General features: G+C 39.5%; 17 protein-coding genes, 1 long non-coding RNA gene and 2 other non-coding genes across 24 annotated transcripts; 13 read left to right on the top strand and 7 right to left on the bottom strand.

Annotated features, from left to right (window-relative positions):
• Positions 1-2,399: 2,399 nt before the first annotated feature.
• On the top strand, positions 2,400-5,299 carry LOC133743928 (putative RING-H2 finger protein ATL21A). Its single transcript, XM_062172003.1, has 2 exons — positions 2,400-3,318; positions 4,645-5,299. The coding sequence occupies exons 1-2, from the start codon at positions 2,493-2,495 to the stop codon at positions 5,133-5,135; spliced, it is 1,317 nt and encodes a 438-aa protein (XP_062027987.1). The 5' UTR covers positions 2,400-2,492; the 3' UTR covers positions 5,136-5,299.
• Positions 5,300-8,855: 3,556 nt separating this feature from the next.
• LOC133742497 (putative RING-H2 finger protein ATL69) lies at positions 8,856-10,318 on the top strand. The gene is made up of 2 exons (XM_062170175.1): positions 8,856-9,555; positions 9,814-10,318. The coding sequence occupies exons 1-2, from the start codon at positions 9,366-9,368 to the stop codon at positions 10,227-10,229; spliced, it is 606 nt and encodes a 201-aa protein (XP_062026159.1). The 5' UTR covers positions 8,856-9,365; the 3' UTR covers positions 10,230-10,318.
• A 7,325-nt stretch (positions 10,319-17,643) lies between these two features.
• On the top strand, positions 17,644-19,153 carry LOC133744921 (putative RING-H2 finger protein ATL21A). The gene is made up of 2 exons (XM_062172947.1): positions 17,644-18,385; positions 18,586-19,153. The coding sequence occupies exons 1-2, from the start codon at positions 17,644-17,646 to the stop codon at positions 19,008-19,010; spliced, it is 1,167 nt and encodes a 388-aa protein (XP_062028931.1). The 3' UTR covers positions 19,011-19,153.
• A 5,426-nt stretch (positions 19,154-24,579) lies between these two features.
• On the top strand, positions 24,580-25,629 carry LOC133744920 (putative RING-H2 finger protein ATL69). The gene is made up of 2 exons (XM_062172946.1): positions 24,580-24,735; positions 25,429-25,629. Exons 1-2 carry the CDS (start codon positions 24,580-24,582, stop codon positions 25,627-25,629), a joined length of 357 nt encoding a protein of 118 aa, XP_062028930.1.
• Positions 25,630-31,789: 6,160 nt separating this feature from the next.
• LOC133707389 (RING-H2 finger protein ATL20-like) lies at positions 31,790-33,404 on the top strand. 2 transcript variants are annotated; one of them, XM_062132957.1, is made up of 2 exons: positions 31,790-32,601; positions 32,755-33,404. In XM_062132957.1, exons 1-2 carry the CDS (start codon positions 31,935-31,937, stop codon positions 33,222-33,224), a joined length of 1,137 nt encoding a protein of 378 aa, XP_061988941.1. In that variant the 5' UTR covers positions 31,790-31,934; the 3' UTR covers positions 33,225-33,404. The 2 variants fall into 2 exon arrangements, with proteins under 2 accessions (XP_061988941.1, XP_061988940.1); XM_062132956.1 differs by having other exon boundaries at positions 31,794-32,601; positions 32,746-33,404.
• A 386-nt stretch (positions 33,405-33,790) lies between these two features.
• LOC133707175 (putative RING-H2 finger protein ATL21A) lies at positions 33,791-35,710 on the top strand. Its single transcript, XM_062132738.1, has 2 exons — positions 33,791-34,551; positions 35,110-35,710. The coding sequence occupies exons 1-2, from the start codon at positions 33,810-33,812 to the stop codon at positions 35,580-35,582; spliced, it is 1,215 nt and encodes a 404-aa protein (XP_061988722.1). The 5' UTR covers positions 33,791-33,809; the 3' UTR covers positions 35,583-35,710.
• Positions 35,711-55,447: 19,737 nt separating this feature from the next.
• On the top strand, positions 55,448-56,866 carry LOC133741868 (putative RING-H2 finger protein ATL69). Of its 2 annotated transcripts, none has more exons than XM_062169582.1 (2): positions 55,448-56,166; positions 56,323-56,866. In XM_062169582.1, the coding sequence occupies exons 1-2, from the start codon at positions 56,010-56,012 to the stop codon at positions 56,760-56,762; spliced, it is 597 nt and encodes a 198-aa protein (XP_062025566.1). In that variant the 5' UTR covers positions 55,448-56,009; the 3' UTR covers positions 56,763-56,866. The 2 variants fall into 2 exon arrangements, with proteins under 2 accessions (XP_062025566.1, XP_062025565.1); XM_062169581.1 differs by having other exon boundaries at positions 56,314-56,866.
• Positions 56,867-57,840: 974 nt separating this feature from the next.
• LOC133744919 (RING-H2 finger protein ATL22-like) lies at positions 57,841-61,336 on the top strand. Its single transcript, XM_062172945.1, has 4 exons — positions 57,841-57,916; positions 58,464-59,022; positions 59,380-59,642; positions 61,206-61,336. The coding sequence occupies exons 1-4, from the start codon at positions 57,841-57,843 to the stop codon at positions 61,334-61,336; spliced, it is 1,029 nt and encodes a 342-aa protein (XP_062028929.1).
• On the bottom strand, positions 61,042-61,103 carry LOC133707577 (small nucleolar RNA snoR101). The gene has a single exon (XR_009845192.1). It is a non-coding gene; the product is annotated as a small nucleolar RNA snoR101 (small nucleolar RNA).
• LOC133744918 (uncharacterized) lies at positions 61,134-63,504 on the bottom strand. The gene is made up of 4 exons (XM_062172944.1): positions 63,356-63,504; positions 62,883-63,171; positions 61,747-61,866; positions 61,134-61,580 (listed from the first exon to the last, which is right to left on the bottom strand). The coding sequence occupies exons 1-4, from the start codon at positions 63,502-63,504 to the stop codon at positions 61,506-61,508; spliced, it is 633 nt and encodes a 210-aa protein (XP_062028928.1). The 3' UTR covers positions 61,134-61,505.
• On the bottom strand, positions 61,261-61,322 carry LOC133707576 (small nucleolar RNA snoR101). Its single transcript, XR_009845191.1, has one exon. It is a non-coding gene; the product is annotated as a small nucleolar RNA snoR101 (small nucleolar RNA).
• A 135-nt stretch (positions 63,505-63,639) lies between the features above and the next one.
• On the top strand, positions 63,640-64,296 carry LOC133742743 (non-specific lipid-transfer protein 3-like). Its single transcript, XM_062170419.1, has 2 exons — positions 63,640-64,053; positions 64,153-64,296. The coding sequence occupies exons 1-2, from the start codon at positions 63,719-63,721 to the stop codon at positions 64,163-64,165; spliced, it is 348 nt and encodes a 115-aa protein (XP_062026403.1). The 5' UTR covers positions 63,640-63,718; the 3' UTR covers positions 64,166-64,296.
• A 1,115-nt stretch (positions 64,297-65,411) lies between these two features.
• Positions 65,412-66,833, bottom strand: LOC133744917 (probable phospholipid-transporting ATPase 4). Its single transcript, XM_062172943.1, has 3 exons — positions 66,560-66,833; positions 65,814-65,912; positions 65,412-65,633 (listed from the first exon to the last, which is right to left on the bottom strand). Exons 1-3 carry the CDS (start codon positions 66,641-66,643, stop codon positions 65,412-65,414), a joined length of 405 nt encoding a protein of 134 aa, XP_062028927.1. The 5' UTR covers positions 66,644-66,833.
• An 864-nt stretch (positions 66,834-67,697) lies between these two features.
• On the top strand, positions 67,698-70,273 carry LOC133741931 (uncharacterized). The gene is made up of 3 exons (XR_009862248.1): positions 67,698-68,022; positions 68,699-68,774; positions 70,027-70,273. It is a non-coding gene; the product is annotated as an uncharacterized LOC133741931 (long non-coding RNA).
• Positions 70,274-74,688: 4,415 nt separating this feature from the next.
• LOC133746526 (mitochondrial inner membrane protein OXA1-like) lies at positions 74,689-79,143 on the top strand. Its single transcript, XM_062174696.1, has 9 exons — positions 74,689-75,437; positions 75,672-75,762; positions 75,886-75,933; positions 76,289-76,347; positions 76,888-76,963; positions 77,051-77,182; positions 77,627-77,734; positions 78,419-78,473; positions 78,694-79,143. The coding sequence occupies exons 1-9, from the start codon at positions 74,980-74,982 to the stop codon at positions 78,954-78,956; spliced, it is 1,290 nt and encodes a 429-aa protein (XP_062030680.1). The 5' UTR covers positions 74,689-74,979; the 3' UTR covers positions 78,957-79,143.
• Positions 79,144-83,487: 4,344 nt separating this feature from the next.
• LOC133742874 (long chain acyl-CoA synthetase 4-like) lies at positions 83,488-89,934 on the top strand. 2 transcript variants are annotated; one of them, XM_062170558.1, is made up of 19 exons: positions 83,488-83,743; positions 84,435-84,498; positions 84,603-84,692; positions 84,796-84,852; positions 85,073-85,121; positions 85,262-85,338; positions 85,563-85,602; positions 85,700-85,794; positions 86,197-86,361; positions 86,485-86,595; positions 86,677-86,764; positions 87,054-87,120; positions 87,374-87,449; positions 87,572-87,689; positions 87,851-88,096; positions 88,188-88,327; positions 88,670-88,852; positions 88,951-89,070; positions 89,669-89,934. In XM_062170558.1, exons 1-19 carry the CDS (start codon positions 83,586-83,588, stop codon positions 89,714-89,716), a joined length of 1,992 nt encoding a protein of 663 aa, XP_062026542.1. In that variant the 5' UTR covers positions 83,488-83,585; the 3' UTR covers positions 89,717-89,934. The 2 variants fall into 2 exon arrangements, with proteins under 2 accessions (XP_062026542.1, XP_062026544.1); XM_062170560.1 differs by lacking the exons at positions 83,488-83,743; positions 84,435-84,498; positions 84,603-84,692; positions 84,796-84,852 and adding an exon at positions 84,885-84,956.
• A 5,354-nt stretch (positions 89,935-95,288) lies between these two features.
• Positions 95,289-98,436, bottom strand: LOC133743381 (receptor-like protein 53). The gene is made up of 6 exons (XM_062171301.1): positions 98,150-98,436; positions 97,910-98,064; positions 97,472-97,689; positions 96,540-97,146; positions 95,754-96,290; positions 95,289-95,672 (listed from the first exon to the last, which is right to left on the bottom strand). The coding sequence occupies exons 1-6, from the start codon at positions 98,317-98,319 to the stop codon at positions 95,560-95,562; spliced, it is 1,800 nt and encodes a 599-aa protein (XP_062027285.1). The 5' UTR covers positions 98,320-98,436; the 3' UTR covers positions 95,289-95,559.
• Positions 98,437-99,449: 1,013 nt separating this feature from the next.
• LOC133746407 (uncharacterized) lies at positions 99,450-104,021 on the bottom strand. Of its 2 annotated transcripts, none has more exons than XM_062174596.1 (5): positions 102,124-104,021; positions 101,323-102,030; positions 100,442-101,235; positions 100,285-100,365; positions 99,450-100,192 (listed from the first exon to the last, which is right to left on the bottom strand). In XM_062174596.1, the coding sequence occupies exons 1-5, from the start codon at positions 103,334-103,336 to the stop codon at positions 99,950-99,952; spliced, it is 3,039 nt and encodes a 1,012-aa protein (XP_062030580.1). In that variant the 5' UTR covers positions 103,337-104,021; the 3' UTR covers positions 99,450-99,949. The 2 variants fall into 2 exon arrangements, with proteins under 2 accessions (XP_062030580.1, XP_062030581.1); XM_062174597.1 differs by having other exon boundaries at positions 100,285-100,362.
• A 6,565-nt stretch (positions 104,022-110,586) lies between these two features.
• On the top strand, positions 110,587-111,988 carry LOC133746033 (probable protein phosphatase 2C 8). Its single transcript, XM_062174192.1, has one exon. The coding sequence runs from the start codon at positions 110,768-110,770 to the stop codon at positions 111,818-111,820; it is 1,053 nt and encodes a 350-aa protein (XP_062030176.1). The 5' UTR covers positions 110,587-110,767; the 3' UTR covers positions 111,821-111,988.
• Positions 111,989-113,512: 1,524 nt separating this feature from the next.
• On the bottom strand, positions 113,513-117,664 carry LOC133743753 (endoglucanase 6). Its single transcript, XM_062171783.1, has 8 exons — positions 117,306-117,664; positions 116,970-117,182; positions 116,527-116,727; positions 115,693-115,782; positions 115,397-115,561; positions 114,877-115,161; positions 114,436-114,784; positions 113,513-114,347 (listed from the first exon to the last, which is right to left on the bottom strand). Exons 1-8 carry the CDS (start codon positions 117,507-117,509, stop codon positions 113,992-113,994), a joined length of 1,863 nt encoding a protein of 620 aa, XP_062027767.1. The 5' UTR covers positions 117,510-117,664; the 3' UTR covers positions 113,513-113,991.
• Between the last annotated feature and the right edge of the window lie 858 nt (positions 117,665-118,522).

Here is a 118,522-nt window from a genome sequence, read left to right as displayed (position 1 = left end):
TGTTATCTATTATTGTAAGATGAAATCGCCTAATTTTTCAATTACTTCTTAAAAAAAAAAATTGTTATGTGAACGTTGATGCAGAACTGAAATTTATCATTAACTGTTGTAGAACTGAAACCCAAAAAGTCATGCATAATAGCCTCGACACCCAATTAATGATATGAGTGGACTCATTGTTATCAGAGGAAATCAGCTGTCTCTAAATTCTCTATCCCAATTCTATCACTTCTCTAGTTTACTGCCACTTGTCCTTGCCACAAACTGAACTTAAACACCGTTAAATCTAGACTAAAAAGACTAGCAATAATAATTTTTTTTTTTTTGAATAATAATCTTTGTTATTTAGAATTTTATTTTCAGCCTTTGCCTCTGTAATCGAGAGGACCCATTGCCGGATCGTAAAACCCACCTCGCACCGGCGTTCCTATTCGTCAACCAAATCCAGTATGAGAGCGTGCCTCTTTATCTATAAAGAAGCTAAACGTTACTCCCGTCGCTGACTCAGTAGCAACCTCTTAAGGTTTGGGCTGAGGCCATGGTAGAGAGAGAGAGGCGGGTGAGGGAGGCTAGGAATAGATAGGTCGGCGGCAAAGAAAGCTAGGAAGTTGAGAAGCCATGGAGAAAGAAAGGGCGAGAGTGGGCGAGGGGTTTAAGAGAGGGTTTGCGAGGGGTTTAAGAGAGGGTTTGCTTCTTTGTTAGAAAAGAAATCATCGCAGGTTATCTCAATTTCTCCAACTTCATCAACTCATCTGCTGCCTATTCCATATCTTTTGCAAACTCTGTGCAGAAATTACAAGAATTGGTCTTTTCAATATTCGTTTTCTATAAGGACGACCCATCCTCAATTTCTTTCTGTCTAATTATTGCCAACACAGAACCAATCCTGCAGATCTGGTTATACTCCTCAAATGTCGACACCAATCAATACGAAAGGAGAGTAAATTAAAATCCAATAATCCATTACTTGGAATCTCGGATACACAAAATTAAAAGAATACCCCTTCCTCAGCTATAACCCATCTCTAACTTAATCCAACCCAAATCTGGTTTCCTGTCCCTCCATAGCCATGCTTGGTTGCATCCAAAAGCCACTCTCTTAAACATCTCTTGTTTATAGCAGCGAGTCGGCGTCTCCATTGTAAGGAACATCGTTGACATGTGTGGATCTAAAATGCGGGTCTGTAGAGAATTAGGAAAGGGAAGAATATAGAAGAAAGAGCTGGGTGATTTGTTTCTTTTGTTTCTTTGATCTTGATCTGGGAAAGTAGACACGAAGATGTATTGATATGCAGAAAGACTCTAGATAGAATATTTGTAGATTCTTTTTTTATCAGTTAATTGTCATTTTAAAATTTTAATACAAAATAATAGAAAATAAGGGATTTCACAGAGTTAGTCTTCTGTTAAGTGTGAGGACAGGTGTCAAAGAATGGAGTATGTGACAGAATTGGGATAGAGAATTTAGGGACAGCTGATTTCCTCCCCATTGTTATCACGTTCAAATCGAACCGTGTTGACTATTGAATCAATCCCAGACACAGGATTTTGCTCATTAAATTTCTGATGTAACATCTTTCAATTCACGCAATGAATGTTAATATTCAATTCACACAATAAATTTCAGATTAATATTGGTCCCAGTGAACATGTCAAAGCCATCAAAACTAAACCATCCCAGATATATACCAACTATATCGGATTTGATCTTGTCAAATGGTTCGTTCTTGTTTTTATTAACTTAGTTAAATTTGGAACATTCTTCACGGTTGTAGTTTCGATGAAATGGAGGAGGAATATTGAAAAGATTGGGATTGGTAAACTGTGAAGTGTGAACCGAACACAAAGTAAACGAAGAGAATCCATCACACTCCATGTCCATTCGAAACAAATTCAATGCCTTCACATTTTGATGATGCATGCAAACGTTTTTGCTTATCTGAAATTTGACTTCTTCAATGCCACCCCAATAAATTAAACTAGTATATATGAAGCCGATGACATTCGCCAAGATTCCACCGTCCCATGCCATTCGTGAGGTCCACCATTCGATCAAAGAAATCTTTAGGCATGTGTAGCGTACAATAACTCGACAATTATGAATCACTTAAGCTAACTATATAATCGGGGCTACCGCATGTATACAAAATGTTATTACGTTATGCAGATTGAGAATTTAGAGTTAGTATACTATTTGAATTAACGGAATAACATTATATAGCGCGAGCAGTTTAAAATAATATCATTAGTTCATTACTATTTCAAAAATCATTTAACTATTATACTATTTCCGATCATTAAATTACATTTCATTACAGTGCAACAGAGAAATTAGGGTGCGGGAAGATTATCTAATGAAGACATGTTGTGATCGAGCCTAGCTAATGGATCACATGGTCAACACTTGTCACCATAGGTGACTCCTGTATGCAAGAATATTTACTCCATCCCACAATAAAATAGCCTGATGATAAGGCCAATTATAAACCTCCATGCCTCTCTCACTAGCTAGACAGTCTTCACAGACAGGTAGCTTAGCTCTTCAACTCCACCGTACCCTCTCCTTATTCCATATGCCTCCATTACACATCTTCTTCTCCTTCTCACTCTTCTTCCTCTTTCCTCAAATAGCGAGGGCAGCTTCGGCCGACTGCTCCATATCAAGCTGCCCTAACGGCCCACCGGTCCGATTCCCTTTCCGGCTCAGACGCATCCAGCCCCCTCTTTGTGGCTATCCAGGGTTCGACCTCTCATGCAACAACCAGACCCTACTCACCACGCTCACCCTCCCCGGCTCCGGAGCCTTCCTCGTCCAGCGCATCGATTACAAGTCTCAAAAACTGTGGATCGACGACCCCAACGCCTGCCTCCCCAAAAGGCTCCTATCCCACCCCTTCAGCCACCACGACACTCCGTTCAGTGTCGTTGGCGGTTCCAAGAACTACACCTTCCTCAACTGCTCGTCGTCTCAGACGACGTCAACATTACTGGCCACCGCCACGAGTATTTCTTGCCTCAGCGGTGGGGAGTACACGGTCTATGCTGTTCCCTCGAGTGCATACTATGCTTCTGCACCGGCAGCGGCACCGTCATCTTCGGCGTCACCGGAATTATGTTCGGTGATTTCGACTGCTTTGGTTCCGAGAGAAGTGATGTATGAGTGGGAAGTAAATATGGCTGGGGAGGTTACCCGCGGTGTTGCCGTGACGTGGTCGCAACCGGATTGTAGTGATTGTGAAGCCAGGGGTAAAAATTGTGGGTTCGACACAGATACAGGTCAGAATAAGATCATGTGCTATGACCGCAAGAAAAGCCATGGTAGGTTATTTTCTAACTCTGATTTTACGATGTTGGCTACTTTCAATAACCTAAACTTCAATCTATTGCCTAGGATTCATATATTACTTTTGTCAAAAATTAGCCAAACCAAACATTTCACATAGCTTATGACTGTGATTTTGCATGCTATTTTTCATAATCAAATAAAAAATCAGACAATATTAGTTTAATCAGGTAGCGCATGTTTTAGCTAGGAAAACGCTTTTGCTTCCTGCATTTCAGGCTTGGGTAGAGGATGGACCTCCTTGGCTATCCGAAGTACTTATATCCGATGTCAATATCTCAATTGCTTAGTAAATGCTTCTCATTTCTCAAAAAAAAAAAAAAAAATTCGAGGTAGATGTTCGGGCCGTCTCCCTGGTGTACATACTATTTTACGTATTATTTTCTTAAAAGCTAAACTTTTTGAGTATTTATTTGATCTTAGTTATATTAATAGTTATGTAACTGTTTTCTTTTTATGTCCTTTTAAGTGAAAATTATTCTATGCATCAACCGTGCTAATGCTAGAAGGAAACTTTTCTTTTTTGAGAATATGCTAGAAGGAAACTTAATTGATGCAACGTTGACACCGTTTTCGATCAGCACAGTGTTTCACAGTTTTACACACTGGTCTAGAAGTCCAAATTCCACCCAAGTTGAACGACCCCCGAGAGAAAGATCAACCATTGATCGTTGATTTAAGTACCTCATTAGACAAATTATTATTGTTCAATACATTAATTGTTAAGTCAATAATGCTCGCCAGAGGATTCATGTTGCATGTCTGTCCCTCCTTCATACCAAGAGTTCAATTAGGTGAGATCTCTTTCCTCGATCCCTCGTCACCAAGGCTACTGTGTGGCACTGAAATCAAGCTAATGGACACGGCATGGCGATTTCAATTGCTCTGGTCCATGTCCTCACCTTCATAGTCAACCCAGAAAATGAGGGGTAGTTGCTCAAACGCGGAGCTTTGACTGAAAGTTCCATGCTTACCAATATAGTAATTAAATCAAGAAAGTCCCCCTAAACATGTTTAGTTACTTGACGTTGACATCACTTTTTCGATTCAATATCCTAGCTAGCATCATGTAATTAGATACCATATTTACGGATCACATTCTCTACTAACTTACTGGTATAAAGAATACGATTGATATTCATGCTTTCGGAAAGTTATTTTACCTTGAATTCTAATATTTCCTTAAGCTTTTATACGTATAAAGGGTATAAAATAACCCTTTACTTTAAAATTAATGGAAGTTTTTATTCGATTTTGATGTCAATTACATTTTGACATTTTCAATATTCTTCAACTCTCAGTTCTCCCAAGAGGTGCAAAATACGGCATAATCATAGGTGTGGGAATACCAGGGCTCTTATTCATCCTTGCTATCGCAAATTACATCTACAGCAGGTTTTTTGGTCGCCGCCACCAGCCAAGCACAGACGACCTCTCCACCTCCACTGCTCTGCAATCCACCAACATCGTGGTGGGCCTTGACGCCCCAACCATTGAGTCATACCCCAAGACTTTGCTGGGGGAGAGTCGGAGATTGCCCAGGGCCAACGACAACACGTGCTCAATTTGTTTGGGCGAGTACCAACCCAAAGAAGCACTGAGGACCATACCGGAATGCAACCACTACTTCCATGCTAATTGCATAGACGAATGGCTCAAACTGAATGCCACGTGCCCAGTATGCCGGAAGTCACCGGAGGGGTCATCTTCAGTCACCCCTTCTTCTTCAGTCACCCCTTCTTCTTCAGTGTCCTCATCAACATCGTCTTCTTTAGCATCAGTAGTACAATAGACTTTCTATGTCTTTTGGTTTCTTAGTTGTTTGTATGCCTTATTTTTTGGCCATTGTTTATAATCAAGGTATGCTTGTTTTTTTTTTTTTTTTCTTTGAACAAGAAGGTATGCGTGTTATTAGATTGGTGCATGTATATAATACATATATATGGGATTGACGGATATAGATTGATTTACCTATATATCTGGTATATGGTGCACGTATAATCAAGCTCTGATTTTTACCTAAAAATTAATTTACGCATCACACCAACAATTTAAAGTTTTCTAGCAGTAATTAATTATATATTGAAGCCTTGAAGGGTTTGCACCTTGGCCTGAGCCTAAGCCCTCGAATATTGAAGGTCTTGCACACTGGCCTTCTGATATTAAAGGTTGGCACTGTAGGACAATTGACATTGAATATCGGCACACTGGACAGAAGTGACTCGGCTCCAGCCAACTGACAAAGCAATCTCCATGATAAATGTGTGAGCAAGGAAATCGAGTAATCATCTGTTGCCCGTTGGTGATCAAGGCCCTTCAAGCAATTGACACATGAAGGCGTCCGTTTAATAGTAGCTTCATCCAAACTATCAAGTCTCACTTTCTCCAAATCCCGAACAGTTGGTTTAGTTGCAGGAAAAAGTCCACCGTTGTCCACAAAGGTCGCATCCCCAAAAGCAACCACAATAGGCATCTTAGGGACGCGGCCATGTGCCCAATTAAAAACTTCTTCATCCAGCAAACCATGTAAGGTTAATGCTTTGTCTTGCTACATATTATAACTGGAATCTACATCAAATGGATGTTAATAATGCTTTCTTACATGGTTTGTTGAATGAAAAAGTTCATATGACTCAGCCTGACTCTCATACCATGAAAGCTTGAAGAAGAAGAAATAGAAACAGAAAAAGTAGAGAGAAAATGAAACAAAGTGCTAGCTGAATATATATTTCAGATAATGATCAAAGTGTGTGGGTAGAGAGTTTATATAGTAGCTGACAGGGGCGGAACCAGGATTTTAAGGTTGGGGGGGGTCCAAATTAAAAGATTTTGTTCAACAACAAATAATTTTTTTTCCTTAAAAGAAATAAACTAATAATTGTACCATTTATGCTATTGATATTTGTCTAATGCAATTAGTTTATTTGGTTAAAAAAAAATTATTGCATATGAAATTGACCACCATAAAAGAGAAGATAAATGCTATGAACCTTATTAGAGAATACTAACGGAAAAAAAAGGAAACAATTTTGATATTATGATCAGATTACACAAAAGGAGAGAATTAAAGATCAAAATGTATTAAGGGGAAATTACTGGTCACTCCCTCAACTTTTGGGGCGTCGACAGTTCAGTCCCTCGTATCATAATTTTAACAAGTAGCTCCTCAGACATTCAAATCTTGCACAATGTGGTCCAAAATGACTATTTTACCCCTCACTTCCTTTTTTTTTATTTTTTTTTGTCTCTCTCTCTCTCCCCCCCCCCCCCTTCTCTCCTCGATCTGTTCTTCATCTTAACCATTTTACCCAGAAAATATATCCATACCAATATCATACCCAGAAAGCTTATTTCTTCCTCGTATCTATTCTCAGACAAAATCAATTGATCTTGATTCTTTTCTGAATAAACCCAGATCATACCCACAACTTATAACCAAGTTTTTTGCTCAAGATCAAGCACAAACTCATACCCAGAAAACCAAGAACAATTTCTATTCTTCAATACACCCAGTACCCATACTATACAATCAATTATAGTAATTGAATCTTATGTTAACTCAATTATATAAACCTCAATTATATCATGTTGACTACAATTATATGGTTTATGCCATCCAGAAGACAAGAATTCAAGATCAAGTGGAAAATGGAAATAGCTGAAATTTGAAAACTTGAAATCAACCCATTTCAACAATTCAAGGCTACGGTCTAATGGGTCAATACCATTCTAAGAAGTAAGAACCAACAGTCCAACAACTCAACTAGTTACAAGTCATAAGATCAAATCGACGGGGGAGAAAAACTAGCCCAGAAAAAAACTCGACGGCACCAATGCAAAGCCCTAAATCCAGAGGTTTTTGCAGCAATTAGTGAAGAACATCATGCACCTCAAAATGAATCCTGCCAATTAATCCTCTTAGATTGACAAAATCAGGCACACCCATCAATCAATGCAATTTGGTCTTAATTCAATATTTGAATATCGCCGCTGGGGAAAACAAGAACATACCAACCTGATTGGTCATGTTGGGCAATCAACCCACTGCCACAACTTAAGAGAGAGAGAGAGATTTCATCTGCAGCACATCATCTGCAGCACCAGCCCTTCCGACGACCAAGACCAGTGACTCCGAGATCTTGAGAAGCTGGTATCATCGACACCGACGAGCCAGACGCCGGCGACCAAGAAGGCCAGATCGTCCGCTCTTGTTTCGACGACCCGGGGTGCACACGATCTTCGTCTTCGACTTCTGATCCATCGATCACCTCTCTCTCACGATTTTTTTATGTCTGGGTAAATGGTTAAGATGAAGAACAGATCGAGGAGAGAAGGGGGGGGGAGAGAGAGATAGACAAAAAAAAAAGGAAGTGAGGGGTAAAATAGTCATTTTGGACCACATTGTGCAAGATTTGAATGTCTGAGGAGCTACTTGTTAAAATTATGATACGAGGGACTGAACTGTCGACGCCCCAAAAGTTGAGGGAGTGACCAGTAATTTCCCCATGTATTAATTATGCATGAAATCGTTTGTACAAATGGGGAGGGGGGTCCATAAATACATTTGACTGTGATTAAGGAAAATTATTAAAGTTAATTAATTTTTTTAGGAAACTGGGGGGGGGGGGGGGGTCCGGACCCTCCCGGGCCTTTATGTAATTCCGCCCCTGGTAGCTGAAGGACACACAAACGAGTGACAGGTGTCACACATCCACAGCTCAAGGCTAACAAATCAAGCAACAGAAATCGTAATTAGTTACACTAATTAACTAGTAATTAACAGACTAATTACTAATTAACTCCATAAGCTTAACACAGTCAAACTTCTTACTAACATAACAGGCATTAATCTCTTAGCAACATACTGTTTTTAACAAAAAAGAAGCTAGAATTTGGACTAACTTTTATGTGATTGAAATGCATTTTACCCACAATCGAAAGTGAAATCAAATATTCTTAGGGTTAGTATGTATTAGTAAAGATTGTGAATTCAAAAACGCAACTGACAAAAGTATATAGTACGTAGTACCTAGCTCATACATTTGCCCTTGTACATGGAAAGTAACATTGATCAGCTTCCATTTGCCGAAACATGTATTTTAGAATCAGTTCATTGCCTCCTACGAGTCTAATTGACTATGTCAATGCATTTTAGCACCAATGGAAAATCCTTATTGTTATAAGGGTCGGCTAATATTCGATCTGCGAAAGAAGTCTTATCAACAAATTTGGCGTTCAACTATGGAATGTAGTACGCAGGCCAGATTCCGAACTACATGTCATCCAAAATGGTTCTCTAACGTATGTAGGCCGGTACATTACAATAATCTCAAAACATATTCCACCCGAGACAGTTACAAACTTACAATGTTACATAGGTATTATTATGATTAATTAATGGAGAGAAACAAAGATGTTGTGTCATATGTGAACGCCTATTGTCATAATAAGGCAGCGACCGTTACACAGAGATATTCCCGTACTATACATTCTAATGGCTATCTTGGAACTCTTTAGCTTCTTCTTATTCATCTTTTTCCTTCCTCACCTAGCATCCGCCTCATGCAGTGCAGCAAAATGCACCCACAGAGGGCCCCGGGTTCGATTCCCATTCTGGCTAACAAACCGCCAAGACTCGCGCTGTGGGTATCCAAAGTTTGGTCTCATATGCGATAGTGAAAGGAAGCAAACCGTTGTCACTCTCCCGTCTACGTCGGGAGACTTCTTCGTCGACAGCATCAACTACAGGGACCAAATGGTATCGATCATCGATGCCACCGGGAACGGCTGCCTCATCAAGCGGTTCCTGGACCAGGAAATCAGCCTCGTAGATTCAGCCTTCTTATTTGCGAATGGTAATCAGTACAAGTTCTTCAATTGCTCGCCTAAAGCAGAGGAAGTACTAGCTTATTATCCAACCATCTCTTGCCTCATCAGTGACGACAGCAAGGTCATTGCTGTGCCATGACTGCCATCAATATCGTCTGGGCCACCAATAGTACCGTCTGATCTTTGCTCTGTGATGTCGGAAGCTTTCGTTCCGGTGGACTCCACTCCATTTCTTCCACCATATGTATCTCAGTGGGAAAATATTAACTTTGGTTTTCGGTTGGCGTGGGCTGAGCCTGATTGTGGTTACTGTGAACTAACTCATAGAGCTTGTCGGTTTGAGAATGCTACAAGTTGGCAGATTGGTTGCTCTGGTCGAAGAGGTTTGATGAATTTCCTAATCTTAATCTTAATATTTTTTTAATTATTTTTTTTATCCTAGAACAAGAATTTCTAAAACAAATACTACTTGTTATAGAATGATGCTGACTACATATATCATTTACAATTTGCGTACGGGAATGTTATAGCCTTTGCCATTTTCTGTGTGTTAATATTGTGGTTAATTTATTAGTACTTAATTAAGTTCTTGACCATGAATTAATGGAAGGCAATTCTAAGTTGCCATTAATTAATTTCAGGTCTCTCAAATGCTGCAAGAACTGGCTTAATTATAGGCCTGGGAATCCCGGGGCTTGTGGGCATTTCTGGGCTTGCAATGCTTATAACGGACAGGATGAGGACCCGTCGTCAGGGCAACCACACAACCATGGAACTATCCACGGTAACTAATGAACAATCTCCAGTAGTCACAGCAGTGGCCGGCCTTGATGCTGCGACCATCGAATCGTATCCTAAGACTCAACTTGGTGAGAGCGTGGATTTACCTAGCCCAAATGATAAAACTTGCTCTATATGTTTGGCCGAGTACCAGCCCAAGGAATCTCTCAGGGGTATACCTGTATGCAACCATTATTTTCATGCTATATGTATAGATGAATGGCTAAGAAATAATTCGACTTGTCCGCTTTGTCGGAATCCACCTGATCGACAGTAATGAAATATGCAACATAATCATTTTGTACGTCTTGATTATATAAGTTCCTGGTTCTAAATACAGTACATAATACAAGCAATTTTAGTATATTTCAACGAGTTTTAATTTTGATATTTTTTTTTTGTTTTACTTTGGATATTGACTAAAAATGTACTTGGTTCTATAAGTTCAAGGTTCTACACAAATTAAATACATCACAGAGAGAAAGAAATGGTGATGCCAATTTTGAATTAATCAGAATATTTATAATAATTCTTCCTATATCTAGGGTGAGATAGATCTGATGTAAACCTAGTTTAATATAAACTGAAAGGCTAGCTAGCTAATTTTGATAATCAGATGCTGAAAAGGAATCCAATTTGATTCATGGTCCCATCTATTTGACTTGGTTCATATACTCGCAAGCATAAGAATTGTGTCAAGTAAGGGAAGTATTTAGACCTCAATTATTGTACCTCAAGAGTGTTGGACCTAAACAAGGTAATTGGCTCTAGGATAACTCGAAAACATACAATGAAAAAATAAAATAAAATATTTACACAAAGCACCAAGCCTCGGCAATGCTTGGCTTAGCTCACATCAAGCCTATTGAAAGTCACCAACTTGTAGCCTAAAGGGTTATATGCACAACCAAGCATTGCCGAGGCTACAATTAAAAGTCACCAACTTGTAGCCTAAAAGTTTATATGCACGTTTGCCTCATCAAGCGGTTCATTGACAATCAAATAGGTTTTCGATTTCCTACTTGAATGACTTTGGACTGTACTCATTCCTTAATTGCTCGCCCAAAGCAGAACAAATAACTTCGCATCCAAGTATGTTTATTCTGTGTTGATTTGATCCAAGTATTGTTTGATGAAGATTCTTTGATATGAAAGATTGCTACTTGTTCATAGTTGATTGACAAGGATTTCAAGGATATATTTGAAGTAGATTTGTCTGAGAATTGTAAGCAGGGGATCTGCAGGCTTTAGAGATTATGTGTTGTCTGGGTGTTATTTCAAGAAAGGATTAATTTACTGCTGTTTTGTATTTCTACATTCAAGAAAGTATCTTTTTGCTTCAGTGCTGCCCTGAATCATGAAGAATGCTGAGCTATAGAATTATCTACTCTCTAACTTAGATGACTCTAACTACGTATCTTGGAGATTAATTTATGTTAGAATCAATGTTGGTGGAGTGTGATCTCTAATGGGATATATTGATGGATCTGTCCCTTATCCTTTTCAATACGAGGTTGCACAAGAGGTTGGAATTACTCCTCAGCTTACAGAAGAGTATAAGGAGTACTGGAGGAAGCATGACTCTGCTATAATGGCTCTACTAGCTGGTACTTCGTCGTCTGATGCTCTTTCATTCATCATAGGGAGTAAAACCTTGAAAGAAGTCCGGTTTTCGCTTGATGAGAGATCTGCTAAACTTTCAAAGTTCAAAGCTTTTGAGCTCAAGTCATCCATGCATAATATCCAGAAAGGTAATGATAGCATTGACAAGTATCTGCAACACATTAAAGCTGTAAGGAATCAACTTTTTGTAGCTGAAGTTTTTATTCCTGATGAAGATATAGTGACTTTGATTTTGAATGGATTGCCTTCTGAATTTGCAACCATAAGGATTGTCATCAACGCTCAACAGTCACTGATCTCTTTTAGTCTTTGAACAATGCTACTGGATTTTGAATCTGATATCTCTCAAGAATCAAGATCACTTGCCCTTGAACATGTGACATCACTTGGCAAGTGAACCATACAAGAATGGAGGATGACAACTTTCAAGGAGATTCTTTTGGTACAAATACTGTTGACTCATCCAACTGATCAGTGTTTCAAGAACAGTTCTAATAATTACAACAACTTCAATCAAAGAAGAAGAGGCCCTCATGCTAATTTTGGAGGTTATGCTTCCAATGTTAGGATTGATATGTTATTTATATTATGACAGATGTCATATAACTAGTATATGAACCACAATATTAGTTAGGTTGTAGGTGTTGGTATAAAAAGCCCACTCTCTCTTCCTGTATTCAGTTTTGTCATTGTACAATTATCAGAATACAACAAAAGTCTTCTTCTCTCTATATCGTTCTTTTCATTTTCCTCTGAGAATTAACAAAACTTTCAAGCTTTGTCGGAATCCACAGGATCCAGAGTAATGAAATATGCAGCATGATTATTCTGTACATCTTGATTATGTAAGTTCGACCATTGAATGTCTCCATCTCACCCTAGAAATATGCAACATGATTATTCTGTACATCTTGATTATGAAGTTCGACCATTGATTATGTACATAGAGCATCTTTAGCAAACTCTCTATTTTGGCTTCTTAGCTATTTTGGAGAGCATGTTTAACTTTTTTTTATATATTTTAGTACCTGCACTAGACTCCTAAGTGGCTCTCTATTATAACTTTTAGCTATCTCGCTCCTAAATATAGAGAGCGAGATGAGACTCTCTATAATTTAAAACATTCATTTTGAGTTATTTTATGTAATTTATAAATATATTTAAACCATTTAATATTCATTTAAAAAATAATATAAATTCAAAACTAGCCAAAATAGAGAGCACTGATGCAGACGTATTTCTAAAGTGGCTAGCCAAAATGACTTTTTAACTATTTTAGCTAAAATTTGACTAAAAAAAGGCTAGCATTGCTAAATATGTGGTTTACTTGTTTTTATTAGGTTTTACTTTGTGTCCGTCCTAATTGGTACAAAAAACGGGGTGTAAAGTTTGGTTTCCATCCCACAGAGCCCATTATGGCTTCCTTGGTAATCTTCACCTTTTATTCTTCTCCTCCTTCCTCCTTCCCATAGCATCCACCTCCTGCAGCGGTAAATGCAGTTCCCACGGCCCAACAGTTAGATTCCCGTACTGGATAGGAAACTGCGTCCCCGTCCTATACCGTTGTGGAACATCAAGGTTTGATGTCTCATGCAATTACGATCAAAGGCAAACCGTTATTTATCATCCATATTCAGGAAACGATCGACTTCATCGTACAAGAGATAAACTATTTGGACCAAATTGTATCGATCAGCAGGGAAACTATTACATGGTCCCGGACCATAGTACACGTGGTGGTCCAGGTTGATATTATTGGTACATGTGACCCTTAATGATTTATGATTGGTCTCTTAATTTTTTTTTTCTTTTTTCACCTCCTTGCATGGTCCCCACCACATTCGAGTGATATTATTGGTGTGGTAGTCCCAATGACAGTGCTACGTGATACTCCGAGACCACATAATAATTCCTCAGATAAGCGACACCAGCAACTGCCTCATCAAGCGGTTCGTTGACAATGAAAATGGGTCTTCTATTTTCACCCTTTTCGTACTTGAATGACTTTGGAGTTTGGACTGTACACATTCCTTAATTGCTCGCCCAAAGCAGAACAAGTAACTTCGCATCCAACCCTCTCTTGCCTTAGTAGTTAGTAATGACAATACTACAAGGTCATTGCTGTGCCATCATCGTGGTCGCAGCAAGCTGAGAGGCCTGCACCATCGTTTTCTGATGATATTTGTTATGAGATTGCGGAAGCGATGATTAATGATTCCAATCGAACCAAGAAACCATAAAGACCCACCAAATCCATCTGATTGGGAGAACCTTTTTTTTTGGTCAATGATTGGGAGAACCTTAACTTCGGTGTTCAGTTGACATGGGACGACATTGAGTGTCAGAATTGTGAAGCATCTGGTAAAATTTGCCAACTTGATCGGTCTGGGAAAGTCGAGTGTGGTTCAACTAATGGTACGTTGATCACCCTCTTGCTGCTGCTTATGGCTTAATTATGTGTAAATTACACAATAATTAGCTCCATAATTAGATTTAGAGTTTAGCGTTTTATGGATAAGGTTTGTAATATCTGTCGGAAATATGTATAAGGTTTGCATATTTCTCTGAAGGAAATAATCGAAATATAATCAATTCTTTTTGTTTTGATCAATGAAATATAATCAATTCAAATACCTTTTATCACATAGTGTTGGATATAGGCAAAACATAATCAGAAGAAAAATAGATGAGCCCTGCTACCTTATAATGAGACCGTCTATCAATTTTTTGGTGCTGATATTGGTTATGTTAAAAAAATAACATCTTTTGTAGGCTTGAATTTAATTATCTTATCAATATAAACTCTAAACTTTTACATGATAAGTTATAAATTGGTCTCACTTCCATTAGTTCCATACAATTGTAGATCCGACCTAGCTATCCCCAAGGTGGATCATTTTTCTTACTGATCTTATATATGTGTGTAGATATAGATCTCTATTCGTCATAGAGGTCTAATGTGATGATATGAAATTTTTCAGCAATATTATCAAGGCTTCCAAGAGCTGCAAGGATTACCTGTATGATATTGATTATAAGCCCTCTAGTTTCAGTGCTACGTACTGTGCGTGCTTACGGTTACGCTCAGACTGACGAGGATTCAAAATCAACAACTCATCACAGAATTATCCACAGTATTCGTTAATCGATCGACAATCTCCTTTGTCCATAAAGGGTGGTCTTGATGGAGCGATCATTGAATCATATCCAAATTAAGACTCAGCTTGGTGAGAGTCAAGAATTGCCCAACTCCAGTTACAACACTTGCCCAATATGCTTAGGCGAGTGTCAGCCAAAGGAAACACTACAGACTATGCCGCAGTGCAACCATTATTTCCATGCTAGTTGTATTGACGAGTGGCTTGGAAAGAACCGAACGTGCCCAATTTGTCGAAATCCACCGGAAGGAGAGAAAAATAAGTCAATAACTGAATGAAAACATAGTCGTCCTCCATACATTCACTCATTTAGGGAAAGACAAATGCTTTTTGATTATTAGGAATAAAGAAATTGGGAGATGTCAACAAAGTAAGGTTGTATATAAGCATACTTACCTCTATTATAATATATATATATATATATATATATATATATATATATATATATATTGGTTAAAAACATGAGCTGGGAAGAGCAGAGTGCTCTCCCACCCTAAATTTATTGTAATATATAAAGACAATGTACAATATGCTAATAGGGTGACAATAGCCAAACCCCTGAAGAATAAAACGAACGATCACAAAGAGAAATAACAAATCAATGAAAATGAAAATTAGGGAGACCAAGCTTATCTTGCCGACATTGGTCAAGAATGAAGAGAGGAGGCTCATCCCACCACGTCAATGCAGACAACAACTAACCGATATTAGCAAAAGCATTTGCCACTTGATTACCTTCCCTGAAAATATGAGAAGATTGAAAATTCATTTGAGATATGCGATTCAAACACTTACCCCATGTCACTTGTAAACGCCATGGAACAAGATGAGGATCACAGAGAAAATTAAGCACAAGTGCCAAATCCACCTCAAGTCAAATATGCTTCAATTCCTTATTAGATTGCTGAATTTCAATTATATATGATTGAAACTTTGAAAGTAATTAAATTGGATGGATGCCAAATGTGGCTTTTTATTTTTTATTTTTTTTTATGAACCTTCGTAGAGGAAATTTATGGGTGGTTCTAGTTGGACCTCCCATACTTAGTACACCTCTAATTTACTTTTTGGGTTATTATCACAAATGATACCTGAACTATACCTCAATCCTATCGATGGTACCTGAACTTCAATTTTGATCACAACCAGTACCCGAAGTTTTCGATTTCATTTTAAATGGTACCTAGAGCCACCTCCGGTCACTATTCCGACTAAAAACGGCATGGGAGGCAATCATAGTGATGATTTTTGATGATTTCAAGGGTTGCAATCATATATAGTGATGATTTTTTGGTAATAGACTTGCCTTGAACTTGTTTTTTTTTTTTTTTTTTTAGATTTGGCTTTTTTGGCCGGAATAGTGACCGAATGTGGCCTTAGGTACCATTTAAAATGAAATCGAAAAGTTCGGGTACTGGTTGTGATCAAAATTGAAGTTCAGGTACTATCGATAAAATAGAAGATAAGTTCAGGTACCATTTGTACTTTTTAGAATACTTAAAAGGCTAAGTAGACCTCCTTATTTTTACCAAAACACCCTTGAACATAAGATACAACAATATGTTACTCTACTTTTTATCTCTATCTTCAACATGAGAAGAAGAATGAATCAAAATTGCTCTCTTAGATCTCCTCCACCAAAATTAATCAGAGGTTCTCGATCTTGATATGTTGCTGGAATCCTTTTGAATTTGCTAAAAGAATGAATTTCAAGGGTTTTGGTTGGAAGATCGAGTAATAACTATATCATAATACTCAATGAATTTAGTTTAATTAAGGAAATTCCAAATCAGATTGTTTTAAATTTATTTTTGTATTAAATGATGGGCTATGTATAGAAATTATTGTTTTTACTTAATTATTTTAGGTAAATTTTAAAACTATATGTCAATATATATAAGGAAATTAAGGAAAAATAAAAAATAAAAAATCAATTTAATTGAATGTTATATTTAGGGAGGTAATTTAAGAAGAGTATTTTTTTTTAATAAAAAAAATAAGAGTTTTTTTTTTTTTTTCAGTTTTCTCTCTTTGTCCTTATTTGTCTTTTCATATGACTTGACAAAGTATATTAATAATTGAAAAAAGTTGGAGGTCTAAATATTAAATTTGGAGGTCCAACTAGAATCACTCATTTATTTAAGAGTAAAAGAAGAGATACAAAGAGGGGGGCCAAACCAAACCTCTTAAAAAAAAATAACATTTACCGAAAGCAAAAATTAGGAAGACCAAAAAAGTCTCTATTACAAAACTCATGAATAAAGAGTGGTGCCAAATCCCACCAAACTAGACCATTTGACAAACAACCAAAATGAGCAAGAGCATCTGCAACTTGATCCAAGTTAGTGGATGCCAAATGTGTTTATGCTAGCAAGTATTCCAATTTTTAAAACAGGATCCAAGTTAATTTCTTTCAAACACAACTTCCACAAAGGATGAGTTCTAAAAGGGATCCACTATATCATGATGATTTGCTTAGAATGAGCCATACATATGTATACGCAGTGCAGGATTCAATATAAGTTCTCCCTGGGAGTTGGACTAAAATTAAGAGACGGCGCATTAGTTCTTGCTCAATCGCATTGCCTTATTCTTAATTTCTTATATAGCTCTCCGATAAATTCAATATATAAGGTTATGCCCGTTACTTGGTTCCAAAAATTCGGAGAAAGTGATGGCGATTACTTGTTGTTTGATCAGCTCTAGCGTTTATGCCTTTTAATTAATTAAACCGGTGAAGCACCACCGGTTGCAGTAAATCAACCTCAACCCTAATCCGGATCCCACCAGCATCGAATTCAGCGGAGAAAGTGATGGCGTTTAATTTCTTGTTTTATTGGCTTGGTCTTAGTAGGCTGTCATTAGTACGTTGGCCGAGTAATTTATTTTCCATCCCCCCAATAGCGCCTTATGGCTTGCTTGGAAATCTTCACCTTCTTATTCTTCTTCTCCTTCCTTCCTCATCTAGCATCCACCACCTGCCGCGGTAAATGCAGTTCCGACGGCCCAACTGTTCGATTCCCATTCTGGCTAAGAGATCACCACTCCTCGCATTGCGGGTGGTTAGGGTTTAATCTCTCATGCAACAACCAAAAGCAAACCATTCTTACTTTCCCATCTTCCGGGGATTTCATCGTCGACAACATTAATTACTTGGACCAAATCCTAACGATCAAAGACCCCAATAACTGCCTCATCAAGCGGTTCATTGACGATGAAATGGATCTCTTGCCTTTACCTTTCTCCTACCTTCATGACTTTGCAAACTTCACATTCTTCAATTGCTCGCCCAAATCAAAACAACTAGATTGGTATCCAACCCTCTCTTGCCTCAGCAGTGACAACTACAAGGTCACTGCTGTGCCAACGACTCATTTACTTCATGCTGTCCCTGTTACTACTCCCCCATCGACGTCATCGCCGCAGGCTCCATCACCGTCTGATCCTTGCTCTGTGATTTCAACAGATATGATTCCAATAGAACAGAAGAATTATCATCCAGAACTATCAAATCCATCTGAGTGGGAGGACATTAACTTTGGTGTTCAGCTGCGGTGGGACGAGCCTGATTGTCGTTATTGTGAGTCAGTTAATAAAGCTTGTGGGATTGTTCAGACGGGTATACAGGGCCCGGAAGTCGGGTGCCAAAATGGTATGTCAACTCCATAATGGCATTAATGAGTTATATACTTATATATATAGCTAGCGTCTTGTTCTTTACAAGATCATGAGACAATCCTTTCAAGTATCCCACCGTATTCCTTTATTGATATGAAAATAATGTTTGTAATATATAGATTTCAATGTTTTTATGCAAAGCCATGATCTAGGAAATTAATGTTGCAATTTCAGGCTCTTCAAGAGTTGCAAAGATTGCCACAGTGATAGGGGTGGTAATGTCAGGGATATTGTGGTTGGTTGGGCTTGCATTGAGACTGACAAGGAATGATAGTCGTGAACAATCTACCGCAGAGTTGTCGATTTTACCCATTGGTGAACAACTTCCGGTGGGCGTAATGGGGGGCCTTGATCATGCAACGATCGATTCATATCCAAAGACTCAACTCGGTGAGAGTCGGGAATTGCCCTACTCCGGTGACAACACCTGCCCAATATGTTTAGGAGAGTATCAGGCCAAGGAAACAATAAGGACTATACCCGAATGCAACCATTATTTCCATGCTAATTGTGTAGACAAGTGGCTTAGAAGGAACCCAACGTGCCCACTTTGTCGAAATCCACCGGAGGGAGGACGAGATAAGCCATTGATTAATTGAGAACATCATTTTTCTGCATCCTTCAATAATGTACTTCAACATTCAACAGTGTTTTGTCTTAAACTTTGAAGGTATAGACTGTATCGTAGATAAGTATAGTCCTTGTACAAAATGGAAAATAATTAAAACATTTTTATCGCAGTACTAGTAGTGGAAAATCCATTAACTTTTCTCAAATAATATTTCTAAACTATTTAAGACTAGCTAGAGGTGGGTTCTTCGTTCTTACACCACCATATATATATATATATATATATATATATATATATATATATAGCCTCTAATTCTAGCTTGTAACTTGTATATATAGTCTGGATGAGGCATTTTTCCGAGCAGTTTAAGGCCTTGTATAACAAGACTTAATATATAGCCTAGAGTCACCCCTGGTTCTGCAACATCATCTGTGAATATATACACGAATAATCCCACAAATAAGTTGGAAATTATAGAGTTGTTTTCTAAAGTACATTATCCGATCAAAATTTGCAAACGTGTTTGTTTGTTTTTGTTTTTTGTTCTTGTTTTGCTTCATTTAAATTCACTTATTTTTATGAGCTTAGGAGCATTGAGAAAATAGTGTGAATGGACACCGACCACACCATGTGCTCCATGAATCCAATATAATTTGTCCATATGTTTGGCTTAAAGTTTCATCAAACATTATCTTGCAAAAAGAAAACATTAAACATGTATGAATCTCTCAACCAATTTCTTATGAATTTTGAGTTGAAAGTTTTAGGGGCCGTGACCACTTACCCAATTTTAGACTAAAAATTGCCCACTTACTCCAGCAAGAGATTTTTAACCCCATTTATCCAATCTAAATATGAATGACAATGTTACCCTCATTTGAATTAACAAACCCTCAGACTCTCTCTCTGTCTCGTCTCCTCTTAGAGACTCTCTCTCTCCCTCTTCATTCCTCGACCGAGTCGATTCAGCGAGCCTCAACCTCTCGCTCTCTCCCTCTCTCTCTTCCTTCCTCGACCGAGTCGATTCCGCGAGTCGCAACCAGTGGACAACAACAACCATCACTGCCGGACAAGGAATTGACGGTGATTGCCGAGGCAGTTGGAGATGAAGATCTCGGCGTCCCTCCACCATCTCTGCCGAGCGAGGAATGGACGGTGATTGGAGATCTGGGTTGGGGATGATGATCGATCAAGAAGCAGGTTTCGGTCTAGTCTACCGGCGCAGGGAACGCAGATCGCAAAACGGTGGTCGTCGGCGCTAAGTCGCCGGGGAAGAGAGATGACAATCACTCGCGGGGATCATTTACCGATCCTACTCCGATCCAAGGCCCACTGCCACAACTCAGCCCCAAAGCCGATCTAACTTAGCCCCTTACACAACCACGCCCAGACGCCGGTCTCACACTCTGGTGGGTGCCCAGAGCAATTTCTGGGTGCCTAGAGAAATATATATATATTTTTTTTTTTTGGTATACTTTGAGCTCCGATGGGGAAGGAAAAAACAGAAGAAAAAAAAGAACGTGTACAATTGAACATATAAATTGATCAATTGTGTATGTAGTGTATTCATTTTGGTTTTGGGAGTTTATGCAATTCACTTGAGGGCAATAATATGATTATTGGGAGGTAGTAATATGATTATTGGAGGGTAATAATATGATTATTGGGGCAATAATATGATTATTAGGAGGCTATAATATGATTATTGAGAGGCAATGATATGATTATTAGGAGGCAATAAAAAGAGTATTGGGAGGCAATAATATGTGTATTGGGAGACAATAATATGATTATTGGGGGGGGGGCAATAATATGATTACTGGGTATTATTGGGGGGCAATAAATTCAGCCGCCGGAATCCGGTCACTAGTCCGGTAGCCGGATTCCGGATTTCGGTCACCGTTCGCCGGATTCAGGTCATGGATCGCCGGAGTCCATCACCGGAGTCCCCGGCCGGCCACTGATCACCGGAGTCCGGCAAAGTCTTCAATGACTTCTCTCACTAAGTGACAAAGAAGGAGAGGGCAAAATTGTCCCAAAAAAAATAAAAAAGAATTAATTGGGTAATAGGGAAATAATCTCTTAGAGTGTTTTGGGTAAATAGGGTTAAAAAAACTCTTAGTGAAGCAAGTGGGCAATTTTTAAGCTGAAATTGGGTAAATGATCATTTCCCCAAAGTTTTATATTAGATTATCATGTCTGAATAAGCCCATACACCAACAATTTCCCGACTTATGTGTGTACAAATAATCCTATATACTGATATACATAGGGTCAGTTGTATGGCTGTGCTTATAAGATAAATGGACTTATGCTATAAGGGAAGTTCTATTCATACCTCTAAAATTGGTATTTGGACCTCCCTACTTAATAGACCTCCAACTTACTTTTACAAATAACCAATTTGGTATCTATACCTCCCTAATTTTCCCATAATGCCCATCGTCCAATAAAATTAATGAAAACTTTTTTTTTTTTAAGGTTTTATTCATACCTCTAAATTAAAATCGGTAGTTTGACATTTTTCAATTTTTGAAGATTTCACAATCTGCAGCTCGTACTCTCTCTCTCTCTCTCTCTCTCGATAGAGCTCTGTTATGATTAATTACAGTGGAAGCCATCATTAATCAGATTTACTCGTTTTCTTGTTCTTATGATATATGATCACCATAAATCTGGAATTTGTAAAGAGACCAACAGAAAACTAAATGAAACAGGGTTCAAGGGGCCTAATTCTAATAGTCAAATCGGTTTGATAGGAATTTGAGTATCGATATTTGCTTCTGAAATGTCATCACTAATATAAGTTTATAAATCACAAGACTTGATGCATTCTAATTGCAATTATGGATGGATTTTATAAAGCAAATTAGTAAAAAGTAAAGTAAAACACAAAGTTTTGGTGCCTTTTTGTTTGGTAAGATATTTGGAAAATCAGTCAACCCAAAGAGGAAATCCAAGGCTAGAAATGCAGAACTGCACCATTAGTCCTCGTGTCCCAATTCGAAAATTGGTCCATAGTCTTTAAACAAATTAAAGAGATTGAATCTGAATATTGTACTCACTTTGTTTTTCTACTAGATTGTAAAAAAGGATTCGGAGGATTGGAATCATCACTTTCTTTCATCGAGTTTGATCTATATTTTAGGGTTTATGTTGGAGGAAAAAGTTTTCTCCAAGTTGAAAACTACATACTATTCGTGGAGGTAAGAAGATGCATTATTTTTTTTCTCTCTCTTTTTTATGTTCTTATTGATAATTTGACATGAGTTGACAAAGTCAACTATAGCTTGGAAAAAGAAATAGGTCCAAATAACAGTTTTGGAGGTATGAATAGAACCTCCCATGCTATAATATGAGAATAATTGGCTTTTAAATAAAGAAGCTGAGTGTTTGGTAAATTACATTTTTAGAAATACTTATAGTATTAAAAATAGTGGCAAAATGTTTTACCTGAAACTAAAAGTGCTAGAGTAAAAAATAAGTTGTTTTTATAAGTTAGGTTAAGACTGCATACTGCTTTGCCTATAGTCACTTTATATTGTCTCCTGGTGTTTGGAATGCAAATGAGGTACGTAATAATTTTATTCATGGAGGCCGAGGCAATTTTGGCCATACCTTTAAGTGTGCGTGCCTTAGCTGATAGATTGGCATGGAGGCTAGAAGGGAATGGTAAATTTTCAGTAAAGACTGCATACCGCTTTGCCTATAGTCACTCTCTCTCAAGGATTCCTATTCTTCTCCCTATTGTTTCGAACTTTTGGAAGAAGCTTTGGAAAACACTAGTTCCAAATTCTACTAAAGTACACATTTGGAAAATTTGTCACAACATATTACCATCATTGGACCGTATAGCTTCTAAAAGAGTTGAACTGGAGTCTATGGTGTGTGTCCTCTGTGATAATGAGATGGAGACTACGGTGCACCTGTGCAGAGACTGCTTCTTCACTAAGCAAGTGTTGCAGCCTCATGCATCTTTTACCCAGGTATGATACTCAGATGCAGCTTTATCCCTTGATGTGGTTAATTGGTTGGATTACTGTATGAAGAACTTGTCTTCTCAAAGTTTTGGAGAACTGCTCTACTTGCTTTGGGGTGTGTGGAAAGAGAGAAACAACTGAGTTTGGGATAATAAGAGGGGTCTGGCCAGTGACGTGATTATCAGGTCTATGTCAGGACTGGCTGATTTCAGGTTTCACAATACCAAGACTGACTGTGATCGAAATGCAAGAGTTCAGAAGTGGAACTGTCCTCCTATTGGTTGTATTAAGATCAACTTTGATGGCTCTTTCAATCCAAGTTCTAGGAAAGGTGGAATTGGATTTGTGGTTCGTGATTTTGAAGGCAAGATGTTGGCAGGAGGTGGAAGACCTGTTGCTAATTTGCTTTCACCTGAGCATGCTGAAGTACGTACTAGCATGTAAGATGGTCTTGGACTATATTGAAGAGAGTTCTTGCTACCATGTGATCGTGGAAACGGATGCTTTGGTGTTACAACGCCAATTAACTGCTACTACTGAACCCAATTGTTCTATTTTGGGTAGAATTATGACGACTTGGTGGAGTTTTTATCTACAAGTGGGACTGTGAAGATTGCTCATGTTAAACGCAACGCTAACAATGCTGCACATTTAATGGCAGCCTATGCCTCAAGTGCTAGTCAGGAAGTTAGGTTTTTTTCTACTCCATCCTTCTTATCCGCTGCAATTGCAGCTGAATTAAGTATCATGTAATTCCCTTATTTCAATAAAGAGTGACCTCCTTCTTATCAAAAAAAAAGTTAGGTTAAGAGAGCTTCTGTTGTTGGCTCTAAAAGAGCCATGACTTTAAAATTTTTTTTTTTTAAAAAAACAGTTGTTTTTTTTGTTTTACTAAACACGTAACTGTCTATTACTTTTAATTTAAGTTGCTTATAAATTTTTTCAAATTCAGCTATATACAACTTGATCCATACAACAAACAAGCAACCGACTTCAAAGTTGCACAACTTTAGTACTCATCTAACCAATTAAGATCATTGCCAATTTGCCATTGTGACGATCTTAAATACTGGTTAATACGATTAGCTAGGCTAGGCATTACTTGCTGTCATAATTTTAACTCATCTTAAATACATGATTAACTAGAACAATTGAACAAATTACAGATATCCACAAACTAGTGAAACTACTCATTCTTATTTCGTTTCCGTAAAACACAAACACATCACAAGAAGTTCTGATTGTTTTGTCGTGCTCTAATTACTATGTGGCACGTTTTATATATATCATAGGCATAGAAAAAGATGTGCTCTATTTATTTGGTTCTATTAAGTTTTGTTTATTGTCAAATTCACACTTGGCCGGTCATATTCCCCAAATACATTCATGACTACTGCCTATATATTCCTCATATGGCCGGCGAAGGCTACTTTAGAAATCTTCACCACCTTCCTCTTCTTCTTCTTTTTCCTTCCTCACATCGCAGCTAATACGACCTGTAATATTGGTCCAGCGCAGACATGTACGTGCAGACCATCTTTATGTTTGTTTCCCGTTCAAGATAATTACAGACAACCCAGACTGACATTATTGTGGGCATCGAGGATTTGATCTCCAATGCAACGTCAACCCGCTGAAAACCATTCTCAATTTCTCACTCTCCCGTCCTCCGGGGACTTCATTGTTCAAGACATAAACTACACGGACCAAACCATACAAATAATCGACCCCGAAAACTGCCTCCCGAAACGGTTCCTTGACCAAGACATGAGTGTTAGAGACTCAACCCTTTTCCTACGTGCATGGCCTTGAAAACTACACATTCTTCAACTGCTCGTACCGTGAACATGTATGGTTCCCAACCATTTCTTGCCTTAGCAGTGACCACTACAATGTGGTCGTTCAGCCGTCGAGTTGGTCTATCGATCCTCCTCCTAGTACATCATTGCCAACATCTCACTGTTCCGTGATTACAACTGCTCTGGTTCCATCCCTACTTCCTTAGGCTCCTTAAAATGGCAGAATCTAATTTATAACGACTATGGTGTTCAGTTGACGTGGGATGTACCTGATTGTCGTTCTTGTGAATCAGTGGGACAAGTTTGTACGTTGGAGAGGACTACAAGTTTGCAAACTCGGTGCCGTAATTACAAAAGTAAGTACCGGTATATTTTACTATTTATATCACGACACCAAATTTATTTACCAAATCTTGTACAAGTACTATTTCGTTTATTTTTATGGAGTTGAAATACCGATACGTTCAGGTGCTTTTTTTTTTTTTTTTTTACCCTGACATATTATGTGTCTAAATACTGTTTCACTTGACTATATATATGAACTAATAGAATGCAGTTCGATGGATCAATTTCAGCTTTTCCAAGTTTGAAAATATCTGTGAAAATTGGTGTACTGATGAGCGGGGGAATAATTTTTGTGCTGTGGTGCATGATTTGGGTTTGGCAGAGGGTTCGTGTTACTCAACGTGAACAGTCCTTCACGGAAATGTCCAATTTAGCCATTGATCATTCGTCTCCACAATTTATGATGGGTCTTGATGCAGCGACCATCGAATCGTATCCGAAGACTGAACTTGGTGGGAGTGGGGAATTGCCGGAGCCAAATGACAATACTTGCTCGATATGTTTGGGTGACTACCAGCCATAGGAACATTGATGACTATACCATAATGTAACTGTTGAAAATTCTGATCATGGTGAAAATTAAGCCCTAAGCTAAAGAACAGGGGAAGAAGAAGAACAGGGGAAGAAGACGATGTACTTTTCTGATTTTTCTCTAGGTAGCCTTTTTTTTACAATTGGTAAAACAACTCACAGTACTAAAGGATAAATCTCCCTATTTATACTGACTTGATTACCATCACTTTGATCTTTGACCAACTATATTGACTTTACCTATACTCTTAACATCCCCCCTCAAACTAGTACTTGGGGACCAAGGACTAGGTTGCAGCAAAGATATAAAATGGGCAGTGTGAAATCCTTCGGCAAAAATGCAGCAAATTGATCAAGCACTTGTCTCAACCAGGAGGAATGAGTGGAAGTGATCGCCATAAATTCGTAGACTCATAATCTTGCCTACAATTCATCATATTTTTGTCCGGAGTGGAAGGAACTAGCCAAGTTTCTGGAAGCAAAACTTCAATTTTCTTGAGGAGAGCTTGCTGCAAATGAGGGTGAGTAGTAACTGATAAAGGATATGCAGGTGTAATTGGCAGAGGCTTGACAACTTCACATTGAGAGCCATTATCACTTTGCAAGGCAAGACGAATACTTGGTTGAGCAGTATTGGAGAATGGCATTGGTTGAGTGGAGATGGAAGCAGATAAGGCTTTAGGGGCTGCAAAAGTTTGTTGTTGAATACCATAGTGGTGCCTGCGCAAACATTCTGCTGCACTATGACCTATTTTAAAGCAAATTTGACAATGCATAGACGATCCAGAAGCAACAACTATTCTAGGAGAAGATCTCTGAGAACAAATCTGAGCAGTGTGACCAAAGTTGCAGCATATTTGACAAGCTTCAGGGTAACTATTGAATTGATTTGAAAGTCCAAAAGCATTATGACCTCCAAATTTAGCATGATTATAGGCAGCGAAATTACCAAAATTATTTGAAGTGCCAACATTATTACCTACCTCAGTTCTCATATGGCAACCAGTAAACAAGGTAGTGTCTCCATTCTCTTGAGAGTTAACTTGTGGTTGTCTACAGTAGCATCTTTTAGCAGAATGTCCAGGCCTCTTGCAAATTTGGCACTCAACAATAGAGGTGGAAGCCTCAATACGATTCCTGTAATAGCATTTGGAAGCACAGTGCCCTGGTTTTTCACAAATTTGGCAGATGATAGGACCCTGATTTGTATTGGTAAATCTTGGACTGGTATTGTTGTTCCTGTAAGTGCTGTTTGAGTTTTTGTCGTTGCAAAACTGAGGATAGCCTTGGCTGTAATTCTCTGAGTAACTCCCATAGTTGCCTTCATTTGGACTGCAAAGTCTAGTCCAGCCTCCAGAATGTTGGGTCTGCATATTGTTGTTTTGAGAAAAACTTCCAAATTGCTGTGCTGAGTAACCATCATAGTAATTCTGAGAGTTGTTCTGCAGTTGCTGTGAACCACTATATATTTGCTGCATTCCATTTGTATTGCCACCATTTTGTGCAACAAAACTAGACGGTGTTTGAATACACCCAACATATGGAGATGAAATATAGCCAGTAGATGATGTCATGTTAGGTACTGAGTTGACATTTCCCATCATGAAGATTGGTTGTGAACCATTAGACATCATAAGTCCTGAAGTAAATGTAGGCATAGAAACATTATATGGAACTGGAAGACCAACAGAACCATTCCATTGCATTCCTTGTGATGCACCATTAAAAGATGAATTTCCATTGTGTAATATACCGCTGTGTGCAAGCAAAGCAGTAAGTGACAACAATGGTGATGAATTATGTTCAAGCTCAATTTCAACTTCTGCAGATAACAACAAGGACCTAACTTCTTCCATATCAATATTAGGTTTTCCCCTCATTATTTGTCTAGTATGTCCATACTCACTAGGGAGACCATCAAGAATAAGAACTTTTACATCTTGATCTGACATATGAACCCCAACAACAGCCAATTTATCTCTTACACTCTTAAATCTCAACAAGTATTTTTCAATGGAATCAGGTCCCTTTCGGATGTTATGTAAAGAAGACTTCAATTGCATTATATGTGACTCAGAAGTACTAGCATAACGCTTCTTAAGAGTAAGCCATACATCCATTGAAGATTGACAGCCAACAATAAGAGTGAGTGCTTCTGGGGATAGTGTGTTGGTAATAATAGATATGATGAAACTATCCTGCTCTAACCATTTTTCATGTGCACCAGAAAGATCATGAGTAAGAGAGCCATTAGTACCAGTGGGAAATTGAGGCGGGCAAGGATAGGATCCATCAACGAACTTCAAGAGACCATGGCCGCGCAGGTGATGTTGCATTAGATATAACCAAGTTGGGTAATTGGTTTCATCGAGACGAACAGGAACTGAGTTGCAAACTTGAGTCAGAGAACCCATTGAAATCTTCAGAATTGAAACTTCGATCTTGAATTTGATAGAGAAAGCTTCGATTGCTTGATAACTTTGAAGAAGAAAGCTTCGATTGCACAGCTTCGTGTGCCAACAAGTTTGAATCTTGAAGGAAAATTGTTTCGAACAAATTATAAATCTGGAGGATGAACAACCACATAAACGAACTTGACTTCTGGTAACTGTACAACAATGATGAAGACACTAAAGTAATCCTTGGTATTTGACGAGTAATTGTACAGAAACGATTGCAACGCGAAACACAATCTTGATTCTCTTGTAGTTTCTAGGGTTTTTAATATGAAGAGCAAGAAGAAATTGACGAATCGAAACGGAGAGCAGCGGAAAACAATGGCGATAAGCAATGGTCAGGCCTCCATGGGCTCTGATACCATGTTGAAAATTCTGATCATGGTGAAAATTAAGCCCTAAGCTAAAGAACAGGGGAAGAAGAAGAACAGAGGAAGAAGACGATGTACTTTTCTGATTTTTCTCTAGGTAGCCTTTTTTTTACAATTGGTAAAACAACTCACAGTACTAAAGGATAAATCTCCCTATTTATACTGACTTGATTACCATCACTTTGATCTTTGACCAACTATATTGACTTTACCTATACTCTTAACAGTAACCATTATTTTCATCCTATTCGTATAAGCGTATGGCTTAGAAAGAATGCGACATGGAGGGCCGGTCCTAAGTTTTTCAAGGTTCTGGACAAAAAATAATAAAATAACATAACTTGTATATTCTTTAATAAAATGAAATGAAAAAAAAAAAAAAAAGTCTTCAATAAGTGAGATATCTAAAGAAAAGCCAAACATAAGTCCACTAAACTTTACATGTAAATACTTGAGCATAGAAGAATAAGACGTGGAATCAACTTTGTTCCTTCTTGTTTTTCCTTTTCTGATCGAGATCGACTTGCAACTCTAACTTCCAATTACACCTAATATTGAAAATTTAAAACGAATTAGCAGGTTGTTGGAAATCAACGGAACCCAAAAATCAAGTAACCCAATATCAAAATTGAAAAACACCCAATATATACCTACTTTGATTTGTACTTCAGCTTACATCAATGGAAAGCCGAAGAATTCATATGAACACTGTAGAAGAACATAAGCATAGAGAGGAGAAAGAGTGGGTGATGATAAATGATGAGAAGAAATTGAAACCAATTTAAAGAGAATTTGCTTGATTTTAAGGTTTGGGAGAGAGTAAGAGAAGCTGGAATAACTGCGTTTAGATATCTGAAATTTTTTTTTTTAACGTTCTTTGCTTATTTTTATATAGAATTATATATATATATATGTTAAATTTTATTTAAAAAATATGGTGCCCCACTTTTTGTTGTGCCCTGTGCGGTCACCAACGCCACCCAGCAGCAAGGCCGGCTCTGGCGACATGCCCACTTTGTCGAAATTTACTTGAGGGGTCATTAGTGAGACGATATGATAGTTATTCTATATATCTTTAATGGATGAAACATATTTGTGTCTTGCGCGCCTCAACTGAAATTCTAATTTCCGGCTGACTTTACTTCGCTAACCTCGCTCTAAATTGAAATTAACCTGTTCTCACTTCTCATAATTAGTGCTTAAGCTTTACATGCATCTTCTGCCGTCCCCAATGGCGTATTCAAGAAACAAACAGCTGCCTTAAATATGTAACTGCTAACAACTGGAATTCTTTAGTTCATAATAGACTAGACTAAGTAAATTTGAAGACAATATGATATGTTATCGCCTATTTATTTTTAGAAACGAATATTGGGATTCAAAATGAACTAAAATTTGAAGAAATGAAATAATATCAAATTATTTAACGAGTTTAGTACATAGAGGTACCTCGCTGTGAGAAGCCGCAATACTCTCCTAGGGTTAGGGTTTGCGTCTGTGAGGAAAAAATTTCAACAAAGGATGGCCTCTGTTGATGCAATGGCAGCAAGACTTGCCTCCTCCCTCGCTATTGCAGATGGGAAGCGGCCTGTTGATCTGCGTCCGTCCAAGGGACTGCGACAACCAGAGGTTTTTATGCTTGGAAAGTTATTGACTGCAAGGGACTATGCACGCCGGTCTTTCATGGGGATCTTCAGATCTGCGTGGAGGACTAATGGTACTCTTCGTATCGATGAGGCGGGTGAAGATGATCATGTGTTGATTTCCTTCTCGGATCCGATCGACAGGGCTAGGGTTTGGAAGGGCGGTCCGTGGGGTTTCAATCGAGCCCCAATAGCGCTGGCAGAGTATGATGGGGTGAGCCCCGTGATGTCAGTGCCGCTGGAGAAGTCATCGTACTGGATGACGTTACTGGGTGTTCCTCCGACGTTTAGGTCGGAAAGAATCATGCGTCTTATAGGCAGCACCATCGGGGAGTTTATGGAATTTGACCGGACAGCTTTCTGGACGAGAGTGCTACGAATCCGGGTGGAAATTGCATATGCGACGCCATTGCTGCTCCGACGTCGTTTCTGGGTTGAGGATGAGGTCCAGTTTGTTGTACAATTCAAATACGACAAGCTGTTTGGCCGGTGTCACCGCTGTGGGCTCGTTACCCATGTGGGCTTGCCATGCTCCGGGCCGGAGTTGCTGGAGGATGATCAGGGGACAATAGGGAGGGTGGCGCCGCCATCAGCCTTGGCGGTACTGCGTGGTAGACCGGAAACAAGTGCGACTGCAACTAGGGGTTTGGCAAATGGCCAAACCCTAGTTTTCCAAGCACAGGTTCCTCGAGTTATTCCAGATGTCATCCTGCAGCAGAAAGCTGGGAACATGCACCGAACTACACGACATGTGCATATTCGAGAACTTGAGGAGCCCCGACAGGAGGTCCCAGCCATTACAGGGGTGCGTCGTCACCGAGAAGGAGAGGAGGTACTCATCTCTCCTAAAAAGCTTCGTCTCAGCTTGGCTATAGGTAAACACAACCTAGATGCAGTGACTATGGGTCTTGTTGAAGCACATACTGGTGCTATGGAGAAACCAAAGAGAAAGCGTGGACGTCCTGTCGGAAGTCTCAACAAAATGCCCTATGGTACTGCAGGCAAAAGCAAAGTGGTCAAGAAGGATGAAGACCAAGGTAAGCAGAACAAGAGGAACAGCACGAAGACCAACCTGTTGTCGAGGTTGTTGGATGCTGAAGATGGAGCTAATTCCAACCCTAAGGGGAAGGAGTTGGCTCTTATCTAGTTCTCGTATCATTTAGACATTCTGAATGCAAGTCTTGTTTAAAGGAGGGTTCAATCTCTATAGGCTTTTCTAAGATGTTTCTAGTTTGCTTTTGTACCACAATTGCGTGTTGGCAAAATAGGCTAGATGATTGATTTTGCCTTAGGAAGCGAGGTTTGTCTTGCTTAGTTAGGCTTGTGTTCAGCGAGCGTCCCTTAGTTCTTAATGAGTTTTGTTAGGCTTAGATAGGTTCTCTTGGTCATCGACTAGTTACTTGTGTAAGCTTTGTAAGCTCTGGCCTGTTTTCATGGTTTGATTATTAATGCAATCAATTCCTATTAAAAAAAAAAAGGTACCACGCTCAATTAAGTATGAATCTATGAATGCTCCGTCGTACTAACATCATTTACATTAATATGTCCAAATGTCATCTTCATCTTCATCTTCATCTTCATCTTCATCATCATCATCTTTCTTTCTTACTATCATTATATTAATTCTACTTTTGATTTATTTCTTTGTCATCTTTTGCCATTACTTATAATCAAGGTATGATTTTCCATAACTGATAGATAGAGACCTGATTGTTATGTGGTACTAAATTTTCATTGTGATATATTTTGTATATTGAACCAGTCATAGTTATAGGCCGGTCGTTACCAGTTTTATTGGTTTAGTTTTCATTGCCTACTATTGCTCATATGGCAACCATAATCACATTACTGCTATTGTTCTTCTTCCTTCCTCACATAGCAGCTACAACCTGCGGCGCATCAGCATGCTCTGCCAGCGGCCCGTCAGTTCGATTCCCATTCCGGCTAACTGATCGCCAGCAAACGGGTTGTGGGTATTCCGGTAAGTTTGGTGTATCGTGCAACGGACACAAACAAACCATTCTTAACCTCCCATCTTCCGGAAACTTCACGGTTGAGAGCATCAGTTACAAGGACCAACTCGTGTGGATCAACGACCTCGACAACTGCATCTTCAAGCGGTTTCTTGACAAGGACTTCAGTCTCATAGGTTCACCCTTCCGGTACGCCCTTGACCTTCAAGAGTACACCTTCTACAAATGTTCGCCCCAACTTGTGCCACTGTGGTCTCCCATCTCCTGTCTCAGCAGTGACAACTATGAGGTCATTGGCGTCGCGAGCTGGTCAACGTTATCGAGATCACCTTCTCCCTATTGTGATGTGATTACCAGAGCTTTGGTTCCAGCAGAAAGTTACGAGTTAGGGAATTCTGACTTTGGTGTGGGGCTGACTTGGAAGGAGCCTGATTGTCGTTCTTGTGAAGCGAGTGGTAAGGTTTGTGGGTTTCAGAATGGTTCACAGTCGAAAATTCACTGCTCTAGTACTCTATCTTATGGTATGACTTGTTCTCAGCTTATATAATCTGATATGTTATGTTGACAAATTAGGAATTAATTAGGATTACAGGTTCATTTGAATAAAAAATGATTAAAGCTATGTATGGAAACTATGAATGTTCCAATTTGAATATTAATTGCAGCCTCTTCAGGTCTCTCAAAAGCTACGAAGTATGGCATAGCGATTGGCGTATTAATTCCAGGGCTATTATCCATTACCTGTTGTGCACTTTATGTCTCAGCCCCGAGAAGGGATCATGGTCGAATCCAAGAATCTACCACCGAATTATCCGGTACTGTAACTAATTATCGTCAACCTCAAGTATTCATAGCAGGTCTTGATGGTCAGACAATTGAGTCATATCCCAAGACTCAACTCGGCGAGAGTTTGGAATTGCCTGACCCTAATGACAAAACTTGTCCAATATGTCTGGGTGAGTACCAACCGAAGGAAACTCTGAGGACTATACCAGAATGTAACCATTATTTCCATGCTAATTGCATTGACGAATGGCTTAGAAAAAATCCGACATGCCCGCTTTGTCGCAATCTACCCGGTCTTTGTCGAAATCCACTGGAGGTGTCATCAGTGAGACCACGTGATGATTATGCTATATATTAATGAACAGATTAAATATAGTTTTGTATTTTGACAGGAATAGCAAATTAATTGGGTAGATATATAAACTAAAATCAATTCTTTGAATAGATGTACTTCCTAGTATATTAATTGCTGTATGTTTAAAACATTGAAGCCATGCCATGGTAAAGCTTAATGATCTTTTTGTTATGTAACATGTACACAAACACAGAGCCTATTTGAGGCCTTTTATCAAATAATGGTAGAACTGGTAGCAAGCTATTTAGATAGTATGAGTTCTTCTACTCCCGTTATCCATGCGTGCTAGTATTATTTGTTTTATCCACTTTTTACTTCAACTTTTATATATTCTTACTCTTACTCTCGCGAATCCATTGACACCTAGAAGATAGAGATGATTCCTCATCAATCTTCTCATGCTTGGCATATACAAACAAGGATGTCTTTTTTCGGCAACAACCGGTGCTTAAGGTGCATGAGACCTGCATAATTAATAATAATCTTAATGTATTATTATGGTTACTAGGTCTATGTTATTTTGGTTTTATTTGGTGTATGGCCATAAATAGCCAAATGGTGGTCTAACTTTCACCACCTACAGCTCTCATGACTACCTTGGAAATCATCATCACCTTCTCCATCTTGTTTTTCCTTTTTCCGAATCAAACATCAGCAACCTGTCATGAAACAAGATGCAAGGCCAAGGAACCATGGGTACGATTCCCTTTTCAACTACTAAGAGAAGGCCAAGACTTGGATTGTGGCTATGATCGAGGATTTGATCTCTCCTGCAGCAACCACCATAAGCGAACTATCCTCACTCTCCCATCTTCGAGAGACTTCATCGTGAAGGACATCAACTACATCGACCATATCATATGGATCGACGATCCCGGAAGCTGCTTGCCTAAGAGGCTCATGGACCATGACTTCAGTCTTGTGGACTCACCCTTCTCATACTTTTACGGCCTCGAAAGCTACGTGTTCCTCAACTGTTCGTCGACGTCCCGAGAAGAGATACTAGCACCGTCTTCACCAATTGATTGCCTCAGTAGTGAGGACTACAAGGTCATAGCTGTGCAGTCTACTTGGTTCTTTGCTGATCTTAATACATCAAGCACTTCATCGAGGCCACTGGCTCAGACATCGTTATCCCGTCTTTGTTCCGTGATCTCCACAGCTATGATTCCACTGTCAGGTTCATTTGACGGGTGGGATCTTAACTTTGGTGTTCGGTTGGCATGGGACATGCCCGATTGTCGTCTATGCGAAGCAAGCGGGAGATTATGTGGGTTTGATATTGCTACAACTTCGCAAGTTGTTGTGTGCTCTGGACTTTCAAATTCAGGTAATGTTTCAAGAGTAATACATACTACTGCGAGACAATACTATTTAATTTGTCACGTTTATACCGAGTTTAAATCGGAGATGAATATGATTTTTCTCAACTAACGGTTTAGATTCATGGCATGTCAATTTTGTGGCGGATTTCCTAGAGCTGGAATATGATATGTACAGAGTTTTTGTTGTATAATTATATTTTGCACATGCATAGGTTCAGATGGACATTGTGTGATTATGGTAATATATACTTGAATAATCACTAGCTACGTTCTTATATACGTTGATAAATGACATATGATTGAAATTATAATTGTTCAGATAACATAATTAAAAACACAAAATCAACACCAAAAAAAAAAGATTTAATGGACAATTTCTCTTGCTGCATATATATAACACACAGATATACACACACAGAGTATCTTAGATATTATCTTGCATTTCTTGCTAGTCCCCTTGCTTACTATAGCTATTTGTTTGTTAAATAAAATTCCTTTAATTGCACCCTAGCTATAAATTACAATGAAACTTAACGGAATGAAACTGAATATTGTCGTTTCAGTACACCAGAGCAAATCAGGCGTCTCTTTCCGTCTCTCAACTGCAACATACATAGGCGGGGGAATGCTTGTGCTATTGTTCATCTGCGTGTTTGCAATATGTTGTTTTGCTAAACCACCTAGTGATGTACCCACCACAGAATGGTTGGCAGTAACAAATCATCAACGAACTCCTTCGGCATTGGCGCTCAATAGTGTGACTACCGAAGCATATCCCAAGACTCAACTTGGTGATGAGAGTTTGGAACTGCCTAACCCCAATGAAAAAACTTGTGCAATATGTTTGTGCGAGTACCAGCGAAAGGAAACAATAAAGACTATACCACGATGCAACCATTACTTTCATGTTACTTGCATAGATGAGTGGTTTAAAACGAATGTGACGTGCCCACTTTGCCGAAACCCATCGAACAATGAGGGGCTTGGTTTCCCTGGACAACCTTTGCAAGATATGAGTGTTGGTTTCTCTCTGTAGTTGTACTAGTTCCTAGCATGAATAGATTGACACTAAATTTAAAGCTATAAATCTCTATTAATGCTAAACTCGTTTTATTTTTAAAATGATAGATGATTAGATGATATTCACGTTCAGGGCCGGCCCAAATCAAGCAAGGCAGCCATCTTAATAAGGCCTCACAGTGAAAAGAGTCCATGTTAGCTTACTCCATAAAAGTCCAAAATGAATTAAACTAAAACATGAGCCTCGCGAATTGGGGTGATTTTGCCACTATTTATGGACAACGTGTGGGTTTTTTTTTTTTTTTTTTTTTTTCTGTAGACTGTGATTTTCAATACTTCATTAGTTGATTGAGTGAGATAGAGACCTAACAACAGTATATACTAAAATTTATAGTTGACATATACAGGTTTAGTTATTCATCGCCCACCTAGCTATAGCTAGTCATATGGCAACCTCAATATTATGTTCTCATCCTTCTTCTACTTCTCCTTCTTACTTCCTCAAATAGTAGCTACCACATGTGGCATGGTTCCAAATGCTCTTCCGACGGACCATCAATACGATTAGCATTTCGGCTAACTCACCAACCACCAGGTTGTGGATATTCCATTAATTATGCAACAGACAAAAACAAACCATTCTCACTCTTAAGGGCGGAGCCAGAAATTTTTTTCAGGTAAGGCAAGACAATGGCAGGAGGGGAAGAGAGGAAAATTACAGGGAAGCTATAGATTCTGGAGGCAATTATGAAGATTTTGCCCTGGTTTTTGCCCAATTTCTGCCATTTTCACATACTTTGCCTGCACCAAATCAGTGTAAACTCAAAAACCCAGTCTAGGCAAGTGCCTAATCTGGACTCTATGTGAATCCACCCCTGCTCACTCTCCCATTTTCCAGGGACTTCACCGTCAAAAGCATCAGTTACAACGGCCAATTCGTGTGGATCAATGACCACGACAACTGTATCCCCAAGTGGTTCCTCCATTGCTCTGGTTCTTCATCTTATGGTATGTAATGTTGTTCAATTCTTCGTTATACATTGAGAATAGGAATTACAGTGTTCACTTGGTGACCTAGTGAATATCATCATATGTTGGATTTAATATCAAGAGTTAAAACTGTTGTCTCTGAAAATCACCTCGACCAAGATAGCCGAGAGATCAAGGAACAAACGTCCTTCTCGATGAATATATTGTGGGGCGTGCCATCACACGGCCAAGAGGCCAAGTGATATTGTGGGGTGACATCTTTTGGCACGCCCAATGGGACTCTAAATATTTTTAGGCGTTGTTCTAAGGATGCAATTTAATCAAGCACAAAATGATTTATGTGAACCAAATTCGGCCGACTCAAGTGTCAGCCAACATGGCTATAATTATCAAAATTATGGATCGGAGCAACTTAATATCGGCCGAGGTTACTACCAAACCTTCATCCAAAATATGAATGGCCAATTGAGCCATGGTAATTGGCAAGGTTATAATTCTAATATAGAAATGTATGAGCCAACTAACAATTCTATCGGCCAAAATTGTTACTCTCAATTGGCCGATAAAAATTATCATGAGCCGAGGTGTTTCTGTGGTAGAAACGGGGTTGTCGTGAGAGCTTCCACCTCCGATATCCGTACCTGCCAACCATGAACAGAGGTCAGAGGGAAGACCGGGCTAGCCGGCCTTCGACCATCCGATGCCTAAGTCAGATACATGTAAGAATGTAGACTAGGTAGGAGTAAATGGAGAGTGGTGGCTTACCTTGAATGAGTAGAGAGACATGTATTTATAGTGTGAGGATGGGCTTGTCACCCCTTTATTTCCAATGTGGGACTGGCTGTGGTCCGCCCGATACCACAAGTGTATGGTATCGGTATCGGCATCGTGTCTGGGCGTTATCGGCATCATTTTAAGTAGTTGGTGAGTCTTGTGCTTCCAATACTTGTGCCTGAGAGGTATCTATACCAACAAGTCCCCCAAGTCCCTGGTCAAGAGTTCTCTTGGGTGGGGAGTTTGTCCATGGTAAAAGTATTGGAAGTGCAAGGCGAGTATCCTTGCCACGTGGCTTCCGTACAACCATTACCCCCAGTAACCCAAGTCCCCAGCTAAGAGGAGTCTTGATTGGGGTGGTGATTTCATTTTCCAAGTAGGAATGGCGCAAGCATTCATTGGACATTTGGCGAGAGTTTCTTTCTTAGGGTGACTAGTCCCCCAGTCCCTCGAGACCGAGGTAAGAGGGTTTAGACCAGGGTCTGCTAGCATATGGCATCAGGTATGCTCGATATAAGGTGTACTCGATACACTTGGCGTCTGCAAGGGTAGCTTTGGCTATATCAGCCCATTTTTGCATATGATGATAGTAATAAGTTGGCATGAAGCCTATAATGACGGTAATGAATGTAGCCGATAGTGGCTGTAATGATGTAGCCGATAGTGGTTGTAATGATGTAGCCGATAGTGACTGGAATGTTCTTGGCGATATCGCTATTACTAAGCTTGGCACAACCTTTTGTTTTGCATATAGTGCCATGCAATCATATAATGGATAAAAATGAGATATGGCGATATGGTTTGATAGAGAGAAGACATGGCGATATCCCATCGTATAATGGACAAATAAAATATGGCGATATCATGTAATAGAGATAAATCATGGCAATGTCGTATAATAGAGAGGAAACATGGCGATACCGCGTGTTGGAGAAAGATAACGCATGCCAATATCATATAATGGAGAGATAACATATGGCGATATCGCGTGTTGGAGAAAGATAACTCGTGCCGATATCATATAATAGAGAGATGACATATGGCGATATCGAGTGTTGGAGAGACAGCTCATGGCCATATCGTGTAATAGAGAGGTAAAACATGTCGATACTGTATAGTAGAGATAAAGCATGGTAATACCACGTATAATAGAGATGACGCATGCCGATATTGTATAATGGAGAGAACACGTGGCGATATCAAATAAAGGAGAGCATGTCGTAATCATGCTTGTGGCGATTTCATCTTGATCATGTGTTTAACCATTTCAGCTTGATCGCATTTAGCCCTTTTGGCTTGATCGTATTTAGGCATTTCGCCTCAATCACATTTCCTTTAGGCATTTCGCCTTGCTCGCATTTCATTAAGGCATTTCGCCTTGCTCGCATTAGAGCATTTTGCATTGGAGCATTTCGCATTGATCGCATTGGAGCATTCCGCATTCATTCGTTGGTGTATCGTGTAACATTCATTCATTCATTGGCGTATCGCGTAACATTCATTCTTTCTTTCGTTGGCGGATCGCATAACATTCATTCATTCTTTCGTTGGCGGATCGCGTAACATTCATTCATTTATCGGCGTATAGCGCAACATTTATTCATTCATTCATTGGATCGCAACTGGCAGCGCAAGGGTTCGCGAGGGACAGCATTGTACTGTATCAGCGGAACCGGCCGTGAGCAATATCACATTAACATTCGTTCATTCATTCATCGGCGTATCGCACAACATTCATTCATTCATTCGTTGGCGTATCGCGTAACATTCATTCATTCGTTCGTTGGCGTATCGTGTAACATTCATTCATTCTTTCGTTGGCGTATCGCGTAACATTCATTCATTCATTGGCGGAGTGTCGCGTTTAAGCAGTTCGCATTGATCGCGTTGGCAATGCAAGGGTTTGCGAGTGATAGCACGTATAGTGCTATATCAGCACAACCATGCCTTTAGCGATATTGAATTATATAGCCATTTCAGCTTGTTCGCATTAGGCAGTTGTTTGGGATTGCTATACATCTTGCCCATGCCTTTAGCGATATTTTGGTGGAGAGAGATAAGAAATGGCGATATCAAGCCAATTTCATTGAAAACTACCAAAGGCAGTGACAAAATACACCGCGATCGTGGATGAATACATGGCGATCATGAGAGAAGACGTGGCGGTCATCCGAGAGTATTTGGCGAGCATTGGAGAATATCATTAGAGAATACATGGCGATCATTGGAGGATTCATTAGAGAATAGTCAGAATACATGGCGATCATTGGAGAATAGGTAGAGTCCCGGAGGGGTTATATAGTAAGGCTTTAGATAAGCCAAGATAATACTGCCATGGGCAAGTTTCAAAGGGTATAGTCCCGAGTGTCGCTAGGGCACAAGTGGGGAAGCGTGAAGCTAAAGTATAGGCAAGTATATGGCGCTAAAGCATGGCGAGTACGTTGAATATGTCATTGAGGAATGGCGAGTGTGCCGCTGAGGCATGGCGAGTGTGTCCGTCGAAACATGGTAAGAACGCCGCGTTGAGATATAACGAATGTAGGTCGTCTAAGACATGGGTGAGATGCCGCGGAAGCATGAATAGCATATCACGGAGCTTGTATATGACATCGCTGAAGTATGGAGAGTGTATCGCTGAGGCATAGGTGAGATACTGCTGAAACATAGATAAGATATTGTTGAAGCATAGAGAAGATATCACTGAGGCATAGGTGAGATACTGCTGAAACATAGATAAGATACAGCTGAAGCATAGATAAGATATCGCTGAGGCCTGGATAATATACGGTTGAGGTATAGATAAGATATCGCTGAGGCCTGGATAATGTACTGTTGAGGCATAGATAAGATATCGTTGAGGCCTGGATAATACATTGTTGAGGCATAGATAAGATATCGCAGAAACATAGATGGTAGACCACTGAGGCATAGATAAGATGTTGTTGAAGCATAAATAAGATACCATTAAGGCGTAGATGAGATACTGTTGAAGCAGAAGTGAGATATCCCTGAAACATGGCGATATGTCGCTGAAGCATGGAGGGGATGTGTCATCCACGCATGGCAGGTAGGGTCTGCAAGTCCCCTGGTATCGGGAACATTTACCATGGAGAGTATAACACAGGCATGGCGAGTATGGTGTACAAGTCCCCCCAGTAGCGAGGACATTTATCATGGCGAGTATATGTCATTCATGCATGGCGAGTTTATGCCATTCATGCATGGCGAGTTTATGTCATTCATGCATGGCGAGTTTATGTCATTCATGCATGGCGAGTTTATGTCATTCATGCATAACGAGTACGATGTACAAGTCCCCCCAGTATCAGGAACATTTGTCATGACAGGAGCAAGGACTGATCTCGCTAGTGAAATTTCATGTGTATATAAGCAACAGAGGTGCTAAACATGTAGCCGTGTGTGGAGCAAGTATCACATGTATGTATGTAAATGTAATCAAGAAAAAAGCATGGCATGTGTTTAGCATGTATTCACAGTGGAGATACTAATAACATTGTGCATTTTAGTCATGCTTGATAATCATAGAGACATTTAAACATTGCATCAACATTTAAGGCATAGTAAATATGCTATTAAAATTATCGCATTTTGTAGGCATGCTTAGATTGTAGTAATCAATAAAGCATGTGAAATATAGCATTAACTCAAATTAAAAGAGTATAGATAAGAACTTATCTGGAGTCATTCGCAAGTGGTGAAGATATTATAAAAAGATTGGAGTTGTCGATATATAACTCCATATCGCCTAGCGAGTACTGATAATGCACTTACTTTTATTCATATAAGGTGCTCGATTGTGTGACTTTGCTTCTGGTAGTATATAGGACTGTGGCCTGGTTAGTCATAGAGTAGGCCATAGTGACCAGGCAGCCATGTATGTAGAACCCGATGACAATGCGTCATGTGAGAATAGAAGGAGTGCTTGAATAATGCATGTGCATGCATAGTGCTCCACGTAATAATCATAGGTTGTGGCCATTGACCACTAGTGCTTGAATAAGTTAATGGTGTGGCTTTAGTGCACACATAATTATAGTGCTTTGGTGTAGCCGAACTTTGCATGTGGTTACTCATGCCTTGAACAAGAGCTCGAAATCTGCATATTCTCCTTGAACCCGGATTGAAGCATATAATCTTGGTGTATGTGCAGTAATCGCACAAGATATGGAGAATCGCAGACATGCAAATTACATGTAAGCAGCAAACATATGTGTAAGCGTAAGAGATGTGCCCTGCAAATGTGCATATTTGATTATGTATCATGTAAGATGATTAGCATCTATGAGTTGTGTCATAGATGTAAGCTTGGCATGTGTATCCTGATTCCTGAAGGTGTGAATCAATGCATGAACTGTATATATCTTGTCTTGGACTTGGTCAAATGGTAAGTCCAAGTGGCTCCTGTAAGCACCCGAGGATGTAGGTGTCAAGTATTGGCATCAATTGGGTGTCCAATTGCTGGGTGCCCATGGTACCCAACTTTTGTGCAAGGTTCTAAAAAACGCTAGGCGCTAGTCGGGCGGAAGGCCGGGGACTAGGCGGTTTTTTTATTTTATTTTATTTTTATTTTTATAACATATAATTATATAAATAAAAATATAAAAGGCATTATAATGTTTGAAAATAGTAAAAATACTCAAAATATAGCTAAAATGTTCAACAACAATGAGATAGGCATTAGGCAGTAACGATGCAATTGAATTAATCAATTGATTCAACTCCCATTCACTCATTCACAGAGGCCAAAACAAGCTGCAATTCAATTAATCAATTAAATTAACAAAACAACATATGATGCAGAAGCTGAAAAGTGAAAACAAAGCACTCTAATTGGCATTCCTTAGATGCTTCACAGATCTTGTTTCTCCTAATACCAACATATTTGATAACTCAACAATTCACTAATTTGAATTAATTCACAAGAGTCTTTGCATCATATTCACATTCTCTCCTTTCCAAGTACTGCAAAAGGAAAAAAAAAAACAAAATGTATCAATATAATTCCTATACAATGGGAATGCACATAAACAAGCAACACTCTCATGACCAAAAAACAAGCAACACTCTTAGTAAAGGAATATGTATCCCACACTTCTATCTCAGTTGATATAATTCTTTTTACTTTAGCAATATGGCTAGCACTCTCAATTCACCTACATCACTATAATGCTAATAAAGTTTACATTTAAAGAAGATTACCTCCATAGCCAGTCTTTCCCTTTCAGGGCCGCCACACATAGAATAAGCAGCACCCCACTGTTGGAAGAGGAGTTTCAAAGTCAGTAACAGATCATAATTAAGCATTTACTAACAATGCAACAACCTAATACGCATCAAGATATACTTACGCAAATAGCCCCTTCTTGGTGTTCCAATGTGCAAGTTCTTGCAGGGTGGTCAGGCGTACCTCGATGATCAATGCAAGCTGAATACATCAAAAATGAATGATAAAAAACCAGTGTCATATTACTCATACCATATAACAGTCGAAGTCAAGAAGAGAGAGAACATAGGCATACCAAGATCGAATACACGCCTGTAGTCCTTGATGAAACCTATCACTTTCTCGTCGTATTCAAAACCAGGGTTCCACACAAGTGAACCATGATAGCTCCAAGCCTCCAACAATCATGATTCATGAATCATGATAAACCAAAATCCAAAACTTGAGAATGAGATACACAACTACACAAGTACAAAACATTCAAACAGCTCGAAGATTCACCACAATAGTGAAATACAGGACAATTCTGAAATATTGAATTCTGCTTTTAGATGAAGCTACAATTCAATAGTGAAATACAGAACAATTCAATATTTCAATTATAAGTTTATAACATTCACAGTTTGATACTTAACAAAATAACAAGACTCACAATGTATTGAAGAATCACCGAGCTTGCACTCTTGCAGAATCAATCACCGAATCCAAATTCCAAAACCCAGAAATCGAGCTTCAAGAATCACCGAGTTTGAACTTTGAAGTTTGAACCCAGTAATCGAGCATGAAGAATCACCAAGCTTCGAGGTTGAAGAATCACCGAGCTTGAAGCCTTGAACCCAGAAATCGAACCCAGAAATCGAGCTTGAAGAATCACCAAGTTTCGAGGTTGAAGAATCACCGAGCTTGAAGCCTTGATCCCAGAAATCGAACCCAAAATCGAACCCAGAAAGCCCTGAAAAGTGTGAACCCAGAAACGTGAGAATTGAGATTGAAACCCAGAAAGACAAAAACCCAGAAAGAGAGCTGGAAGTCCAGTTTACCGGCGAGCTGGAGAGCTAGAGAGCTGGCCGGAGACTCGAAGAGAGACTGGGAGTCTGAGAATCGACAGATCGAGGAGGGAGCGACGGAGCGGCGAGCTGAAGTTTGAATCGCATTTTGATGTTGAACCGTGAAAATGAAACCCTTATTTCATCGCGTTTTGGTTTTGATTTAGGTTTAAGAGATTAGAAAAAAAAAAAAAAAAAACGCCTAGGCGCCGACCGCCCAGATCCCGCCTAGGCGGCCGACTTTACTCCCAGCGCCCAGCTTGCTCGACTGGGGAAGAATCGGAACGGTTGTGCAGCGCCTAGGCGCCGCCTAGGCCGATTTTTAGAACCTTGCTTTTGTGTCGGTCGCTGCCAAGGACCCCAAATCTATATATTTTCAGTCTTCGATCTCGTGAGCTGAAGGTGCAATACCGAGAGATGGAGTGGATAGCAAGTTGCAATTAGTGCTGCAATACCGAGTGGAGAGTTGGCTGAGTTGCAATACTGAGTTGGAGATATCGAGAGCCTTCTAAGATAGACAAAGGTTGCGATACCGAGTTGTACGTGCCGAGAGCATATTAAGAAGACCCGTTCCCAGAGTTGCTATACCGAGTTGGAGTGGTTAGATAGCATTCATAGACATTGACCAGTATATAGCTTCTGGGCAATCGGAGGTAATGGATAGGCAAGACTTTTGCTTGAAGCAGCTCCCAATTAATAAGCAATGAAGAAGTTTGGAATGCCCAGAGAATGATGCAACTTGATCCCCGGAGGAAGATTGCAGATGGGTGCCCATAATAGATATGCATATTTGAGTTTAGTTCTGCAGTTGAAGATAAATCGAAGTCCCCCAGTGACTAGAGGCCATCGTGCTTATGATGGAAGTGTTTCCTCTTATATATGATGACATAGATGATCAGTTCTACAACGATAATCTTTACATACATTAAGCAATTGGTTGAACATCATATGCTTGATATATAGAAGCAAGTATAAATGTATGGTGTATGTGTGGCTGTGTAGTAAGCAGTAAGCACATATTTATATTTGATGGAGTATGCTCTTGACTTGTAAGCATATTTGCATGTGAGACAAATTGACTTATAAGATTGAGATTGGAGAGCACTTAGCTGGTAGTCTTTGCAGCTGTTGTTGCTGGTACGTGATTGGGTGTCCATAGCATGGGTGCCGAGATTTTTAGCAGTGAATATCAAGGCGACATCGAGAGATCGGAGATTACGCGACTGCTCGTTGGTGAGAATGTTGCCGATATCGAGAGAGGAACCAATTTTGCAGATACCGATACCGAGAGTTTGGGTGAGGCCCGAGTTGTAATACCGAAATGCAATGTGGAGTCGACTCGAGGGTTCGCGATACTGAGTTGGAGTGGTGAATCACCGAGGAAATTGGAGCTTCCGATACCGAGGAGTTGACATTGGGGTTTAGAGGTTAGGTGCCGAGAAGTTGGAGTCTCGGAAGCTTTAAAGAGTAGGCACCAAGTTGAGAGGAGCACACTTGATTGAACTGAGAGGAGAGTTTATCCATACATCATTGATTTAGAGCATAGCAAATCACATGTAACATTGGACTATAGAGTAGAGTTCAATACTTTGGGAGAATCTTTGCATGGAATTTTCCCGTTAGGAAGAAATGTAATGGCATGATGATAATGATTACAAGGTCTTTTGTATATTATACATGCATGTACGAGGAAACTGGCGTCAGTAACATGCTTGACAATTAAATCACAAATTTGTGTCATGCATGCACGTATTGCATGGTGATGGTCCATATATAATGCGGCCAATGTCAAAAGTCATGGCTATGTATTAATTTGCCTAGGAGTGTGACAACTCATGCTTGAAAAGTATTTATAACAAGGCAACGAATACACGTGCCGTATGTATGAACAGATTTAACTGTCAATTATATCATGCTTTCTGATATGTGGCAATAAATTGGGAGTCGTGTTGGTTTAAATAAACACGTGTGTGTGAGTAAGTGTTAATGCTCAGAATATCGCCATATGATGTCGGCTTCCGGTAACGTGGACAGGGGTCCAATCTTCCGATATATGTATATGGTTCGTGAAGTCCCGTTACTCTGTCAAGAGAAATACAACGGCGTCAAGCGGGGAGACCGCGGTTGGCGGTATTCGCCCCTCCGATGCTAAAGTCAAATGACGTACTTGTGTTGACAAACGTAATGGTAAATAGCTATTGAATGCGTAATCAATGAAGAGAGAGAAGTGGACCTTTTATAGGTGAGAGAGTGAGTTACCTCACTCTTGTTTTCGATGTGGGACTGATATCCTTCAGTTTGCTGAGTTTTGGTCCTTTCTGTGGAGACAACTTTGGGTGGCGCGTGTCGGCGCGTCATAGCATATTTCGGCCTGGAGTTGGTCTGCCGGTGGAGGTTGTCTTGCTGTGTTTCCAGCGGTTATTCCATTGAAGTCACTCCGACAAGGTGAAATGGTTAAGTATGAGTGCTGATTGTGGCCGGCAATTGCCATGTATGTACAGTAAGGAATAGATAGATATAAAGCAAGAGACTTAGCTTTGGTAGTAACTAAAGCCAAGTGAACTTCAGAGTATGGGTTCATATATATAGAACTGTGATTGAACTTATGCGCGTAATCTGGAGATATAAACAGAGAAGCAAACTTATCTGGTTGCTGCTGTTGAAGCTGGAGAGAGTTCTACTTGGTACTGGAGTGACCTGATGAGTACTCGTATGGTGTCCATAGTAGCTACTTGGGTACCGAGAGCAAGACCCCTCGTTCTCCTTTCAAGAATTCCCGATACCGATACCCCCTGATGATTGTGTAGCGGCCAAGTTTACAGCAGCGTTGTCGGGTGACCGAGAGCAAGAGTTACCGAGAGTATTGGTGCCAGAATGGGTGGGTATCGTTGTCGCTACCAGTTTTGATCAACGCGACATCTAATCTCGGAATGCGTGTTAGGCGAGCCACATATTGCGATTCCGATAGCAGTAGCTGAGAGAGATGCAAAAGGAGAACCCAGAAACGGCCATGGGTGCAAAGAGGAAATTCGTGGGTGTTCATAGCAGAAGCTTGTGTTTTTGTTGCCTCCTCCTTTCTTAGCGGTGAATATCACTGAGATGCCTAGGCTGTTATATCGAGACCGAGTTGGAAAGGTGAGAGCGAGTTCAGCGCTTCCAAAAACAGTTTCTAGATGCCGAGACCGAGAGCGATATCAATGGGAGGAGGTCGAGTGCGATCACTTGTAGGAAGCCGAGAGCGATAGCGGGGATCCCGAGTTGTCTTTGCATTTCTGACACCTTCGAGAATTTGTTGGAGAATCTGAGTCGGGGATTTTAGTTTGATGGCAGTGGTGGCGCGTACGCGCGTGAACTCGCTCATATGGAGCTTATGCATCGCAATGGCAGATCGAAGTCCCCCGGTGTCGACCATTGTCGTAGGAGTTCTCTTCTTTTCCCTCAAGTTTCCTCTCGTATCTGAATTCCTAACTGTGATACTTACAGAAACGGACTGGAAAAGAGAGAAACAACTCTGGGGGTCCAGAGTATTACTGGGTGCCTGTTGTGGAGGCGCGTGGTCTGATTTCGCGGCGCTACCGGACGCCGCGAAGGCCAAGCTAGACTCGTTGGAGGACGGTGAGTCCTCTAATGGTGGGGGTGAGCTGCGTTGTGGTGCCGTGAGATCCCTTGATATAGGAGAGAGAGAACGCAGATCTACTTTCTCTCTCCTCAAAATTCTTTGTAAAGTTGAAACCCAGAAGCTCAAATTTTGTTGCTTTCTTCAAAACCCAGGAGCCTTTGACGTTGGGTTGAGATTAGTGAAGGAGGTGAGCTGCGTAATGGTATGAGAGATCAGTCATGGAGGAGAGAGAAAATTCCAGATCTACTTTCTCTCTCATCCACTCTTGTGAAACAAAAACTCAAAAACTGAGAAAGCATGATTTTCATGTGAATGAGATGAATATCAGACCGGGGAAGTGAAAGAGGTGAGCTCGTTGTGTGTGAGCAGAGAGATCGATTCAAGAGAGGAGAAAACGTTGGATGCCGAGGAAGAAAAATTTTCTAGCAAGATTATGAAATTGCTCCGTGGTGAGCTCATGGCACCACCGGAGGGCTCCTTCTAGTGCCAAATGTTTCTATGGTAGAAACGGGGTTGTCGTGAGAGCTTCCACCTCCGATATCTGTACCTGCCAACCATGAACAGAGGTTAGAGGGAAGACCGGGCTAGCCGGCCTTCGACCCTCCGATGCCTAAGTCAGATATATGTAAGAATGTAGACTAGGTAGGAGTAAATGGAGAGTGGTGGCTTACCTTGAATGAGTGGAGAGACATATATTTATAGTTTGAGGATGGGCTTGTCACCCCTTTATTTCCAATGTGGGACTGGCTGTGGTCCACCCGATACCACAAGTGTATGGTATCGGTATCGGTATCGGCATCGTGTCTGGGCGTTATCGGCATCATTTTAAGTAGTTGGCGAGTCTTGTGCTTCCGATACTTGTGCCTGAGAGGTATCTATACCAACACGAGGTATACCAATGGTTTCAAGTATGGTCAATATAACCAAGATAGTCAATATGGTAACGGTTTGTCTAACCCTACATATGGCTACAATGGGTTATACATCAATGGTAACCAATATGGTCATACTTCGGCATATGGTTGTAATGGATAAAGTTATGGCTTCAACCAATTCAACTTTGGCCAAATTAAGCCACAATTTTATAACGGAATCGTTTACAACTAAGTTTCAAGAGATCAAAATGCTTATGCTGGTTTGAATGGTAGAATTGATCAGACCAAATTGAAGGTTGAGGCACCTCAAGACTTTAGAGAAGTTGCCAATTGTGGCTAAAGTTTGGGCTAATTGGCCAACCCACCCTTATCAGCCCCCCGCTACAAGACCTACCTGGCAACATTTTTTGTCTCCCAAAGAAGTTCCAAAACAAGTGAAAGTGATAAGCCTAGTAGGTCAAGAAGTAGGAAATTTCGATAAAATAGAGCCTATAGTCATGAAGAAGAATTCGAAATAAAAGAGATATGTCAGAAAGAAGTCATTGATTCGCCAATATGTTGGGGAAGGTTTGATGAACCAAATTTTGTCTTCAACATAAAGCCATTCCACGACGCATATGAAGACGACGAACCAAACTACGATTACAATGACCATGAACTTGGGGGGCTCACTGATCACCATTTGGTAAAGCATGAGGTTCCTACACTTGAAGAAACCATGTATACTGCCATGGTAATTGGAGACATAGCTGATGTGATAATGACAATAACGGCTAAATTGGAATTGAAAGTCCAAATTGACCACTAGTTAGCTATAGGGGGCTTGGGAATCTCGCCTACATAAAGGCTGAAAAGTTCAGTGATTATACCAAATACCCATGGTCAACACTTCGCGGCTTTAGTCACCACGAAATTCAAGACGCGAACGTAGGAAGTGTAGGATTTAAGATTAAACATTGGTGGCCACCTCCTAGTTGGCCATGCCATGATAATGATGTCCTATAATTCTGTACTTTGGTTTATTTAGATTTCAAAATAATAAAAGATGAACGGAAGGTAGCCATATGTTGAGTTGAGGAAGGTGTCCACGGCTAAAAGGATGGAAATTTAATTTAGAGTGAGGAATTTTTAGAGTGAGGAATTAATAGTCGTCCAAGACAGGTGCAAAGAATAAGATTGTAGCTGGAACTTATCCATATTCACTTTTGTTTTCTTATTTTTGATGTCTCCTAACGGCCAAAGTCGTAAAGGCCGAAAAGGAATCAAGCAAATAGCTGCTGGAAATTCCAAATGTGAAGGAAGAAGTCAAGATTTTGAGGTGTGGAGGAGCAATCGCTGCTAGAGGAGCATTCAATATTTGATCATGGCATCAGTTTAAAAAGAAAAAAAGTTTGGAAAGTTAATCGATGGCTTTAAGGCCACAATAAGCCACTAGAAGAATGCAAACTTGCAAAGAAGATTTCAGCCTTGTCTTTGTGCTCCGTGCAGTGCTTAAACAAGGACATCTGAGCTCCAATACCTGCTTCTTACAATTGTTGTGGTGCAATGATAAAACAAGAAGTTGCTTGATGAGAAGTAGAGATGATCATGAAGCCAAATCTAATGGCGAGGACAATGATTTTTCAAATGCTAAATTAATTAGTCATGCAGGGAGCATTGGTAAGGTTTCATACATACATGTCTTTGGTATAGCAAGACAACCACATGCACCATTGGTAAGACATGCTTGAGTTTATTCCAGTTACTTGTCTTAGTTTGACCAAGAGATGTATATGTGGATGCATGAAGAGTGAAGAAGTTGATTTTGATGTCTTTGCTATGATTCATGATATATGATTAATGAGTCGAGTAGATTTTCAGAGTTCAAAGAGCTTCCATTTTCTTAACCATTCGGCAATACTCACCTAAGTCAAGAAGAACAAAGGAATAAGAGATTTGAGATTTTCTGATATGATTTTTACCTTCTCCAAGAACGGAGTATTTATACAAGATACACCAAGACCTATTAGGAAACTAATTACAACAGAATAATCTTAATAATACACAATATTCACAATCCTAATTACATGGCATGACTCACGCCAACACTCCCCCTCAAGTTGGTGCATACAGATCACGGATGCCCAACTTGTCAAGTGAGTCATAGAAGGCTTTACTCGAGAGAGCCTTTGTAAGAATATCCGCCAACTGTTCTTCAGTAGGAACGAAGGGAAACATAATGATCTGTCCATCCAGCTTCTCTTTAATGAAGTGTTGATCTACCTCCACATGCTTCGTGCGATCATGCTGAACAGGATTGTGAGCAATTTCAATTGCAGCCTTATTATCACAATAAAGCGGCATAGCCTTTTTCTGCCTGAATCCCAAATTTCTCAACCACAACATCTTACAAAGTCCTCGGGCCATCCCTCTATACTCTGCTTCTGCACTAGAACGAGCCACCACCTTTTGTTTCTTGCTCTTCCAAGTAACCAAGTTACCACCTACAAATGTGAAGTAGCCCGAAGTAGACCTGCGATCTGTAATATTACCTGCCCAGTCCGCGTCTGTGTACCCGGAAACATCCAAGTGACTGTGTTTTGAAAAGAGTAATCCCTTCCCTGGAGCAGACTTTAAATACAGCAAAATACGAAATACAGCATCCATATGAGTCTTACTGGGATTATGCATAAACTGACTCACCATACTAACTGCATAGGCTAAATCTGGTCTAGTGTGGGATAAATAAATCAACCGGCCAACTAACCTCTGGTATCTTGCTTTATTCGTAGGTACTTGATCCAAGTACTCTGCTAACCGATGGTTTTGCTCAATAGGAGTATCAACAGGTTGACAGTCAAGCATACCTGTTTCTGCCAGCAAGTCAAGAACATACTTCCTCTGACTCAACACAATACAATCCTTCCCACGAGCAACTTCAATTCCCAAGAAATATTTCAAATTACCCAAATCTTTCATCTCAAATTCTAAAGACAACTGACCTTGTAACCTTTGAATCTCCTCAAAGTCATCACCTGTCACAACCATGTCATCAACATAAATAATCAAGGCAGTCACTTTACCACATCGATGTTTAAAGAACAAGGTGTGATCTGAATTGCTCTGTCGGTACCCAATTTTCTTCATGAACTTGGTGAACCTGCCAAACCAAGCTCTGGGAGACTGCTTCAAACCATAAAGAGATTTTTTCAATCTGCACACCACCTGCTCTCCAGTAGAAGTACCATATCCAGGAGGCAAATCCATATAAACCTCTTCATGCAGATCACCATGCAAGAATGCATTCTTAACATCAAACTGTTGTAAATGCCAATCAAGATTAGCAGCTAACGAAAGAAGTACCCGAATTGTGTTAATTTTCGCCACTGGTGCAAATGTCTCATCATAATCCACTCCATACTTCTGAGTTTACCTCGAGTTTCCTTAGTCAAGGAAACATTACCCTGTGAGGGATCTTGCCCTGCAATGCCATAGAAGTCAGGTTCTGGCACCAATTGGACTGTCGCTTTGCCTCTTTGACCACCACCACGTCCTCCAGTATTATTGCCTCCTCTCCAACCAGAGTTGGTGTCATCGAGCTTTACACCAAAACTTGAATTATCTGTCACATTCTGAACAATCACAACCTCACGGGCCACAGAGTTCACCCCTCCATTCTGAGATCCTCCAGTATTCCCGTTGGTAAGAGTCAAATCCACCATCTTTTTTTTTTTTTTTTTTTCAGACCCTACAAATTGTAACAAAAAGAATACCAAAGAACCAGGAAGGATATGGACGGACACAAGAACAAAAAAGGATGAACTGATGGACAAAGGATGAAATCAACTTGTAGAAGCAAAAGAACCACTTCACGACTTGCAGAAGCAAAAGAACCAATTCGACAAAAAAAACCAAGGCAAGAGAATCAATCGACCAAAAGAACCAATTCAACCAAATCAAAAGAACCCTATATTCGCAGCGGAAAGAACAAACCGAGTCCGAATGGATCTCGGCTTTGATACTAAGTCAAGAAGAACAAAGGAATAAGAGATTTGAGATTTTCTGATATGATTTTTACCTTCTCCAAGAACGGAGTATTTATACAAGATACACCAAGACCTATTAGGAAACTAATTACAACAGAATAATCTTAATAATACACAATATTCACAATCCTAATTACATGGCATGACTCACGCCAACAGTCTATGCTCAAGAAAATGGGGGGGGGAGGCTATGTTTACACCCGGTTTATCAACCACCATTTCATTAAGTCATAGTCGTTGAAGGGAGAATCAAGATAATGATTAACAAATTTCTCATTATTAATGTATTGTTACCTTGAGGATATGTTAATAGGAAGAAGGCATCATAGCAAAAGAATGTTTGCCTTTGTTTTATCTTCTAATTAAGGTTAAGATATATAACAAGGAAGTCAAGGTCATGCACGTACTGGTGCTCATACTAATCCATCTTGACAATTGTTGGTTTCCAAGACTTTCAAGAGGTGCAACATGTTAGAACTTATCAATTTAGGAGTTTGCATGCAAGATTAGCATTTTAGTGTATGAAGCACTGTAATAGAAGAATGAAACCAAAGTATGTGGCCTTTTGAACTAACTTTGATTACAGTTAGATAAGGACTCTAACAAGAAGAAGAAAGATTAGCATTTTAGTGTATGAAGCACTGTAATAGAAGAATGAAACCAAAGTATGTGGCCTTTTGAACTAACTTTGATTACAGTTAGATAAGGACTCTAACAAGAAGAAGACTACTGCCCCGTGAGGAAAGCCGTACCCGATATCCATCACATGGAGATAGAGTTTTAATTGTCAAAGAAGTCCAGAGATGAGAACAAGAATTGGATTCGTGAAAGGCTTCTACAACTACAAGCAAGGTTAGCCTCTATATAAAGAAGCAATCAATAGATCAAGAAAAAAACACACAACTCCAGAAACTCAAGTCATCAAGCTTTTCTTGTTTTACCCTTTGCTTAGGTAGAATTTCCATCTGTTTCCTTAGTTAGTTTGCTCTGCTAGTTACAATTAATTTCAGTCACTTTACCTTTCCTGTAGCCTAGTATCAATTTTGAATTGTTTTTGTTGTTTTCCTTCAAACAATAGTTAATAATTTTCAGTCATTCCAGATTTCAGTTTCGTTATTATTGTCTTTTATTTGGTTTCTATTTCTTTTATGCTTTGTTTATTTGATCATGTTATTTACTGTTCGTAGTCGCATAGTAGCTATTAATATTGAGAATTTCATTAATCATTATCTTGATTCTCCCTTCAACGGCTATGACTTAATGAAATGGAGGTTGATAAACTGGGTGTAAACAATTTGGCCGGCTGTTAGTCATTAGCCAAAAAGTACGTTCTGGTTTTAGTTTTCATATTCTATAGTCATATGGCAACCTTAGACATACTATTCTTCTTTTTCTTCTTCTTCTTACAGCAGTCCCTATTTATAGTAGTCTGAAGATAAAACCCTAACAAGCACAAGTAACAAACTTTTACATCAAGTGAAACCAGCTAGGATCCAGCTAAGTAAGCCACATCATCGCATTTTATTCATCAGCAAATCTTGACCCGAGTCATATATGCAATAGCTCTTTGTAACGGATAACTTGATGATGTACGATTATAATTAAGCGTATGTGCATCTTCTATTTCAGATTATATGCCCAGGAATCCTCCATTACTCACCTTCTTCAAAATATAATGTCTTTGACTAACCCCTTAAAAAAAAAAGGGATAATGACAATTTACACAATTTTAGGATAAAAATTGCCCATTTACCCAAATACTCTAAAATATTGCCCATTTACCCAAACACTCTAAGAGATCATTTCCCTAATACCCAATTAATTATTTTTTTATTCCTTTTTATTTATTTTTAGGACATTTTTGCCCTCTCCTTTGTCACTTAGAGAGAGAAGTCATCGGAGACCTTGCCGGACTCCGGTGACCGGAATCCGGCGACTGGTTACCGGAATCCGGACTAGTGACCGGATTCCGGCGTCTGAATTTATTGCCCCCTAATAATACCCAGTAACCATATTATTGCCCCCCAATAAACATATTATTGCCTCCCAATAACATGTTTTTAATTTTGAATGTTTTAGTAGGTTTATCCAAATAAATAATCTTATTATTGCCCCCCAATAATCTTATTATTGCCCTAATAAACATTTTATCGCCCCCTAGTAATATTATTATTGCCTCCCAATAATCTTATTATTGCCAACCAAATTATAATAAATAAAAAAGAGAAAATGTCTTTTTTCTTAGTGAGTGACAAGTCTCACTCTCTGGCTCTCTCACTTTCAGATTAAAAATGTTAGAAGTGCATGATCAAGTTACTTGTTTTAAGAAAAGATCAAAAGAAAAGAATAGAAAAAAATACCGAGTTTGCTAGTCTCCATTTTTTTATTTCCCTGGAGAAAAGAAAAGTATTTGATTTCCTTTCCTATAAGACGAAAATAACCAAAAACAAAATGAAACCCGGAGCCGGCGAGATTAGTAGAGAAGGAGAGAGGGTCGCACGGTTGGTATCGTGCCCCAGCACGACGTCGTTTGATAGCTCAAAACCCACCGCCGATGCAGAAGAAGATAGGGTCGCACGGTTCTACAGGATCCGATTCAGATCCTCTCTGTGATGTTGCCGCTTCATCATCACCGCCAATCCGATTGCGATATCGCCGGCACTCTGCAGGATGCGATTCAGATCCTCTCTGTGATGTCGCCGCTTCATCACCGCCAATCCCATTGCGATGTCGCCAGCGCTCTGCAGGATCCGATTCGGATTCTCTCTGTGATGTCGCCGCTTCATCATCACCTCCAATCCCATTGCGATGTCGCCGGCGCCAACGCCGGCGAAAGTGGAAATCAGAGTGGAATTTGAGAGAGAGAGAGAGAGAGAGAGAATGGGGGATGAGAGAGAAAGAGCAGATCGGGGAGAGTGGAGAGAGACAGGGAGATGCACATGTAATTAATTAATTGAGTTAAGGGTAAAACTATCATTAAATATTAAATTGGGTAAATGGGAATAAAAAACTCTTAGTGAAGTAAGTGGGAGTATATTAGCCCAAATTTAGGTAAGTGGTCACGGTCCCTAAAAAAAATAATGTCTTTGACTATTTCATCATCTTTCTCTCGCATCATTTGTAAAATTTCAATACTTTGTCATCTGCTAGTCTGCTACCAGAACATCAAGGCATCTATATTGTCCGTATTTGATTGTCGTACACTTATGTGTGGCTGAATCAAAGTTACTATTTTACACCTAATTTTATTGGAGTTTTTAAGCTAGTCATAGTTTTAAGCCGGCCGGTCGATCATTGCCTAGTTAATGTTGATCTATTCTTCACTCTTCACAGGTCTACGTATGGCTACCTTAGAATTCTTGACATTGTTCTTCTTCGTCTTCCTTCCGCACATATCTGCTAAGAAATGCCATGAGTTGAGATGCAGGACTTATGACACCCCACAGGTTAGATTTCCATTCCGGTTAAGAGAGCGCCAACCACCACGTTGTGGCGATATTCCAGCAACTTTGATCTCTCATGCAACCAACAAAAACAAACCATTCTCACTCTCCCATCATCTTCGGGGGACTTCACCGTCGAGAGCATCAGCTACACCGACCAAAGCATCTGGATCAACGACCAGAACAAGTGCATCCCCAAGCGGATACTCGACAACGACTTCCGTCTTGCAGGCTCACCCTTCCAATTTGAGCATGGCCTGGAAAACTATACCTTCTGCAACTGCTCGCCCCAAGCTCCGCTAGTACGGCTTTATATATATCATCCCATCACTTGCCTCAGCAGTGACAACTACAAGGTCATTGCTTTGCCAACGAGGTCATGGAGGTCGCCTCACTCTCTTTGTAACATGATTTCAACAGCTATATATGGTCCCGATCGTAAATTATGAGTGGCTTGACACTGACTTTGGTGTGAGGTTGACATGGGGCGAGCCTGATTGTCGTTCTTGTGAATCGAGTGGTCGAGTTTGTGGGTTTAAGAATGATTCCAGTTTGCAACTTGACTGCTCTACGCAAACTAATGGTACAATATTTATTTTAGTGATTGATGTTCTATTTTATCTGATATGAAATATGTTAACAAACTGGAATCAGGGTGACAATTAAGTTTCTTCAACATTCAAATGCTGTCATCCTTGCTCATGACCTAATTTGAATACGGCAAATTTAGGGTTTTCAGGTCTCTCAAATGCCGAAAAGTTCCGGTTACTAATAAACGTGGGAGTTCCGGGGCTAGTGTGCATCACTATGTTCGCACTTTATATTTACACCTTAATCAGGGACCGTGGTCGCATCAATGAACCCATCACAGAATTATCCAGTGTGACCATTCCACAGATTCATGTCGTTATAACGGGCCTTAATGATCTAACCATTGAATCATATCCGAAGACTCAACTTGGCGAGAAATGGGAATTTCCAAGTCCCGAGGACAGCACTTGCCCAATATGTTTGTGCGAGTACCAACCCGAGGAAACTATAAGGACAATACCTGAATGCAATCATCATTTTCATGCCAGTTGCATTGATGAGTGGCTCAGAAAGAATCCTACGTGCCCAGTTTGTCGAAAAGTTCCACAGGAGGATAACAAAACAAGTCTCTCCCCAATTGAGACATGATTCATTAATTTGGATTCTTTGATCATCAGTATTTGAAACGTATTTTTGTGTACTTGATCTTCTTTTCTACAACTTTTAAGTCATATGTGTTTGTAATTAATGCATTGGTAAAGAAGTAAAAAATTAACAAATTGTTAACTTCAATATGATTAAAAAAAAAAAGAGCGAGCTCAAAAAAATCCCTAGATGAGTGAAAAAGAGTATCACGTCCTCCCAACGTTACAAGATCAATGACATCCAACGCAGGCAACAGTACTCCCTGCTAACTCCCTAGATGAGTGAAAAAGAGTATCACGTCCTCCCAACGTTACAAGATCAATGACATCCAACGCAGGCAACAGTACTCCCTGCTAACTGAAACTCTCGATCAGTACAATGCACCATCATGTAGTATCTGCAACTCTATTGTGTGCCGTTACTATAAAACATGGATATACGTACAGTATATATTCCAGTACTCATATACAGCACACAAGTTTTAAGCCTTAACTATAAATCTCAACCAGAGCGTGCAAGCCAGGGTTTCTTAGTTATCGGTGAATGGAATGGTGCCGTACGTAGGTGATTGATTCCCAGCCGGCCTCCCTATTTAAGGATATAGTTTATGGAGAATTCCACAAGTGGTCACTCAACTATGACTCATTCGACACTTTGATCACTCTAGTTAATTTCAAATATATCACTTTGGTCACTCAACTATTACATTGTCAATCACTTTAGTCACCCAATGGGCATTTTATCTCACTTTGATCACTTCTCCCAATCATTCTAATACATATTTCTCAATTTTAAATATCATTAATATTGTGACAAATAAATTTTTTTTAATGAAAAAAAATTAACGAAGTGACTAAAGTGAATAACAAAGTTAAAGTTGAGTGACCAAAGTGATATATTTAAAAGGTGAGTGACCAAAGTGTCGAATATGTAAAAGTTGAGTGACCATTTGTGATATTCTCCTTAGTTTAATTGACTAGGTTTTTTTTTTTTCCAAATGTTATTATTAATTGGCAAGAATTCATGAAATGAAACATTACATATATAAAATAAATCGTCAATTTGTGGCACAAGAAATTAAATGGCGGTAAATGAGTATATGAAACACATAAGTTATAACAATGAACTAGCCCTAAAGTCTAATTTGCATGTAATTGGTAAATCATGACTCGACTCCTTTAACATTGACTAGAAACAAGCCGTACTTTGCTATTTTCTTTATAATTATTTATTATTTTCTTTTGTAATAATATTACAGTTAGACGGCTTTATTATATAAACAAACAAACCCATGCAAAGTATGTCTCCTGATCAATGTTTTCATGTCATCATCATCTTCTTTGGCATCACTATATATATAGAGCTTGATCTATTATCATATTTTACTTAATTGTCATTTTCTGATCCCTAATTTTAATATAACTCAATAGTATGATTGTCAATAATAATCAGTATATTTGGTCTTTATTGTCACAGTCATGATAGGCCGGTCATTAACCAAATCCTTGTCACAGTCTTGAGAGACCTGTAATTTAGACTCATTATCCAAATTAATACTAGCCTAATTACATTCTCAAAAAAAAAAAAAAAAATACTAGTCTAATTAATTCACAGCCTATTAGCTCGTATGGCTGCATGCCTGGGAAATTTTCATCATCATCACCTTGTTCTTGTTCTCGTTCTTCTTCCTTCCTCACATAACAGCTGCCACATGCCCTCGATTGGCATGCACTTCCCACAGCCCATCCATTCAATTGCCTTTCCGACTAGCAAATCGACAACTCTCAAGCTGTGGGTATGCAGGGTTTGATCTCTCATGCAATAACCAAAAGCAAACCATCCTCACTCTCCCATCTTCCGGGAACTTCATTGTCCAAAACATCAACTACAAAGAACAAATCGTAACGATCAACGACCCTGAGAACTGCCTCCCAAAAAGGTTCCTCAACGGTGACCACTTCAACCTCACTGATTCACCCTTAACATTCTGGACTGACACCAGAAACTACACGTTCCTCAACTGCTCAGCTAAAGATGGAACGTTGGCTGCATCCATCTCTTGCCTCAGCAGTGACTACTACAAGGTCTTTCTTGTGCCTACATCAGATTGGCCAACGTCATGGTATCCTTGCTCTATCATCTCCACAGCTTTGGTTCCAATATATTCATTTCAGTGGAGAGATCTTAATGACGTCCTTGATATTCGTTTGTCATGGAACAAGCCTGATTGTCGTTCTTGTGAAGCAGGAGGCCGGTCCACGTTGTAAGTTTGAGAATGTTACAGGTTCGCAAGTTCGGTGCTCCAGTTATTCACACACCAGTACGTTTTGGCATATTTTTTGTGTTTTTATGTGATATGGTATATTGTCAGACTGTTAATTAAAATAAATTATTGACAATATAAAATTATAAACTCCTAGCTTACAACACAAGTCATGTTGGAAGCAGAGTTTCTCTAATACTACAGTTACTTGACCGTGAAGTACTAATTGATGGAACATTGCAAAATCAGTACTTTCAGGTCTCTCAAGATGAGCAAAGTATGGCATAATGATAGGTGTCGGAATACCAGGGATATTGTGCATTCTTGGGCTTGGGCTTTATGTTTGTGACCGGGTAGGGACGTAGGGAGAGCGCGAGATGGACTCCACCGGCGACAGTCCATCACAGAATTATCCACCGCAGTTGATCAACAAGTACAACCTCCCCGAGTCATAGTTGGGCTTGATGGTCCAACAATTGAGTCGTATCCCAAGATCCAACTAGATGAGAGCTTGGAGTTGCCTGAGCCCGATGATAAGACTTGTGCGATATGTTTGTGCGAGTACCAGCCCAAGGAAACAATACGAACCATACCTGACTGCAACCATTATTTTCATGCTAGTTTTTTTTTTTTTGAGAAGAAAATTCCTTTATTCAATCAAAAACAAACCAAACTACAAACTACGGGAATGACCGGTGGTGGACAAGAACTCCCCACTCTCCTCCCTACTAACCGAACTAGTTATGGGTCCGTCATTACGAGTGGCTTAGAAAGAATCCGACGTGCCCTCTGTGTCGACATCCGTCAGAGGGCTAGCTGAAAATATAAGTCCTCCAACGACACCCCTTTTTACTATTTCCTATTTTCATGCACACTAGCTACTTCTCCCGCGCGATGCTGCGGGTTTAATTTCCCCCCCCCCCCCCTACTTCTCCCGCGCGATGCTGCGGGTTTAATTTTCCCCCCCCCCCCCCCCCTCAAATCATGATCTATATAATATAATACAATTATAATTTTACACGTTACAACAACTGTTATTTTAATGAAGCTCGTAAAGAGAAAGAATGGTATTTTAACCAAGCTAGTATCAGGTTTCTACAATGGGGGTTTAGCACTGATCTAATTCACTGGTAGACTGAAATGCATCTTCAACTAAAGCGGACTCATCTGCCGATCCATGGACTGTAAATACAGAATCCCAGCAGAAGATGCAAGAAATGTGTCAACAAAAAAAAAAAAAAAAGGAATTATACAAACAATCTAGAAGTAGTTCATTACAGTTTGTTTATCTTCTTAGGTATGAACAAACCAAATCCCAAAACCTATCAAAAAATAAAAAAGGATAAAGCTTTACATAATCATATCCTCACTAAAACTATAGACCTTATATTGCAACAAACAGGTTTGGATCTCTTTACTATCGAATAAAAGATCTGTGGATTCATTGATTGTAACATGCTCACTCAGGTTTGGAGGTTAGACTCGAAGTAACTTTCTTTCTACTTTTCTTAAAAACTGTAAGAAGAAAAATAGAGGTCAGAGTAGAAGTCTAGAATTAGAAGCACACTATTCCGAAGCGGAGTACTGTTCATAAGCTATTCTTACCGGTTTGGAAATTAGAAACACTCTGTTCCTAAGGGAGTTACTGTTCATAACTACAGTAACCCATATTCTGTTTTTCTTCTTACTACCATAAATGATAGTAATACAATGAAAATGAACATGTTCTCCTCAAAACAGACATGGCAAAAGTTCACATCCTGAAATCTAACCTGAAAATCTCACAACAATTTTGTCTGGAGGGAAGACTTGTATGATCATTGACATTTTAAGGGAAAAACCAAAGAATGAAAAATGTGGGACAAACCTGTGAAGCAACACAGCTAAGAAACTGGGGTAGATATAAGCTCAACCCTGACCCCCCAAAAACCCTTGCCTCTGCTTTTATATTTCCAGCATAGAGACATACAGTACTCAAACCACAAAGAGCAAAGTTATGAATAGATATATACAGAAAATTGCACCTGTTAAACGCTTGTCAGCATTGAACTTACCTCAAGTTGAGATATCAAGTGTAAACCATCATATGCAATTGTGTGTGAGTGTTTTTTTTTTTTTTTTTTTTTTTTTGAAAGGATGCAATTGTGTTTTAACAATGTTACAAAATTTTGAAAAATTCACAGTTTTCCCCTGTGCTACTAATAAAGAGGAAAGTGTGAAAAGATATACAAATAAAATTGCATCAGTTAATAGCTTGTCAACATTGAACTTACCTAAAGTTCAGAGATCAAGTGTAAAGCATCATCTGCAATAGTGTTTTAACCTTTGGTCTCTTTACTTAGAAAAACTTACCTGGAAATATTATAAACTCCAAATTGAATGTAGTGCAGATGTAAGTACCAGATCCTCAAAGTAGTGCAGATGTATGATAAGATGTTTAAACTGCTCTGAAGGTATCCCAACGATGGCTCGATATTCATAACCTAACTCTGGTAAATCCATTTGTTCAGCGTATGATTCAGCCAATGCCATTTCAGAGAAACCAAACTCCCCAGTTCCTGTGATTTCATTTAGAGAGGAAATTAAACGGAACAGAAAAGTATTGGACTCAGAATGCAGATAGCATGTTTAAATAGGCTTTACAACAAAACAACAGTATCAAAAAGAAAAACAACATGCTGATTACCACATTGACAGTCTCTTATAATGTGAAAGAAGATATACCTCCAATTTGTCCGCTTTAGCCCTATGATTTTCCGGAAGTGTGCGGAATGCTTCTGTCAAGTGAAAGCACTCGCCGATATTTTCAGGTGAGACAAAGTCCATTGCAACTTTGATGCATGACTGGAAAATGAAAAAGGATCTAATTAAGAAGTGTAACATAACATGTGCAGAAGCATATATGCAAGTTAAATACTTCCATTGCAATAGGTCCACTAAATGAAACTGACTACAAAATGAAGAATGACAAATAGTTGGGTCAATTAAGCATAACCAATTGAAAGAACCAATTAAAACTTCCATAAACTTCCAAAACAACACGAAAGCCATTTAAAGGGTTCTGCAAAGTTTTAGCTTATGCTTGTATTGATAAGCTGCAATCACATTAAAGAAGCATCATTAACTTAAAAAAGAAATAACCCTGGGAAATCTTCAAACCCTAGTCTATACCAAAGCAGCCATCATAACCTAAAAAAGGTTCACAAAGCTTGAACATTCAAATCTTGAACATTTCTGACAACATAAGGAAAAAGTGGTCACCAATAGGGAAAGAGAATTACGTTGCTTCTGGAGGATACGCCATCAAATAGGTATGAGCAGGTATCAAAGAGAGTTACCTTGCTTCTGGAGTAGATTGCTAGTGGCTTCTCACTCTAAATAGGACTACAAATAAGAAAGGTGCTGAAAATATCAGAAATATGAAAAAAAGGAAATGCTCAATTCATGGGAATTTTTGCAACACAGCTAGTTTCAAGATTGAATGTTTTGGAACTACCTGGAGGACGTAGCCTTTTCTGATCACTTTCATTCAGACTCCCATCACCATCTGCATTACAATTTTCATTATTTCTAAAAACAGGATAACACAATTGAGTATATAAGAATTCACGAAAGGCAAAACATGCAGGTACTGAATCCATTACGCTCTTCCTCATACCAAAATCCATTACAGCTGGTTTCAACATTATAACGACAAATTAAGTTTGAAGTCTGATTCAACCGAGACTGAACAAAAACAAAAAAACTGCAACAAAACATTACAGCTGCATGAAGGCTCAAAACTGGAAAATCAATCAAAAAACCTGACGACATGAAAAAAAAAACACCGAAAGTGATCGAATTGAAATGGGTCAAAATACCTGAAAACATAACCAAAGAGAGCGTAGCTTAGCGGAAGTCGAAACGGATCGAATTGAAATGGGTCTTCTCTCCCTATTGTTGTTCTTCACCTCTCTGTACTTCTCTGGAACAAAGACGCAAAGCCTCTGAATATCACCTCTCTCTCTCTCTCGATCGTTCTTGAACTCTCTATGCTCTCTGTTCGTGCAGCAAAGAAACAGAGCCACGCGGAGTCCCACAGGAGACGAACACCTGTCTGAGGTACTCAAGTAAAAAGGCAGAGAATGGAAGGGCAAAAGAGTCACGGCACTGTATTACTGTTCATTGAACAGTACCATTCTCATTTTACTTTTATATATATATAATTTGCACCAAAACACTCATGAAAAATAGAAAGAGGAGCGGATGTGGATTGTTAAAAAAATAAAACAATTGCAACAAAAAAGGTTCTATTTTCACTGTTGCTCTGTTGTGTAGATATTAGATAATAGACCTTCTAACTCGGCCGTGTAAAGCCTTTGGGCCCAAACTGAAACAGACCAAATTAATGTAGTTCAACTTCTCTCGTATCACTTGCTTCTCTTTCTTTTCATGAGCATGAATCATGAAGACTGAAGAGTGTGACCCCAAAATTCCAGCCATGAAAGAACATTTATCTGCATAAAATACAAGTCTCTGGTCTTAACAATAATCCCTATACTCGGAGCATGGGATTGACATGATAATCAAGTCTGTGGTCTCAACATTTCTATATAAGCTTCTACCATTGCAACACAGCACACCCACCAATCTTAGCTAGCTACTTCGATCATCAGCTCGAATCAACTTGTAAACCTTAGAACGAATCAGGCCAAACATGTCTCACCTAACCAAGATCGTAGTCTTCTTGGTGATCGTACTTGTCTCCGAGTCCGCCATGGGTGCACCCGAGTGTGCGCCAATCCTCAGGACATTAGATCCCTGCCTTCCTTACCTGGTGCAGAACCCGGGCCGCGAGGACAGCCCATCCAAGGCTTGCTGCGACGGTCTCACAACACTCAGCGGGTTGCAGAATGTCAAGGATGAATGTGAGTGCATCAAGGCCACAGTGCTGTTGACGCCTTTAGATTTGCCTCGATTTGCTGCTCTCCCCAGTGTTTGTGGCACCACCTTGAAGATTCCGACCATCTCCGGCGACATGGATTGTTCTAAGTAACACCATAACCCTCTCTGTTAATCATGTGTTCTATCATTTTGTTAATTCTGTTATCAAAAGAAAATACTGATGATTGGTTTGGCTTCTTGTTACAGGATCAAGATGTAGGGTTTAAGGCAAGGAGTTTCACAGTTTGGCCAGAGTTTGGCAATAATGAATAAATGTGGCTCTTTTCAATAAGCAATATGGCGTTGCTGTAATTTGAAATATGTATGACAATACTTTAACAAAGATATTGCAATGAGAATAATACTTACTGGTTTAATTAGTACTCTGTGCAAGATTAAATTTCTTATTTTGATATTATTTACATCCCATACTAATATTTTCAAGGTCTTACCATCTTTTAGTGAACTCCAAATCTCCAATCAAATAGGGCAAAATATAAACTCCCAAATTTACGATGCAACAAAAGGCATGGAATGGAAATCATCCCATGAGTTGGATTAATATATCACATATTCTATTCTAATCACTACACCAAAAATCGCATCAGACAACGGCAGAAAACCGATGTGGGATTTGGAGTCCCACCGTTGTAGAGTGAGCCGTTGTCTGATGAAAAATCAGACAACGGTGGAACACAGTTGTGTGATAAACACACAGACAACAGGTATGTGTTATAACTATTGTGTGATAGCTCGGCAGATGGCTCGACAAATGCGAAGCGCAGCTGCGCAGCAGTTGAGGCACTGTCTTCAGACAACAGTGCCAGTTTTAAGCTGTTGTATGTTTAGCGTTTCAGACAACATTTTTTTATTTTGTCTGTTGTCTGATTGATCTTCAAACTTCAGTTCTTGGACTATATCTGTTGTGTGATAAACTTTAGGACAACAGAGTTCAATTGGTTCTGTTGTGTGATTAACTTTTAAGACAACAAAGTTCAATTAATTCTGTTGTCTGAGTATAAATCAGAAGACACTGATTCGTTAAAAACCGATGTGTGATATGATTGATTACAATGTGTTTTTGTCCCCTTTTTGGCCATTTAGACAACAGGCAGTTATCATTATATCTAATCTGTTGTGTGATCATTTGAACATTCCATTCCTGAATTAGATTGTGCATTCATTTGGTCCATTTACCAAATGAACAGCACTCTATCAAATACAAACATTCCAAACCATCAAATGATTCATATAACCAATACTTTAAACTTCAAAAGCAAAAGGGGTGCATTTCCCAATCATTGAAACCAACATTTTACACAAGAAAAGCATTCTAGTGCATGCCCTAAACACAAGCAAATGAATGAAGTGAAAAGTCAAATAAATAGCTCGGTATTGATGTGCCTTGACCAGCTCTTTAGAGATCTGTGATCCATTATTGGGTTGAGATGATGAAGAGGACTTTGTCATGGTTGAAGTATTCTTGGAAGCAGCAGCATCAACCTGCGTAGAATCAAACAAGAAATAAGGAGAAAAAAGCAGAATGCAACACACAGGCAATGAGGTAAGAATAACATTGAACGATAGCATGTACCAGTCATCATATATTGATTACCCTGAATATCCGGTGAATGCCTCAAAGTAGCATGTACCAGACCAAATGCTATATTTTTGTAGAAGTAGCAAATCTGAAAAGCAAAATATTTCCATCAACAAGTGGATGAAGTTCAAAAAAGAAGACTAAGTAGACACATGCTCTCGTGTTCCTAAGCATGTGCAAGTATACAGCATACAACATACAAGCACAAGCAAGTGGCATTTTAACAAATCTGTGACAATAAAGTACTAGATGAGCATACTGATATTACCATCTGAGCAATCCTTTTATAGCACCAATGTCCATGGACAACCAAAAGTCTCTCCAAAAACTGAAACTGGGCAATAGCAAAGTCACTGGCCATCACAGCCTGCAAGCAATTACGAACTATCATGAGATTCACTGTAAAATGAGAAACTGGTTCTTGCTTCCACCACAGATACCTTGCTTCCCATTTAGACATGTAATACAAACATTATCACATGTAAGCTATTATATGTTATATAAATACAGACCCAGATGACCCTCCACCCACACACACACAGACAGACACACTATCTGTTCATAGTCAGGTAACAATTCCAACGAAGCACCACATGTCATTGTAGTATCTCTGTTACTAGGAGTACTAATGTGCCCGTAACTCCTAATATGGCTCAATTACATGCACTATTAACTGAACCTAGCCAATGAAAGACATAAAAAGTATAAAAGAACAATCAACTTTATGCAACTACTTGTTTACCTTTTCAAATATTATTAGGTTTTGGTCCACATTTATTAGAGTAAATAATTTTTTTGGCTCTTGTCCTCCATTATTGCAATCTTTTTAAATAAATAAAAACAATAAGAAATGATGTTACATGTGTATAAATTTTAAAAAGATTTAAAAAGAAGGGGGAAATGTAGCTTTATTATTATTCACGTTAGTGCTTTCTACTTAAATGGTTAGAGACAAACCCTATGTTGATTGCAGTTCCTTATTTACTACTGTAATAAGAAGCTTAATTATCTTACCCTTTTTTGCAATTTGTCCTCCACAGCTGTAGCACCAACCATGATCAAGTCTTTTTCCATCTTCTCTGCTACTCGCTCGAGCATCACCTCCCTATCAGCCCCGATAGATGATTTTGCTTTTGAAATTCATTGTTCCAAGCAGAATACTCAGACTCCTCAAGCTTTTTATAAGCAAGCGTCAACGTACGCAACCCAGCTTCTCCATATTCATTCAAATGCTTGGTACTAGCTTCCTCATAAATTCTTCCATTCTTTGACAGTCAATCGAAAATGATGCTGTGGATGTAGATAAAGGAATGACTTATGGGAGTTAAAGGGAATAAGATTAATAAAGATAAAAAAGATCAAAAATCCATGCTTTCCTCTCCCCCTGTTTAGGATGCTTTGGGGGGGGTTGAGAGAGGGGATGAAATATTGCAGAGTCAGAGTCCAAAGAAATGTTTGTTATATCTAGATATCAACTAGGCAAAAAATTGTTAAACCCAGAACACAAAAAGAACTTTCAAGCTCAAAAACCAATCTTGTAATACCCCGAAAAAATCCAAATTAAATTCCATGGATTTTTAGAAATGATTTCACGATAGTAGGAGCGAGTACGAAGCTTGGAGAAGTTGTGGAATTAGTTCAAACAAGTTTTATTCGAAAACGAACATAAGTTAGGGGCTCGTGAAAAGTTGACTTTTTATGCTTACGGAATTTGGGAAAATTTCCTTCATGAAAGTCGTAGAGCTCGTCGATACGAACTCGTGCATATGTAGAACGCGAAAATCGGAGTTCGTGTGAATTAGTTATGGATTTTTGAAGATATTTCCATTTTGGTATAAATACATTTCTATTTCCGGAAATTGCAAACAAGGACAGAATTTCCAGAATTCCAGAAATCCCTCCCCAGTTCTCTCCCGAGCCCAGCCGCGCCTCCTCCTTTCGCCTCCATCGTTCTCCCAACTCCGGCCACCTTTGGCCGAGTTCTTGGAGGGCTTTTGCTCGCCTTGGTCTATACATGAAGTCTGGGCAACCAATCGAACTTGAAACGAGCTGGAGAAAAAGAATCGAGACCGAGAAGTGGGACTGCCAACGACAAAATCGCTCTTCCCCCACCGTTTTCTGGGCTCTCCTTTGTCCGGCCATATCTCCCTCCACAGACCTCTAATCGACTTGCTTCCAAAATCAAATTCGTTCGCCCTGAAGTCCTTTAAAACTTTCAAGAAGACATCGATGGGAAATAACCATCGTGGTGGTCTCTGCAAGTCGAAGAACATGGTGCAGCCGAGTTGGAAATCGCCTCACTTCGCCACTATTGTTCTCCCTCCTCCGGTCACCTTTTGCCATTTTTCTTGAAGGGATTATGCACTCCTGAGGATGTAGATCATTTATCCTAAGGTGGGTTGCATCAAATCGAGCTGTGGTGATCGAATTCGCACGATTTGGAAACTAGGGTTCATCCGATCTGAAAATGTTGTGAGGTAAAATTCGACTCTTTTGGCTTATAATCTGACTTTGGTGTAGTTATGAAAAGTGAAATTGGAGTTGAGATGAAGGACTTTGATGTTGGGAGTTTTGTCAAAATTTGACTTTAGATGGGCGGCGGCGCCGCCACTGTGATGGTGGTTTCCGGCGACCTCCGGCCACTCCAAGGGCAGCTTCTGTCCATTTTTGTGTTCTACGTGTCGATACGATCGTGTGCATATATAATTCATAATTTTTGGAGATCGTATGATTAAGTTATGAATTTTTAAGTTTCGATCGATTTCGATCGTTAGATTTGTGATCTGTGAAGTTAGGACCGTCAGATGGACTTGTAGTTTTGATATGATGATCTTATGACTGTCCCAGTGGCTTTGTGTGGTCATGGGCGAAGATCCGACCGTTGGATCTTAGTATAAATGCAAAACAGTGATTAGGGAGGCGATTCGTGAGAATCCGTCCGTCGGATTTTCGTATAAATTTGTGAAGATGTTAGTAAGGATGATTCAGAAAGATCCGACCGTTGGATCTTCGTGATGATTTTTGGAGGGTGATCCTAAGGGCTATCCGTGAGGATCCGACCGTTGGATCATCATTTAATTTCGATCCGACCGTTGGATTGTCGTTTGAATATGTTTTTGAGTTATTGGCTAAGTTAAGGTCATGTGTGATTAGGTGATTGACGGTCTCCCTTGGGTGAGCGATTTCGGTGTGTATTGTGTTGAATTGAAGACGCAGCGGGAATATCGAGGTGAGTAAAATCGCACATGGTTCATTTACGAACCGAAATTCAGTGATTGAATTCTATAGTGATTTTGTGAAAACTGTTTTAAGAAAATCAATATTTGTTTTAAATTATATGGACTTGATCGACTACGGTCCATAGGTAAGTAAAATGTATTTAAAGTATAAAAATGAATTTATCGATTTTTAAATGCATTTGAACTATAGTTGGTATTAGTGGTCATTCTTGTGTGGGTGACTACGTATATATATATTTACGTGGAATATATATTGGATGTGTGGTATTTGGTGAAGTGTGGAATTGATGCGATTGATTTACAATTCGAGCATTACTCTCTAGAAGATATAATTTATCTCATAGGTTGAGTTGAGTGTGATAAAGAGTAATTGAGTAAAGTGCTATAGTTGAGTCGTTGAGATGAGTTAAATGAGGAGTCGAGTGATTTGAGGCAAATATTTTCGTAAGGGTGAACCTTGGCCAAGGTGACACTCTACGATTCAGTTAGAGCTCTAGTCTGTCTGCCATCATACTGAATGGGGTGATTAATATATTTAATCATAAGCCTGTAAGTATGATATACGTACTGAATGGGGTGATTAATATATTTAATCATAAGCCTGTAAGTATGATATACTGAATGGGGTGATTAATATAATTAATCATAAGCCTGTAAGTATAATATACTGCATGGGATGATTTATATAAATAAATCATAAGCCTGTGAGTATATATTGAGTAAATAGTTGTTTGTTTTTGCGTAGTCATGTTGAGACGTGAGTATAATATACGGTATGAGATGATTAATATATTTAATCATAAGCCTGTAAGTATGATATACGTACTGAATGGGGTGATTAATATATTTAATCATAAGCCTGTAAGTATGATATACGTACTGAATGGGGTGATTAATATATTTAATCATAAGCCTGTAAGTATGATATACTGAATGGGGTGATTAATATAATTAATCATAAGCCTGTAAGTATAATATACTGCATGGGATGATTTATATAAATAAATCATAAGCCTGTGAGTATATATTGAGTAAACAGTTGTTTGTTTTTGTGTAGTCATGATGAGACGTGTGTTGATTGATGCTTGAAGTGACGTTGTGCACTTCAATTATTATGCTAAGAGATACTGAAATTGAATTGTTACTTTAAAATCGTGCAATTCCTTGTTTACTCATACGGGCTGTCAAAAGCTTACCGGGTTTGTGTTGTTGCAATCCCGGTACACTATTCAAATTGTGTAGCGGGTAATCCTACAGGTCAGGAGAATCAGGACGGTGATCGTGCGGGTTAGAGAATTTGTTTTAGTTTTACAGCAATTGTAATTGTGAGGTGAGTTATGCTCATTTGAGCCTTACAATATAATTTGGTGAGAGTGTGCTGTAATAAACAAATTTGAGATTTGGTTTATGTAATATCGAGCGATGTGAGGTGTGGTTGTTTTGAGAAAAAAATTCAGGTTGTATTTTTGTGAGTTGTATTAATTCATGTTTCGGATTTGAATTTGTTATTCAAAATTCGGGGCGTGACAAATCTCTAGTACAAAACACCCAGATCTTACACACACTGAATACAAAGAAACAGAAAATGCATACAAACTGGGGAAACAGAAATACTAAAAGCTAAGAAGAGCCTAAGAAGATTGAACAGAAACACAAAGAACACAAACCATTGATAAGCATTAAAACATGAACAAAGAAAAAAATATAAAGAAGAGCCTAGTCTGTGCTTGAATCATTTGATATAAAGAATACAAACCAATCATTTGGATCAACCTGTTAGAACTTAGAACATAATGAATTATCATTTAATTACATTCTTCACAGATTACATTTGTGTAATTTAATCCCTATCCAAAATCCTATACTATATCAGCTCAACAATAGAAACTCTTTCAACAAATTTAAAGGCAACCAATTTGTATTAGTACATAAAGTGCGATCATTACTCTAACTATAACAAATAGCACATCAATTATGTGTCACAAATAGTCCAAGCTCACTTGACTAAGAGAATGAAAATATGAAGGCTGACCTATCTTAAAACCATTATATTCAATGGTTGAATCATCTGGTCTTGCATTTTCTTTACTATAGAAGTCCATGGTATACAACATGCCCGAATATCCACCCTGTTTAACACCAATTCCCAGGCATAGATCCTCATTATGTTTGGATCTCATCTTATTGAAGTGCTTTGATGCATTCTCTGTGAGTGAAATTGCAGGTGCAATGTCGTCGGATGTCTAGGCAGCTGAAACACAAATGGGGATTAGCATTGAGCAGGCCATAATCAAATAAATGATATGAAAACGAAATGAAATTCACATTTGCTTTGCATAATGTGTTTCAAACTATTATAGACAATTTAGATCCAGCTAAATATTATCCGAAATTCTTAATTCGAACATCGTAATAAATAATTCACATCCAAACTAAATTCATGCAGCATTTATATGACGAATTTATGCTTCTAATTGAAAAAGCAAAGGCCTTTTGTTGTGGAGACCTAACAAATTTCAATTACAGCGAACAATTGGAAATCAAAACCAAATTATAGCAAACTAATTATAGAAACAAAAAGGAGCGCAGCTCACTGGAAGTTGAATTGAATGGGTATTCCATGGCTGATAGTAGTGGATGAAAATCAGAAAGAAATTGAATTCCGAGCTGAAGAGGAAACGAAGCAGAGAGGAGAGGCAGTACGTAATTACCATATGCAGAGATCATCATAACCAGAACCAATTCTTGGCAGTAGGCCCAGAACCATAACCTGTTTCCCTTCCCTTTCAGGACATGCAACCAAAGCCAATAACTCAGAGCTGAATCAAAACAATCGCAGCCATTACCAAGCACAATCCTGCAAATCCCAAATAGCCCAAAAAATGAAATCAGAAAAGCATGCCAACAAAACATTAAAGAAGTCATAAATTGTCAAATACCAAAAGCCAAAAAACCAAATTTCTTTCCACCAGAGAATGAGAAGACCAACAAAAAAATCTTCATGTACGATCGAGCAAACAATCCTAGCCCCCCTCCCCCTCTCTTTTCTACACAGATCGAGCAAACAACTGAAAACAAACAAACACCTCTCTATCTCTCTCTCAGCAAAATAACGAAGACCAAATCTAGAGAAGGAGAAAAGGGAATTACCTTCGTGATGATGTTGCTCAGAATCAAAACTTCGAGCTTCTTCCTTTTTGGTTTGCAGGTGAGAGGAGATGAGAGAGGAAATAGGTTGGCTTCGGAGAGATAGACATGAACAAGAAGAGGGATCGAAATCTTAATCGATGAGTGCAATCGAACCCTAATCTAGATGTGTTTGATAACAGAAGGTGTTTTGATGAGAGACCCATGGTGTTTTGATGAGAGATTGATGGTTTTTGATGATGTTGAGAATAATCCCATTCATATCGAGGTACAGATTGTCATACTCGCCGTTAGGATTTGGCTTACTGGTGTGGACCGGAATCGAAACGTCGCCGATTACAACCGGTTCTTCTTCTACCACATCGACGACGACGAGTGGATACTTCTCCGCTAGCCATCTGTAGAAAGCTGGAACTCCCATTGCCGATCGCGCTAAGCTCCGAGCCCAGCAGATCTCTCTGTTTCTCTATCGGAAAAGGCATAGCGAAATCGGAGGTCGAATCAAAACCCTAAGCTGAGACTGAAACTCTGAATTGAATAGGAGAAGGAACAAACCGCGCGCCGAGCGTGATTTTGTTTGGCAACTTAGCAAAATGGTTGAGAGCTGCTCGATGAGGAGAGGAAACAGCTGTTTTGATAAAGTCTTGACGGGGAGACAACAAATCCAATAAACCTAGCTAGCTAATTAAGTTGTCAAAGGCGGGCTTTTAATTTTTGCTTTATGAATCAGACAACATAAAGACGAAGTTTTGTTGTCTGATTGTGAACAACTTAAACCTCAGCTAAGGTTTCAAAGAGGGAAAAGTTCCCGCTATAATATCGACCAAAGTAACATGCTAGGCAATGGTCATTTACACAACGGAAACAACTACTCATTTGGTTGTGTGATTATCAATCTGGTGCTATATTTCAATCAAAACTTAGAGGTTTTTGGGCGGCTCGAGTGCCATTTTGGGCCAAATAAAGGCACATCCAAATATTTCCCACTTCATCACACAACAAAAAGTAAAAAACCGTTGTATCATGTTTTGCATGCTACTCTCATACAACAGATATAACTATACTGTTGTACGATGTAGTACCAATTTGGAGCCAAATTTGAGTCGATCTGGGAGGGAAATCTGCCGCTATTTTTTTTTATGATTCAGACAACAGATTATTCTTGTAACCGTTGTGCAATGACCTTCTAAACAAAAACTTCAGAATTTTAACCACCTTATACAACGTAAGTTTACTAAACATGTTGTGTGATTCACTTTTCTTCATCACACAACACATTTTTTTTTTTCGTTGTGCAAAAAATGTTGTGTGTTAACGTTTTTGGTGTAGTGAATACCTCAATCGAATATATATTTCTTGTGTTCTTTTATCAAGATATACACTGATTCTTATATGCTGATATTTTTCTAAAAAGATGAGAGCGACTGCTCTCTCTCTTTTCCCTCTATGGCAGCAAACCCTAACCCTAGGGCTTCGAACGTCAAAAATTTTGGCTCCGGTTGAGGTCTCCCCTCCTCATGGTGCCTGTTGGTCGACCTCTCTGAGATCGTGGCTTACCTCTGTTCAACCCGTTGGTTGTGGCAATTGGAATGCTTTAGCATATCGATCGGAAGCTTGCGGTGAAGCAAATCGTGAAGTTGATCGGCGTTTTCGCTTGGTGGTTCACGATGGAGGGACGTCAAGGCCAAGGCGAGCGCGCCTCAAAGGTTGGAACAATCTGAATCAGTACGGATCTGGGTGTTGTAGGACCGACGCCATTTTGTTCCTACATTGGAGATCGGGTGTTCTCCGATGGGGTGGAGTCTTGTTCAAGGAGTCACAGTGTCCAGGACGACCGATGGGCACCTTTTCCTAATCTGCTCCTCTCCAAGCTTCGTCGACGGCGCGTCAGATCGGATGGGCTACAAGGCTGTTCAGCGCAGAGATGGTCTGCGCTTGGGTACCCAGCAAATTGGGTGTCCTTAGCGTTTCTGGACAGGCTGGCCTTCGCACTTGGGCCTGGGCCCTTGCCTTTTTTGGGCTGGCGGGCTTGTCTATGGATTCGGGAAGGATTTGGGTTAGAATTTGGGACCCAGGTCGTACCCAAATTCGGATCTTGGATCCGAGACAGATGCTCGTTTTGTGTTGGTATTGGTTTTGGTTCTTGGGAGTTCTTATGCTGATATTCGAGTTTTTGACACCCTCGGTCACTTTCGAACTCTTGGTGAGCGAATCACCTCTCCTAGGTGATTCTATCATCGGTTACGGTTACGGCTACGGTTACTATTACATTTACACTACTCTCGTGATATATGCAGTGCAGCGATACCAAATCTTTTTTGTATCAAGTCACGTCCTGGTTACTCTTTACTCTAAATGCGTTTGTGCGTGCATCTTGTTATGTTTTATTGTTTTTTCTTCATTATAGATGCGTTTGTACATCTTGTTATGCTTTATTATTTTTATTTCGATGTGTTTGCATCGCTCCATGTACTTCTCAGTTTCAATTAATATAGCTTGTCGTCTTTCCCTTCAAAAAAAAAAAAATCAAGATATACACTAGAAATTTAAACTTCGATCAAATCTCCACCAATATCTCTCATTAATAATCATTCTACGTTATACTTTCATCTCGCACTGTTCTAAATATTAGTTCGCGATACACACCATTTTTTTTATCAAAATTATGACCGTAATTTACCTTGTGCAGTAACTTTGTGTAGTGTGACTAATTTACCCTTTTAACAATTTCACGCTGAGGTCACCACCCAGCCACAGCTCACAACGAACTGAGCGTACCTTAAAACCGCCGCGCATAAAAATCCAAGACCCGCCATTGCTCTACTAAAACCCAGCTCATCACCATAATCTCAGACACAAACCTCCGACTGTCTCTTTCTCTCTGTCTGTCTCTCACTTCGGTCCCAATACTTTTCCCACAACCATGGAACTCAAACTTTAACCAGATACAAGATCCATTCTTCTTCAGGGTTTTATTAGGGTTTAAAGATTCAATTTTTCACCCACCCAATTCGAGTTTTGCTGAATAGAGAGCACTATACGCCCCCCATGGCTTACTGGCGGGGCCTCTCGTCCAGAGCGAGCATCATTGCTCGGCGAAAGCAGCACCATCCCTGCATCTCTCACATTCTCCACGACGACGACGTCGTTTCGGAGCCCTCTCCTTCCCCAAATACCAATCATTTCCTCACCCAAAAGCGGTTCTTCAGTTTGGATAATAAAGTTTCAGGCTTTGGTGGGTTTGCTCAGAATCGGAGGATTTCAAATGCTCTGCTTTCGTCGCCGCCGGCCGGATTCGGGTTTGCTCGGAATATGTCGACGGGGGCGGATAAGATTGGGGTGTTCAGTGATGTGCCGGAGATTCTGTCGGACACGGCGGTGCAAGCTGTGACTTCGCAGCTGCCGGTGGTGAATGAGGTGGCGATTGCGGCGGCTGATTCCTACTTGCCGGTTAAGGGCTTGCAGTACTTGATTGATTATGTCCATACTACTGCTGGGTTGAGCTGGTTAGTTGCTATTTGTTTCTGATTTTTAATTTTTAAGAATTCAATTTAGTGGTTTTAGTGTTCTTTGATGTTATGGAAACAGAGACACCAATGTGAAAGATTAATCATTTAAATGGAGACAATTTCTTAAGCTAATCGCTCGAGTTGTATTTTGATTTAGCAGCATTTAGAGGGTACTGTGGGTTTTGTATTGCATGGTGAAGGTATTTTGTTCTGTTTCTGTACTTATTTCAGGTGGGCTGCCATTGTGGTAACAACTCTTTTGATTCGAAGCTGCACGGTTCCGCTTCTAGTAAACCAACTTAAAGCAACGGCAAAACTCACTGTAAGTTTGCATTTCTGTTAAACTTGTCTAGTTAGGACAAGCATGTTGGCCGCCTCTTCGACTTCACATTTACGATTGTCTGTTTGCATTGAGACTTCTTATTATTGGTGTTACTTTCTGCAGCTTATGAGGCCACGTCTAGAGGAACTTAAGCAAGAGATGGAAGAAAAGGTATGATGCCTGATTCTTGTGTTAGCGATTGCTTTTTATCGTTAAATACACCCCTCAACTCGTCCAGTCATTACTGAACCATCTACTCTTTAATGCACAATGCATTTTAATACTAATAATGGAAAATAATGAAAACAACACATTTTTGTGTTATTTTAGACTCTGTTCTTGTTCTGCTTGCCTATGCTTATCCTGATCATGTAAACTTTTATGAACAAAATGCTTTAGAATGATTCTGCCATGAATATTATGCTCAAAGCAAGGACAAGCCTGGATTTTATTACTGAGCTGTCCCCACAGGGGTTAAAGAACAAATGTGCAAGCATATTTATCAATTGTCTTTCCTCTTTATCAGGGTATGGATCTCGGAGCTAAGATTGAATATCAAAAGAAAATTAAGATGCTATTCAAGGAGTAAGCAACTTTTTCTTGGTGTCAGTATCTATAGAAATTTCTTTGCTTGCTGGTTTTTTTTTATCTCCATTGCATATATTTGTGTTTGACGTTAAAGAACATAAATGTTTTGGCCAAAATATAAGCAACTTATATAAATAAAACATGCTAGTTATGTTAATAAATATACTTTGAAGTTCCAAATGCTGTAATATTCATCAGTCTTATCAAGCAATTGGAATTTATTGTATTTACTTTCCATTGAGCTTCCCAAGTGTTGGCTGGCGGTGCAAGTCCTTTCATTTTGTTTCACCTACTTTGGTTGTACTTGGAATACCATTTATCACATGAAAGATGATATTTACTCGAATGTTGCCTGGTAAAAAAAAATAAAAAAATGTTTGGTTATTCAATTTTCCTTGAATGGCTTCGCATCATAAGGATGTATGTACTGAATTTTTCAAGAAAATAAATAATCTTTCTGCAAGTACCATTTTTTCATATATGGCACCTTTCTATCCCAAGCATTCTCATTTTGGTAGATTGATTTGGATTTTGCAGATATGGCTGTAGTCCCTTAACTCCACTGAAGGGACTCTTTATTCAAGCTCCTGTCTTCATCAGCTTTTTCCTAGCAGTAAGATCTCTCTCTTACCATCTCCCAGCACATAAGTTTGATTCTAGACTTGGTCTTTCAATGTCTCAAACTAGTTTTGTTTGGCAGATATCGAACATGGCAGAGAAGGTGCCATCGTTTAAAGATGGTGGTGCCTATTGGTTTGTTGATCTGACAACTCCTGATCCTATGTACATTTTTCCAGTTTTGGCAGGATTGACATTCTTAATAACTGTGGAGGTAGCTTTTCTCCAACCATAGTTTCAATTTTGTTGGCTTTCCGTCATGAAATTGTGACATGCTTGTTGAACACTCGGTTACACTCTAAATATTTCCATTAATCTATAGTAGAGTGAGTTTGCACAGGTTTAGATATGAATTCAGATTTTTTTTTTCCTTGTAAAATCACCCCTAAAATTTGAGGGGGGGGAGTGGGAGAAACACACACACACACAATAGCCCTAGACCAGTTGTATCCAATAGTTAATCCTGGACCTGATAGTCTGTTAAGTTGTAGAGGTTGGTACATCTGATACCTAGGCTATCAGAAACTTTTTACTTCTATTTGTTCGTTGTGTGCCATTTTGTAACTCTTCTTTTGGGGCAAGGAGGTCGCAAGATGTGGTGAGAAACTCTATACAACCAAATTTTTGAATTGAATTTTTTTTTTCTTTTGTTCATTAGTGCAATCTGCAAGAAGGTATGGAGGGAAATCCTGTTGCTAAAACCATGAAGAATGTTTCAAGAGGCATGGCTGTTCTTACAGTTCCATTTACCATGGGCTTTCCAAAGGTACTTTGGCTGATTTTTAGTTTCTTTCACGATCTATTCTGTATGAGCATCTCTCCAGTCCAGAATAGATGTGAATAAAGCCTTGCACTGTCAAGCCGATGGCTTTGAACCTAATGGCACCTCCTCTTCCTTGAAACCAGGGTGGAGGCTGAGTTCCAGGGTTCAATTCCCAAGAGCTGCGTACATTGTCAATTTATGTTCTCAAAGCATCTTGGACTGCCTATTGAATTCAATTAATTGGCTCTGTGGATGGTCATATCTAGATAAGTATATGAAATGTTTCAGTTGTTATAATTACTGTTTGTGGTCAATCTCTGTTGGAAGTTATGCTAATCAAATGTGTTGAATGCCAAAATATTCCCCAAGGCAATTTCATCTTTCAATCACATGGCACTTAGTATATAGTCACATAATGGTCTGATACAACTCTTGAATTCTGTTGCATGTATTTTTGAAGGTTGTAGTGGTGTCCATTCTGGTATCTGTTCTATAATATTTCTCTCTCTTATAACTAGAGATAGCTACCTTTATAGACATAACAAAGGTGATTGGAAGTTTTATTTTATATATATTTTCTTGAGTTGTGTGGTTTCATTTTTATGCTCTCAACCAAAGTCATGATGGAAAATGGTGTATTGAAGCCAGGCTGATGAAAACTTTTGCTTTTTCTTATGAACTCTGCAGGCTGTATTTTGTTACTGGGTTACATCCAACTTGTTTTCGCTCGGATATGGAATTGGTGAGTCCTTTTTTAGTATAGTTTAGGAACAGTAGAGCCCTTTCTCTCTCCCGCGCTCCCTCCTCTCTTCCTTCTTTCCTGCACCGTTTATATTATTAAGAAAGTTGAATCTTTTCTGGGGAAGTAATTTGCACATTATCTGTGCAGCTACAGAAATTCAACTGTGTCAAACATTCTGTGCACTTTTCCACTAATTCATGATTCTGCATTTTGATTTCAGTAATTAAGAATCCTTTTGTGAAGAAGACACTGGGTCTTCCTCAGCTGCCTACCCCTGCTCCACAACCACAAGGATCACAACAATCTGCATTCTCACTGTTTTCACAAATGAAACAGCTGGCTGCAGCCCCAGAGCCCGCCTCATCAACCGTTCAACCAGCAAAGATTCAAGACCGGAGAACATCATCGACATCAGATCTCAGTCAAAGGATTAAAAGTTTAGAGAAAAAAGTAAAGGGAAAAAAGAGAAACAAGAGGAGGTAGAAAATTTTCTAGTTTCACAAGTTCAACCATTAGCACGACCATTGATGAGGAGGTTTCATTGCTTTAAATTTTTGATATGATATTCTTTACATTGATGACACGATATTTAACTTACCGAGAGAGAAAGGATGGGGCATAGGATGGTTTTAATAAATATTATGAAAGGTATCAGTACCTGAAATGTTTGCTTGCAAGACTTGAAAATTTTGGTGGAACTACTCAACTACTCGGGTTGGGTGAGGTGGTTTTTCTGTATTTTACTATGGCTGAATTGTCAAGGCCCCTTGTAAAAATAAAAGAGAAAACTTCAGCTACCGTTCCCAAACTATGCTGCCAAGGCCAATTTGATACCTGAACTCTCAAAAGTATCAATGTGATACCCAAAGTCGTATTTTGACATCAACGTGATACTTCCGTCAAAAATCTCTAACGGCTCCGTTTGTTTGCTGACGTGGCAAGCACGTGGCCCCCCAAAAAAGTGCAATGACCGATTTACCCTTTTTTTTTTGTTAATTCATTTTTTTTCTTTTCATTTCTTTTTCTCCTTCTTCTTCTTCTTCTGGGATCAATCGCTCTCTCTCTCTCTCTCTTCCTTTCCCAATCTACTCCTCTCTCCTTTCTATCACAAAAAGGCAGATCGAACCAGAAGCACCTGCGGTGCATGAAAGTGGATTCCGATGGCGAAGCGGCAGCGCCGTTGACAGCAAAGAAGAGGGGATCGAGGCGGTGGGGAGAAGGGTAAGGAGGGGAGGGGAATTGGAGGGGCAGTTTGACAGGCGGAGGATCGAGAGCGCCGGCGACAGCGAAGAGGAGGGGATCGAGGCGGTGAGAGAAGCTCATGTTTGAATTCAAAACGGCGGCGGACAATATGAAAGATGCGATTTTGAGAGGGGAGAATGAAGAGGTGGAGGAGGAAGACGACAAGCCGGCGCCGGTTGCTGCTGCTGTTGTTACTAACCCGATCTATACACTGCAGGCGTAGATTGGGTACAGTGCGATCACAGCTCCCACCACCCAACCCCATCGCTTTCCTTTACTCTTCTCCCCCACCATCAAATCTCCGAAAACCCTTTATCTGATTGGAACCCACGAAAATGAAAAAAGGTAAATCTTTCTGGGTTCTGCGATCTGTTTTGTTTTGGTGGGAGTAAGAAGAAGATGGGGTATTTATAAAGGAGGTGACTTTGAATTTTGAATTGGGGGTCTAAGAGAGGTAATTATGGCTCTGTAGGCGTAGTTTTGTTTGATGGTTTTGCTTAATGTGATGGACAATGGAGTCGGTGACGGGACAATACCAATGGGCAGAGGGCAGCTAGGAACAAAATCAGCGGCGAGGAACTACGGGATGGGCAGGTCGGAATTGTCCGGGAAATTAACGCGGTATTAGTCAATTTGGGTCTGAGATGGGCCGGATTGGGGGACTTGGTAGTTTAGGTCTCTAGCCTCTGGATTACGAAATTTTGGCTTCAATGTAGTTGAGTACTTGTCCTGTGGGTTCATAAGTTAAGAAGAAGAACATGGAATTCGTAGTTCCCGCTCACTAATCTATCGAAGTATCAATGGATGAACAAAATTAGTTTCAACTGGAAGTGAATTGGTGTCCGGCGAAGACGGGGGTTTGATGAACGGAGGTTGCGGCTGAGGTTGCAGGGGTTTGGCTAGAACAAAATCCCAGAAGAAGAAGAAGAAGAAGAAGAAGAAAAAGAAATGAAAAGAAAAAAAAATGAATTAACAAAAAAAAAGGGTAAATCGGTCATTGCACTTTTTTTGGGGGGCCACGTGCTTGCCACGTCAGCAAACAAACGGAGCCGTTAAAGATTTTTGACGGAAGTATCACGTTGATGTCAAAATACGACTTTGGGTATCACATTGATACTTTTGAGAGTTCGGGTATCAAATTGGCCTTGGCAGCATAGTTTGGGGATGGTAGCTGAAGTTTTCTCAAAATAAAATCAAGTTATACATCTTTTTCATTCGTCGGATTAGTTGTTTTCTTGAAAACTTGTGGACTTGTTCTGGCTGTAAGTTTATCTGTTCCATTACATCAACTCTCTAATGGTTACCGGCTTCTCATGGTCCGTACCGTTTTAATCTTTGCACAAGTATTATTTATTTTTTATTATTATCAAGATCACACGGTCTCTCAAATGTTTCTTAGGTCTAGAGGCTAGCGCAAGTATTATTAACAAAAAGGAAATGAAGAAAAGGACCCCGGATTTGTCTCTATGACGTTTTAGGACCACAATGATAGCTATTGACAAAGTCTCTTCTTCTTCAATCAAGGCCCCCCAGTTTTTATTAATCTTCTTCTCCCCATTTTAGGACTCCATATTTAAGAACAAGAATGCCCCAACTCTCATCTACCAATGTAAAAGTCAAAAGCATTTGAGCTTTCCTTTTCTAGTTTGTCTTAAAATAGCTCCCACCATAAATTGAAGGCTTGTAGCCCCCTTTCTCCCTCTATATCTTCTTTTCTGGGAAATATTTTAGCCCACAGTTTCTATTTTTCGGTATATTATCGCAATTAATATCATGCATCCCTGAACCAAACGTAATTCCCTTTTAACCTAAAGTAGGTATATTCTGGTGACCAAGCCAATTACGACCAAGATGTGATTGCTTGCCTGATAAGAAATCTAGAAAATAATGTTATATATCTTCAAGAATTCGATTTTACTTCTGGATTGCTGATGAGGGTAATCAGATATTATTATAAACAATGCCGATTAATGAAGAATATGCTTTGAAATGGTCAGTGATGATCACATCTCAACCAAAGTTTTTCGAACAGACGAAGTCCTTCACCAAGGTAGCTACAACCTACAACTGCATGATGTATTGCCTCATTCATTGCCATTAACGCATTCACTTGGATGAGAGGAGAACAAGAAAAAGATACATTTCGCGGACGATTCCGAGGAGTCGATCCACACCGACACTTGCCAACTTTGGAGATCTTATTTTCTTCTTTCGGTCAATTTTAAATTTTTAGATTAACGAAGCATCTCGCTCTTTTTAGTGATTCTTGTGGAAATTTTGGATTTACTTTTTTTTTTTTTGTGTGAATATGAAAATTTATGAAAATTTGGATCTGTGGGACGCAGGTAGGTGTTGTGTTACTTCCATGTTAATTGCAATGAAGAGAGATCTCGAAGGTCGGTCCACCGTCGAAAGGTTCAAATTCAATAGGGGGATGTCGACAGTGTGGAGTTGTGGACCGAGCGGCATGTACTTCAATTGGGTACAAATTAATACCGGAAGTCATTGCGGTCAATTGCCTCCATCTACCTATGAAATTGGTGATAACGGCCACAACTACCATTCTGCCAATCTTGCTCCATTATATATGAGATTTCAAGTGTTTTTCTTTTCTTACTTTTTTTTTTTTTTGTGAAATCTTGTTGAACAAAAAAAAAAAAAAACCGTACTCAAGTTTTTGATAAAATTTGGAAAAGACTTTAAATGGTTAACTTATTATTCGATTGAAGGGTCCACACTATAATTTTCGATATGCTGATATAGTAACTGGCAAGGTCGTGCAACCCTACTCATCAAGAAGAGAAAGAAAGAAAACAACAAAGGCTAATGACAGTGGATACATGCAACGTTGAGGGAGGCAGCAATAGCAAAGTCGAGTCTAAAACTCATAAAAAATTTAGAGGAGAAAACCACTAATAAGGAATAAAAATTGAATGAATTATGTTTTTAACGCCGGAAACTTAAATTAAAGATGTTATCATACGTTATGTTAAAAAATATAATTTGTTATCAAATAAAACACTAAAACACTAGTTGAAAAAATAGGTTCCTATTATACTAAATGCAATCTAACGTCACGGTTTGCCCAACCATCTTGTGTTTGTTTAAGATATATTTTTTTGGGTAAACTTTGTTCAATTTCAATTTTTTTTTTAGAAAGAATTTCAAACTTGACTTAAAACACACCCTATGGGTGTGGATAATTATGTGGGAAGTTATTTCACAGAATGTGGAGAAAATTACTGCATATATTTTGTTTTTGATTTTTAATTTTTTTTGTTAAAATTATTTTGTTTTTCTTTTATTTGCGAATTGACCATTTTGTCTTTCTCATATATTTCAGTTCAAATGTTTTGTAATATTTGAGGGATATTTTTGTAAAGTTTGTCTGTTTTGGCTGACAAACTCTGGGGTCTTCTTAATAATAGTATAGATAAAAGTAAAACAAATTATCCCCAAAAAATTGGAAATTGAAAAATTGAGCTCAAAAAAGGGAGACGCGTCACACGCGTGAATAAATTAACGAAACGTATGAAACTCGACGAAGAAATCCGACCGTCCAAAAGCATCTAAATCTCAACGGCATCCGTAAATCCAGAACGGGGTGGGGGCTGTTGACCAATTTGTACTAATGCCTACAAGTCAAAACCTCAAGCTGACAGCCGTAGCCTCCACAAAACTACGTCACCCCAAAATGACCAAAATACCCCCGACCCCTCCACCACCCACTCTATTTTTCTCTTTTCCGGGTGAAAATATATATAGTGTGGACTGGAATTCTTCTTCACACAAACACAAACAGCTTTTGGTTTTTCAGTTGCCACATTCGTTCAGATTTCGCAGAAGGGATCCGGTTTAGATTTGAAGAGAATGGCGGAGACCAAGTACAAGTACCTGATTGAGGTCGAGAAGGGAAAGGCGGCCAAGGACGGCCGGCCGTCGCTCGGTCCCGTTTACCGGAGCCTCTTCGCCAAAGACGGCTTTCCGCAGCCGATTGCCGGAATGGACAGTTGCTGGGATGTTTTCCGGTACTCTCTTCTATTCTGTATCAACTTTCTCTTGGTGAAAAACTCAAGAACTGTTTTTTTTTTGTAACAGTAAGTTTTCAAATTAGGGGAGAGTTTGCGGTGAAAAAAGTTAACTGAGGTTGCGGTAGTTTGTAACTATCGGAGTCGGGATTAGGATGATTTGAATATTTTTCCTCTTTGTCTTTACTGTAACTGTTTGGTGAGTGATTGAGCATATTTCGATTCTTCTTCTTCTTCTTTGGGAGTTTTGGAGCGTATTACGATTCTTCACTATTGAGTTTTGGAGAATTATAGAGCCGAATTGTGTAGGAGTTTGATTCTGTGGCTGGAAATTTTATTGGCTTTGACTCTGCAAAAAGAATCTGAGATTGGTAGCTTTGACATTTTCTCATGTAATAAATGAACTGAAATTCAGTCTGGGGCAAGCTATATTATTTTAGTAAAAAAAAAAAGTACTGAAGTAAGAATTTTTTAACTTTCTGAAGCTAAAATCGCAGATTGGTTGGCCATGTGTGATGAGTTATTTTTGTTCGGCCGAATTCTGGTCATGTTTGTTCTCGAGCTAAGTTTATCTCTGGATATGGGTTGGTTCGGTTCTCATGTTTGGCACGACACTCTGTTTTGTGACGGAATTGGAAACTGTAACTTTTGGATATGAATTTTTATTGATCTGTCTTTACTTATTTCACAGCATGTCGGTGGAGAAAAATCCCGGAAACCGAATGCTTGGTCGTCGTGAGACTGTGAATGGGAAGGTATATCATAGTTGCAGACTATCTATGACTTTCCTGTGCATGGCTAGCTCTCTGACTTGCTCTTTTAAGTTTGTAGCTAATTAGGAATTTTTGGCTCTTTGCAGGGTGGTAGATACGTGTGGTTAACTTACAAACAAGTCTATGATGTGGTGGTAAAAGTTGGAAATTCCATGCGCACTCTTGGTCTGGCAGAAGTATGTCATCATCTGCTTTGATTGGCTAGTGTCGTAGTCAAAAGTCTTGTTCCAGAGGAATATGTGTAACATTTTGAATTAATGAATTTATGGCTGAATGCAGGGAGACAAATGTGGTATATTTGGTGCCAATTGTCCAGAATGGATTATGAGCATGGAGGTATATCGTCTTTATTGAAGTTTCATTTTCATGTGTATCTTCTTCTAATGTCTATATTCTCTATATTGGAAGTATACTTCTTACACAATCTTAAAGTTTGTGAGGTGAAATATATGTAATCTTTAAGCACTTGGGTTGTTTGTTTTCTTTCATTACTCTTTAATAATAGTTAAAATTCTTATGTTCAGGAAGTTTCATTAATAATGAACATCTTATGCAGGCTTGCAATGCTCATGGGCTCTATTGTGTTCCTTTATATGACACTCTAGGTAGGATTATCTCTTCTATTCAGTTTATCATCTACTCACATCTATCAATTGGTTCCATGTTTGGTTGATATGAGTCGAGGTGCATTCACCTCAACTCACTTGCTTTAAAAGTTTGTTCTAATATCTGATGCATGGTTTAGGTGCTGGTGCTGTGGAATTTATCATATGCCATGCTGAAGTTTCACTTGCTTTTGTAGAAGAAAATAAGATATCTGAGGTACGCAAGTGTTTCATCAACGATTCTGTTACTGAAATTTTATATGTGGTACCTTGGACAATACTGCTGTAGGGTGGTCTAACTATAAAGGTCAAATATTGGCATGTGGAAATTACTATGTAATAAAATGCTAAGTTGGTGGCCAGAAGAGAGTTAAATCATTTTTAAGCTTGGAATGGTTATTCATAATTTCTTATTCTGACTGTATATTTGTCCTCTTTCAGCTGTTGAAGACATTGCCCAACGCATCAAAATATCTTAAGAGTATGTTGCATGTTTCGCACATCTTTCAAGATTCTTTGTTTACGTGTCTTTGGCTGTCAGTAAGCAAAATAACTTCACTTTTCTTTTAATCATGCAGCACTTGTAAGCTTTGGCAAGGTTACCCCTGAACAAAAGGAATCAGTTGAAAAGCATGGATCTGTGATATATTCATGGAATGAATTTCTGCAACTGGTGGGTTGTTTTTATCTGATCTTCTAGGCCTCTTCTTGTGTAACTAAATATATTCTCGAACCCATGAAATTTGTTTGAGAAAAGAAAAAAAGGATAAAGTTCTCTGCATTGCTAATATGGGAAAGTAGATTTGAAATTTGTTATGGAAGTGTTCCCCTTGATTTAGTAGAACACCATTTGAAAGTTGTTAATGGACCATCTCTATCTGCGAGGAATAACTAAACTGCTAATCAAGTTCTGTTGAAGACAATAATCTTTATCATAATTTTGAAATATATCTGCAAGTTGTTTAAAGCAGAATGACCGCTTGTACCTGTCATGTTTCATGTATAGTTTGGTTATTAATAAATTTCCAGAATATCAGCATTTTCAGTTTTTTAAGTGCTAAATCTGTTTCTGCAGGGAGATAAAGACTTTGATCTTCCAGTAAAAAAGAAAAGTGATATCTGTACTATAATGTATACTAGTGGAACAACTGGTGACCCCAAGGGTGTACTGATATCCAATGAAAGCATCATTACTCTACTGGCTGGGGTGAAACGCCTGCTGGAGAGTGTAAATGAAGAGGTGACCTCCACTTCATCTCAATTTATAGATCTCATTTTCGGAAAAAACAACTGGTAACTTTTATTTATTCTAGGATGCTTACTTTTTGCAAAACTTCCTTTTTTCTCTCTTTCATTCGTGAAGTTGGACGCGAACGACGTATATCTTTCCTTTCTTCCTCTTGCACATATCTTTGATCGGGTTATCGAGGAGTTATTTATCTGGACTGGTGCCTCAATAGGGTTTTGGCGTGGGGTGAGTACAAGTGTTCAACTACTAGTAGCTCTTCTATGACCAATATATTATAAATCTGATAATTTCTTACTTATTCTGCAGGATGTCAAATTGTTAACTGAAGACATTGCGGAGCTAAAACCAACTATTTTTTGTGCTGTTCCTCGCGTTTTAGATAGAATCTATGCAGGTATATCAGAATATGGAAACATCATAGCTCTTGGAAGAAGTTGTAAACCTAAAAAAACTCTTAATATGGTATCAGAGTAAGAGAGGGCCTTAATTGTGAATCCTTTTGATATTAACTTATTAAGTTGAATTCCACGAATTGTGCCCTAATGAGAATATAAACTTGAAACATTTGGTGTTTTATTGTATCTCCTGAACTATGCTTCTTACTCGTTGATGCAACATTAAATGAATGTGTCAGTTTTGGCTTCCACTGTCTTGTTATATAATTTCTGTGCGCAAATTTTCAGGCTTGAACCAGAAGATTTCATCAGGCGGCATAATAAAAAAGACGTTGTTCAATTTTGCATATTCATAGTAAGTACCCTTCATTGATTGCACATAAGCAAAACATAATTTCAAATAATCCGATCCCTTCCTATCTAGTCTTGTGCTTTGTAAACAACAAATGTTATACCTGCACGTGGATGGCTATTTTTTTTTCTTCTCAAGTATCATCTCTGTTTGTAATCCATATACTACAACCTTTTGAGAGTTAGTTGACATCTAGGCTCTAAGAAGAGACCAGATATTTCTGCTCTGAGGTGACATGTTTTGTCTATTGCTGCAGCAAGCATTATAACATGCAAAAGGGGCATGCACATGGAGCTGCGTCTCCAATTTCTGACAAGATTGTGTTTAGTAAGGTGTATATTTTCTTCTTTTCTGCACTATATGCCATGAATAATGAATTTGACTTCTTTATATATATGTATGTATATCTCCCTGGTAACGAGATCAAGTCTCATTCATGCTCTTACAACTTTAGGTAAAGGAAGGATTGGGGGGTAGGGTGCGGCTTATTCTGTCTGGAGCTGCTCCTCTTTCTACTCATGTGGAATCTTACTTACGTGTGGTGGCATGCGCTCATGTTTTACAAGGATATGGTTAGACATCTTTGCCGTTATTGTTAACGTGTTATATCAGCTATTTTCTTCATTTTTCCTCTGGTTTCTGTGATTATTATTCTTGTTGGTTGTTGTTATTATTGTTATTTTCTGTTTTGGTATCACATCAATGACATTCTTCAATATCAATGTAATTGTAGGTCTGACAGAAACTTGTGCTGGGACATTTGTATCGCTACCAAATGAATTGTCAATGCTTGGCACAGTGGGTCCTCCGGTTCCAAATGTGGATGTATGTCTGGAATCTGTTCCTGAAATGGGATACGACGCTCTGTCAGATACACCTCGTGGAGAAGTATGTGTAAGGGGAAAAACTTTGTTTTCAGGATACTACAAACGTGAGGACCTCACCAAAGAGGTCATGATTGATGGGTGGTTCCATACAGGTTGGTATACTGATCTATTTGTTAGTAAGTTATGGCTCTTATATCATTAAGTGGAAAATAATCAGCTGTGCCCATAATTATCTTGCATCAGGAGATATTGGTGAGTGGCAACAAGATGGAAGCCTTAAAATCATTGATCGCAAGAAGAATATCTTCAAGCTTTCACAAGGAGAATATGTTGCAGTTGAAAACTTGGAGAATATTTATGGACTTGTTTCAGATATTGATGCGGTATGCCATTCTGCTTTAGTAATTGTAATTCAAAAAGTGCACTAATAGTCTGCTATTGTCTTGTGTGTCTTATAATGTTCAGGATTTCTTTTTCTTAATAGAAGATGGTCTCGGGGATTCTTATTAGCTCCTTATCTTCTGGTTTGGGCTATAAAACCCCCTTTACCCAAAAAATAAATAAAATAAATAATTACAAAGATTATTATAAATATAGTGACTTGTGAATTTAAATGACACATGCATGTAAGGAAGAGAGTTTCATGATGACTTCCGAGTTTAAGAATTATAACTTCATATAAATATACTAGTCTGATGGCATGTGATTTGTTCTGTCTATTTTAGATATGGGTTTATGGGAACAGCTTTGAGTCCTGCCTAGTTGCAGTAGTCACTCCCAACAAGCAAGCAATTGAAAGATGGGCTCAACAAAATGATGTATCTGGTGACTTCAATTCTCTTTGTGAAAATACAAAGGTGAAAGAATACGTGCTTGGAGAGCTGAATAAGATTGCTAAAGACAAAAAGGTTTTCTGCTTTCCTAATTTTAGGCCTTAATTTGTAGTCATCGGTCATGGAGTAATAATATTTTAAAACCTTTTCTGATGCTGTTGTGTTCTTGGCAGTTGAAAGGTTTTGAGGTTATAAAAGCTGTTCACCTTGACCCAGAACCGTTCGACATGGAGCGTGACCTTATCACTCCAACATACAAGAAAAAGAGGCCCCAGTTGCTTAAATACTACAAGGTACTCTTATCCTGTTGTTTTCTCTATGAATTTCTAAACACCACTTTTACAGTCCCAATAATTTAAAAGTTGCATTCACCCTTGCTCCACAATGATAGTCTGATCTACTCTGGCATGGTTTCTGCATTACCAAATAACCATGTCATACTGTGAGAGAAACATATTTTGTTTCATTTGAAGTTACTGTTGTTGTTTGGGCTTTGTATTCCCAAATTCATCCCTTTATTTGAGACTATACATTGTAGTTACGATGCACAATATATCTGATATGGGGACCTATCAGTATACATGTTCTGTAACCGTCTCAATACAGGTTTTGTGTCTTATCTATCCACTGAGACATGTAGCCGGGATGACCATAATAGTTGTCACCGTGACGTGGGTCGTCCAAGTGGATAATCTATCTAATTATCAGAAACAGAAATTCTTGTTGATGATTAGGTTGTGTTAAACACTAGGTCGGCTTAGTATACCTCTCGATTGCATTTTATACAGCGAGTAGTTTCTGTGAGAAAATTATTTATGATTAGTTACTTCCTGTACATAGAAAGATATAGTAGTGTTGAAGAAATTGCTGACTGGAACTTTTCGTGAACAGGGCGTCATTGATAACATGTACAAGAGTGTAAATCAGCCCAAGGCCTGAAAGATATACTTGTGGAGCTAGAGTCCAGATGGCCTTGTTCAATTTGACAAACTCTGTTTCTGTTTCTCTGTCTTTTTATGTTTGTTATTTTGACTGTACATAGAAGCATACTTAACCCCCCACATGATAACTTTCTTCTGAAATGAATTTGGGTGTACTGTAGAAAATTACAGATATATGTTCATGAACTAGTCAACTTTTAAGTGTTGTCTAGACCACTTGCAAGCTTGCTTTGGGGAAAGAAATCAGTTCCGTTGACAATGTAGCAAAACATAGCAGAGACATAATTAAAGGATTTTATGAAACTATAAATACAGAAAGACATAGCAAATATATTTCTAGGAACATCTTTGCAGCTTTCCTTTTTTATGGGAAGGCTCGTCTATATTTGCAGACTAACTATTAGAAAAAATTGCTGATGAAACCTTGTCAAAAAGAGGTCCTTTTCTTTTCTCTTTTGGGACATTTTGGCGACGAAAGCAAAAATGTTAATTCTTTTATTTTATTTATTTCTTATGTGATGCTTTTGCGTCTTAAAAATTTGCCTTTTATGTAAGGCTTTTGCCGATAACAAGTCCATCGGCATGTAAGGTAAGATATCCAAGGGATCAGCAAAGCTTATCATAGTCTATTTTTATCTCTCCTGAGAAGAATACAATGAAAACCCTCGAGAGCAAAAGCTCTCGCTATCCTAGCGTCGCCGGTGACCGACGGCATCAATGGGAGCCTCCCAAGCCTTCTAGCCAGCGCTTTTATCAGTGACCGAGCACAGCGGCTACGCCTGTGGCCGCTCCTACCTGTTTCCAGCCGAGGTTTCTCCAATGTGGGGAGTTCTTATGGCGGTGGTTATTGATGGTGACGATTGGGCGGGGTGGCTTCTGGCCACGGCCTAGGCATGGCCGGCTCCGACAATTCTTTCTGGGGGGACTTTGGTTCCTGCTTTGGTGGTTGTGGATGCTGCGATGGTTTGTGTCGAGGCCTGAGTTGCAGATTGCGGTGGAGACAGGTGGTTATGGCTGGGTTTCCAGATCCAATGGGACGTGGTTGTTACCGGTGGGATTGATGGAGATCTTCGAGGGAGGAGGCTGGGGTGGAGGTGGACATCGTCCGGCAGCGGGAGTGTGCTACTCTGGGTGTCCAGATCAGCCTGGGTTTCCCAGATTTCGGGCTGCTATGCGGCCCATGTCCATTGTGTTGACAGGCCAAACCTATTCTTGGGTTTGGATTTGGGACGCAGGGACCTGTACCCAGCTTTTGCTCCAAGGGTCTCACATCCTTTACTGCTACTGCTGTTTCAAGAGATTAGCCCTAAAGACACCTATCCTGCAGCTGGAGGATTGGTTTCTAGCCCTCGAGATAAGGGCACAGGAAAGCCCTAAGGGCTTTCCTGGTCTTCTTGCCTATTACTAGACTTTGGGTCTTTTATTACTTTCTTCTTAGTTTTCTCTAGTTGTACACCAATTGAGGTCTCTAGGCGACTAGGTCTACTTTTCAAAGAGAGGTTAGTAGTGAGGATTTGAATTCTTGTAGTTAGGCTCAATAAGTGAGCGCATGTGTAAACAGTGAGGGTCACCTGTCTTTTGCTTGGCGGCTTGTGCCATCTAGACTATTGGTATGAGACAGCATCTGATGTACGTGCCTTCTGGCTATGGATAAGTAAATGAAATTATCTATTTTCTAAAAAAAAAAACAAGTCCATCGGCATGTGTTCCTTTTTTCTTTTCTTTTTTCATTGATAGGAGCATTTTAATGCGACGTTTTAACTGCATTTCCTTACATTTCTTGCGTTATTCCCTTAATAAAACTCTGTTTAGGGAAGTTTCCATTCTTCGATTGGGAAAGTTCCTATTTGTAGAAAGTTTCCATTTTCGGTAGTTTTTATTTTTCATTTTTAGAAAGTTTCCCATTTTCAATTTAGGAAAGTTGCCATTTTTCATTTTAGGAAAGTTTCTATTTTTCTTATTAGTTTCTATTTTCAGGACCTCCGAGCTAAAAAGTGGAAATGAACTCACAAATGGAAAGGGGAGCTTGCGAACACCAAGGGGAGCAAAAATGAGATGCAAAAGACCACACAATTGAGCAGAAATGAAGAAATGAAGTTTTCCTGATCCAACCAGGAAATCCTGTTCGAAAGAGGAAACTGTGTGAAGCAAAACTCTGAAGCTCATTGAGATGTGTGATTGAAATTATGATGGACATGACGTTGGAGACATCAAGGCTTGAAGAGGACGCAAGAAGGCCCAAGAACTATCAAGCAAGATGGACTTTCGGCAAAAGTGGATAAAGCCCATGTAAACTAGGGTTTTGTGACGTCAAGAGAAAAATGTGGAGACTTAAGAGTTTTGCCGTCCAAAGCAAGAGGAAATCAAGGAAGAGTTTTTAAAAAGGAAAATATATTTTCCTTGGGGATTAAATTTGCCGTGTAATACTTAAGGAGAAAAACAAGGTGACAACATGGGAATTAAAGATGATTGATTGAGGATTTCAAGGAGAGATTTTCTTGGGAGACTTTTATGGGAAGGAAATATTGTTGGAGAAATAATTTGGTGTGATTGCCAACGTGAAAATCAGAAATAATCAAGGAGATGACGCCAAGAGAGATTCAAGGGAGAAATAAAAGGAAAGAGAAAAAGGTGGAGACCAAGAAAAGCTGAAAACGTGTCTAGGTGCATCCCTAAATTCCCTAAAGGAATATTTGCCGAAATTCATGAAGAAAATCAGAATAATTCCAAGGAAATTCGGCAATTAAATATTAGGGAGGCATTTTAGAGAATTTTGATTGGTTGGAACACATCACACGGATTACTTGGCATTCTATGATTAGTTGGACTACATCACAAAGCTTACTTGGCGAATTCTCATTGGTGGAAGCTATGTGGAAATTTCTGATTGCTTTGTGAACCCTAGCCGTGCTCCTATATATACCCACCTCTTTGACGTTGAAAAGGGTTCCACATCCCTTAGAAAAATTCAGAAAAATTATATTGTTGCCGTGAGCTTCTCTTATTTTCTCTCCATCCTCTAAAGCAAGCCACGGAGTTCAAGCAAGGCCGAAGGGAGAAGAAGGAGCCGTGACTATTCCTCCACCATCTACCATTGAAGACTTGCTTTCAAGCTTCAAGGATCACAACGAAAATCATCCATCCTCATCTTCCATCCACGGTGTAATTCGACCTCTACTTTGTAACCTTTGTTTGAATTTCGTTGGTTTGCTTTAGTTGACATTCATGATTGAACAAAGTTATTATTTCTGGAATTTTTATGATTAAATGAGAATTTTCAGATTCTATTATTGTAATTCGAGAGTTGCTTATGTGGGTTTGTTTAATTAAATTTGCGTTATAGATAACTTTTGTATTTTAATCTTATGTGGTTGCAAACACTTAGGGTTTCGATATAATTGGTGCTAGGTTTAAGAATATGAAATCGACTTTTCGTTTTGTGTAAACTTGAATCAAAATAGTAAAGGTTTTGGACAAAAATCGAATTTAATTAACGAGGATTGCAATTAGGTGGACTTTTCCATACTAAGTTGTACACTTGAGTTGATAGCCTTTCTCTATGTGTAATGCGTTGAACATGACATGATTGACTAGCTTTCTAGGGTTTGATTGCATGTTTGATAGGATTAATCTAGGTGCTTTCGCTTAGATTAATTAGCATTGAAAAGTAAAAAATGGGAATTCGTTTGCTTTCGAATGGTTCACATGATCAACTCCTTTCTCATGACTTAGATGAATAATATTAGGGTTTGAATCGATTTTAATCATAGTTTTCGGTTTTGATCTTTGTTTCTCTCATTCCATCTTTACATTTATGTTTTTGCATTTTAATTGTTTTGTTAACTTAGTTTTATTTTCTGAAAAACCAAAAACAAAAACCCCCTTTTTCGTGTAAAATGTTTATATTTGTGAATATCTTTGTGAATATTATACTTTGTTTTGATTTTAATTGTTTAATTGTTTGACAATGACAGGTGTACCCTCAATCCCCGGAATAGAACGATCCCTATTTGCTTATACTACTAACGATATTTCAGGGTTAAATTATGCGCTTGCTTAAAGTGTATCATTCATATATGGAAAACTTCTGATAATTGTTCATCGACATAGGTTCTTTTTATAAGATTTCTTATGGGAAGCTCGTTCGAAAGGAAAATTCTTCTATGCACCGGTAGCGCAAATGAACTAGCAGATCCAACCGATCTCAGCCGTTAATATTTATAGGCAATCTCTTATTTAATAACAAGAAAATATAGTTGATTTTATCCATTCATCTATTCATGTTAGTGTAAGTGCATGTCGGTGCACCTAATACTCTCTCCGTTGGACAGGGTTTTATATGTGAGATTATGTTAAATTGACTTAATGACTTCTTCTCTCTTTTCTTCTTCTACTCTCACTTGAGAGGCTGTGGTCGTCGGCGGTGTGGGGCTTCTCTTCACCTCCGGTCAGGCCTGCATGGGCTGCTGAGGCAGGGGAACACCCCACTCCTGATTGTGTAGGGGAATCGGTGATGGGGCTACCGGTGCTCTGGTTTCTCATTGCGAATTCCCAAAATTTTTGGTGGAAAGTTGTCGGTGTCTCGGTGGTTTGGATGGTTCGACCTCAACAACTCCGGGCGGCGTCGTGCGTTGGGATTGGTAGCCGAGGGGTGATCGATGGCGGTTGGTGGTGTTGCACGGTGGTGCTCCTGCATCGGCTATCGTGATTGGTGTAGCTTGGTGGCCTGGATTGAGCGAATCGGTGCTGGGGGTAGCTGGGGACGCCAACGCAGAGGTGATCAATGGTGAGGCAACGGCTGATGCGGCGACTGTGGTTGGTTGGCAGATCTGGCAATAGGAGCTACGTCAAGGAGGCTATGGTGCTGATGTCGATGTGTTAGTAGTTGTCTGGTCTAGGGTTTTTCCTTGGGCAACGGGCTGGAGATTTGGGCTTCTAGGCTTGGTTCTCTTGGGCTGGATTTGGGCTCCAGTTAGCATGTTTTATTTTTTGTTATTTAATTTTGTAAGGACTTCTCCTTTTTTAAGAGGGAAGTCTGTAGGTCCTAAGGTTTGAGGAATGTCGCCAGGGTTACCCACAAAGCCTGAGTTTTTATTTTCTCGTAGGTAGTGTAGGGTAGCGTCTGGATGTGCTTATTAGTTCCTTAAAAAGGTCAAATTACTTTGGTAGTGACTCTATCTGACAGCTCTACTGAGCGGGTCATTTTGTATAATTTTGCTGAACTTCAACATTAGTTAACTATTTGTCTCAAAAAAAAAAAAATGTGAGATTTTTGCCGAGAAATCTTCATCAATATAGGTGTTTTGCTTCTTTTATTTTATTTTTTTATGGGGAGGCACTCGCAAAACACGTGTGGGTAACACCTTAAGTCCGTCGCTACAAGGATTTTGTACCCTAAAAACTAAAATATCATAGAGATCGACTCTGGATCCTAGTGCCGATATTCAATAAATATTTCACCCATCCATCTTTTATGTAATCCCACCAAAACTATGCAAACCTCACCTTTAGTTTCCAAACAAAGTAAAATGGGAATGGAGAGAAGCCAACATCCAAACAGCATGGGAATGTCATCCTAAATAAACGCTCGACCATAAAACAGCACGCCACTTGCCTTCAGCAGTACAATATATGCACATTGTCAGCCCCATTTTCTACAGTGACTTATAGATATAGTTATCCTTGGAAATTTGGAATGTGAAAACAGACAAAGACTTGGCTTACAACTTAAGCACATAGGTACTGAGTTACTGACTACTGAATACTAGATATGACTTGAGACAAGGTGAGCATACAAGAGAACATAGTTGCAACTAATCTGAACGGAACAACTGCTCCAGCTTAATCCGATTGTGTGTTGCATATTCCAATGTCTCTATCAATAGAAGCTGCAAGGGAAACAGACGAGAACTGCATGGAAAGGAGCTCTTCTCTGCTATACTTCAATCTTTGATCTGGTTCATAAAATTAAATAACAAAATTAGATGTTGCATATGATTGCTGCTGCTAGAAAATATATCTTATACACGTCTTACCTAAAAAACATTCCAACATGGGAATACTTTCATGCTTCTTCTTCACTTGTGAAGTCTTCAAAGTTGATCTTGAAGACGGTGCAGTATTAGAAACAGTCTGGTTCGATCGTGAGATGTGAACAAGATCATGCCATACTTCAATCTGGGGGTGAGTTTTAGAAAAGGATGTGATAGCATCCTCAGTTAAGAGCCAACAACCCCTCAGGTCCATCATTCTAAGAGTTGCTGGGGGTTTGAATGAATTGAGCCCAGAGTTTGTCAGAACACCATCATGAATGCAGACATTTGTCAGCTTTGATATGGATGACACGTAGTTAAGGGAGATGTCTGTAAGAGAAGCGCTTTTAAGAGATAAATGGCTTAACTTTGGGAAGCTTGTTAAAGGGTATAGAGCTGCATCCATAACTTGTGTATCTGCCAAATTCAACCTTTCCAGATGCCTGAGACTTTGAAGTGCTGACATTGTGAGGACTGAAACTGACTCAGGCTCTGGCTCAGGCTCACGCACAGGCACAGACTCTGCCTGGTAAATGACACCTGGAAGAAAAGGCGTACATACAAGTACAGTCAAATTTTAACATGTATCAAAATAGTAAATTCCCTATAGCTGAAAACTTCTAACTTTTCTCTCCGGAAACTGAAATGCCTAGAAAGTCATTGCACTCAATGAGGAAGACTGAATAAGTGCAGCCCATTTACTGTCAGATTATTCAAGCCTCCCTCTTTTTTATCACTATGTAAATGAAAAAACCCTGTGATGTAGGATTTGTATTTGAAAATCTGTACCTTTAATGTTGGTATTGCTCAAGTCAATAACCTTCAGAGAAGGCATCATGCCAATGTAAGATATGGTAACATCATCTACTGATGTATGTGATATAGACAAAACCTGAAGATTAGGTACATGCCCTGTTAAATTTCCAACTCCTGCAGAGCTTACTTTGGTGTTGTTAAGATCCAGATATTTCAAATTCACTCCAATACATGCAATAAGTTGAAGCGAATCATCTCCTATCACAGTAGAGCTGAGATCCAAGTGTTCCAGAGCATTTAGATGAGATAAGAAGCTGAAGTCTAGAATTGTAGACTTGGAAAGATCCAAAAAGGTTAAAAGGGTTGTTTCTATATAATGGAAATCAGCAACCTCTTCTCCAAATGTAGCTCCAGAAACAATAAGCTTGACTAAAGGAGCTTTACTATTATCTCCTTCAAGTAGATTTATTGTACAGTTACTCATGTTTAAGCATTCAAGGGTTAACCAATTTGGCAACTTTGTGACGCTGGTCCAAGCTAGATTGAGGAAACTCAACCTAGGGAACATATGAAGAAGAGCAGCACCCTTGTCAGATATGTTACTCCCCCAAAGGTCAAGGTACTGGAGTTTAGTAAGTACCTAAACAATACATTACACATCTGAAGGTGAGAATTGAAATCACACGAATTGAGTAAATGTAAATGTCCAGAAAGCAACTCACAAAACTACACCATTGAACCATTGAATGAACTACAGCAATCATAATTTGTTGCAAGATGCAGATAAGGACCAGATTACGGATTCCAAACTAAACGAAATATCCTACAGCAGTTTCACCCAAATAAAAAGTTCAAATATATCATTTTTTTTTGCTTCAACCCTAACAAAATCAGCATTCAAATTTGAGTTGAGTTCTAAACAATTGTCCAAAACATATGAATGCACTATCTGAATTCTGAATTACCTGGAGAGAACTCAGTGCTTGATCAGTGACAGGCAAACCACCCAAGTCGAGAACAGACAAGTTTCCAAGCGAAGAGAGAAGCTTAACCCCTTTAGCAGACACCCCCGTCTCCGAAATCCATAACTTTTCCAAAGTTGTAACAGATGAAAGATGCCTAATGCCAGCATCATTAACCTTGGAGCATCTCGAAAGATCCAGCTCCCTTAAACTCTCCATCCCTGAAAAACCCAGTAAACCACTGAAAAGCATAAGACATTCCCCAAAACAACACTCTCTGCCAAAATCAGTTAACCACTATGTAATGAACCCTAATAACCCACCATGAAATTTCCACAACAAAGTCCTAAGTACTAGCATACATGATCAAGATTTAAACTTTATTGGTTTATATTTCAGGAAAGCTGAAAAAGGCAGAATCTTTAGTCAATAGAGCAATACCTGCTACAGCCCAAAGAGCTGAGCTTGTGAGTTTACGGCAGCCAGAGACATTTAAACTTCGGAGGTGACGAAATGCTCCAATGTATGCAAACCATTCGGCGTCAACGTTGTTGTCGCCTCTCAGATCAATCTCCTCTGCACTGTGTTTGAACACCCTGAAAGAATCGAACTTTCCAAAATTAATACATCATTTATTATTAGACCAAAGTTTTCCCAAAGAATAATTAGCGGTAGACTTACTCGAGCAACGAAGGGAAGAGAAGGCGACGAGAGATGAGGCGACGGAGGAGAGCGTCGGCGAGCTGAGAAGGCAAGTGCTCCAGACTCCGCCGCTGCCTCCGCCATTTCTCGACGGTGTCTCTGCTTTCACACGCCGCTTTTAAGCAGAGCTCCACCAGTTGGGTCTCCATAGCTGAGCTGATTGTTTGGTCTGTCAATCAGTTAGGGTGTTGTGTTTCTGATCTGCGTGTACAGTTTTGAGAGTGGAAAAAGAAGGATATATCATATCTTTTTATTTTCTTTTGCTTTTAAGAATTGGTTTCTTAATATTGAATTTTGACTTTCCCTGTGAATTACTTGTTCAACAATTTGGTGTGAGCCCCAAGCAATCACACCACCTGCGTGGCTGCCTTTTTATCAATTATCGAGTATTGGCGACGAGGAAAATTTCCATATTTCTTTCATGTTTTTTTTTTTTTGAAAAGAATTTCTTTTATGTTTTGCAGTAAAGAGTTTCTTTCATATTTTGTTGACGAAAATTAATTGAAAAAAGTTCAGACAATTTTTGAATATTTCATGACAAATGGTTGCTTCCTGTAACGTAGGGTTCGTCAACGGGCCGAACCTTGCTATATTTTTAAATAATGACGGGCCGGGCTTCATTGTGAATCGAAGGATCCAAACCCGTCCATATAAAGCAGGCCTTGCGGGCTTTTTCGGGGCGGGCCTTGCGGGCTTTATTTATAAATAAATATTTAAAGACACTAATTTTTTTTTTTTAATCAAGCTTTGAAAATTAATGGGATAATGATCAAATACAACCAAAGGGAACAAATCTATATTATACCAAAAAAATCTATATTTATATATAGACACTAATTCATTTATAAATAAATTTTTAAAGACACTAATTTTTTATGAATCTATATTTATATATCACACACTCCAAAGAGCAACCTCTATCAATTAAGAAAATGGGAAAACCAGCCGTTGGATGTGATTATTACAATATAGGAAAAAATTCTGTTTACTACCCTATACTTTTAGGGGTTCGTCAATTTAGTCCTTGCACTTCTAATTTAATCAAAAAAATCCTCACACTCTCCAATTTGATCAAATCGAGCCATTTCCTCACCATTCCGTCAATTTCCACTGTTTAGGTTGCTGACGTGTCCATACGCCGTGTGACATGTCAGATTTGTGGGACCTTCCCACATGCAAAATTCCCAACGTACCCCTCTCATATATCTCCCTTCCTTTCCCGCTTAGAACCCAACTGACCAAAGTTTCCCTCCAATTCTTGAACATCAGTTTCCTCTAACAAAACCCAAAGGTCCACGTGTCACATCATGATTGGGCAACATTATTAAGTTGCCAAAAAGGACTAAGTCATGACATTGAGCTTAGTCTGAACCTGAACATGTTTTGAAAAGGACATCCTAACAACAAGAAGCACGGGTTCATAACATAAAGGTCATAACAACATAAATTTTGGCAGCCAAAAGAAAAAAAAAAAACAACATAAATTCATAGATTGATAGATTCAAAAGCATCCACTGATGTTCATATATAACCAAAAGATACATCCAAGTCCTCCATCCAATTTTATCTAATAGCAAACCCATGAACACAACACTACAATGCAGCTCTAACTTGACAAAAGCAAAAAAACACAGAGCCTTACAACAATATATCCGCATAATCTGTTCAAACACCATATCTAACAAAAAGATGTCATCAGTTTGCAAATACCAACAGATTGCACGAAAAGGGGGTACAAAATAGAATTGCAAGGCTTGCTAATGTGAAATTGGAGTTCAACTATTTCCCACCTCCTCTACCTGAGTTTTGTCTAATTCTTTGCGAGGTTCTAGTTGAGTTTGCAGCCTTGGTGCTGGATGCTTGAGAACTTTGTACAGGCCTTGAACTGGCAGTTGCTGATGTTGCTGGCCTTGTTGGGGCAGGTGGCCTTGTTGGGGCAGGTGGTGGTGGTACACTCCTTGAGCTTGATGGGGCAGATTTGGTTCCTGCTGCTCTTGAGGCCTTCATGGAAGCCATCTTCTTCTACACATGTGGTAATTCATTGCAAGTAATTGAGTTAAGCTAAAATGAGTCAAGTACACACAAACACAGTGAAAAAAATGAGCTAATCATACCCTTTGATACTCGGCTGTTTCTTTGGCTTTCTTCCTCAATTCATTCTTTGTCAAGGTTGTTTTTTTTCCCTTCTTGGTCTGCTGAAAGTAACAATAAGTGTTTGCATAATCTCACACTTCAAAATCATCGAAAACAACATTTAGGTTATACAATTACCTGAGTTTCAGAACCCTCCCCGTTGTTTAGCTTCCTCCTTTTATTAAGGGCAGAACTCTTCTCCTTTGGTGGCAGATGCCGATGGCATGTCTTAATATTGTGACCTAGGACCCCACAATTGCCACACTTTAGTGATTTCTGTACTCTTCCTAGTTTAGTACCAGATCCCTGAGCTTTCTCTGAAGAGTCTTTAATCCTCTTTGTTTTTGGTCGGCCCGGCTGTCTTGTATATTGGGGAGGTAACATTGCTGGTCCTTCACCTCTTAACCAAAGATCCATACCATTAACAGGCATTATGAGGTTGCTGTATATTGCCATATAGGTCTTCTTGAGGTAGCATTCAGCAACGTAATCATCCGGGTCCTCCCTCTTCAGGAAAATAGCCGAGACTGCATGTTTGCAAGGAATTCCCGACAAGTCCCACATTCGACAAGAACATGTCCTTAGATTCAGGTCCACAGTATTCTTAGAGCCACCAAAGTTCTCAACTTCAGCTTGGTGACCTCCATTGAAGGTAGAAATACAGTCTGTAGCTGCTTTCAACTTATTCTTTTCAAGTGTTTTCCTTGCCTTGGGGCAAATGTTGCCATGGTAAGCTTGCATTTTTTCCCTTCTAAGCTGAATCCTTGTCATTAGCTTCACCCGGATTTCTTCAAACATGGACAGAGGTGGCTTACCCCTAGCGTCTCTTATCCATCCATTAAAACTCTCGCACAAGTTATTGATTAGAATGTCACACAGCTGTGCAGTGTTAAAGAAAGCCCTGCACCAATGTTTTGGGGGCCTTTCAGGTTCTGCAAAACAGTTAGCAAGTCATTGTGTCAATAAACATTCCTGCATACATAAGCTGAATACAAATAAGAAGCCAAAACTGCATATACCTTTCATCCAATCATATGCCTTCTCATTCAACTGTTTCATATCTTCCATTTCTTTTAAATAGAAAGGCATTGTGGTTGCTTTAGCACACTTCCACATCTGGTCCTTCATCTCTTTCCCCGGAAATAACTTTGTGAAGTTAGTCCACATATGTCTCGCACAGAATCTGATATGTGCTAAGGGGACCACCTCATCAAAAGCAGGCATCAATCCCTTCTGTTTGTCACTTATAAATGTCCACCCGGCTCCACCATCATTCATATCCAAATCCTTTCCCAATAACTGCAGAAACCAAATCCACGAATCTTTAGTCTCATTCTCCACCATTGCATATGCTATGACCCATGTGGTGTTGTTGGCATCGATCCCAACCGCTGTCAAGAGTTGCCCTCCAAAAGCACTCTTTAGATGAGCACCATCTAATCCTATAACAGCCCTACAACCTGCCTTGAATCCATTCTTAAGGGCCCCCAGACATATGTACATTCTCTTGAAAATGGGTTGGCTGCTTGAGTGTGAGAAATCACACTTGATATCTATCGTGGTTGCTGGGTCAACCCGCTGCAGCTCTTTGCCATAGTCTGCCAGCCTTGCAAATTGTTCCCTAATAGAGCCCTCCAATTCCAACAAAGCTGCCCTTTTAGCCCGATAGGCCATTTGCTTTGATACCCTTGCCTTGATCTTCGTAGACATGGTCTGGGCAAGAGAACCTGCATATCAAACACACCAAACATAATTGCAGTCAGTTTGGTACACAATTAAACCATTACAATTCAAATTCAAAAACATGTAATTGCAGTCACCTGTGTTCCAGTTTTCATTAAGCTGAATCTTGTCCTTGAATTTTACAGTCAAGTATCTAGACCTTACCATTGTGTTGTTCCACTTTCTTGTGCACTTGTGCTCACTTTCATATGTCTTGATCATGAGTGTGTTCTCATGTTGCATTTTTGATGCATAAAGCTCGAAGGGGCAGTCATCCTCCTTGCATATCACTCTTAATCTTTGCTTGTCATTTTTGAGGTACACGTATTCCCAGCCACCTTGAATTGCTTTCTCCCTCAATGCAGCTCTTAATATCCTTACATTAGCAAATTTCATCCCTTTGCAGAACTCAGGTTTCTTCATGTCTGTCTTCGGGTTAAATTCTGGGAATTCATCTTCAGGCTCCCCATCAGAGTTTACGGCAGGTCCCATTCTCTCTTCATCCGAATCCACATTAGCAAACATGTCCTCATTGTCTTCCAAATCAGCATATGCATTTCTGCTCCCCAATACAAGTAATTGACTGCTTGTTCCTACACCATCTTCAGTTTGCTTTCCACCATCTGCTCCTTGACTTCCTTCCATACCCTCAACATCATCATCATCATCATCATCTATACCATAAGGGTCATAATCTTCATCATCCAACTCAGGGTTATAGTCATCATCATTATTCCCATCAGATCCATCATCTTCTTCATCCTCTTCATTATCTTCAAACCCTTGTCCACCATAACTTTGCATGAAATCTAGGATGTCTATATCGTGCAGATCATCAAAGTCGATACCGCTAGAGTTTTGGTTGCTCCTTTCATCAACCTTTTCTTTACCCTTGTCATTCGGACCAATACTAGCAGCCTTCATCTGTTGAAATGGCACAATATCCTGGACTTCTCTTATAACTATCCCAGCGTTTCTCTTTGCTGGTCTAGGAGGTATTTCTCTTGGGCTATCTGGCAGTTCCTCTATAACTACCCCACCAGATTCTGCTTGGCTAAAAAAGATGACCTCCATTTCATACACTTCATCCAAGCTGTCCCCATACACACCATGCAGCTCCATATGATCTAAATACAGTAACACCAACCTAATTGAAGGTACACAGCAACACATTGTAATGGCATCCAGATCAGTACTTAGCTTCGTCAATGTTTGATCCTCGGAACCAATCCTATACCAATAATCTATTCTCTGCCCTTCATATGTTGGATCCAATTGCCTCACCATATTGTCTACCTCTACGAGGGACATCTTGTCCTTATCCACATAGTCAAAAAAATTCACCTTTCCTCCCACATACTTGTTATCCCTTATACAGCCCCCATGAAACACCTTTATTGTAAAATAATCCGGCTGCCCTGCAAAAAAGTCAAGGGGCAAAACAATTTAGCTTCAAACATCCCTTTACAAAAGCATTACACCAACTAGTAAGCACCATCAAGTCTACAACGTAATCACCATAAAGTCTACAACAACCAATTTCCTCTGCAAAGGTCCCTTTACAAAAGCTAACCAACTAGTAATAAAAAAAAATTAAAAAAAAAAAAAAAAAAACACAACCTAACCAACCATTGTATCGCCATAAACTCGACAACAACCAAAGTTAACAGAATAAAGCCAAAACAGTCATCCTCCTTTGCATATTAGGTCCCATTAGGACCACAACACAGAAAGTAATGTCAAATTTGAAAGCACATGGCAGACCAACCCTATTTCTTTAGTACCACCTTGCACATGGCAGACCAAACTTATTTCTTTATTTGTCCCCAACTGAGAGCACATACAATTCAGCAATTTCAAAAGCATGAAACCATATAAACAAACACCAGAAGCTATATTTTCAAAGCCCTAAACCCAAAATCGAAAAACCTTACCCATAACCCAAATTTTTTATGGAAACCGTAGATCCTGAACTCGTGAAAGCTTAAATACCTTCCCCCCTAAACAGTTCACATAAACCCGTGAAGCTTCGAAACCCTAAAAAAGAACTCACCATAATCGGAACCTCATCTGCTTCGATATCGGCTCCCCTTGGAATCCATAGGTCAAGGTCGTTGCCTACCATGAGGCCACGTCTTCAATCGAAGCTTCGATTCGAAACTTCGACTCCAATGGAAGAGGATTCAGCTTTGGGTTTCCCGGTTTCGTGCTTCTGGGTTTGAGAGATTTAGGATTCTAGGGTTCTTGGCTGCGAGATTGGAAACGGGAATCAGATTAGCGCTTCACACAACCCCTATTACGGTGTCTCGTTTTGGGATGACGGCTTCTATTTAGGGTTCTAATTTTGGGTTCTTCAGCGATTGAAAACGGGGTTCTGAGGATTTAGGCTACTCGAGTGGGAAAGGAAGGGAGATATATGAGAGGGGTACGTTGGGAATTTTGCATGTGGGAAGGTCCCACAAATCTGACATGTCACACGGCGTATGGACACGTCAGCAACCTAAACAGTGGAAATTGACGGAATGGTGAGGAAATGGCTCGATTTGATCAAATTGGAGAGTGTGAGGATTTTTCTGATTAAATTAGAAGTGCAGGGACTAAATTGACGAACCCCTAAAAGTACAGGGTAGTAAACAGAATTTTTTCCTACAATATATTATGAGTGTGGTTAAGAATTTAGTCAATTTCACCATAGTTCCAAACCCGATCAGATTAGTCAACCGTAGTCGTTTGTATGTTTTCTTGATTGACCGATGACGTGATGACCGTAAAACTTGCTTATTTTTTTACATCACGTTTATAAATATTTCATCGATGGATGTACGTGGACATAAGATAAAAATTTCAATTTTAATTACAAATACATTGGCCTATACCAATTTGCCTCTTTAAAGACAAGACAAAGAATATAAAAATATGAGACGGAATCTCTTCCGCTCTCTCTCAAACCCTACCCGTCATGGCTGGGGGTTCTATCAACGGCGCTTGACGCCAACACCAAGCAGAGCCTCTCTCTGCCTCTCGTTGCCTTCTCGCAACCATCCAACATCAATTCTTTTCGACAAGCTTTCAATTGATCCTCCTCGCACCAAAGTACAGTCTTGCATGTGTGGGTGCCGGCAACTGGCATGGTGTGGGAGATCATGAGGAAATCTAGTTGTTTCTCAGTGTCAAGTTGCAGAGGGGTGCTCTACAATCGATTGGGGCCGAGTCAGGCCATCCAGAGCACGGCTTAAGGCTGCCGAAAATTGGAGAGTCTGGCCGATTATGATCGACAATCTCAGTTTGTTGATGGCGGAACAAAAGGATCAATTAGGTATGAGGAGAAATTTCTGGGCCCAAAACAAAGGAAATCTAGCGGTTGTCCGATCTGTGGGTATTGCGACGGCTGTGGCAACGGTTTGGACACAGGAGGTTGACGACGAGCTCGGCTTGAAGTGGATCCAATGTGTTTTGACAGGTCATTGCAGGTTGGAGAGGAACATGGCAAGGCTCGCTATTGCGACGATTGGACTCACGATAATGAACGGCGGGGAGATGGCGAGGCGAAGACGCTTCTGGAAGGGGACGTCGAACGTCATTCGCCGGAACCACGGTTTGGAGACTACGATCGTGAACATTGCAGCAAAGGGTGAACCCAATTTGGGTTGGGTGCCCAGATCAGTTTTGTGGCCCAATTTACGTTGGAGGCCCAATTCTGTTTGGGTGCCTAAATCCTCTTGGGTGTCCACACAAAGTTGGGTGCTCCAATTAAATCATGTTTTGGGACTTCAAATTTTGGGCTATGAGTCTATGGGGTTTCGAATTTGGGATCCAGGAGGAGGGACCCACCTCAACCTCCTCGTTCTAGCTTGGATCGCAAGGAGGAAATTTAATTTTTTGTTGAAATATGCCTATGTACTATGCTCTAGATTTTTCATAGTTATAGCCTTGCTTCTGAATAAGTGAGCATTGGTTGTCTAATGGGTGGTGCTAGCATACCACGTCATTAACTTACCCTAGAGTTGGCAAGGGAAGGTATGTATCCGTGCCATTCTGGCTTGAGATTAATGAATGAATGATTAATTGGTTTAAAAAAAAAAAAAAAATTTGCCTCTTTAAAGTTGTATGACTTACACATTACATTTAAATTGTTGAAGTTCATTCTAAAGCAACCATGAAGTGGAAAATGAATTTGGAAAAACCAACCGTTTGATAGAGAGATTGTAATATTTTATGGTGGTTGTAAAAAATCCAACCAATTTGGTTCTCGTTTCGAATTCGATCAACTAGGTCAAACCTAGTTACTCTTATAAACCTATATTTATATATTACACACTCCAAAGACCAACCTCTATCAATTCAAAGAAAATGAGAAAACCGGCCGTTCGATGTGATTATTACAATAAATTATGAGTGTGGTTAAAAATTTAATCAATTTCACCATAGTTTCAAACCTGATCAGATTGGTCAACCGTAGTCGATTGTATGTTTTCTTGATTGACCGATGGCGTGATGACCGCAAAACTTGCTTATTTTTTTACATCATGTTTGAAATATTTCATCGATGGATGTGCGTGGACATAAGATAAAAATTTCGATTTTAATTACAAATACATTAGCCTATACCAATTTGCCTCTTTAAAGTTGTATGACTTATACATTACATTTAAATTGTTGAGCCTATACCATGGCTCAAACCAAGGAGGAAAAATGAGCTCCGGCCGTCTTCGCCACTCAACTAGTAAATACAGGTGATAAAATCTAGTTAGAACATCGTCATCACACTGCGCGTTGGTGTGTTGCCGTGAGGAAAGCATGAAGACCACATCGGGTCACAAACTTAACACCGAAAAAAGACTAAAAAGAACAAACAAGAAACAAGAAAAGAACACAAGGGATGCAGCACCCAGTCTTCAAAGGTTGTAACCCGATCCTAAAGCTTCACCAAAGGTTGTTATATATTTAGGGTTTATAGTTTGGACTTGAGTTCAAAATTTGTGCCCCGAGTCCTAGAAAGGTTGGTCTATTGTCAAAAGACTGAAAACCCGGCCAAGCAAGTGTTGGTTTAGACAAGACTAGTTAATTTAACTATAATCAGTGCAGGGTGGAATTCGAAAACAACAACCAGTAAAACCCCAAGTTTGTGTTATGGGAAGTAAATATGCCCAAAACAAGTCCAAAGATACCCAACCCAACAGAAAACTAGTATGACATTTTAAGTCAAAGAACCCGATTGTTCTGATTGTTTTGAGAACCAGGATGGCAGATATGTTCCAAGTTTCGTTAGTTAAACCAAAAATAAGGCAATTTGGGTAACAAATTCCTAAAGAGTACTTTGGATTTGGCTAATTGTCTTGATAAAATAAGTAAAAGGATCAAAAAGATGAAAAAAATTAAGTGCATGATGACTTCTTAATTGGTAATAAAATAATAAGAAAATTTGATCTTACAAAACGATGTCTACCAATTTACCATAATATCCAGTGTCGCCTATGCAAGACCATGTGAACCATGCTAATTACATGCACAACCTATTTAGTAATAAAGAAAATGTAACCTCTTCAATGGTCAAATTCAATTAATTGATTATTACATTTCTAATTCTACTTCATCAAGTGAAATGATGCCTTAAAAAAAAAAACAAAAACAGACTTCATCGAGTGAGATGAATCTCCTCCAAAAGTTCTAATACACTAGCTAGCGCAGTAAGCGCACAAACTTTTCAAGTGTCAGATGATCTTATATCCTTCAGCATATAGATGCAGTAGATGATTGAATCAAGTTTCATGGACTGCCTATCATAAAAGTACTAAAAATCTATTCTTTGGCCTTTTAAACAATGAGATTATCCCAAATTCCGAATTTCAGAAGGCAACAACACCGAGCTATAGATAGATGCTGATCGACAGCAGAAGAAAACACAAGAAAACCGCAGTAGTGCAGTACTATATGCACAGAAACTTAGAAAGTCACTAGGTGTCTGATATCGATGGAACTCAAATAACAGTATATATGCTCGAATGTCCATCAATGTCCAACAATATCTCAAAATATTTCTTCTTCAGTGCACCTGGTCTGCATGTCCAGGCCGGCCGCTTGATATTTTTCTCTTTTGTTTTTTATTTAATAAATTTTTCTCTTTGATTCCATAAACAATATATATAGCACATAGTATGAGAAGATAATGAAAGGTTGCATGTGGTGATCATTAGAGAGTGACAATGTTGAAGTATATACGGAGATTAAGTCAGAATCAGAGAGCTAGCTTCTGGTTTTCTGATCGATCATGACTCGCTGGTGCGGTACCGAGGTGGGAAGATATTCCATAACACTTGCTTGGTTTAAACTTGGAAGGAGCTAGCATCATCGTCTTACATATAAACCAAGAACCCTGCAGCTTTTAGCTCCTGGCCAGCTGCAGGAACCGCTCTTATATTCTTGACGATGACACATTATACGAAGATTACAAAAAGCCAAGTTTCGTCAGAGACAAATTTTCTCTTTCAGATTGCGGCGTTTGACGGTCAACACGCATATTGATGCATTTAATTATAAAAATAATGCATCTGATTCAGCGATTCATGTGTGTGATGTGGCCTTGTGCCGTCTCCATAACTTTGTACCATAAGGAGCTTTCAATGAAAGTTTGTAGCGCAACCATAACTAAACATGAGATATGTGATATCTTTGTTTAGTTTGATTGCCGCAGAATCGATCTCTTTGCCTTGAAAGCGAATTGGAGTCTGCGATTGATGGTTATTTCACCTCTCTTATGGTTTGATTTTGATTGTTCGACGGAAATATTGTCTCTTGTTAGTAAAGTTGATGGAGCCTTAAGTTAGTTTTTTTTAGGTCATACACAGTTTCTCTTTTAAGCAAGTAGTGTCATCTTTTTAATGTTCTTTATTTACTGACCGTATATGTATTTTTGTCTTGTTTTATATAAAAATCATAAAATTCATTATATGTTTTGTTGAGTAGAAAGACTAGACATGATAAAAGAAAAATTTATTCTATGACCCAAAAATGAGAGAGAGCCATCCATTTAACAGTTGGACCAAATATGCATACAATAACATCAAGATCAGCTACACTTGGATCAACGGAAATGTTTCACACTTTCCTTATAAATGAAATGTTTGCCCTAAAAGGGTCTTTCTAAATGTACCCAGCAAATATCTATGTACACCCAGCAAATTAATTATACATAAAAAGACAATTATATCCTCATAAGAAATGACATTAAAAGTCATGGTAAAGTAAGATAATAACAAAAGAAACCATAAAATTTGAAATCTTTTTTCTATTTGTATCCAGCAGTTCACTATGTTCACGTCGAAACTTCCGGTAAAACCTTAAACCCAAATTTCACTTTTCATTATAATTGTTTCATCTCTTTACACATGATATTGACAGAATTGTGAGTGCAATCATGATTTCGTAGACTTCTAATAAGGTATGTTCATCTCGGTTTATCATTCAACAAAAAAAAAACTTAACTTTCCTGCTGCGTAGCAGTCAATAGCACTTCGATTAGTCAACAAGCACGAAAGCTATGAAGCAGCTTCTAAGAAATTGACAAACAATTGAGAAAGGAAGAGCACACCTTCCAGAAATTAAACCAAGAAATCTTGGAAGGAAATTTAAACCAAACCTAATTTACTGCATCCTTTGAATCGAAAGACACTTAAGTTGCCAGATAACTTGATATATGAAAAGTATTATCAGCATGATGATCTTGGTAGTAATGTCATCCACATGTGCGATCCGTTCGCTGTAAAAAAGTTTGTGCCATCAACAATCCTTCTTGGACCTCGGATTACATGTTCACGGTTCTTTATAGCTAAGAGAGAATGGCATTTTGCAGACCAGAAGAAGACAATGAATGGAGCATGATTAATAAAGCATACATGATCCAAAGGCCTTGTTTTCTAGATATTACCTATTATCAAGGACAGTTTTATGTTTGTCAACTATTCTGGCAATGTAATGGTTTGCGACACTAAAGATCCTAAGAAACCAAAGACGAGGGTTACTGGGTGTATGAGTTTTGTAGGATTTAATTAAAGAAAAGGGTATTATTGGAAAATTTGCTGGGTATGGTTAAAAAATTTATAAATTTGCTGGATGTAAAATATTTACCAGGTGTATTTAGATATTTGCTGGGTATATATTTAGAAAGACCCAGCTAAAATTACCCAGTATTACACACTGTCGAAGCCTATGACGTCATTGGCAAATTGTCTTACGTGTTCTAGGTTTCCTTTTTAAAAGAGAGAATCAGTTCCGGAAAGCCACGTAAGGCAAGCGCCAAGTATTCTTTCCCTTTGACGTGTCAAAGACCCAATCGGAAATGAAATCGAAATGGAAATGTTTGATGGATCTCTCCCGCCGAAACCCAAAACCCAAAACCACTTGTATTCCACGCGGCGGGCAACGTGTCCTGGTAACCTTAGGTCTAATCTGTACAAAACCCTTTTCCATCCTCATCAAAAGCCCCCAACAGATTTCAGGTTAAAAGAACCGCTGACCGCTCTTCCACCTCCCACGTGGCGCCAATCCTCAGGAACGCCTGTCACTGATGCGGGAGATCTCCTGTACGTAACCCATTAAAAGAAACAGCAGCAACCGAAGCTCACCAAGTTGAACTAGAACAAGAAGCTCCGAAACACTAAAGCAAAGCAAACCAAACATGTAAGTGAGAGAGACTACTATCGAACACTAAAAAAAGTGGAAGACGATAGACAAAAAAAGCTACCTATGGAGAGCTTGAATCCACAGGGAATCGAGCCTCCAAGCTTCGACGAGTGCCACATAAACAAGAGGCAGCGGAGCATTGACCGGAGTGCCGCTATTTCCAAGTTCCGTCGAACCGGGGAATCCTCCTCCGGTCAATGGTCGGAGGAGACGGGCATGACCACCGAGATTATGATGTCCCAAGAAGAAGAGGATAAAGATGTGAGTAAAAGCTCCCCGTGCGAATCCTACGGCTCGATATCGGTGATCGGGCGGCGGAGGGTGATGAAGGACGCCGTGGCCGTCACCAAGCTCCACGAGCACCACTTCTTCGCCGTCTACGACGGCCACGGCGGCTCCTCGGTCTCCAACGCCTGCCGCGACCGCCTGCACCAGCTCCTCGCTCAGGAGGTCGAGCCCTGGATACGCGGCAGCGACAGTACCGGAGGGGTCGACTGGGAGAAGGCCCTGGCCTCCTGCTTCACCAAGATGGATAACGAGGTCGGCGCCGCCGCCGCCGAGATGGAGGGCTGTGTGAACACAGTGGGGTCCAGCGCCGTGGTGGCGATCATAGGAAAGGAGGAAATCGTGGTGGCGAACTCCGGCAACTCACGTGCTGTTCTGTGCCGCGACGGCGTTGCTATACCTCTGTCACGTGACCACAACCCCGACCGTCCGGACGAGAAGGAGAGAGTAGAGGCGGCGGGAGGGAGAGTGATAGACTGGAAAGGCTTTCGCGTGCTGGGAGTGCTGGCGACGTCGCGGTCAATCGGAGACCATTACCTGAAGCCGTACGTGATATCGGAGCCGGAGGTGACCATCAGTAAGAGGACAGGGTCGTGCGACTTTCTGGTGATAGCGAGCGACGGACTTTGGGATGTCGTATCGAATGAGTTTGCGTGTCAGGTTGTGACGAGATGTTTGGATGCACAAATTAAGTTGAAGTTTTCGGAGGGGATGAGCGGAGGTCCGGCGGCAAATGCGGCGGCCTTGCTGGCGCAACTGGCACTGGCTCGAGGGAGCAAAGATAATATCACCGTCATAGTGGTTGAGCTCAACAAGTCCATGACCGCCTGAACTTGAGGAGTGCACTACCTCTTAGAACAGAAAATGTTTTGTTTTCATATATTTGTTAGTTTTTCTTTTTATTATTATTTTTTTCATCGTGTATAAAAAGGTTTGTTCACTTAATGGAAAAATGAATCCTCGTGTATAAAAAGGTTTGTTCACTCGTGCAATACAAATTTAAAAGTGATATATATTCACAGTTTCGTGCTCATGCATTCTTAGATTATGGTTCACAACATAACAGTGCACAGTGACTAATTATAGTTGTTATTATGAACATGTCAGATATGTAAATGTACAAATGAAGCACCTTTTTTTTTTGTGCATTACAAAAGAAAAGAAAAACAGACCTAAATAGTCACATCTAAGACAACCTAAACCTAAAGAGTCAAAATACATGGCATGATATGCTCTTAAAGGCAAAAAATTATGCCATAAGGACATGTCCTGATCATGGCCAAGGCTTGCTAACAGGGACGTAGCCACGTTGTGGGCTAGTTGGGCTACAGCCCAACCCAAATTCTTCTAATATTTTACCTAGCATAAGTATGCTTGTTGATCAGATGGTTTGGCCTCGGTCCAGTTGGCCAAATGGCAAGAATTTTAACTCTCTCTAAAAGTGCAGACCTAGGTTCGAGTCCCAGGACAGTTCTCTTTACTATTAACCAATATATTTCTCCCTTTTTTGCATCATTTTCTGCCCTTTAGTTCATGTTCTTTTTTATTTTTGTCTCTTTCCCCATTTCTCCTCCCTTTTTCTTTTTCTTTCCCCTTCTTTTGTTACAACTTTTCTATCAATTTTTCCTATTAGTATTTTTTTAAAAAAAAATTCTTCTCCTAAAGGAAAATCTTGTCTGTTTTTCTTTGCTTTTTCCACATTTTGTTCTTGTTTTTTTTTTTTACTTACAATATTCTTCATTACTTTTTCTTTTAAAATTTAGTGTCAAAATCTATCAAATTATTATCGACAAAGAAAAAAAAAATTTGTAAGCAAGCCTTAAATTAGCCCACCCAAAATCTAGATCCTGGCTACGTCCCTGCTTGCTAAGGACAAAATTTACTTCCCTCCAAAGTGCTTGAATTAGATTGAAGAACAACTATGAGCCACATGTTTAATATCATGAACGCATTTTAATTCTTTAAGGGCTAGAGATCTCACCATTGAGGCTGTCCATAAGGATTTTGGAGTCTCCTTTGGAATACTTTGTCAATTGCAACAAAGTTTAGGCCTTCTCTTAGGGCCAGAGCTCCTGCCACTAGCACATTTACATATCCAAGGGATTTGGCATAAGCTAGAATAGAATAGCCTCTGTTGTCTAGGAGGATAAAACCAGCTGCTGCCTTCTTATGCTCAACCACATGAACCATCAAAATTCAACTTAACAAAGTCTTGATGAGGAGGTATCATCTAATAAGCTTTTAGTAGAATCTCTTTGTAGGTTTAATACTTTTTATTGGCCAATTGATATTAAGAGGTATTGTAATAGCTGCAAAAATAATTTGATTAGGATCTCTAAATTGAGAGGTCATACAACTGTAGCAGTGCAGCACATTGTAGGCATGAGAATGGTGCTTTTCATTGGCACCAGCTTCGTGAATGTGTGTTTTAGCACGACCATTAGCATATAAGGGAGTTATTCGTAAGAGAGCAAGTTGTGACCAATATCAGACAAAGAGGTAGAGGTACGAGACACATTGCCATTGCACAAACTATATTCCATTCAAAAGACTTAGAAATGTTGCAAAGCTTACAACATCACAAGATTCACAACACAAAAAAGGAAATGACAGACATAGAAAACTGCTTTGAAGTACAAAGAAACAAATACTTCTTGAAATAGGATGAGAAGCCACTTTTTACCCCTCAACCCCTCACTGTTACTCTCTCTCAAACCTGTCTATATAACTTACTGAAGTGGAGGTGAAAGAGGATGAGCACACCTTTTAAACCGTCTCTTCACTCCTTTCTTCTCCAATCTTCGAAACTTATTTTTCGACCTAATTTCATCTAAAAAGCCTAAGCAGATCCCAATCATCATAAGTAAAGTAATATTCGAAAGGAAAAAAAAAAGGACCTTTCTGGACTGATTTCTGTATAACTGCACAATTCTTACATTACGATCCCAGAAACTGTGTGAACCTCTCTCCTTTGCTTCATTGAGTGCTTGTGCTTTCCTTTCTCACGCTAATGAGTAGCTTGAGACCAAGACATTTGCTGCAGAAGCAGAATGGATGTAGACAAACTCGAGGCTCTTTCCCGCAGGTAAAGAGTTGAGCCAGCTTGGAAAAACATAGGAATCAGTGGTCTTTGTAAGACCCCAAAGAGGACCGTACAGTTTTGATATTGTAAGCTTGAGGTTTTTGAGTGTCTTGCCAGACTTGTTGGTCACAGTTGTGGAATATCTGTAGTAAGTTACTCCCTTGGCAACCCATGAAGATGTCACCTTCTGTGCTATTGCAATTGGGCCAGAAGATGAAGCTGGAGCAGCTGGAGTAACCTTAGGTAGTGGAGCTTGTTTTGGCTGGGTTGTAACAACTGTAATAAAAGTTGTTGATCAATGATTATGTATTATGATAGAAACAAAAAGGGTTTAGTAACAACGACCATCAGAGTCAATATATACCTGGAAGAAGCTGGTTATAGCCGCTCTGACCGCCTCCTAGACGAGCCAATAAACCGATAAGAGGAGCATTGTTGTAGGTAGCAGGTTCAGTCTGCTCATAGTTGTCCCTCTGATCAGCAAAGTTGTCATAGGCATCAGGTCCACCAACAATAGCACCCGTAAGGAGATTGGGGTCACTAGCCTTCCTGCTAAACCAAGTAGCATAACCTCCCCTGCAGCTCACAAATGAAGAATCCTTCTTGATGGAAACAATTGAGGAAGCCCTGTGGTGAACTTGTTGAGGATAGTTGTTTCCATATCCAACCATGTAGCTAGTGGCTCTTGGGTTGTCTCCGAGAATGTAGTCCACCTGAGGATGTTCACAAAATCATAGAATCAAATTACATGTTTCAACAGAGCAACAGTTATTTTTATAACATTCAGATGGTATTGCCAAGTTACCTGAGATTTTGCAAAGGATAGAAGCTCAGTAGGTGCCACATTGCCAGAAGCACACTTCAGTGTTCTCCTGGAAGATGTAAGATAGTCGGAGTAGACTGTGGCCAAGAAGGAGGCACTTGTCACAAATTGCATGTTATTCCACCTTTGACGGAAAATGAGGCCACCAGGAGTCTTCTGCACATTGCGGCTGCCCTTTCCGAGGCATGAACACATAAAGTACTCAGCTTTCGCCGTGTACTTCTCAAAGACAGCAGCATGCTTACCAGCTTTGCCTTGCATTAAGAACTGCAGGGCAAGAAAAATAACCCAATTAGTTGGCTCCCCAATGACAATAGACCAATAACAACATAATCAATTCCTAATGTCCTACTATCTCCATCTTAAAAAGATTGAAACACTTGAATGATAAATCTAAAACTTACATCAAGCTAACCATGTATACGAAGCTAAATCACCTAAACCTTTTTGCAACACAATTGTAAACTCAAATCGAATAGCAAGTCACAAAATGATATAGTACCTTAGCAACAAGGGTCTGAACACCAGAGTACTTGACATCCCAACCAAACTCGGTCATGCCCCAACCAGTTCCACCCATGGAGTCACCATTGTTAGCAAGGTAGTTCAAGTAGTACTCATTGTTGGAAGCCTGGTACAACCAAGCAGCGGCCCAAAGCAACTCATCCTGCACATATCGAAGACCATCAATCAGATACAAGATACAATAATTGGGCCTATACTGGGTCTAAAAGTTCTGGACTCGAAGTCCAAAACGTCAAAACAGAAACCAGCCCAGGGTCGGGCCCAAATACTTACATTGTAGCCACTGATGGATCGGTAGTACTTTTGAGCAACTGTAATGCTGCTGTCATATTTGCCCCTGTACTTGTCTGCAAAATCAAACAGCTGCAAAACAAAACAAAGTAACAGTCAGGTTGAAGCCGGTGGTATTTACCGTAAAACAATGGAAAAGATAGAGGGTATTATTGGAAATACAAGTTTAGGTGGGGACTCTTTGTGTGTGTGTACCGTACTACTACCACCGACAAAAGTAGCACGTGACTGAGCTAATGGACTATCACACTTTCTAGTTTCTACTCACCAGTCCCATATAAACGGTGTAGATCTGATGGTACAGTACTATCAGATCTGTACCGTCAATTGCGACAGTACCCGTGATAGACGGCGAATATGTCCCCTGCGATCCTATATATGCGCCGTATAAGATTTACCCCATTTAAGTGTATGGGCCCCCAAAAACGACATCGTCTCAGATTTTACCCTACTGTTTTACAGAGCTTCGTAAATGTAAAGTTTACTGATATAAATGCCTGCAACATGCTAACTCAAACCGGTTACCACACTGACAGAAAAGCCAGGTCAGGCGTAACCGCCTATTAACTACGACATGTGGCTATCATGCGCTACACCCGCGCAGATTGTATGAAACCGGAAACGCAAAATAGCTACCGTGGCGCCGATGCTTTCTCTACCAACGTTTTTTTTAGACACTGTTTTCTAAAAGCACTTTCTTTCACAGAACTAGCGGCCCACAGAAATAACAGTTACGCGTTTGGAAACAAGAAAAGCACTTCCTCATGAAACAGTAACGGCTGTAACGTTGATAGTTGCGGAGGGAGTGAGACGAACCTGGTACGCATGCTGTAAGAGCTCGCGGGAGTAGGCGGGGTTGGTGCGGTGGAACACAATGGAGGCGGCGGCCATGGCGGCGGCGGTTTCTCCGGCGAGATCCGACCCGGGGTTACTCGGGCTGATCTTGTAAGCGTGGCGGTCGGTGGTCATGTCCTCCGGCCTCTGCCAGCAGTAGTGGTCGCTGTTCCCGTCTCCGACCTGTGAACACCGACCAAAACATCATCAATAAACAATCATATTACTTTTTGGCAATTTGGGTTTTGTTCCGTTTATATGATTAAATAAAAGAAATCCCCTTTTAGAAAAGAAAACAGATTAGTCAATTAAGAATTGAAACTTGGGGTTGGAGTGATGCTAACAGCTGATGCCTTAAAAGTGACTGAAAGGGTTAATAGAAAAATGGTTCTGTTTAGAGTTGAAAAACTTGAACGGAAAGCTACCTCTCCATAGAGAACGTTGGGTTCTGGGTGAGCTTTAATGAAGTAGTCAGTGCCCCACTTGACAGCGTCCATGGCGTGCCCAAGTTCACCGCTTGAAGCCATTTGCTTTCCGTACTCTATTATACTCCAGGACATCATAGTAACAGTGAACGCCATGGGAAGCCCAAATTTCACATTGTCCCCTGCGTCATAGTAACCCCCAACAAGATCCACCTACAAATATTCAAACAATTTAGACCAAATTACGACAACGAAATCAATCTAAAAGTAAATATTATGAAGTGGAGAACAGTAAATAATATTGGCAGTAAAATAGTGCAGAAATGACTAGCTCACCCCGCTGGTCTTGCCATCATACAAGCCGGAGTTGGATCTCCAAGTGACCCTTTGGTTACGGGGAAGGACACCAGATCTCTGAGCTTCAAAGAAGAGAATGCTCTTGCTGAGAGCTGCGCCATAGTCATGACCAGCCAGAGCCAGAGGAAAGCAGAGAAGCAGAAACAGAGGAGCCATGGAAATGAGTCTCACAAATTTCTCCATACCCCAATAATAAACACTGGTCTATACTAGCAATGTTGGATGGTTTATCAACTAAAATTTCTGATAAATCCACCAGAAGAGAGAGAGAAAGGTGAGACCTTTGAGGAGTGGAGGAGGAGAGAGTGTTGGGGATTTGGGAGAGAGGGAGGAGCTCAAGGCCCCTCTATATATTGTTGGAGGGAGGAGAAAAAAAGAAAAGAAAAGCCCATGGACAAAAAGGAAAATGCGGAAATATTTATTTTATTTTATTTTCATAGCTTGAATTTCTGTTTTCGAGGGCTGAAAACAGTTGAGGAAAAAGAACAGAGTCATGTGGGTGTTCCCGGCTCTTTACTGGGAAGGTCGGTGTGTATTTATTATGGTACTCTGTATGGACTGGGAAAAAAATTACCGATCCTTGAAGAAAAAATGTTCAGATTATAAAAGTAATTTGAGTATTGGAAATGATTTAAATACTGATTGATTTGTAATCGATGTTGATTAATGGTAATCACTATTTCCTTAATTCTCTCTTCGTCAATCACTTTGACAAAGACATATACTGTACTTTTTCTTTAACACATATTTAATTTAAATAACGTTTGAATTGAGAATTACCAAAATAAGAAAGGGTGGAAGAAGCTGCGGGAGTAAGAGTCAAAAGCTTTCAGTTTCTGTCCTTCGGCGATGGCCCCCCAGTTGGAATGACGATTGTGCCCCTGGTGAAGGTGTGATAGCACAAATCGGAAGTGTGATTTGCATGTGGCGGGGTCAGGGTGAGATTTAACGGCGACGGGGATTAGTTACTGCGTGGCTGTGTGGGATTGGGTAGTTTGAAATTGGTTGACCAATTTTAATCCGGATAATTTTTTTTTCTTTTGTGTTCGTCGTTCGATGCATGGGGCAAATGCAAGGTTAACTGATTTGATTTACCACCAGACACTTTATTGTCTTTGGTCTTTGTTGTTAATGTTTAGAACTTTCCTTACCTCGGATTGTACGTTTTAATCGGCCACTTGATCATTTTCTGTTAA

Source organism: Rosa rugosa, chromosome 4, assembly GCF_958449725.1.
Source record: "Rosa rugosa chromosome 4, drRosRugo1.1, whole genome shotgun sequence".
NCBI lineage: Eukaryota > Viridiplantae > Streptophyta > Magnoliopsida > Rosales > Rosaceae > Rosa > Rosa rugosa.
The sequence above is the reverse complement of the archived record's forward strand: the minus strand, read 5'-3'. Positions and strand labels throughout refer to the sequence as shown.

Bases quoted from the DNA above. Each gene is read 5' to 3' on its own strand.
- LOC133744917 (XM_062172943.1), bottom strand. From the start codon at position 66,643: ATGCTCGAGCGAGTAGCAGAGAAGATGGAAAAAGACTTGATCATGGTT. The intron at 65,913-66,559 runs GTAAGATAATTA...AATTGCTTGCAG, and splicing joins AGGACAAATTGCAAAAAAGG to GCTGTGATGGCCAGTGACTT. The intron at 65,634-65,813 runs GTAATATCAGTA...TTTGCTTTTCAG, and splicing joins ATAAAAGGATTGCTCAGATG to ATTTGCTACTTCTACAAAAA.
- LOC133742743 (XM_062170419.1), top strand. From the start codon at position 63,719: ATGTCTCACCTAACCAAGATCGTAGTCTTCTTGGTGATCGTACTTGTC.
- LOC133744919 (XM_062172945.1), top strand. From the start codon at position 57,841: ATGGCGGTAAATGAGTATATGAAACACATAAGTTATAACAATGAACTA. The intron at 59,023-59,379 runs GTAAGTTTGAGA...GTGACCGGGTAG, and splicing joins GCAGGAGGCCGGTCCACGTT to GGACGTAGGGAGAGCGCGAG. The intron at 59,643-61,205 runs GTTTTTTTTTTT...AAAAATTCACAG, and splicing joins CAACCATTATTTTCATGCTA to TTTTCCCCTGTGCTACTAAT.
- LOC133707175 (XM_062132738.1), top strand. From the start codon at position 33,810: ATGACTACCTTGGAAATCATCATCACCTTCTCCATCTTGTTTTTCCTT. The intron at 34,552-35,109 runs GTAATGTTTCAA...TTGTCGTTTCAG, and splicing joins CTCTGGACTTTCAAATTCAG to TACACCAGAGCAAATCAGGC.
- LOC133746407 (XM_062174596.1), bottom strand. From the start codon at position 103,336: ATGTCCCTCGTAGAGGTAGACAATATGGTGAGGCAATTGGATCCAACA. The intron at 101,236-101,322 runs GTATATGCAGTT...ACTGTTTTGCAG, and splicing joins GGCATATGATTGGATGAAAG to AACCTGAAAGGCCCCCAAAA. The intron at 100,193-100,284 runs GTATGATTAGCT...CCACATGTGTAG, and splicing joins AAACAGCCGAGTATCAAAGG to AAGAAGATGGCTTCCATGAA.
- LOC133707389 (XM_062132956.1), top strand. From the start codon at position 31,935: ATGGCAACCATAATCACATTACTGCTATTGTTCTTCTTCCTTCCTCAC. The intron at 32,602-32,745 runs GTATGACTTGTT...TATTAATTGCAG, and splicing joins CTCTAGTACTCTATCTTATG to CCTCTTCAGGTCTCTCAAAA.
- LOC133742874 (XM_062170558.1), top strand. From the start codon at position 83,586: ATGGCGGAGACCAAGTACAAGTACCTGATTGAGGTCGAGAAGGGAAAG. The intron at 85,122-85,261 runs GTAGGATTATCT...TGCATGGTTTAG, and splicing joins TCCTTTATATGACACTCTAG to GTGCTGGTGCTGTGGAATTT. The intron at 86,362-86,484 runs GTGACCTCCACT...TCATTCGTGAAG, and splicing joins TGGAGAGTGTAAATGAAGAG to TTGGACGCGAACGACGTATA.
- LOC133741868 (XM_062169581.1), top strand. From the start codon at position 56,010: ATGGTCCCGATCGTAAATTATGAGTGGCTTGACACTGACTTTGGTGTG. The intron at 56,167-56,313 runs GTACAATATTTA...CGGCAAATTTAG, and splicing joins CTGCTCTACGCAAACTAATG to GGTTTTCAGGTCTCTCAAAT.
- LOC133743381 (XM_062171301.1), bottom strand. From the start codon at position 98,319: ATGGAGACCCAACTGGTGGAGCTCTGCTTAAAAGCGGCGTGTGAAAGC. The intron at 97,147-97,471 runs GTAATTCAGAAT...TGTATTGTTTAG, and splicing joins AAGCACTGAGTTCTCTCCAG to GTACTTACTAAACTCCAGTA. The intron at 96,291-96,539 runs GTACAGATTTTC...CTTTTCTTCCAG, and splicing joins GAGCAATACCAACATTAAAG to GTGTCATTTACCAGGCAGAG.
- LOC133744921 (XM_062172947.1), top strand. From the start codon at position 17,644: ATGGCTTGCTTGGAAATCTTCACCTTCTTATTCTTCTTCTCCTTCCTT. The intron at 18,386-18,585 runs GTATGTCAACTC...TTGCAATTTCAG, and splicing joins GGAAGTCGGGTGCCAAAATG to GCTCTTCAAGAGTTGCAAAG.
- LOC133743753 (XM_062171783.1), bottom strand. From the start codon at position 117,509: ATGGAGAAATTTGTGAGACTCATTTCCATGGCTCCTCTGTTTCTGCTT. The intron at 115,783-116,526 runs GTTCGTCTCACT...TTTGTTTTGCAG, and splicing joins TCTTACAGCATGCGTACCAG to CTGTTTGATTTTGCAGACAA. The intron at 115,162-115,396 runs GTACTATATCAT...CTTGCCCTGCAG, and splicing joins TTCAGACCCTTGTTGCTAAG to TTCTTAATGCAAGGCAAAGC.
- LOC133746033 (XM_062174192.1), top strand. From the start codon at position 110,768: ATGGAGAGCTTGAATCCACAGGGAATCGAGCCTCCAAGCTTCGACGAG.
- LOC133743928 (XM_062172003.1), top strand. From the start codon at position 2,493: ATGCCTCTCTCACTAGCTAGACAGTCTTCACAGACAGGTAGCTTAGCT. The intron at 3,319-4,644 runs GTAGGTTATTTT...TTCAACTCTCAG, and splicing joins TGACCGCAAGAAAAGCCATG to TTCTCCCAAGAGGTGCAAAA.
- LOC133744920 (XM_062172946.1), top strand. From the start codon at position 24,580: ATGCAACGTCAACCCGCTGAAAACCATTCTCAATTTCTCACTCTCCCG. The intron at 24,736-25,428 runs GTTAGAGACTCA...TGGGTTTGGCAG, and splicing joins TCCTTGACCAAGACATGAGT to AGGGTTCGTGTTACTCAACG.
- LOC133746526 (XM_062174696.1), top strand. From the start codon at position 74,980: ATGGCTTACTGGCGGGGCCTCTCGTCCAGAGCGAGCATCATTGCTCGG. The intron at 76,964-77,050 runs GTAAGATCTCTC...TTTGTTTGGCAG, and splicing joins TCATCAGCTTTTTCCTAGCA to ATATCGAACATGGCAGAGAA. The intron at 77,183-77,626 runs GTAGCTTTTCTC...TTTGTTCATTAG, and splicing joins CATTCTTAATAACTGTGGAG to TGCAATCTGCAAGAAGGTAT.
- LOC133744918 (XM_062172944.1), bottom strand. From the start codon at position 63,504: ATGGCTGGAATTTTGGGGTCACACTCTTCAGTCTTCATGATTCATGCT. The intron at 63,172-63,355 runs GTCTATTATCTA...ACAGTAATACAG, and splicing joins TTACACGGCCGAGTTAGAAG to TGCCGTGACTCTTTTGCCCT. The intron at 61,581-61,746 runs GTATATCTTCTT...ATGAAATCACAG, and splicing joins CTAAAGCGGACAAATTGGAG to GAACTGGGGAGTTTGGTTTC.
- LOC133742497 (XM_062170175.1), top strand. From the start codon at position 9,366: ATGTCGGAAGCTTTCGTTCCGGTGGACTCCACTCCATTTCTTCCACCA. The intron at 9,556-9,813 runs GTTTGATGAATT...AATTAATTTCAG, and splicing joins TGGTTGCTCTGGTCGAAGAG to GTCTCTCAAATGCTGCAAGA.